This window comes from Micropterus salmoides, unplaced genomic scaffold, assembly GCF_014851395.1.
Source record: "Micropterus salmoides isolate LMB-PRFRI ecotype aquatic unplaced genomic scaffold, ASM1485139v1 Ms_hic_scaffold_23, whole genome shotgun sequence".
NCBI classification, from domain to species: Eukaryota; Metazoa; Chordata; class Actinopteri; order Centrarchiformes; family Centrarchidae; genus Micropterus; species Micropterus salmoides.
In genome coordinates, this window is record NW_024041484.1 from 11,711,216 (window position 1) to 11,855,394 (window position 144,179).

Here is a 144,179-nt window from a genome sequence, read left to right on the forward strand (position 1 = left end):
GGGAGTAAGACACATCGGCTGCAAGCTGTGTTTCTTTCATTTAAAAAACAAAACAAACAAATGTAAGACTTTTCTGCCTGCACAAATCACATTTTCTCAATTGTCATTGTCATTCATGATATAAATAACATAAAATATATAATTTTTAAAATGTTAAGGAATAAGATACACTCGCGTTTTTTACATCTTAAAAACTTGCCCCGACCGCCCCTGTTTTTCCTTTCTTTCAGTTGATAATAATCTAGTCATTCTTTTCTTGACCGTGAACGTCTCAGTGGTTTGAAGAAGAAGAAAAAAAAACAGAAGAAAAGACAGACGAGACAGAATAAAGCAAACCATTTAAACCACTGCTCAATGTGTGACTGGCTTCGAATCTGCTATTAAATGACTAAATTACCTTGTGAAGGGTAAGAAAATTCCTTCAGTCAATCTTTTTATATCTTCTTTTTGTTATAAAGTATTTACTTAGCAGTGATTTTATTAGATGATATTTAGAATAAGTTGCACTCTACAAACTATGTTTACATTAAAATACGTAACTGCGTATTTCTATAACAAATAACAATAATAATCATAATTATTTACAAGACATTTACAGATATAAATTGCCCATCATTTTACAGGATGCACACACTTCCGGACGACCATTAATAAATCCGGTTTTCTCTTATTTAATGAGGGGCATGTACAATGTATTTCTAATTTAAAATGTGTGACCAAAAATGCCAAACCAGATGCTAAACATACAGTTTACATTCTCACTTGAAGGATCCTCAAGCTCTAGTCTATTCTCTTACCTAGTGGTGATATTTACACAATTACACAAAGGTTATCTTAATTTTGCATCGATGCAGGCTAATTCCATTCATGTCCACAGCCGTGATTATGCATTGCTTTAATGCGACATAGTTTAGCTATATACATATAACAGGAAAAAAACACACAACTTCCTATTAGAAAAGATTAAAACGGAGAAAATAAGGCTTTGATGTCGGTCTCTGTGTGGTCACTATTAAGTATTATACCGCAGAAAAACTGGGAGTCCTAGTTGAAAGAGGAACATTAAGGGAATATTGATTTCCCCCCCACATATACTTCCCACTTGCGGGTGTCTTTGCAACACAGCGACTTCTTGGTGATCCCCATCATATTATCACAAGTTTCTAAGATACAGGAACTGGCGCATTTGTCTTTAGGTCAGAAGGACCGTCCCGTTACTGGAAGATTACCGGTTCAATCCCCGACAACAGAAATGTATGGCGATGCCTAACGTGGAAGCTTCCTGAACCTTCAGATATGAACGGCCGCTGTCAGAGAAACACGATACCGTAAAACGTTTGGAAAGGGGGGGAAACAAACTTTTAAAAATACTTTTTGTTTAGCAGGTGGCCCTGACGTCACACGGGGTCGCAGTACGCCCAAAAATAACAACACACCTCCGCGTACAAGCAAGTGCCTCCCCCGGGGGGGTTTCTAGTCCCAAATATACTTGCTTTCTGGGGATACAGCTTGATGTGTGTTTGAATCGTAACGAGAAAAAAAACAAGCCGCGTCTTCCTCGCATTGCGCGTCATTCAAACAGGACTCAGTGTACTGCTTTCCCCTCTGTTGCATTAGTAATAACAGCGGCGTTGACGGGAGACAGCAGGAGAGAGTGTGTGTGTCTCCGACAGCGGTGCCCAGCGGAGGAATATTTTGAGCTTTTTATTTACTCTGCTGCTTGTTGTTCATTTTCTCTGAGTTATGGTGAACTTGGACAGTCACGTGTGAAGATCTCTGCAAGTATAGAGGACGGCGACTTCTCACCTGGTGCGTCCCTTTGACTTTACCGTGAGGGAAATATACCTGCCATTTTTTGTGGTAAGTTTTTCTGCCCAAGAGCTTATTTCTCTCCGCACTCTTTGACTTTTTTACTCCTCTGTCCACTGCACTGAATTAGGAAGTGGTCCGCCGGCCACAAGTTTGCCTTGCGTTATCGAGCGCTTTGCAACTTGACTTGCAACATTGGGCTATTATTTGCACGTTGCGCGTGGACTTCCTGTGCTTTTTGATTACCGAGCAGCTGTTAACACATTTCACCTAGCGCAGGCTTCGGCTTTTCTATGTTAGGACCTCCAGCTAGCACTGTCCAGGCACTGCCTGGTCTGATCGCTGAACACTGACTTTTGAAAAGACGACTTATTGTTTCCTATCTGCATATTGTTTTAAACTTTTATTTGAATTTATAAATGCTGCTTGCAAATTTTAGCAAAAACAAAATTTAAAATTTACCACCAAGTGATAAATAACATATGAGAAAACTAATTTTAAAGCGTATTCTGTTCATAAATGTGCTGAATGTGGTAATAATAGTGACAACTGTCCTATGCGATTTTTATTTGACGTATTCGCGCCTTTAACAACAAATAATGTCAGATTATACCTACATTAATGTCAATGAAAGCTGGTTTACTATCTATTTAGTGTTTGCTGTAATTTATTGGTTATTTCAGTAACTAATTAATTAAAACAGCAAAAAGGTTAATTAATTATATGTAATGCAACTTGTAATGGCTATATCACATTAAATCTATATGGCATCTTATTGTTATGTATCAAATAGACAGGGATTACTGCAGTCTTTAAAATTCCTTTACTGTTGTAGCCATGTTATGTTATCACCTGTGACACACAGGGGTTGCATATAGTTTTTAAAAGCATTTTTTCATCAATGATCATGTTTTTAAAAATACCTTTCTCTCAGTTTCTTAAGTTCAAGCCTATACATTAAAAATTAAATGCAATAAGCCTGAAAGCATAGGCTGTATAATTTAATTATCTATGCTTTGTCTGCATGGTCAATATCTATGATTATCAGCAGTCAACACCTTACCGTGCTTGCTTGCTCCATTTTTATATTCCATCTTTTTTCGCTGTCCAGAAACAAATAGGGATGCTGGTAGCATATTAGTTTTCCTCAGGATTAACCTAAAATTCTGTCTAATTAAGCTAAAGACTGAAAGCTCATGAAAGCCTCTACTGATTTCCTCTTTCACTCTCTGTGTCTTGCCACTGTTCTCTTGCATTACTGAGGCCCCAAAAATCAATAGATGTAACTGTTTTGTTTTTTTTTGGTAAAGAAAGACTAACAAGGTAGTGGGAGCTGCTGAACTCTTCGGGCCTGTTCTCTGATCAGCCTTCACCCCTGGATTAGCTGGATCGACCCTCCTTGTTCAAGCCGCAGGGTGCACAGGTGTTCCCTCCTCAGTTATGCAGGTGTGGGCCAGTTCCCCCCTCACTCAGCAGCTCTCACTCTTCAAAGGCCAGGCGGCAATAAATGCCCCTTGTGAAATATGTCAGCGACAGTGCACAATCAGCCCCTTTGTTGAAGTGCTCCTGTAATCATTTCTTAAAGCATGTTCAAAACAGGCCGTACTCTCTTTTTACTTTTGTTTACTTGCTGCCGGTGTGGTGTTTGCGTTAAGTAAGGTCACTTTATTCTGTAAAACAGGATGCAATTTTTCGTCAGGACAAAGGGAGAGATGGAGAGAGACTTGCCATTAGTCTCCAACCAAGACTGACCGTTGTTGGGAGCAGTGCACTTATTACTCTGACTCTCCCCACTCTGCATCCATTTTTTGATTGCTGCATTTATCATCGGGCGGTCGTGCTCTACATTATGGTAATAGGAAAATGAATGTCCTCCACAGGATTAATGTGTATACCCTGTCATACGTTTCAATCATTTATCAAAATTAAGATTCAGCTTTCAGCTCAATGGACACCGGTTGATGCATGATTTTATCTTAGATGTGGAAATTGTTGCTTCCAGCTGAGCTATAGTAGGTTGTGCTTTGCAATTTATTTGTAATTCTGAGAGTCCTATGAAAACTTGTGCGTTTACTGGGAACACAGGAACTGTTCAAACTTACAATACATGGCAGGTGCAAAATTATGTGTGCAAAAGTGCAAATTTTATATAAGTCCAGAAAGTGGACATATATGACATCCATGCTGTTTTGAGACGGACCACTTCTTAGGCAATGAAACACTTGCTCACTTTTGGATTAGCTATTGAATTGCACCATCACCCATCCCCCAACACCTCTGTAATGAAACAGACTGCTCGCTCAACCCTTGAGGTGTTGCTGCATTTGGTGGTGGGGGGGGGGCAGGGTAAGAAAATCAAGGGATTGGAGCACCAGCTTCACTTTTCCAAACATCTCACTGAGCCCCTTCCGTGTTACCTACACAGTGTGTTTTCATATACAGCTAACTTGGCCCCGTTACTAAGCTTGAAGGCAATTAAATGGCCTTATGTTCAGGTTTTATCCCCGTTAACTTCATAGAAATGTTTCCATGACAACCTCCATGCAAGTTAAAGCAACCAGAAGTGATCAAGTCCTTTTTTTTTCTCCCCTCCTCCCCTTTCATCCCCCACCCCCCCTCCCGCTTTGGTTCCCTCCCCCCTCCTGTGTAAGAATGGAATTTGTGTTGACAGTTTTGGCCTTTAATGGCACTTTTGTGCCTCTCAAAAGTATTTGTTTACCAGGATCATATGCTGCAAGCTGTCAGACTCAGAGAGATCGACTTCTTAAGATAAAAGAGTGTATTACATGCTTAAGAGGCCACCCTTTTGCACTGTAATTATCCACATCACAGTAATGATGTTTTGTGTGCCACAGTTACTAAGAGTCTTGAGACAGCTCAGACTTTTTTAGTTACGCTCGGGGTCACTTCTTAAGCCCGACTCCACACTGTTTGAGTGAGAAACGTTGTGACTCTTTGGCTGGAGAAAGCTGTGCAGGGTGGGGTCAGGGGATGAGGATTAGAGGGGAGATTGCAGGCTGCCCGCACAAGGGTGAGTTAAGAGCTATCTGAGGAAAGAGTCAGTCACTGACTTACTTTTTCACACTGGCCATTTGTTTCATCTCAGCTCATAGCCACATGTAGAATTTATTTATATAGAGTTTATTTTTATGGGTTTTCATGTTTGCTTGGCAGAGTCAAAAAGACTATGTGGTTATATATTTACTTGGACCAAAACAATTTAAGTGTCAAAATATCTTGCAGAGATTGTTCTGCAAATATTATATCTTGCGTCATCGTACCGCCCTCCAAGGATTGTAAAGCCACAAACAAATGACTCAACTCTCACAAGCCAAGTAGCTTTTGGCCGGTGCGTGTGTCAGAGTCTGAAATGGAAAGGGACATGCATGCTAAGTTATAAAACAAACTTATGATTTGTGTACACAGTATTTCTTTAAAGCTTTGTTAAATAATGTATGCCTTTTCATAAGGCTTAGAGTTCACCTCTTGGCACCACAGTCTTGACAGTGACCTTGTAGTTAATCGTCTGCCGTTGATATGACACTCCAAGCTGCCATAAGCTTGGCCTGTAACACTAGCTGACCTGTCTCTCTGTTTATCTAATAAACTATGTACTCCATTTGAATCACAGTACACCAACAGCAGCCACAGGCTGTGCTTGTTTTTTTTTCCCTACTTGCTTTTTTCCCTTTCCTTGTTGAGTTAACAATTGCATGTTTACTTGCTGGTCAGTGTGGTGTGAAGGCATGACAGCTTTTATTCAAGTCACGGTCAGATGGACAGTATCCTGGTGTGAAAAAAATGTGGTGTTTTAGGGGTGTTGCCCTGAATTAAAGATAGAGGGTCACTCATGGTAAAAGGCAAGGTCACTGTTGCTCAGACCGTATTCGGCCATCAGCCTGTCACTCGTAAAACAGTCAAAACCTCATGTGAGACAGCGCTGAAGCTAACAGCGGTAGATACAACCCAACCATCATTTAAAGTGCCTTTTTTGTGAAGACATCTGTAGCATCTGTTTAGCAATGAAAACCTCATTGGATTATTAGTGGTGTGATAGATATGCTGCACATTTGACAGTACAAGTAAAATTAGGGGAAAGGAAAATAAAGTTACACTTCTTTCGTCATTTCCAGTCTCCCAAAGACTGTTAAGTATTTACGAGTTGTATCCAGGTCAGAAACACAAACAAACAGTCGGTGCGTTCGCTCTGCCTCACATCTCCAAGGACCTTTCCTCTTTACCCAGAGAGACGCAAAGAGAGAGAGGGGGAAAAAAATGTTTATTTCAAACATGTTGTGTGAGGGGAAAAAAACATGGGGGGGGGATTCGTGATAGTAACCGTTTTTGACAGGCACATTAGGCTGCAGAAAGAGCATCCAGCTCGGGGCTGAGGGCATATGGTGCTGCCTTCTGCCGGCGTAGCTCTAGACCAAGTTACAACACTCGCGCAGGGTCACGACTGTCTCAGGTTTGTTCCTTCTGTCTCACCATCTAAATAAAAACAAGAGAAAAAAGGGAAGTGGGGGGTTGGGTGGTGGTGGCAGTGGTGTTGAGTGGGGTTGGCTGGGCATGGGTGTTGTACAGTAGCTATGTTTTTCAGTAAAGGACACAAGGAATGTTTCCAGTCGAGCCCTTTGGGTCAGGACATCATTTGCTCCAAATGTGAAGGGGGTGGGGGGCTTCATTTGACATTTTCAGAAATGCATCACTTTTACGTTTGGGTTGTTTCACAGCAACACACTCCACCACAATTTGTGTTTCTGGCTTGGCAAAAATAAATTTGCATGAAACACAATGGCAGTTATCTAGTTACAGGCAAGTATAGTGTAGTGATTTTATCTCCTTTCAGCAGCTGAACACCCAGCTTGCGCTCTTGGATGGCAACCCCTAATCCTACTCTAAACAGTAACCATGTTTTCACCACACTGCCTCTGTTAGGTTTTCTCCTTTGTAATGTGGAGAGGATGGACTTGGATAATGTGTAGGATGACGCAGGGCTCTGGTCTGAAGACAGCAGATCGGTGGGAGGGTAATTACAGGCTACTGTGCGGCTCTCTGGATTTTCCCTGGATCACAGCTATAGGCCTCGATGCTCAGCCTTCAATGCTCCTCTCTGAGAACGAAATAAAATGGCCACAACATATGGACACAGCAAAACAATGGTTTATTTTTATGATATTTGATGAGTGGTTTTTAATTTAGATTGTCACTTCTGGCAAGCAGCAGGGCAGATGGTGCAAACTTGAGTGCCCATTAGAGCCTAAATACCTCCAGGCAGCTGTTGCTCATAAACTTTTTTTTTTTCTCCTGCATGTTATCCCCCTCCCCCGCATTTCCTCTCTTTAACACGGCCTGGGTCAAGAGGAGTCAAACCTGTTACAACACCTGTTTCTGCATATGCAAATCTGTTGTTTTGTCATTTCATTAGGCAAGGCAAAAAGACACGGGTCCCTTGTGGTTGCAAATGCGACTGGCACTGGGCCCAGTTGGCATGCTACACAGCAGAGGGATGCTTGAGGCGGGGTGAAGGGAGGGATGAGAAGTTGGGTTTGTGTATCAAAGTGACTCAGCCGTCGGATGCCTTCACATTACAGCTCAATCTGGATGGGTTCGTATTATTCGGAGTCCAAGTTGTGGAATTGGGGGGTGGGGTTGTAACTCCCCCTCGTATTATCTTTATCTTTTCTGTAAAGAGTTGCTGGAAGTGAATGACAAAGGACATGAACAGTAGCCAAAAACTGGCACACGCGTGTCTGGCACACGCAACCCCTTCCTCTAACCCCCCCCCCTTCCCAGTGTCCTCTATTCTCCCACTCCTCCCATCCGCATCCCTTCATCATCTGGCGCTCTCCCGCAGTGCTCGCCTCTTAACCACATGTGCCAGTGCCGGGCCTGCTCTTGCTCCGGGGCTAATTGTTCACTGGTAAACTGCATGCTTGTTGGTGGGGGTCTCTCCAGACACACCGCTACAAAGCAGGATGATGGCGGTGGGTGGGTGGGGGTACAGATCATGATCTCTCCATGCAGTTTATTTTCCCCCATATAAGTCTGAAGATTGTCGGTTGTAATCCGGCCTGTGCGCCGAATGCAACAAATACACCATGAAATTAAAGGTTATTGCAGGAGCGTAATGCAAAAGCTCTGTTCGAGATTACCAAAGCTGTTTGCAGACCTAGAGAGAATGACAGGGAGGAGACAGAAGAGTAGGCTTTTCTTTCCTGTTTTTTACAGTCCAAGCATCTCCCTCTCCCTCTGAGGAACTGGATTGGTTTGTCATGTTTTGACAGGTATATATTAATACTCTTTGATTTTCAGTCCAGTTGTATAAAAAGCCTTAAGGGCAGTTCATTTAGAGCAACTTCGAAAGGCGGCTGTTGAATTTTCACTATATTCGGTTTTCTTTTCCAGCGTGACTAACCTGTGTCCAACTGCAGTCTAATCCATTGTAACTTGTTCTAATCTAATGCTGATGTAGTCTTTTCATGAGTGCCTTCCTCAGCCTAGAACTAAGAGTTGAGAGATGGATGGATGGATGGAAAGACCTATAGGACTTGTCCCTGTGCTGAGCTAATCTCATCTGATAACTGAGGCCTCCTCCCTCTCCTTTCTTGTCCCCCCCTCAATGTCTTCCTCCTCTCTTCTCTGCCTCCCTTCTCTTGGTGGGTCTGATTTGTAGTTGTGCTCCTCTCTCACCACACAGACGGCATTAAAGCCAGGCCCCACAAGCCCCCTCTGATATGGGAGAGTTCATTAGAGATGTGCCTTTGATGGGCAGCCTTTTCATGTGACTACCGGTTTTTCAAATACCTTGATGTAGAAGCTTAAGAAGGCATTGTGCAGTAAGCCCTCCTTTTGATGCGACTTATTTAGATCTGCATAGTAAATCAGGGGGGAGTAAATAACCAGCCAACAGATGGAAGCAAGGAGATAAGGAGCCAGCGAACAATCGCATTTGTATTTTGTTATGATGTTGACAGCAGCTAAAATTCACTAATCTAGAGCCACTGATCTGCATTTCAAAGAAATCTCATTTAGCAGCGGGGAGGATAAAGTTCCTCTCATTGTGTCTATTTTATTGCATTCTTCGCTAATTTATCTGCCCACAGATTTAACGTGCAGGGCTTGGTCGTAGGAGCTGGCGTCCGTGCATTGCATAGGGGGTCTTAAATACTGTGAAAGCGGTTACGTCTAGACTGTGAGCTGAGGGTAATTACACGTCTGACCATGAATAGAATGAGTTTGAAGACTCATCTTTCTTCGGGTGGGCCTGAATTGCTCGACTAACACTGATAAGGAGCATTTGGTCCCCACAGAAATATTGCCAGTGACTTTCCATAATTCCCCCACCCCTTTTCCAACACCAAGGATGGTATTTACTTTTAAGATAAAGTTATTGTGTACAGTAATCTGACTTGTTAGCATAATGTCTTCTTTCATTGCAGGACCCTCCTTTTTCTGCAGTGTGGAGGTATTTGTGGTCCGGGTCTTAAATAGTTTATCTTGACTTAGTGCACGAGTGCTTTATGTAAATATCAGCCTATAGCATTATTAGGCCTTCATGAATACTTGAATGCATTTGCCATATTTATAAGTTGATAGAATTTACCAGTGGTTTATATTTGGCATAAAGATGTGTGGTATTTGTAAATCCCCACGAATTGGAGGTCATACAGACTAATAGCATTCCTAATGCTTTTCCAGTGAATAAAATATGACATCTGCACAGCCCAGAGGTGTTGAGATATTGAAGTCTTCTTAGCAGCAAATAATTGTAAGTAGATCATGTTTTATATCTAAATTATAGTTAAAACCAAAGTATTTGTTTGTTTTAATTGACTGTGAGCTTGACAGCTTTAGTCATCCCATGAAGCTAGGGTTTTTTAAAAATCTCATTATAGGTTTGTTAATTTTATTACTCTATATACATAGAACTATATTTCTCAGATGTTCAAAATGTAGATGTACACAATACAATTTAATCATGATTATATAATGCCCTATTTGTTTCTAAACTTGTCAAACCTTTTCATATCTGTTGTTACATTGCATTAGTTGGTGCCCACCCCCGCCTCAAACCCTCTCACCCCATTCTGTGTAAATGTTGCACAGCAATCTGTTTCCACAAACTCAAAACAGTGAAAAATTATAGCAGTTGGCATGTTTTGTTTTCAGCTGTGCTCTTTGAGCTGAGGGCTTTTTGTACAGTTCAGAGAGCACATTCCTTAGGATTCAGCACTCGTTGGTTGCCTGTAGGGGTCATTGGAATTCTGGGAGAATAAAAGGGAGAAAAATCTCAGAGAGGAACATCCAGGCCATTTTGTGCCCCACATGCCCCCGGCAGCAGAAATTTGCCTCCACCACTCGCTTCAATGAGGGGAATTAATTTTTTCCCCTGATGCTCTAAATGTGATATATGTGCAGTAAAAATGTCCAGAGCACTCTGTAGCTACAGTTGTTGAATTGTACGCTCTTGCAGTAGTTGTGTGATTAACACAAAAAATCATCAATACTAATGGTCTCTAAATTATATGGATGCCATAGCATGTGTACTTAGATGCAGACAGCTGAATGGACCTACATGAGAAATCAATCGTGTCAGGTTTACAGTGTAATTTACTTGGCGTTGAGAGCGTGAGCCTTCTAGGCACTGCACCTTTTAACTTGAGAGAAGTGAGGAGTGTGTGTGGGGGGGGGACTATAGCTTGTACTGTACTTTATGTTGCCTGTTTGTGCATGTACTCACTCACACACACATGCTCTCATGCTTCATAGCATAATCCAGGTGCACTTTGTTGTTCCAAAGTTTATTGCTTTCACATACAAGCCATAAAGACAATATGCAAGACACAATCCAGCCCACACATGTCCGCACCAGCACTGAATGTGCTGAGGAAACATTTAAAAGAGGGGGGAAAAAAAAAAGAAGGGGGGGGGAAAAAAAAAAGATCAGCGTTTCATGAATAGATTTGGACTGATGGTATACCTACTGTTTTGTCTTACCTCAGATAGCTGACATCGCTGGATTCCTTCCACTCCTGTGACGGACAACAACAGCAAGTTCTCTCCCTAAGGGTAAGTATTTGAACATGGTCCCTTCATGTCCATCTGTCAAAGAATCCTCAACCTTGAGAAAGATTAGAGTAGCATTAACAGTGTCTTTTCAAGGATCAGTGTTAAAATGAACAGTAACCTACAGTGTATTCTCAAGATCATTCCAAGCAAAACTCTTTTAAGGAATGAGTTGTTTTTGGTTTGAACAAATGGATAAACTGATTTTGTTTTTTTTATCGAGACACCAACAGTGTCTTTATTTTTGTGTTACAGTATTGTTAACCCCACTGTGTTTGGTTGATTGTAGTGGCCAGTAGAGGTCAAGGGGGCCCCATTCCCTGCTCAAATGTAACAAATCTTAATCTTGTCCACCTTGATAGAATTCCCCCTCCACTGGGCAACCTTTCAGTTGTGCCTGTTTGGTTTTCACACCCCAAGGATTTTCAATTTACTCTAACTTAGAAGTTATGATATGCACTATGGACGGCAAATGTGGGCAAGCTTGGATATCAGATTTTTAAAAAGATTTATTTTGTTGATGTCTTGATTGAGATTTGTAGCTGACAGAATAAAGTGAACACAAGTTAAAGCCATTTTAACTTAACTTAAATTAGCTTTAATCTGATGTTAGTGTACCTGTATAGCCAGAATATTATTCTTTTCTGGCTATACAGAAACCAGATAAGGGAGAAATGGAGCTTTGCTCAATGTGATGCTCATATTTTTAGTCCAAACCACTATGTTTCCCCCTTGTTTTTTTTTTCTTTTTAGGATGAAATATGCACACTCTGCGCCCGTAGAAAAAAGCAGACGACACACACTGTAAAGTCCAAAGTGGTAGGTGAAAGCAGTTTTCGTTGTCCTTGCATGCCTGGTGTTGTGCTTTTTCCCAGATTAATGTGCACACTGTAATGAGCCACATCAGTCATAACTGTTGGTGGGGTTTGGCTTTAGAGTAACACAATCCTGGGTGCTGAAAGGACAAAACAGCAGAGCCAGGTATGAGAAAAGTACCTATTAGTACATATTTTTGTTAGGGGTATTGTTTATAAGATCTGTAAGGTATTTTTGTGATCCTGTTAAGAAAAGTTAATTTGCCGTTTAGCATAATATAGTGGGCTTTTATTTAACAGTGTAGTGTTTAGAAAAATAGCATTTTAAAACCAGTTTCAAATTAAAAACTATTACATCTTACATCATTTAAAACCATTACAATTAAAAAGCTTTCACTTTAAAAGTTGTTGGGATGTGGGAGATTCATGTCAAGACAGATCTTTTACATTTATCAAAAGTTTTGTACCTGAATATTAAGTAATAAACATTTATGATTGAAAGGTATGGGTGATATCAAATATTATCTGTTGATGAGTTAATATCTAACAAATTCAACTTGTTGATTGATCCTGCATCTTTGTAGTTCTGCAAAACTTGTTCAACATGTTCAAAGATAGCTCCCTTTTCCAAGATAATGATATGAGATGGTGTTTGTCACCAGGTCAGTCCACAAATGAGTGTGTGGAATCTCAGGTCGCGTAATGGGAATCACCAATTATATCAGACAACATGACTAATGTGGCCACTCTATTGATTAGATCTCTTGTATACACCCATGCAGCCATGCCGCATGAGTGCCCACACACGCACAATTCCAAACGCTTTAATGTATTGATGGTGCGAAGAAACACAGTAAAATGTTTAATTTTGTTGGTTTGGAAGTATATAAACTAAACGAGGCAGTGAAGAATCATGTTTTGGGTCAAAAGAGTGGTGTGTGTGTGTGTGTGTGTGTGTGTGTGTGTGTGAGAATGTTTAAATGGAGTGATGTGCTACAGGTATGTTCCATGTGCTGTCAATCAATCATTACAATATAAATAATTTAAATACTTATGCTGTCCGTTTTCTTTGAATCCAGGCCATACGTTTTATTTAGATATTCTGCCCAACCCCAGGGTGAAAATCTATTTATCTTGCTACATCATTGTGAAGTTGCATCTTTGAGGTATAGTTATGATTAAAGCGTGTGGGCAGGAGCAAAGATGCTGGGTGGCTTGGCTGTAGAACCAGGTTCACCTCCCTAAGAGTCCTATCTTTCCAGAGTGAAGCAGATTCCAGATTTCCTTTTCCACCTAAAAGAGATTTAAATATTAGTTCTTAATTTGTCTAGTATTCAGTTAAATCTTCAAAGATGAACTCTTACTGCATATCTGCTGGCCTAAAAAAAGTCCTTCTAATCATTGCAAAAAAAGTGTAATTGCCCCAACACTACGAGCCGTACTTTCAGTGTAGACATATATAAAAATCTACAGCAATTAAATATATCTTTGGCTGCTTTAAAGAAGCTGCAGTTTGGACTGAACAGCCCTCTGCCCACATTTCCAGTTTGAAATTGATTTCTTGTCATAGATCAGAGACCTCTTGTCATTCCATTTCCAATCCTCAAATGGTTTCTCTGAGCCTGCTAACTGTCGTCCCTGTGAGTGGGCAAACAGGAGGAACCTCCACGGGTCTTTACCCTGGGCACTAAGAGCAGTCGAGGGGGTAGAGACCGAAATCAAAGGGACTTGGATCATTCCCCATTGGCAGCCTGAATTGTCTAGCTGATTTGGGATTGGTGGAGAAGGTAAAAACTCCGGGGTGGGGGTGGATGGAGATCAGGCAAAGCAACCCCCCCCCCCCCCTAATCTTTATCCACCATTAACCCCTGTGCCCCAGTGTGTGGCTGAGATCAGGGCCATTGGTCAATCCCCCATTCACTGCCATCCAGAATATTTTAAAGTTAAGCCCCCTCGCTTAACAAAAAAAGTCTTACTCATCAAAGGTTTACTTTCCCTTCTTTCCCTCTCTTCCCTCCTTTTGCTCTCAGTCCCACTGCCGTTCTTCATGCGCCCTTCTCTCTATGGTCCACTGTTTTGTCTTCACACTTAGGCAGGGGGAGGGAGAGAAGTTGGAAGTTTTGGAAATTCCCCAAGTTTCCATATTTTGACTTAATGAGGTTTGGTTTAGGGTCTGATAGTGTCGTGCTGTGAGCAAATTGGAGCAAAAGTGGATCGTCCACTGACGTCCTGCCCTTTGCTGATCCCTCGGATTAGGAGCTGTCCTGTTTTTAAATAGACTCCGGAACTGTACTTACATTATTTCCGCAGAGGAAATATTTTTCACACCTGATATGTATATTCCCAGCTTTTTTCTTTGCTGCTCCATGTGAAACCCATCAGACAGTGAACATATAACCATAACAAGACCGAATTCAGTCCAGGTCTTCTACTCCATATGAACTTTTCAGACTCTATACTATATTTTTTCTTACCAAGCGTCAGGTATTTATCTTTCCACAGGTCTGATGAGAAACAGAAATGACTGAGGGACGGAGTAGAAAAACAAGAGAGGATGTGGAGATGCAGGGTTAGACAGCTGGGAGGGAAGAAAAGAGATTGCATGGAGTGTTTGTCCAGTTGCCATGAGAATGGAGTTAGAAAGCGGGGAGGTGAGGAGGCTCAGAATGACTATTGCCATCATTCCTTAAGGAGAAGATAAAGAGGCTCAATGAGTCTATTGATCCTCGTGGCTGCCTATGCTATCCCTTTCTCTCTCTTACCCCCACTCTACTTTTTATCCAGTTGCTTTTTTTAAATGCCAAATCTTTATGCTATTTTGCAGAAGATGTGATTTTGGAAATGATAATAGGGGGAAAAAGGTAACTTTACCCTCAGCAGTGGTGGCCTCAGTATACTTGGGGGGCCCCTCCACTAGTTCTGTATATGTACACCTCATACTAGAGATGAGTGATACTTTAGAAATGACTGATTGCAAGTGCTGCATGCATCACCTTAATTTCTATAAACGAGCAGGGATCTAGTGTTTCATGTGTTATTCTTTCCCTGCAATTTAATTGGAGAAATCTTGGGTGCGGAAGCTGGACTTGATGGCATCTCTCCAAGAGTCTGAGATTATTGTGAAACCCAACCCGAGGCAGGCATGACATCAGAGCGGCCTGACTTTAGTTTGAACTCCTTATTTCAGGTGGGAAGAATTATGAGCGGCTTCACTCGCAGGTGATCGTGTCCAATGAATCGGTCGCACACAGTCGCGCATTCTTCTCCCAAGGTCTAAATGCTGATTGTCTTGACAGATTGAACTGGTGTGTTATCACCAAACTGTCACGCAGCCTCATTTTTCAGCCTGCACACATAGCTCTCAGTTTATGTTAGCCCTTCACAGTCCAGTGTTTTATAGCGAAATTGTCATTATGACATCAACAACATCTACACTAGTTTAACCTACTGATGATCTCTATTTATCTCAGGGAGTGCATAGTATGTTACAGTGTAATAGAAGTATTTAGAGTTGCAGACAAATCAGTGCTGAATTCCTAGTACTTTTGAGGCATTTCCAAAATGCAAACATTATGTATGTATGCTTTCGACAGAAATTGGTTTCTAGGAAACTATATCCACCTCAGGAGAAAATGTGACAGTGGGATTTTGGCTTCCTGGACTTGTTTAACTAATCAGATACAAAGTTTTGCATAAATGTAAATGAGATTGTTTGTTCTCTTCCATGTTGCGTATTAATACGAGATTTAGTTTAATGCGTATTTAATAAATGGAAGGACAGCATTCAAGGTGTTTCACTCAAAATATATTTCTTTGCAGATTACGTTTTTAATTACATAAGTGTGTCTAAACACTTTTTTATAAAATATTTTTATCATGAAAGGGACAAATTTTTATTGTCTTTACATTCTTAAAATTCCTTCGTGAGATGGTGCCCTCCTCCGCTGTAACGCGCTCTCTCTCTCTCTCTCTCTCTCTCTCTCTCTCTCTCTCTCTCTCTCTCTCTCTCTCTTCTTTTTTTAAGTAAAAGTTTCAAATCAAACCACACGGTCACAGCCACTGAAAAAGCTTTTACTCCAGAGGCATCAAGCCAAGCTTTTGTTCACAATGATCACTTGATCGCGGGTTGAAAAGGGATACAGGCGACAGTGAAACCCTACAAGAGCTTGGAATCTGACTTCCTCACCACAAACCGCAAGCCTAGACAGTGCAACCCTTACTACCTGGTTGGAGGCGAAATGGGCAGAAAGCATCCTCGTGTGTGTGTGTGTGTGTGTGTGTGTGTGTGTGGTGGGGGGGGGTGAGAAAAATGCGCTCACACACAGCATGCTCGATTTGGGTCATAGAGCTGACAGACAGTGGAATGTGAATGTGTGTATGTTGACAAACTCCACTGCACTCTGAATGGGGTTTGTGATTACACCTCATCATGCGCACTGCATCGGTCCTGTCCCCGGCCCCCCGATCCTTCTCACCCTCTCTCTTCCCTTTCACTCCCTCTCTCTTCCCATTTCTCCCTCTCTCACCACAGTGCCTCTTGGGCAATCATGTGGTCACACTACCTGACTCCTTGCTGCTCAAGAGTGCAGTTGACAAAAACAGCCCGAGGCCCGTCATGTGGAAAAGATTTGGTCGGCACACAGCATACATTCTACCCCCCACCCTACAACTCCTCACTTTCTCCCACTAAGTAACTGAAGCACCAGGGTGTTACCTTCTTCTGCTCACCTGTGAAAGGAAATGGCATGGCTCTCCTCCTGTCTGGGTGTGCGCGTGAGTGGATATTTATGTGTTTGCAGCTTTGTGGTCATGTTGCGTGGATGCCGCTTTAAACAGCCGTGTGTGTGTGTGTGTGTGTGTGTGTGTGTGTGTGTGTGTGTGTGTGTGTGTGCTTTCGCCAGCCCCTCTCCCTCCCACAGTCTGAGAGGTGCAGGCAGTTTCTTTTTGTCAGTTGAGCTGCACTCCTCATGTCATGTAACATAAAGCTGGTGGTCAGTGAGAGCTCTCAGCTGTCAGTCAGCTTGGTGGTCCTAGCCTGTCGAGCTGCTCACCTGTGTTTATTGGACAAGACCTGCTCTACACTACCCAGAGAGAACACCTTGTCTACCTCCCCTTTTCTCTTTCCCTCTCCCATGCTTTCTCTTTCACTTTGTTTTTTGTCTATTTCTAAGATTCTCTTTGTCTGTCTTTCTCGCTCTTTCTGCCTGTCTCTCAACACAATATAGCTTTTTTTTACTTTAGCTGCCCTCTTTTATTTTTTTAAATCCACCACTGCCTTTCCTCCCAGTTCTTCTCCCCGCTGTCCTGTACAGTTTATTCTCCTTTTCTGCTATCCTTTTGTCTCCATTCTCCCTCTTCTCCCGCTGTCCGTTCTTATTTTGTATTATTTTGGGACCTCTTTGTCAGTCCTTCGGTTTGAAGCTGCACTGTCTCTTTGGCGGCGGTGTTCATCTCTTCTCTGCACCTGGCTGAGCACAGGCGCGAGCATGAACACACCGCCGCTAGACGACTGATTGAAACTTGTGTCTCAAAGTTGCAAATGTTCACTGAAGCATTATATTATAGATAAAGTAAATAAACTAGGTTACCATGGGAGAAATCTCTGGAATAGACTGCAGTGATCGACCAGATGACACACACACACACACACACACACACACTCATAAACAGACACACATATATCAAGTGAATAGCTGAAAAGGTGTTAGTGATGTTGAGGTGTGAGCAGAGCACTGGGTGGGGAGATCTTTTCTATGGCTCAGGAATTTCACAAGTTTAATGTTTTTTGAAGAGCTCTCTAGAAAAGTAACAGTTGGATTCAAGGACCTGCAGTCAAGTGCCCGCTTATATTGTCAATCCATAGTCTACAGTCAGTGTATAGCATAACTTTATCAAGCAAAGGCCATTTATTTCTTACTTTGTGTATTTCCCGGAAGCCATACTTACAGATAGCTTTCACAGATTTTCAAAAAGCATTTTTACGAAAAGTTATTACCTTTCACCTACAGCCAAAGGTAGTCTTGATCATTTCCCCTTTTATTCACATTTTCTTGACTCTCAACTCTGTAATTCTACTTTTCTTTTCAGAAGTTCTTTCAAACCCCGTAGTCAGTCAGTCCAATTCAAAAGATTTTTGTTGGAAAGACCTATTAGCCAGGCTAGTTAGCATATTGGTTAAATGCAAGGGCTGACTCTTTGTGGCTACAGGGTGTCCACTGAACGATCCCTCAGTTTAGAGTGCTAGCGAGGCAGTAAAGCCACACTTCGAAAGAACCCCGCATTCATATTTCCACCTGGTATTATATGAAACTCCCTTGTATTTGCCGTGGTTCCATTCTGTGCCGTAAAGTGGTATAGGTGACATGGTAATACATTTGCATTGTGCACAGTGATAAATACTCTACCAGGTCTTACTCACTCCGCTGCTTCCGAATGTGTCCGAACAGCGCCTGTATTGTCAAAGGCACGGGGGTCATTCAAAACTCAGTCTCCCTCCCTTCTGCCTTTTGTCAAATATTTCTGCGCGGGTGATAGTTTTCTCATTTATTTAGTGAATAGTCGGCGGGTGAAGAAGAAAGAGAGTTTTACATTATGGAAATGATGGAATGGGTTATAATCTCCCACATATTCATCACGGCAGACATTGGACCCTTGTGATACCGTCCTCCATTTGGCTATTGTTCCGGGTCTCTTTCCACGCACTGTTCCCCTCAATAGGCAAAGCAGGCTTTAATCCTGTCTCTCTTTGGAATGACAATGTTTACTAGCTATCATTCAATAAGGAGCCAGGAGCATGACACACATCCCTCTGTCTATAAATGCTGTGCGAATGTGCTAGGACCAGATACAGAAGAAAGGTATTGTTAGCTCTCTGAGGTTAGGATGGAAGGGAGAGGCTAGTTCGTCAAAGCAGTTGGACGTATGTTTGGTATGTGTATGTTTCGTAACGCCTAAAATCTTTTCAAAACTTTTTCACTCAATTTACCTGCCTCACCCATACATACTGTATACATTACAGTTAAAGAATAAGCCTTTGGAGTTAGCTCGTCCATACAACAGCACACGGACATGGCAATGTTGGGTAATTATTGCCTGTAAGTAAGGATTAGGGTCTTGGATGTTGACAGTAAATTGGCTGTCAGAGCATGTGTTTAACACACTTTTGTGTGGGTCAGACACATTTTTGCAAAGAGGGAAGGAGTCTGTACATAGCCCCCTCCCCCTTCTTTCACGTCACCTTTGTCATGTGTTTACAGGTCACTAAATAAATATGGACTTATTTTTCTCACTCACTTATCTCTTATTGTGCAAGGACGCGCAAGCGAGCTAATGAGATTTCTAAATATAGAGGGAAAAAAAGAAATCCATGGAAGCTAAGATGTTTGTCTGGCTTTATTTTCCTCCGTTTCCTTCGCCCCCTCCAAATTGTTTTCCCTTCAAAGTCTTGACAGCATTAGGGATTAGTGGCATAGCTGCTAACAGTCATTAGTGTGTTTTCACCATTGTGTCATGCAGTGTTTTCTACCACCACCACCACCCCCAGCTTTACCTCCTGCGTCTGCCTCCTGCTTTCGTGCCAAACAAGAAATGAAAAACTATAGTTACGACCTCCGGCGACCCCTCCTGACGCGCAGTCAGTTAAATGGTTTGTAAGACGTTTAATTACCAAATGGTATAATCGTTATTCATCTCATCATTAGATGTATGATATTAAGTGAATTGCCTCCCCTGGGTCCCTGTGTTTCACAGATCAATAGATTTTGATGGAGCTTGAAGGGTGTGGGTGTTGGTGGTGGGGGGGGTCTGCGTGGGCAGTTAAAATACTTCTGAGGCCCCTGATATGAACCCATGCATTGTTTGCGTGATGCACAGTGGTGACATTCACTTATTTATTTATGCAATTAGCCTTTATATAGGTTTAATTATGCTAATGTCTATGCCTGCACCCAGGAATGGCACTATGTCATTTTTTAAAATGGATTTACTGGGTTTATTTTTATGGTGAAAGGACATGAAACAATGGACAAGGTTATGGCAACACAGACTTCCCATTGGCAGAGTGCTTGCGTTTGCACTTTGGGACACTTTGTTGGTATCAAGCATTGTTTGAAGGCATTGTGGAGACTGCTAATGCAGCGCATACACCTCTGAGGCCCAGTAGCCTGCAGCTTGATATCGCCTGTATTCCCAATGTGAATATGGCTGAGTGGTGATCGGGGACTTGCTGCACCACAAGCTGCTATTCACTGCATCCGGCACTACTAGCCTGAGTTAATTGTCCATTATCTGCTATTATCTAAGCTCTACCCCTCTTCCTCTCTTTTATTCTCTCTCTCACTCATGATTCTAGCCGTCACCACCAGTTTCACTCACTCAATATGTAGGATCCACTGCTTTTTCCCCCTCTACCTACTCTAGCAACCTTACACCAGTGTTGTAGTCAAGTCCTGGCAAATGAGTTCAAATAGTAATAATGATTCCCTTTGTTCCTTAGGTACCTCAAACAGGATTCTGAATATGAAGAGAGCAAAGCATCATGTTCATTTCTTGTCTTATCATCTCACCACTTGAGCGAGAGGTGCTCTTGTTTCTAATATTCTCATCCAGAGTAAAGATTTGAATATTTATTTGTAAACCTATGCAGATGTACAGAATATATTTGAATTGCAAAAAAATTATGTTTAATAAGTGTTGGAGAACAGTGATGAGGTGTCTCTTTGACAAGAAAAAAAATCTCTTATTTTGGACAAATAAATACTACTAATTGAAGTTTACCAAAGATTACTCTGTTATTCTACTGCTTTTGGTTTGATAAGGTGATAGATCTGCTGAGGTGTTTGAGGAATCCTCAGAAATTTCACTTGATGGCACTGTTTTCCTTTTTGCTCCAGCTGAAGCAACAGGGCATGTTTTATGTATGCTGGGCACAATGTGAGAAGCCTGGCTGTGCCACAGAAATGTGTGTCTTCCTTTCTCTTCCTGTCCCTGGGCACAGAGAAACAGGCAGGAACACTGACAAACAATAAAACCGTGCACTACACTATTTTTAAAAAATCATTACACTTCAGATAAAATGGTTGAAAAGCAAGTACACATTGGCACAGTTACACTGTACTGTAGTTCATTCATTTTTTGTGTGTTTTGGAAGATTTTTGTTCTTTTAGTTGATGCTTTATTTCCTTTAAAAAAAGTTTGAGGGGTTTATTGTGTAGTTTAAATCTTGCCTGTTTGGAAAATGTAATGTATATTTCAATGTAATTTTTTTTACAAAAACTTTTGTCACTATTCAGCCGTTTAAATTAATTAAATTGGATTCCTCCTGCGCTGCCAAGCGTTGATTTAATAATTGCATCAACAAGATGATACTATAAGGCCTGGAGTGTTTCTGCAGTTAATTTCACTGTACACCTTCTTGCAACTACCACTTGATATTTGGATCTTCACCTGCAATAAGTATGCAGGTAATTTACACCTCCCCCCCCCCCACATGAATACACTCTCACACACAAAGCCATTCATGCATTTTAAGGGCATTCAGTTTTGGTAGTGTTAGAGTTTAGAAATAAATAAAAATTATTAAAGCATAAAATTAAGTTGAAAGGGACAAATGGTTGCCCTTTTGTTCATTACTCTCTCTGCTATCTAACCGGGAGGGGGGGGGATTAAATTGAGTTTAAATAGGGGTTGGATGGATGTATTGGGGGTGTGTAGGGTGGTGGAGATCAAGATCATATTAAGTGCTCACAAAGCAAATGGTTCAGCATTAGGAGGTGTTGGTCTGGTGGCCCTGCCTCATGAGCAGCCTGTAAAGATGCAATATATCACAGTGAAAAATGACTAGAGCTTGTATTTCAGCATCGTGCGCATCATAAATAAAGGTGTGCCATGTGTAATTGAGGCTCGTGCGTGGGGAACTCGGCTGGAGATGAGAAATGGAAATCTGTGTACTGGTAAATAGATAATCACACAAAAGTAATTGAGGTTTTCAAACCCCAATCTAGTCTGCCAGCATGAGCTCGTTTGCATGTTAATCACGTCGGTGATTTCCGTTCATCACAGGGAAGTCCGTGCACACTTCCATAACCAGCTTTTAATTGCATTTAAAATGTCACAGAGGTGGAACACATGTAATTTAGCCAGAACTGTGTCCAAATTAATGGGTACTACAGAGACGCTCCATTGGACAGGGTTGGAAATGAGAGAGGTTGTCCATTGTTTGGGTCTTTATTAGAGATGCCGCAGTCTTCCAGTCTCTCCATGATAACATCACTACAGCACCTTTTGAAGTGTATATCAAGACTTCAAAATGAAATCTGACAAGCATTTTGTGAACGACTTAACACTACAATAGATGCCAACTCCTTACAAAATATGCCAAATGGATGGACATTTAAAAAAGTGGAAAATGAAACATCAAAGACAGGGACCACAAAGCCAAAGTGTTGGGTTTTAAATGGAGGAAGAAAGGGAGGAATAGTTTATTTTCTTTCATCACCAGGTGTTCTTTGGCGTATAAATTACGAAGATGATGTTTCCATAACACAGCTTAGGGCACTCTAGAGAGGGGAAACCTGCAAAACAGACCTATTTAATTTTTCATAGAGGTGGACCATCAGGAGCAATAAGCCAATATTCCTCTTCCCCTTTTCCAGATGCCTTCTACACCATTGCATCTTACCAAAACCCAAGCCCCTCTGACTTTTTTCTTTTTTTTTTTCCAAAAAAGAAAAAGTTCTGCCGAGACCTACATGAAAGGAAGGAACTGTTGAAATGTTAATTTTACCATCTGCTGTCGAGGCCTGCTACCTTTTTTTGTGTGTGTGCATTTTCTTTTTTCCCTGCCTTCTTTAATTCCCAGTAGTTCTGTTCTGTTTCATGAATGTGCTGCTATTTTGGCTGTTTGAAGTCATGGGGTCTCTGCGAGCATGGCTTTGACTGGCTGTAAAATACAATGCCACATGGTGGATGGTAGAGACTGTCCATTAGTTTCCTGTTTAAAGCCTGGTCCCTCCTGGTAACCTTGTTTCTTATACCAGTCCCAAGGCTCCAGTTACGCTCCCATGCCCACCTCCAATACTGTCTGTCAGTCTTTCTGGCTGATTTGGGCTTGCCCTTACTCCCTCTCCTTCCTGAGTATGCACGTCTTTGGGGACCTATTTAGTCTGTTTATCTTAATGCTGAGGATTTTAAATACTCGTTTACAAGACCCCTAGCACCTTTGTCTAATCAAAGTTTTTTCCCCCCTCTCAGCACACATTATTGCTAGTTTTCCGGTAAGCTCAATAAACCACAGCAAATCCAAGATAGAAATGAAATTCTCGACAAACTGTGTTTCTCCATCTCTTTTTTTGTCTTCTCATCACAAAAGTTGACACTTTTAAAAGCAAAAGTATATTGCCAAGTTTGCTGTGAAGAATTTGCCAAATGGATAGATTCCATTGTGAGATTTGATAGTTGGCAATTAGGGTGAGACATCCTGTGTGCAGAGTTGCTTAGCATTTTCCTTGGCTGGGACCAGATTGTTTAGTCTGCTCTCATTGTGAGCTGTTTCTGAGCTGCAGTTGACGGTTGTTTGCAGAGCGCTGGGGGAAAATGTGAGAGGGGCCAGTGCCTTTCTCTATTTATTTATTTTCCCCGTCCTTGGAGCTGGAATCTGATTTGTGTTCATGTTTCTCTATTCTCTCTGAGCGGTTTTTAAGTGTGGCTGCTGAAATCTAGACTCTGTATGACCTCACTGCGCGGCCTGTGTTTCATTAATGACCAGCCCTGTGGTTTGGGGAGAGGAATATTTTTCATATGACACCGCCTTGCATTAGCGCGGAGCGGCAGCTGCACAACCACAAAACCATCCAATTTTGTGGCTTTGAAAGGTGTGAAAAGTTCAGCTCCCTATAGCAAGCACTGCATTTATAATTACACTGTGTGTATGCAAGAGTGTCAAGGAGCGGAACTACTGAAGACTTGTAAAAGGAACAAAAAAAAGTCACCTGCTAATGAAACATTTGTCTTTCATTCTCCCTGGCAACTTCTTAAGTAAATAGTTCAGATATGTTTCAGAGTGAGACGTTTACACACTTACAGATTTGACATGTTTCGCCTTAGAGAAGCCGCCTAAAATAACAAGCAGAAATTCAAAGTGGAGTACGTAGCATTTTGACAGCTTGATTCACTTGTAATAAATATTTCATTTCAACATGGTTTTATACTGTTTGGACCCTTAGAGTCCCTAATACCAGCAATTTTTTTTTTCCTCCAAGTGCCACATCTGGCATAAGAGGTATTTCTTTGCAGATTGATTGATTTCCCAGGCTTTGTTGGAAGCGACTCACGCGAGCCACACAGCAGTTGACTAAGAAGCATGCAACAATTCACAGACACACGTAGCAAGCCTCTGCACCCCTCCCCTCCAAAAAACCCAGACACTAGACTACTGTAACTCTGTTTTGTACCTTGCAGGATATTGAATATCCAAAAGGAAACCTCAGATTTGTCCCGTCCCAAAACAAAGAGCCCTTGTGCCGCCGTTCTCCTCTTCTCTATCCCTCTCACTCAAAACCATCCTTGTACTGTCATCATAACACGATGAACACAACTTCTTTGAATACATAAGATGACATGTATGTATTTCCAGATAAATAGCCATTTGTCATGGTGCACTTCTATAGTCCTGGCGGCATTAAGTGTTGTGCTGTCAGCTTGAAGGCAGGAGGTGGAAGAGGGAGAGATTGAGGTTAGTCACCAAGGCTCAGAGAGAGTGAACAAAGGAGAAGATTACCTAATAGTCCTGCTATGTATTTGAAGTGGAGCCTGCTGTTTGTTTGGGGAGGTTCAGGGCTGGATGTGCAGGGAGATGTCTCACAGGCAGCTGATGGGTACTTTTAAGCTGTCAGAAACACCCCTTTTGCCATTCGTCTTCCTGAATAGATGGCAACAGGCTCCGACAGGGGCAAAAGGCAATACAGAGGGAAAGTTAATGTTTCCCGAGTTCACGGTTTGTTTTGAAAATGTTGTCTCAAAGTGTAATTGGGCGCCTATGTGTCAATTAAAAGTCACCCATGAAAGCTTGACAAGTGTTTTAAGCCACTAATGCATGCTCGGCACATTATTTTTGGGGCCTAGCGTTATGAGTTTTTTAATGAATCCTCTCTCTTCTTGTATATGTTTGTAAACACAATATTGGTCTATATTGTGCTCACGTCAAAAATGAATTCATAGTTACAGCACAAACATCACCAACCTAGTGTAAAACCACTTTAGTACATACCAAGACTGCATAAAACAAACTGTAACAGGGACATGCATCTGCAAGTCATCTATTTAATTAGTTGTATAATTTTCTTAGATTGACCTCCTTAACAGATCACATTAAAAGAGTCTTATAAAGTTGCGCAGATTTTTTAATAAAGGGTAGCGATCCATGCACCATACTTGTGAACAATACACTTTTCGTATTTAAATGTCTTAAAGCTTTTTTTTGGACATCACAACCCAAACCACTCTACTGATAACTTTTAAAAATGGTGTCGCTAAATTTATGTTTTTTTAATTCCATAAATTGCAATCTTTCTTTCTCTTGGGATTTTGAACAAACAGTTTCGACTCTTGATTCTCTGAAATCCCCGCCAGCCATTTCTGTTTTGATAAATTGTACATCTAGTCCTATTTTCAAAGTCATCAGCGATTGCTTTTTTGCCACTCAGAGTACTGAACATAGACAGCTTTTAAAGGTAGTGAGTAGGTATGATAAGTGGCTCAATCCTTGTACTAAAGCATTTCCACTGAAGGTTTAATAGCTGCTGTATAATGAATTATAATGTATTCTCTCCAATTGCAAATTTCCTCTAATATAGCCCTTCTGCTGCTGCAAAAAGTCCATCTGAATATTATTGTGACCAGCTTTTTAAGAATACAAATCAATTGCATGATTTTTAGTAGTTAGATTCATACTTTTGTTGTAAATTTCCCCCAATGCCAAATGGAATGGTGCTTGTATAACTGAAATAGCTCACCAATTTCAAGTAGTGACATCATGGTCAGTTCCAAGTCAACTGTATGTTTTATTATAAAATACAACTGTTCATCTGAACATTTCAGCCTAGTTTGAACTCATTGAAAAGCAATAGGCTTATGAATCATCTTGCTGTTCCAATTTAATGGAACATACATTTCAATGACAGCGTATACTGGCACATCATCAAAGTGAAACTTCCTAAGTTCCGCTTAACTTGTTGCTGAAATAGTTTCTCGTTTTCAAGAAAATTGCAATGCGCCAAGTCTCAAGAAGTGTATCTGGGAATCTTCCCTGAAGGAAAAATTGCCACTTGCATACTTGTCTTTGACCAAAGTGAAGTCCTCACCCACTCCAGGGGAACATGTGCTGTTTAGGAAGATATAAAGGAGTAATTTTATTACTCGGTACATCTCTCCTCAGAAGCCATTTCATTTCTCCTTTCAGCCTCCACAGAAGCCTTTATTTGATCTCATATTCCAGAGTATGACTGCCTCAAACCGGTCGGACTCCGTTTATTTTCATTTGGAAAACACATTTAGCATTGGAGGGGTGGCAGAGGATGGAAGTGGAGAGCAGGGGGTTGTGGTGTGGAAGGGACTGTAGCAAGTTTCTCTATCACATGTTAATGTCCTCCTGCAGGGCTTTTTCACTGTGCCTGATTGTTGGGCGCCAAACTATTTTGTTCTCTCAACTTGATCAGTGTGACTTCTTTCAGTGTAATCAAGAAAAATGTTTCAACTATGTCCACGTGTAGTCCTCTCTCCCTCACAAATACTTGCATCCATACAGTGAAATTGATACAGCTGGATACCGTTTACGCATTGCTTTGAAACTACAGATCATTGGAAAAGTGTGCCATTTATTGGGCAGCCCACTTAGGCAGCCCAGATGTAGCTGGTCACTTGAGAGGGAGACGTCCTCATAAACTCTAAGCCTTTTAGAGCGGACACAACACCCAACTTTAGAGTCAAAATTAACCCACACCTTTTCTAAGCTCCACATCTTTGGCTCTTTACTAAATCCTGAACCAGTGCAGCTGTCTGGAGGAGCCCGAACTGTACATGAAGTCCCACATTTCCTGAAACTCCCCCTCTTTCTTATTTATCAGTGTCTCTGTTTGTCTGCAGCACCTATATCCTCTCCAGCCTGCGCCTGGTGACAGCACAATGAAAAATTTTTTGTGAAAAGTGTCGTTTCAGTGCTCCGGAAGTCCCGCTCACCTAAATAGTTCCTTCTCTACGTCTAGTCTGTTTCTGTTGTCTTTTTTTTTTGTGGGTGGGGGGTTCTGAGCCTCCACTGGGCTCAGTTTCACACAATAAATTACCTCCAGATGTAATTCCTATCCCCCGCCCTTCACCCTCAAATTAGTGGCTAGTAAAAATTAGGTTTGAATTAGCCACGGTGTGGTGAATAGGAGAGTCTGAAATTTCCACATAATGAGTTTATTATTCTTTGCTGGAATTCCTTTTTTCTGAATTAATTTGATCAGCGGTTTTTAGGTGTTATTGGTGTCTAGTTGAATGGTGTTTAAGTCATGAATGGATAGCCACTGTGTCAGCAGTAAGTCAGAAGGCCGAGGTAATCGGAGGACTCCGTTCTCCAACACAAGAACAGAAAAACACCACGTCTCAACAGCTTGTGGAGATAATTCCCAAACTTTCAAATTCATGGTCAGTGTTTAATTTTTCCGTCATCCCGCATGGAAGTATTTTTCATTGCTACTTGTGAATGCATTGACAGGATTCCTTGGACCTTAGATAGTGGTTGTTGCATAGCATATACAGGTGTTGTGCTCTTTTGACTGCCAGTGGAGCTTGTCTTGCTGCCATTCAACTGTGTAGCCACGGTTCTGGGAATGATAATCTCTTTGGCAGAGCTGGAGCTGTGGGATCCTCAGACACTACAGATCACTTTCATAAATGGGTTTTATATTCATCCCTAACAGGAAATGTGAATGCATGAAACGACTATTGTATCTCACTTTTTTTTTTTTACCTGTTCCTTCATCTCAATGACAGTCTCAGTGGCCAGGAACATTAAAAAACAACAACTCAGTAGCATGTACTTTTCCCTTAGACGGTATCTAATTTAAACTGCAGCCGCCCTTACTATATGATAATATCTACTACTGTGAAGAAAGGGAAGTTGTCTGCCATGCTCTTCTCTTTCATCTAATTCCAATCTGCTGTATAACAGGTAAACTGCTGTGAGCCGCACTTGCTTGTTTAAATTTACCCGGCTCAGCCAAGCCTTTGATTTCAGCAACTCGTTTAATTCAAATGCGCTTTTGAAGAAAAGGTTTTTTTTGTTTTGTTTTTTTTATTTTAGAAGGGGGGTTGAGCAGAGGGGGCACAGAAGGGCCAATTTAACGTGGAGTGTCTGTTGCTAGTCTACCAGCTCCTTCATTTCAAGAGGCCCGGTCAGCTTGAACTGTCTGACTTCTGTCATTTCGATCTCTTTTTATTTTTCTGCTGTAATGTATACTTTAATTCCCTCCCGCCTGCTGTCTGTGTGTAGCAGCGACGTTGGCAGAAGCAGCTGGAGGGGAGGTGCAGGTATCATTAAGCCTTGGAGAGGCACAAGCGGAACGCTGCTGAGTGCTATACGTGGCTCCTTGCAGCGTGTGTTGATCTTACAGGGCCCGGTGAATGTACAGCCTGGTTTATTTTGAATAGGAATCTGAGGCCGGGCTTGGCCACAGAGTCCTACCCACCACCACCACTACCACTACCACCTACCCCACCCCCTAGGCTGCTTACTCGGGCTGTTGATATTGAGTCAAGCAAACACTCTCTCAGGGATGTCCTGTTGGGCACTCAGCCAAAGTCGCAAATGGAAGTCACATGTGGAGACTCCCAGAGGAAGGCAATGAGGCCTCAATTCACACCCCTTCATTTTTTTCCCTTGTATAAGTTTTATTAAAAGCTGTACTTATATACATAATAGCTCTTTTGTAGACCAAATGACCAAGCCTTACATTTGTCTTCTTCACTGATTAAGAAATTGTATATTTCCTAAAATAATGGCTTTTTCTTCAAACAACAGACAAAACAAAATCACCATATTTATTATTGTGATTGCAGTAATCAGTCCCCTCTCTACCTTCATTCACTGCTCTCATTTTTTTGCACTAAAATACATATGCAAATATATTTGGACACTGTCATTATCAGCCACTTAATAGGCATTTCATTAGGGATTTCTGAATGCACGGCGCAAGGCAAGTTGCCATGGATACCCTGGTGCTTAAGTACAGTATATTAAAATGGTGCTGCCTTCCAACCACTTATATAATCACCGGTCCGTAATGGTCCCTGCTCTCTGGCCGTAAGCAACGTATCGTGTGATCAACATTGCCCAGGACTAAAAAGAGCCCTACTCCCTCATTATGCCTTATTTGTTTTTTTTTATTTATTTATTTGTGGGCAGGACTAAGTGAAGTGACTAAGATGAATTTGTGCTTGTGGAACATTTGTGTGACATCTAACAAATGGTGCTGATGTCTGTGTGCTCTGTTTCACATGTGCGGTTGTTCAGCTCTGTGGAAACATGGGTTATTGCTGTGTGGGAGTTGCTAAGGGGCAGTTGAGCATATTTTAGCATACGTAACATCAATTCATTTTGGCCGACCGGCTCTTAAATGTGAGAATGGACGAGGCAGAAGGGAAGTCAAATGGATAACCTCCAAATGCAAAGTGAACATCATTGATGTTCTTGGCACTCAAGTTCGAGTAAATACTGAACACACTCACAGTCAGAGAAAAGCCGCAAAGTCTGTTTCTCCCTGCACCATTTTCTTTGTCTTTTGTGCTCGTTCTACGTGTGTATATTTAAAAGGTCATACATGCTTTTATTTAAACACATACTAAGGGTTTCTCCTTTTCTGAATGTCACTCATTTCTATCATTAGCGTGCAAGTTTTAGACTAATGGTTGTTAAAGGGTTAACAAAGTGATTCACATGGCTGAAGGCTGGGCTGCTACTGACTGACAAACCTTATGGCAGTGCATCTACATTGGTGCTGAAGTGATTGTGGCAGAATTGACGAGGGAAACCGCTGTGATGGGCGCTTGACTTTGTCTAATGCCCCAGAGGCAATGCACTTCACGGTGGCTTTAATAGAAAATTAGTAGTTGGTGGTAGTGTGTCTGTGTGTAAACTGTGAAAATGATAGCAGTGCCGGGAGACGGGAGGCGACATTAGTCGCCGTCGTCGTCACAGCGTTGCACTGCATCAGAGATCCACTGCTCCCCCACTGCTGCTGCTGCTGCCAGGGTTGGTAACCAGCTGCTGCCACCATCACCCCTCCCCACTGTACCCACTACACATGTCTATCTCCTCCACCACTCCCCCCCCTCCCTTCTGTTTCTCCTTTCACTGTTCTGCTGCCACCACGTCAAGACGCTAGTGGGCCTGTTCGTCTCCGTTGACCTTGGCAGCAGAAAGCACAGGAAGAAGAGACATAGAGAATAAATACCTGAAGGGAGGAGGCACACAGTTGTCACAGATGTGTAGAAATAGGCATAGCATTCCCCCTAGTGAAGCAAATGTTTCTAAGGCCGCGGGCCTCTTGTTTGTCTTTTCCAGTGAGGCACTCTGAGTAGTTTATTAAAGGGGCTAAAGGAGCTTTCTTGCCTGAAGCCGTTAACGCTGAAAGAGAAATGGGAGAAATTACTGGCATAATGTGGATGCTGAGAGCAATTAACAGCAGTTGTTTAATGTTAGCCCCCTTTGCCTCTCCCTGTCGCTGTGTTTTCGCTCTTGCTTGCTTTTGCACTCTTGTCACCCCCAACCCACCCACCCCCACGCCCTTTCTCTCACTTGGTTCAACTCCCACTGTCTCTCTTACTCTGCCATGATTGTTTAGTGTTTACCCTCCCTGCTTCACAGCTCAGACGGTGGACACTAATTAAAATGCTACATCTTTTGGTTTGTGTTGGTCTCTAAATAATTATATCATATAGCTGAAATATGCTCCAGCGGAGCCTGGGAGATAATGTGATATTCAGAGCCTGTTAAATCATGCCAGTGCACTGCTCAGAGCTGTGAGTTCAAGTGGTCTTTACCCCGCGTTAGGGGCTACATCTTTTTCCTAAATAAATCTGTCATAGTTGCCCTTGGTGCCTCTCTTTAAAACATAAAAGTTCTTGCACTCTCTATAACCCCATGCTGTGGCTGCCTGTATGCATGCTTGTATGTGTCTGTTAGTGTATAACTATGAATTTTAGAGTTGCCTCTCTGCCAGATTTAGGTGTGTGTGTATTTGATTATGTGTATATGGCACAAACATATGTAAAAAAACAAAACAAAAAAAAAAGTCCCCTCTTGTATAAAATCTCTCAGGCCCATGTGGCAGAGCGAGCTGGTGGCAGATGGACTGGCTTTCTGCATCTGCTGTGTGCAGACTGGGGGCTTTGTACTGCTCTCTCCTGGGGAAGACGGAGCCTTTCTTCTTGCCAGTAGATTCCTGTCTGTTGGAGCAACTAAGAAAAACATCTGTGGCATGCGAGAAGGGGGGGGGGGGTAGAGAGAGGGAGAGAGGAGGGAATAAAAAAATTGACAAAAGAATTGACAAACACCATTAGCCCTAAATGTTCCAGCTCATTGCCTGTTGTGCATTGTTTACAGTAGGGGGAAACATGTTGATAAATCACGTTGAGCACATCTGAGCCCAGCCCAGCTTAACTCGGCTTGCTTCAGCTTTCATCGGCTTCTTTAGCAGGCAGTGGGGCCCGGCGGTTTTTGCGGTCCCAGTTAGAGATACTGAACTAATTCATTAGGAGAGACTTGTTCAAACAGCTGAATCCTCATGTCAGACATCTGTATAGACACGTTTGCCTTTTATCAAGTGGTAAACCAAGCATTTAAAAACTGTGGCTGAGGGGAGGATTAGGGCCGTGAATGGTTTTTCAGCTTGTATGTTTGACTTCTTTTTAAAAAATTAGTTTTAATTAACACGCTGTTAAATGTCTTACCATGCTCTCTTCACTGTGTTGAGATGGTGGTTTCAGTTTGGCTGGTCTTAAAAAGGTGATAGCGTTGTTGACAAAAAAAGTTGAAATGTATCATTTTAATATTTTGTCTAACAAGAAGCATTCGACATTCGGCATGTGGAGGACTCCCTAGTTCTGAACCTTTTGTGGTCTCCCTCCCCTCTCAGATTCCTCTACAAAACGCCTCTTCTGAAGCCCCCCTTATACACATACACACAGTTACACCCCCCACCATCCCTTTGCCAACTCTCGCCACCCTCCGCCCCCTCCTCTCCGCTCCCCACGACCAGCCCCCTACCCCACCGATCAAGCCACTGGTTTTTGTGTACTATTGGTCCTCAGGCGTCAAAACAATCCAGCAGGGCTGCCTGACTTGTTTTAATTAGGCAGCACTGAAACGGCAACTGTCTCTCAGACGTGACCAGGCAGAGGTGCTCTCCCCTCGCACTACTGTAAATACCGCTGTAAATACTTCTCTGGTGATGTCTTTGACACCAAGCGTCAGCTAGTTTCTCTTTACTTTTTTTCTTTCCCCCCCTTTTTCTTCCACTTTAGCTGCTTTGTTTTTTTTCTGCTTGCGGCATTTTACCCCCTCTCTTCATTTTTGATACACGCTAATGCTTCCAAGCTTCTGAGAATACTTCTTCAAATGCTTCTTACCGGGGAGAGTGGATTTCTCTCTCATTGTTTAAAAGGTAGGTTATTTTGTCTGTCACTCTTGAGCTCTCTGTTTTGCAACTATTATTTATGACCTTGTTTGGGTGTATACTTGTGGTATCGTAGCAGTGCTTTGTGATAGCGTGTAACTTGGTAATGCATGGATGTCATATGGCTAATTGTTTTTAAGAGCCCTATACACTCTGCCAGAGCACGGTGTGGAGGCTACCGACTGCCGCTCAGCCCTTCACTAATCCCATTCATACTCTTTACATCCACACACACACACACACACACACACACACACACACACACACACACACACACACACACACACACACACACACTGACATGCACACAATGTGAGCTGAAAAGAAACTAGAATAGCACTAGAATAAAGCACACGTACCTTTGCTGCGAATGCACCTCTCATAGTGGCGTCCTCCAGCCCTTCCTCTGTCTCCGTTTCCCCCCTCGTCTCAGCGATGACGGGTACATAGAGCAAAGTAGAGAGCCGGTCCGGCAGGTTGTGTTTAAGAGTGTGTGTTTACGTGCGTGTGCACACAAGAGAGTGAGAGAGCGAATGAGAGAGTGTTCAGGGAAGCAGATTAGAGCGAGAGTAGTGCGAGTAGCGCAAGCAGCCTGGTAAGCATGCAGCCGAGGTGCAGGGGGAGAGCCGGCGAGCATCCTGCGAGGAGTCACAGCGCTCCCCGTGTGAAGAGCCCCACAGACACACACACAGACACACACACACACACACACACACCGTCATTCACACACAGGACCCACCCACACACACAGACTACCTACACACACAGTCGCTCTTACACATTTGCACCCAAATGCACAGAAAAACAATTCTTTCTTTATACTTACTTGCAGAAAGTACCTGATGTAATAAATATAATCAGATATGAAATCCCTAAATTAAAAGACAGCAAAATAGAGCTCTAACTAATAATTGCCTTGTCTCTCATTTCCAATAAAATGGGGAATGAAATGATACGTAGTGTTTTCCAGTAATTGTGATATATTTCATCAGTGGCAGGCATAAGAAATGATGGTCTAATTATTTCCAGTGTAGAGAGAGAAAGAAGTCATCGTGTCTCTGTCATAAATTTCCATTTTGTACACTGCCCCCCCCCCCCCACCCCTCCATTCACATGCGCACACACACATAGGCACACACACACTGCCTTAGCAGTCCCCTCTCCCACTCTTCTCTCCCCCATCTCAAGCCTTTACTATCAGGCCTGCATGTCCGACTCGCACAGGGGGCCCCAGTCGGTAATTGCCCCAGTGACAACTGGAAATGATAGAATAATTGTCAGGAGAGGCGTCTGGGCTTTCTTTTTTTTAATGGGACGAGGGTGATTTAAGTATGCATGAATGGCTTGGTGGTGGTGAGGTGGCGAGAGAAGGAAAGGAGTGAGAGAGAGAGAGAGAGAAGGAGCGCGGGGGGGACTGGGGGGGACTAGGGCGGGCTGGGGGGGGGGGGGGGGGGGGGGGGGTCGGAGGCTGACTTGTTTATGATGCCATCCCCCATAAACACGGCTGAAGTGATGACACAGATAGTGTTGCCTCTCCACGGGGTGACACCAGTCGACTTGCGGCTGTTGCTGCTAGACACCCTCGGCGGTGGCAGAGTCAAGCACTCTGTTCTCTGGTCAAGCTCTCTGGCACTCCTCACCTTCAGGTAAAAAAAGAAAAAAGAAAGTCAGGCAGACTCTGTCCATCCCTCCATCTATCCATCCATCATCCCTTCACTCATCAATCCTGTGTCATCCGTAGTGGGCTTCAGGCTCTTGGCTGTGTTTAATGATTGTGTTTTATTGCCGGGCTGTGTCTCCTGCCTTCCCCGCTGGTCGTCCCACTGTGTAACCGTGCAGCCGTGGTCTGCGGGCTCTGTTAATCTGCTGCTTAATTAGTGCTGATGAATGGCTCAGAGTGTGTGTGTGTGTGTGTGTGTGTGTGTGTGCATGCGTACAAGTGAGTGCGTGCGTGGGTGCACCAACGTGGCTTCATGGTGTGTGTGTGTGTGTGTGCATGTGACTGTGAAGTCACTCACTGTGAAATGTTCTGCTCTTGTATTAGTTGGTCAGTGTGCTCTGGTGTTTTTCAGACATTGCTTCTTGCTTGCTTAGCTAATCATTGATCATTAAAATCAAGAGGACAGGGATTCACCACTTTGAATAAACAGAAATAAAAGGGGCACAGCCAGTGTATCGCCTTTCCGATAGATGGGTTGCAGATGTGTGTTTGGAGAGGACAAAGCTTTTACCTGAAGTTTGACTTATTTGTTTTTCTCCCATCTCTTGGTGTGTTAAAGAAAATCCTAAACTCTTTGCAGCAGATGTGTAGTTTGAAGAGGAGAGAGGTCACAAGACTGATGATCGGTGAAGCACTAATTATCTTTATCAAAGGCGAGTGGGATCATTTGTTTACTTAAATATTGATGAGGGTGAGCAAGGCATGGTATTGGGCTATTGTGGGCATATTATTAACATTTCATAGGGCTTTGTGCAGGAATGCGAAAGGGACTCCTCTTCATAATTTAATACCCTAATGCATAATGAGCTATGTGATTAGTTCACATGGAGAATTGGCCAAACTCCATTTTGAAGGCAGATAATTTACATTGTTCTCCAGAGTCTGGCACATAATAGGTTCTTTAGCGCAATAAAATTAAATGCTACACACTTTATATTTCAGCTTACAAATCCCCCTGGCAATATTCCGTTTTGAGTCTTCTTTTTTCAGTCTTTTTTTCCTCCTCCTTCCACGTCTGTCTTGTTCTGTTAAAAGAAAGGGGGTAAAATGAATTTTAGAAGTGTTTAACTAAAACACATGTTTACCTACATGTTTTATTTAGAATGCACACTGGCCAATTAACACTGTTCATTAGCAGAGCCGCATTATTTGTTTTGAAAGTTTAACCAATCACTTTGTTATGCTAATTGTGATGTAATTTAATTTGAGTTCCCGTAATGATGATGCCGCTATTATCCACATAAATGATGCAGTTAAGCAGCACGGCCTCATTTGCATGTGCTTGAAGGGAGAGAGGCTGAAAGGAGCCGGCTCCCGTATCACTCTGCTTTAATTTTCCACCTCTGTTCACTCCTGCCCTATGGGTCTTCCCGGCCTGTCGCTGGCTATTGATGATCAGCACTTTTATCTGAAATTTTTTTTTAATGACAAAGAGGCCTTTATTTGTCTGCTAACAGATTCCTAGAACTGCAGTGTAGAGAAATTAAATATGAGACTATTAAAAAATGCAAATGATTATTTCTTAGTGTATCAAACATTAAGCATACAATTTTGTGTGCCCCCACCACACACACCTGCACACAGATACAGATACTTCTCTTTTTTATTGTTTCTGTTTTGGATGGTGGGGGTTGACTTCTTGAATTTAATATTTCCACATCAAAGTGGTGCTTTGTTTGCAATGGCTTAATTTTTAATCTGTTGATTCCAACATTATCTTGGTTTGGATATTGTTCAGATGTGGATTGAATAGCCGGGCGTGTTTTCAAAATGGGGAGGTGCGGTCAGGCAGTACACTGTCAGCCAGTCTCTGTATATTTTTGTAAAATCAATTTCTTAATCCTAAGAGGAGTAGGAGTGATCCTTTCTTCCAAGCAGTTTTAAAGTCCCCAACCGGGCATGGAGAAAGTGTGACTAAGCCAGTGTTAAACACTGCCCATTATCTTTTTTTGTCATGGGCTAGACTTTGGTAATTTTCCTGTGGAAAGATTATTATTTCTCCTGACCAGTCCCCCCCTGTTATGCTCCTAATTGGTTACATAAATCTTGTCTGGTATGAATGAGGAATGTTGCGGTGTTGTCAACTGCAATCTTCACCCTTATTTACCAATTCATTAAGATCTATCGATGCAGGACTGCTGAGGGGGAATGACAACATAAATCAGAGCTGGAGACATAATGGCCCTAATCAACCAGAAATAACTGGAAACGTCACAATGAGCTATGTCTCTGTAGCTGTGCCGGCCGCGGCTGGCTCCCTGCGCCTGTCCGCTGTATCAGCAGCGCTGTGGAGAGGACCGGAGAGTCAGGCCATCCAACTGTCATTAGCTCCTCTGATTTTTCTCTTCTCACCTCGACAAGGCACCAAACCAGTGTAAAGAATTTGTCCATTTTCTCCTTTTTGTTTTCCAGCTCTTGCTCCATGTCAAAGCAGCTCAGTCCTGATCGCTTCAGTTCAGGTAGTGAATAAAACGTCTTTTCTGGGTGGAATACATCCACGCTTGAGGTCTATAAATACAGTTAGGTTGGAAGTACCCTGCATTCACCAGCGCACCTCCTCTGCTCTTGGTAAAGATGATTGGACGAGACAATGAGGCCTCCCCTCTTTTATAGGTCAATTAGCCCTGATTAGGTGGGCAGAGTTAATTAATGGAATTGGCAAATATGCAAATGAGAGCCGACTGATCAGCTTTCGTCACCATCTTGCTCACCCACAGCAGCGGGGCTGTCTCCTGCTTAAGCAGAATGAGGTGCCTGATGGGTAACGTGTAAATGATATGGGACGAGCCTAAATGCAGGAGAAAACTAGTTTCTCTCCTCCTCTTTTTCTCTGTCTGTGAGGGGCGTGCTGTGCTACAGTAATATATTTAAGAAGTTTGCATTTATTGCTTTAGTGGTATTTTTTGTTGAGCAAAGGAGATTAAATAATCGTTAAATTAAATTTCATCTGAAAACATTTTCCCCCTTTTTTACTAAATGATTCATTGTTGATTTTAATTTAACATTTTGTTATTAATCTACCGTGCCATTTTTTTAAAATAAGCAATAGGATAGCCCATGTTTAATAACTGTTTTGCCATTGTCATATTTCAGAGCTGGTTATATTCATATAAAATGAATTTGTATTAACATACTATCATGCACACTATTCATGAGTGCCTCTTGCATTTGATTCTAAGGAGACATTGTACAGACCGTACAATTGAACATGCACTTTACACCCTTTCCTCTGGTTCTCTTTGTCGTTTTTTTCCCTTTCTGTACTCCACAAACACTGACTCTGACACACACTCACACTCCATTCAGGGACACTTACACACTGTGGCAAATAGTCTGTCTTTTATCTTATTCTGTCTCATCTCTTATTGTAAATAGAAGAGAATTAAGTTCTGAACATTCTTGACTGAATGTCTCCTATCACAGAACTACGATTTATTGTCAGCTCAAATGAAGAATTGAAATATGACTGAGGTTTTCTCAGTGTAGGGCTCATTGGACAGGAGATAACCACATTTGATTCTGTTGCTTTGAATAATGTTAATCCCTAAAAAAGCAAAGTCCATTATTCATATTCATCTCTTTTCATTTGGCCCCACTCCTGATTTTGTAAATATGATTTCTTCAGCCCCCTTTTTTCCAAAGCAATCTTTATTCACCGGTGAAACACTTTTGAAATTCCTCTATCTGAGAGCAGAAACCATTACCATACGAAGGTTTATAAGAAGTAGTCATTAATGCTCTTTTATGGTGCCCCTTTCGTGCCAAAAAGGAAGCTTTTAATTCTAAAGCACGGCAGCCTGGCTTGCCTTACTTAATCCGGGGGACTGGGCTTTGTCGAACGTAGCTTTCCAAGTGGTCGTTTTTCCGTCTCCGACTCCAAACTCACTGCTTGAAGCTATAGGCTGTAATAAACTGCTTGTGGTGTCGCTGTGCTGTGACAACTCGCAACCAGAAAAAATTACAGTACACACCCAAGTACAAACAAAACATGTCATCATAATCAAAGATTATTTCAAGGCATGCACTGATGGTATGCCTTGCATAAACGTATGCAAGGCATCTGATTAAGTTATTTAAAACTTTTTTTGCTCTCTGTTATTTGGATTCAATTCATCATTTTTAAAATGCAGTGGTTTAAGCACCATTTTTTTAAGTCAGCATATATGTGGCATTTTGATTTATTAAGCAATCTGAAGTATTGAATATGTGAGCCCTTGTCCTTGCCCAGTTACTTCTTTATTTTGTATGCATAGTAACTTATGGCAATGATGAATTAATTTCACTCAAGCACAGAATCTGTGATTATTTTAAATGGTAACCATATCTCGACTTGATCAGAGAGCTGTGAGGAGTCAGCAGAGTGTGAAATGTAATTTCTACTATTATTTTTTTTTTTATTTTGATCTCACAAACCAAAAGAATTCCAACCAGCCACCTGAAATGTTAACTGATAATGACGTTTGGGATCACAGGTTTACCGGTCACTTTTGTTTCCCTCTTTTCTTTTTCATCATCTTAATGAAAATTTTTTTTTGCAACTCATGCATATAAAATGAGGGAATGGAGCAGTGTTCTAGATCGAGACAGAGGAGAACATCCTCGCACTGAAAATGGATAACCTAGAGACTCTGAACGAAAAACCAGTGTCAAGCCCGTTGTGTGTTAACAACATAATATGTGTGTATATGTGTGCATGTGTGTTAAATTCCCCAGTCTGTCTCCCCAGACAGTGTTGGAGCACAGCAGACAGCTGTGTATTCCCTCTAGATGGATGGCCAGTGTCATAGTGTGTGTTTACTGCACATGATAGAGCGGGAGACAGGCCAGGTAATGAGGCTACATTAAGGGCTTTTAGAGCTCGCAAACAAAGATGGAGGGCTGCTTCTTTCCCCTTTAATGATAGGTGTGTGTGTGTGTGTATGTGCGAAAGAGAGTTTGTGTGTGTGTGTGTGTGTGTGTGTGGAGGGGGGGCTGTATGAGGCAATGAAAGGCTCAATTTTCCTTACACCTTTGTTGTGTCACTTCTCAGAAGAAAGAGGAGAAATTCTCTCAATCTCTGGGCCAAATGCGTCTTCAAGACCCCTTCTCAGATTCTGTACCTGATGGAAGAGACAGATTTGCGTAGTGCGAGATTCGAGAGTAAATATTTGCTCAAGCTGAAGAGGAATAGCAAGCAAGGGTATGGTTGCACAAGGAATGAGACAAAACCTGGAGTTGGTCTGAAGCTTTGCAAATAAAGCGTCTGCCTGTGTCTATCTTTGCTTCATCAGGAAATGCCTTTCTTTTTGTTGAGCCTGCACCTTAATAAAACTGTTAGGGCCATCAGCGATCGTTGACGACAGTAAATTTAGAGAGCACAGAGTTATCTCTGTCTTTCACTATCTTTCCACCACCCCACAACCTAAACACTTCATATCACTATCATCTTCCTTCCCAAAGCTATACATCTTCAGAATTACCAGCGTATTACCAGGGCAATAACAGCCTTCCTCTCTGTTTCCGATCATGATAATAAGTAGTCTAGGTTCTCCTTCATTGGAAGATTATGGCTTGAGGAAATAGCACCAAATAGCGGGTGTGCTGAAATGCAGGACACCAGCAATTTATGGGATGTCAAACTCGCGTGCAGGCAAGCCGGCAGCCCTCACTCATGCGGCATTAAAGCTGCCTGCACTGCCGCAGATCAGCGCGTGGGCCCCAGTCGATATTGTAGCTAGGGGTGGTGTGGCTCCTTCCGACCCAGTTGGCTTAGGACAGGCTGAGCCAGGGTCAGGGCTGGTACCCCTCAGGGAGAGGGTACAGGGCACAGAGGATCTGTGGCACACACACAAATATAGATGCACACATGCATACAGTCACACCCTCAGGTGCCGAGTATTGTCACTATCTGTCTCTCTTGAGTATTGTGTGTGTGTGTGTGTGTGTGTGTGTGTGACAGTTCCATCACCCCCACAGTCAGATCTGCAGCTCAGTAGCCCGCTCATCATTGCAGCCTGGCAGTGTTTCTAATTGACATTCTAATTGGCAGATTTGAATGCTGCCTTTAGATGGCTAATTAATTTATCTCACCACTGTCATTAAGGTTAAAGCACCATCTGATCTCTGCGAATATACTTTGCATATATCTGCATTATCATTATGTTGCAGTTAGACATATTTCACAGATTTTATTTTGGAGGAGGGAGGGGAGATTATGGCACTGAGATTAAGCTGGGTAAATGGCTTTTAATGTTTCTTTTAAATTCAAATTATGCTTCCTAATTTAAAATTTTTTTTACTCAAGCTATGAAGTCTGATTTTTGTTTTTTACCTTTTTTATACATAAGTAATCCCATATAAGTACAATAAAAGCAAATTTCATTACTTTGTTAATATCAAAGTAGCAATTTTCCTTGGACTTCCACAGCAGTTTGCATTGCATTCAGATGTTATTAAAAACCCTTATTTCCTTGTCTCATATATCTTCAAGTTTTCTGAACATTCATTGCTGGTCCAAAAAAGAAAGCAGGAAAAAAAAAGGAGATCCAGGCTCCATTAGAATGTTCATAAAATTGTAGTAAAGGCAATCAGACAGTCTTTCTCTGAATATTTTAAACATTGGCCATGTAAAATTTATGCCTAATTTGAATACTTATTAGCCGGCTGATCTCGGCTGTAGCCTTGAGTTTCTTATGCTGAGATTCATCACCGGATTGGATGTCACATTGTGCCAGTCTTCCCCCTCCACCACCACCACCACCTTCCTCCCTCCTACTCACTCTCCTTTTCTCTCTCTTTCACTCTCATTCTTTTCATCTGTCTCTCTCCATCACCCCCCCCCTTTCCCTCGCTGCCTCTCTCTCTCTCTCTCTCTCTCTCTGTGTGTGTGTGTCTCTCTCTCTCTCTCTCTCTCTCTCTCTCTCTCTCTCTCTCTCTCTCTCTCTGTGTGTCTCTCTCTCTCTCTCTCTGTCTCTCTCCATCAGTAGTGAGCGGTGCGGTGTTAAACAGGGGCCTGTTTGTTCACAAGCACGCCTTGTCCTGGCCTCTTCCCTATTTACTTGTGTCCCGGGCAGCTGTCGCCCTGCTCTGTGTAACAGCTCAGCCCTGTTTGTTCTCCCTGCCTGGATCCTGTTTATCCTGGCTGTGGACATCCTTTAAGGCCTGTCCTGTATCTGCCCCTCTTCAAACATACACACACACACTCACACAAGCACACCCCCAAACACATAGAAGGACATGTACACACTTCTATTAAAATGGTATTTACTGGCCAAAGAACACACATGTGGGCTGGGCACAAATGCTCATAAAAACACATGCACACACACAATCATGATCATCATTCAACCCTCTTTGGTTGCCTGAATATGGAATATCTGGCATTAGGTTGCTCTTGCACTTTTAAAAAAACCTTTAAAATATGTGTTTTAAAATGTGAAAGTGAAAAAACTGCCTTTAAAACAGGATTTTTTCCATCATTTAAAACATGAATTCACTAAATTTTCTCAAATTTAAATTTTAAATATTAAAAATAACCATTTTTCCAAATAGAGACAGCCCAAAATGCATAATTCTGAAGTGCATTGTGAGGTGCCATTTGTTGGGTCTGAGTGTCTTTTATTTATTGTGAGAATGTCGAGTAATGTTGGTGGGGCTCCTTTCTGTCCTAGTGAAGGTACAGAGCATTAAATGTAGGAGAAAATGATAAAACATTTATTACTGGAGAGAGAGAAGGTAATATGCATAATTTATGCAGTTTTTAGCACAATCATTAGTGATATTCGTGATAGATTTTTTTTTTTTTCCCCTTTTCTTCCCTCATTTTTTCTCTTTCGCCAGTTTTCCATATCTAATAGATGCTGCGACAATTAATTCAATGTCCAATATTTATTTACTGTTAAATTTTTTATCTTACACTGTAGATCTCCCATCGCAAAGTTTGATTGCAGCTCAAAATTGGTTTAATTGTGTCTGGGTTTTTTTGTTTTTTTTTAAATGTCACAAAATGAAGGGAAATATATGGTGTGATTAAATAAGAAGAAGGGAAAAGGGGAATAAATCCAATGAATGACACATGAGCATCCTGCCTCTTTGGAAGCCTTTGAGGCAGATTTTATTTAGCTACAGCAAAGATGACAAACACATAATAGTGTTCATCACCAGCCCTGCACCATGTGATTTGGTGCTTCCTCCTCCCCACCACCCAATTTTAATTTTGCATGATTAGCTTTGCGTCATTAGGCAGCTTCATTCAGATGCGACACACAGTGAAAATCTGACAGCTTCAAGACGGCAAATATTTTAGGACGAGTGCTTGTGTTTCTGTCTGTGTAGCCTTGCTGTCCTAAAGTGTGAGGGAGATATTAAGAATTAAGCGTATACTCATTTTTGTATCACATATTTGTGCAAGCATATTTTTTATTTCCTACAAATGTATTTTTTATTAAAAATGATGACAAAATTATCCAACTTTTTTTCTTAAAGACAGGTGCTTACATTTATGCCCAAATTTTAGTGGATAACAACATTTGCCACATTTAGGCACCCCTCCCATTTTAAATAGCACCAGGACGTGCATCTCTTTGTATTGCTTCATTTACACAATGAATGCATAATTGCTCCTCCTGCATCCCCCCCTTCTCTTTTCCCCCCTCCCTCTTCTTTAAATGCTTTAATTTGCAGAGGGGGACTGAGGGCTTGATAATGGAAGCGTAAAAAAAAAAAAAAAATAGGAGGGAAAAAGGGGGGAATTGTAACAAGAAGAGCCCTAACCGGTGCCTCTTAATCACTTCTAGGTTTTAAATCATGATGATGCAGGAGTCGGCCACAGAGACAATAAGCAACAGTTCAATGAGTCAAAATGGAATGAGCACCCTAAGCAGCAGCCAATTAGAGGCTGGCAGTAGAGATGGGAGATCAAGCGCTGGTGACACGAGCAGCGAAGTAAGCACAGTCGAGCTGCTGCATCTGCAACAACAGCAGGTAAGTTGTATTTCTCCCCCGTCTCGTCTCTCTGCCGCTCTCTCTCTCTCTCACTCTGTTTTCCCCTCGCTCTCCCACTCTGCTCTGCTCTCTTCTCAGGCAGCGCTGGGGTTTTCTACATAGGCAGGAGGCACAATGAAATATTATGCTGTTTGTATTTATATATTTTTGTGTGTGTGTTTTTTAGTACATGGGGAAAAAGCATTGTTTATATAATCGCTGTTTGTGTTCTTGGTAAATTTTTTGGGTAGTTTGTTGTGCAGTCGGCATGTTTGCCTGAAGCTTTTTGCCTGTAGAGTGATGAAAATGTTTAGCAGTGACTGATTTTTAGTTGGTTATAGATTTTGTTGTGGTTTTTGTGTTGGCATTTCATTTTGCCTTTATAGCAAGGTTGTTGAAGCCGTGTGTGTGAGAGAGAGAGAGAGAGAGAGAGAGAGAGAGAGAGAGAGAGAGTGTGTGCATGTAAGAGACACACTCCCCGAGAGATAGACAGAGAAAGGGAAGAATGTGTGTGTTGAAGCATCATACAGAGCTGTTAGGGTAGTGTGTGTGTGTGTGTGTCATGGCAGAGCTGTATCCACCAGAGGGCCTCCTAACTCGACAGTAGTTGGAGGCTCACACGCAGATACTGATGCTCTAACCATAGACCCACCAGCAGCAGAGAAACCTTTGACCGGGACACTTTTGAAGAGTGAATTGCGTGCAATCTCGCTGTTTCACATTCCCTCAACCAGAACGTAATTTAGATTTTTTTTAAACCACACTTTTAGATAATTTTGACTTGGTAATATTATTCCCTTCTGTTGGTTTTTTATTCTTTTGATTTCCCTGAATTGTTTTGGTTGGAGGCACCGTTAACTAATCCCAAATATGTGATGCTCCACTTTCATTCTCTGGTCCTTCTTCATATCCATGTTTCATTGTACTTGCTCTATTCTTCTCAGTCCAAGCAAGTTGAGGCTGAATGAACTGCAGGGGGGTGTGGGAGTTGTTGGTTTGGGGGCAGGAGTTGTGAAAGTCAGTCACCAGCAGAGTAAAAGAGTCAAGTGTCTCTCGTGTCTTTTCACGGTGAATGATGGCTTTGACAGTTTGCCAAAAGAGCAGTGGGAGATGAGGTCAGAGGGCCATGCTTTGGGGTGGATGGGGGACAACGCCGCGGGTATGTAATGATGCGTGCTGTCCTTTTACGTTTGATGGCAGTTTTCATGCAAGCGTGCATTTGTGTGTGTGTGTGTGTGTGTGTGTGTGTACTTTTGGAGGCAGCTGAAAGCCTGTGGTCAGTTTGGTGATGGCAATACAATAGATGTGTTTCTGTGTGTCTGCATCTGTATATGCGCAGAGGGGGCATGTCCTGCAGGCTCCTCCCGACACTGCCTCTTCCATACCCCCATCCCGTCTCAACACCCATCCTCCCTCCACAGCACAACCCCAGCCAAGGGTCGTGCTGGTGGCTGCAGTGGCATCATAGCACAGTGGCCTTGGCCCCCCCACCATTTATCACCACTCTGACACACACACACACACACACACACACACACACACACACACACACACACACACACCCCTGATTGGGGTCAATTCTCTCCCTCTCTCAGTCATCACTCTTTTACATTTGAAGGTGCTGAGTAGAGGACTGCTTTCTATCTGTGTTGATACTCTCTGCAGACATAGGGTTACATAGAAAGAGATGGAGAGCAGGATAAGAAGATACTGTTTAACAGTTGTTGCAGAGCATCCCACTTTAATGCATTACATTGCTCTAGAAAGCATTCTTTTTTTTTTTTACCCTTTTTATTTTAGGTTTTATTTTTAGTATTTTGTATTACAGCTCATTTTAAATGCTGTAAAATAAAAAAGTGTAAATAACAAAATGATAAAATGTTTTGTGAGTTTTATTTCATTAAACATTTAGAGATCTAATATGTGACAACATTACTATGATTAGTGACATTACTGACATAAGCAGAGAAAAGTGAATGCGACTGTGTGTATGCAAATATAAACTCAGTAAGTCGACTAAAAACAAAGACGCTGTGGCGTGAACAAAAAGCCCGACAGCACTGAGAGAGAAACGCGGCGTAAGCATAAAGTGTCTAGTTAAGTCTCTTGGATGGACGTACGGCTAAGAGCTCGGGGTTGGTGGGAGGTGGGGGGGTTGTGTGTGACAGTGTGCGCCTCGCAAAGAGGCCAGCCCAAGCCTTCTCCCAGCCCAGAGACAGACACATTGAAATGAGCAGTCCAGCTAACAGGTCTCTGGAGGCTTTTTAAAACAGAGGCCCTGTGCTGTTAACTTCACACACACTTCCTGTGGTGCGCTCACACTGCATCTCTTCGGAGAGCAAACGCAGTCCAAGGGAGAGAAATTTAGTTTGTTTTTTTTTGTTTGTTTTTTTGCTGCGCTATTTTGCAGTTCTTAGTGTGCTCATCTGAAGAAGGCAATGTTGTGATGTTGGCAGGTGTGTATAAGTGAATGACTGTGTGTGTGTGTGTGTGTGTGTGTGTGTGTGTGTGTGTGTGCATATGAAGCATGCATTTGTGTGGTCATATATTCATGCGTCCATCCATGCCCGTTTTTTTCTTTTTTGCACCTGTGTGCAGCTAAAAAATTCCAGTCCACGTCTGCTCTGAGTCCATTTTAAAGGAAGGCTGTTGGGTGTAATTTTCCACCCATATTTGGAATGACATTGAGTGGTCCGGTGGGTACAGAAGCTCCAGTCTCTCATCACGCTGCTGGGGGGATGATTAATAATAAGCACTGATGAATTCTCCACTGTCCCTGTGGGTTCTGCCATTACCTAGCAGCTCCAAAATACCACCTGCAGCTATAATTAGAAAAGCAGCATCTTAAGGTGTCGTCGCCTTAGATTCGGCCAAAGGCTTATAGGACACAGATCAAGACCAAGTTACACAGGAGCAATTTTACCATATTCAAATATTGATCTTTTTTTTCCTCTAACAAAGCAAATAATGCGCTTGTTTATATTTGACTGCAAATCCTATATATAATCTGTTTGTACAGGTCATTGTGTTCAGTGTGAAAGCCACACACTCCGTTATCCATGTATCTGAATAATAACCATAGTGTCACAATTGAATTTCCAGACCCTAATTTCTGTCAGGGTTTCATCACCCCATTCCCAAGGTTGTCTAAATAGACCTAATTTGATTTGAGATCACAGATTAGATACCCACTGTATCTGATTGCAATTTGCCAGCTGCAGATATGTATCAGAGCAAATGATGAATGTTGCACAGCCCTAATTACTATGCTAAAATTACTATAAAAGCTCCCTTGTTTAAAAAAAAAGAAGAGCAAAATTGTGCTGAGCTCATATATCCTATCAATTTATCATTGGCATTAGTCAGTCTTTTCTGTTTTAATATTAGATGCTGTTATGTATGTACATGGAGCAATGCATCGATCTTTGGATCTATACCATAATGTCCCATAATGAGCCCTGTTAGTTGATTACAGTGGTGCGTAGACTTAATCCTGCCAGGGTTATCAGTGGGATTGATGAGCCAACTACTGCCCCTTCTAAATGGGCTCACTACTATACAGAGTGTATTGATATTCAAAGCAAGATGAAGGCCCTGACTTATCCATTGTGGTTGGGTCAGTCGTTTTAACGAAAGACCTCTGGATAGCTGGGGGGACAACAGTCTGTCACTACAGCCTCAACTCATCCAGATCACTGACTCGTTAAACTCAAACCGAATGGGAAAGCTTTAAAGATTGAGATTGTTGGTTTTTGTCCCAAATCAAACATTTATTATTCTTTGCTATTGGTCCTTATTTGTTATTTTACGTGAAATGTGTACCTTTCTTGCTTGCAAGGCCAATCATTTATTTACTTTTGCACAAAAATGCAGTTCACAAGACAGTCGTGTAGAGGTGTACGTGTTGGTAAACTGGTTAGGGATGCATTCCAGTGTTTTCCTGAGGCACATGATGCAGCAAAATGCAAACTATCCAACCCCATTTAACTGACTGCAGCATTTTGACATAAATTACAATAAGTGCGCCATGGTGCCATCTTACTTATAGGCTACCCCTGTCGCTACACAAGAGTTAGGCAGTGGTCCAACTTGAGAGTGACAGCAATTAACCTGCCTTCCTAGCTGTTTAGCTGGAGGAAATATAAGGGATGAGAAATCTGACAGCAAGTGATGGGTAATATTTACGGTTTAGGGGCAAATGAAATTCTCCCCAAAATGAAAGTCATTAGGGAGAAAGTTAGCCCACAGACAAAGGACAAAATGACTGTGTGTGTGTGTGTGTGTGTGTGTGTGTGCGCGCACGCATGCTCATTTTACAGACGTGAGCTCATCCCCCTTTTCCAACAAGTCAAGTTTGTTGTTTAGTGTACATAAATACTTAAAATACTGACACACAGTGTTCACCTACCACCACCTATCACAAACAAGCCTCAAGCATCTTTCTCTCTCTGCCCTTCACCTGCCTCTCCGTCTTTCTCTCCATAGTGCATTTGAGAAGACACACACACACACACACACCCCTAAGATGCAAATCTGGGCTTTGCCCTTGAGCATAATTTAAAGGCCTAATCACCCAGACTGTCCCTTTGGATGGAAAAGGGAAGGAGGGAGGGAGGATGGTGTCTCTCATTTGCACCCTTACACAAAGAAGCTCATTAGGTTTATCTTTCAGGCCTGAGATTGCCCCACTCAACTGTGTAAATAAGACACTGGCCCTGGCCTGATGCATCAATCACCTCTCAGGACAGGAGACAGACCTCCACTGAAATATGAACGATTTCATAAAGGAGCCTTTTGTTAACCGTGATCAGCTGTGTGAAGATAAGGTTTTTCTGTAAAGGCTAGAGAAGCATTAGGGAAGCAGCGTGTACTGTATGTCTTTGTAAAATTATTTCCCCTTTCAGTGAAAAGGCAATCCCTGCGTCTGACTTATTTACAATGAAAGCCATCCTTCTTTTTATTTCAAGCCTGGCTATGGGCAGACAGCCCCAACAGAATAGTACATACAGGCCGGTGACATATAGTCCTGTAGTTTCCTCCTTAGTGATGACACTAAAGATATAGGGTGTGAATGACAGCATAGCTACTGTTTGCTCACCCTTCCCCAGACAAAACACAGTATTATTCTATTATCTATCTAGACGCCACCTCTTCCTCCTTGCCCCCCTCTGTCTCCCCCTTTTTCCCTCCGTCTCATTCTTCAGCTCCTCAAAACCAGGGCTGTCCATCTATGTTTAAGACACATTACATGTGGCCTCCTGGAATTTACAGTGGCGGTCTCCCAGTAACTCCATTTCACACAGGAGTCCCCCGAGAGCATGGCGAAATGTCAAGCTGCAAGGCTTGAAAGAGAGACGAGGAGAAAGGGACAGAGCGAGAGAGAGAGAGCAATGTAGGTAAGTGAGAAGGAGAGGATGAGATACATAGACAGTGTGAAATCTGCTGGAAATAAACACTTATGGGTGTTTTATGCTCAAGCAGTTGGGAGCTGTGGAGTACTAGGCTGTGTGGTCTACAGATCGAGGGGCAACATAGGTAGAAAAAAAACAGGTGTGTGTGTATTTGCTCATTTCTTAATGTGCATACGGGATATCAAATCAATGGCACGGATATCACTTGCTGTGACACGTTTTTTTTCTTCTTAAGAAATTAAATATAAAGTAAAACACAATTACACATTAGTACATTAACATTTTTACATATTTTAATGGCAATGGTTAATGCATTAAATGGAAGCCAGTTGACATCTAATCAAGATTAGGCCTTGTGTTTGCCTGACATATTTTTATTCTTTTCCTTTTTTCCTGTGTAGCACATTAGGCCAGTGATAAATGTACTCGGCCAGGGTTAACCACCTCAGTGTAAATAAGAGGCAGCCATTCAGTTGCACATACTGTGGCCAATAGTCCTGCAGTCTCTAGCCAACCTAGTGCAGGCCAGGATCAATGGCCACTTCACAACTCATTTCCTTTTACGCCTCCCTAACTGCCCTGCTCCAGCTCTGGGAAATAAATGGCACTGGATCTATAAGTCCACTCACACAAGCACAAACACATATAACCGGCATGCATACACACTCATACAAACACACACTCACACGTACTCCGAGCGGACTGAGCAATTGCTTTAGCTCAATACCCTCCACAATAATTTATTTGCAAACTGCCTTGGTGGTGAATGGCGTTTCATCTTTCGTGGCCTCACAATCGAAGACAGGCATTCTGTCATTGTTTGTTGCCACTCCCCTGTCGTTGGCTTAAACAGAGTACCAGTCGTTAACATGGCGGGGTGGAGTGTTACTGTCATCCACAGCCTGAAAACATACATGTAAATAGCTCTGTTTTCCTCTAATGTGGAGTTAACAGGAGGATAGAGAAAACAAGTGTGTGTGTGGGGTGGGGGGGCTTTCTAATGCATACAAGGTAACGCATTGCTGTCTGCTTTTTCTGTAAATGCCCCCCCCCACCACCACCACCAAAAAAAGGCAAGTGGCTTACAGTCATTTGATAGGCCATGACACTGCTATCCATTTAACAGAGCTTAAAAATTCTACATATGCATATGCCGGGGTGTCTTAAGCTGACAACCAAAAGACAGGATTTGCTAGAAGGCAGCTTTGGAGTGTTGTGAATTTAACAAGCATGTCTAGTATTACAGTTCCTCTCTGCTTTAGCCATGAATAGTAACAAATCAGACTCTGAAACGCATGCCTGATGGTTTGTTGTGTGTACCCCCCCCCCCTCCCCTTCTCTAAATAATATTAAAATGACATCAAATCTGGTTAAGAAGATGACTAGCAAAAAGTAGTAGCATCTTTAATGTCAGTAGTGCTCTCTTTCCCTAATGCGCCCAGAATCCAGGTATCATCACAGTTTTTTCCTTTTTTGTTGCACTTGTTAACACTCTCTGCTGCTGCGATTACCTTCATCCCTGACCCATTTTTGAATATATAAATGGGTCTATCCTTCTCCTGAGTTGTTTGTAGTTGTAATGCTTGCAGGCTGCAAGGGAGATGCTCTTTACGCATTGCCTTCAAACACTGTATACATATGTAAGAGAGCCAGGCGGGCTCTCAGTCCTCTCCCCTTCACAGCTTTTCATACAAATGCAGTAAATAAGCTCAGGCCATGGGGAATTGAAGGCTCCAAACAGACGAACTGACTGACATGTCACTTAGCGCTGGCTTTGGCTCTCTTCACTGCAGGCTTTAGAGCTGAAGCTGCTAGGTTTTATAGTGTATCAGACAAGGTTAGGTTCTCACTTTGCTGCCAAGGTGGACTGACATCTGTATTATTCACAACTTTATAATAATGTCAGACATATTATTTTCTATGATTTTAAAAAGTGAGAAAATACAGCAAACAGTTTGGCGTAAAGTAAGCCTGGAGATGTGCTTTATGGGGGGGGCACTTGCAATCAAGTCCTTTTGGTGAGGGTAAACTGAACATTTGTTTTGGGCAGATACAGAGAATAAGATGTACTCCAGGTGGTTAATCATGGAAGTCACACTAGGAAACCATTGCAGCAGAGATAGACAGGCCCGCCTCTCTCCAGCCTATGTTCCCACTCAAACAGCCTGCCATTCCTCATCAAGACCTAACCACTGCTTATTTACCCACACTGGGGGGACTTAACTCGCACGAATTGATCAGTGATAACACTGGAAAGCTGCTTGTTCCACCCTGATAAAAGTGACGCCCATGAGCATATGCAGAACATGCTTTGTGGGCTAGGCGCAGCACTTCAAGCTTGACTAGACACTAAGCTGATATTGGTTTCACGCTTGAGTCCATGGTGCAAAATCTTCCAGTTGAAACACAGAGATTTGATTGTTTCTGCATATGCATTTATCAGAAGTTTACATGATAAATATACATTAGCCTGGTGGCTTGGCCATGCGTGGTATTGTTTCAGCGATACTATTCTTCATGCATTCCTTTTCACCTGTTTGGACTTCATCATCCAATTCAGTGTGAGCCTGATAATCATAATTTGGACAAAACGTCAAATGGATTTGCAGGGGTTTTGTGCATCATTGGTCTTTGCCAGAATTTTTGTCACAGAGGGGAAATACTTCTTTTTTGGCAGAAGTGTGTGTGTGTGTGTGTGTGTGTGTGTGTGTGTGGAGAGAATCCCTTTTTAAAATCACTAAAAACTGTTTTCCTTTCCGTCTTTCCAAATTCTTTGTGTTAGCAGTGTGCCAACCAACTTGTCGTGTCTATACCATGACATAATTCTCAAACTCAGAAGTTGAGGTCCCTACATTATGTGTAAAACACCCCCCACCCCCCTCTTGGCTTAGTCCTGACTTAATTTTGTAATGCCTTCACAGTCCTAAATGAGATGTAATTTATCTTTCATACAAATTTCAACCAGAGGTTTTTATTTTTTTAATAACCACTGTAATTGTTCTGTCCTTTTATGGAGTGCTATGAAGGGAGTGATCATGCTTTTGGCACATTTATCAAAGCCCAAGAAAAAGAAAATGCAGAAGGGAGGCCCCTTTCTCCCATAGCCGGACTAAGTGTGCGACAGAGTGATACATTTTCTTGTTAGGAGAAATTACATGCACTAACTTGAGCTACTTCAGCATGAAATTGAAAAAGAAGCATTTCTTGTGAATTTCCATTCTTGATTCAATGAAAGATGTAGATTAGCCCTTTTGGAGAAGGGCGGGGAACAAGAATGAAACTAAAGAAGTATGACTCTGCTCACGCTTGCTTGTTCTTAGAAGCGTGCTATAGGATGCTGTTAGAAAAGGCTTTGTTTATGGAAGTAAGGCTCAGTCAAGATTAAAGGAAAAAAAGATGTTTAACACCTCACTCTCTCTCTCTCTTTCTGTGTGTGTGTGTGTGTGTGTAATTGTGGTATACATTTATGTATACAAACACAAACCATGTGCATTTTTACATTTTTATCACCGGACTCCCCAAGTCGCTTTGCTTACCTTACCACAGTCACAGTCTGTGCTCGTGTTAGCTCTCCAACACATGCCCACATATGTGAACACACACGCAGACACATTTCACCAGACCCAGCTCAGTCTAGTAGCCTGTTCTGGTGAGGGGGGGGGGGGCACTGATTGATAGATGCTGGGTGTCAGAGTGGAAGGCAGATAACTATATCTTCTACAAGACACTTAAAGGTCAAACACACACCCCTGTAATTGGAATATTCACAACTACCAAGGTACAATGGAGGGTGGAGGGAAGAATGAAAGTGCACAGGATCGGTGTTACATAAGCAAAGAGATTGAGAGAGGAGAGCAGGAGTGAATGTGATCCATTGCCCTTCCACAGGCAGATGTAGTGGCTATTTATTGAGTTGTTCTTTGGGGGAAGTGTGGCATTCATTGAAAGATACATCACCCTCTATTGAGAGCAATCCTCACAGAGGTGACTGGCAAGATAAAGTAGTCACACAAACTTGCATAAACTATGTAATAATGCCCATTAAAACATAATAGAAAAGAAAATTTGAAAAAAAAACATGATAATCATTGATGCAATAGATGATGTACAGCAGCACACTTCTTAATTTATAAACAGCTGTGTTGTCTGACTCAAAATAATTCTCTGAAAAATGAACAGCTGTTGACAATGTGTACTAAAATATGTTTTATTAAGGGTATGTCACTAGAGCTGCAGGCCAAATTCAGGGTTAGCAATGCAGCGGGTGAGGAGAGGTCATTTACATCTAAGGTCAGGGTGCTCTCTCATCGACCCCAGAACAGGAGAACACTTAGACAGTGCACTTAACCCGAGCTCTGCAGGACGAGACAGACAGACACTCATACTATTGACCTGCAACAGCAGAGCCCCCAAGACAGGCTCTGATGTACACACATGCACCCACGTACAGATACTCATGCACTAAGCAGGCATGCTGACTTGGTTTGCTTGTGTCAGTGCACATGCACACAGAAGCAGGGTGGATTCTAAATGGCATCGGCCCCTTTGGTTGGCATAAAAGATGGATGACAGTGACACTCAATAGCTTTCCTGTTTTTTCCTAATCATTGTTTTGTGTTCCTGTGTAGGCTTTGAGTGTATATGTGCTGTATACATGCTGTGTGTGTCTTTTTCAGTGGTTTAATGGAGGGTAAACGCACTTAAATGCAGTTTACCTACCCAGGATGCAGCAACCTTTTATTTACCACTATTGCCCCGGTCTTTTTGTTTGCGTGCTTCTCGTATGTACACAACAAATGTGTGCACATGTGCACATGTTTGTTGTCAGCACATGCGTCTCTTCAACAGCATCTGATTGGTATTGGCATTCTGTACAAAACCAGCTCTTCCACAGCAGCTGCTTGTTCTCTGGTGCCACAGTCAGATTGCTAGTCGCCTCTGGCCATGTTATTGGAGTGGGAGCCTCTTAATAAGGCCTTGTCAACAATAACAGACTCAAGCTCCATGAAAAAGAACTCCATTCTGTGTCTGATCCTCTGACAAGAATGATGAGAAAACCCTAGTTTGTGCTGAAATACAGCTGTGTATAGCTACAGGAGGCATATAGTTCCCAGTTTTTTATAGTTCCATACTATTATATAGGCAGTATGTTATGATATCAAGCTTACTCAGTGTTCAGATGATGGGCATACTATTTATAAGCAACCAGACCCAAGCATTTGAGGTCTTCTTGGTGTCCAAGGATTCCAGTTCTTTCCACTGGGCCCCTTTACCAAATGAACTATGGCTGGCCTCAATGCAACATTTCATATCAGGTATTCATCCAGCTGTGTGACCTCTATTCGCCTGGAACTGTGAAAAGGAGAGGGGATCATAATCACCTGAAGAGGAAATCAAGCGCTTCAGGAGAGAGAAAGAGTATGTAATAGAGAGAGAAACCTTGTATTTGTGTTTTTTTTGTGTGTCTGCAGGGTTGGGGGGCTGCACAGTCGAACACTCATGCCAGATACCTCATGCCAGATTTGTTTTTGCAAGAAGATCACTTGACCTCACACACACACACACACACACTCTTCTTCCTGCTTCCACCCACACAAATGCCTTCCCTAGCCTCCTCTCTCTCTCTTTTGTGGTAGTATATTGTGGTAGCTCTCAGTTGTCGGGCTCTAAAAGGACTTCCCTAAGAGTAGCAGTAGATAAAGAGCGTCGCTGAATGGGCCTGCTTTCACCTTATCGAAATGTAGCGATAGAGCACAGGTCAAAAGTCTTTGCTAAAGCCACCAGCAGAGACGGAGAGTGAGGAAAATGGGGTAAATTGAATTTCACAAGTGATGAAGCATGGAAAAGATGCACTGAGACAATGGGCAGAAGAATGGAACCAATTTTGGCATCTATAAGACTTAGTGCTAACAAGCAAGTATTTGTTACGTGAGGTCATGGCACATCTAAGATTATTTTTGGAAATGAGTATGGCGACTTTTGTGGTCCAACTTTCAAACCTGATAACCTGCAGGTTTTTTTTTTTTTTCCAGCATGACAAAGCAGTCTTGTTTCAATTTCTGCCTCAGTTTGTGCTAAAGTTCAGCTTGAAGGTAGATGAAAACAATTACTCTCCCTTGCTAGAACAGATATATCATTGTATTTGCACTGAATATCCATGGCGATAACAGCAGGAGGTGGGATGTTAGTGAATGTTAGCGGTTGCAGTGAACGACAGCAGGCCGTGCTCTTTGTTATTGCTGGCACGGCCCTCCCAGCGTCTCAGCAGACTCTCACATATTGGTGCATATGCACTCTTCAACTCCTTCTCACAGACATAAACACACACTTTATCTGTGATGGGCAAAACAGACCCATGTTTTGTCTTTGTTGGTGGAAAAATAAGTGTGAGGTTACACAATGGAGCCCTCGAGCCCCTCCTACCACCACTCTTTCTCTCCTATACGAGCTTTGTTCCTGGGGTAGGAGAGAGCAAATTCATCTCGTCAATCCTCCCGGGAGGGTGTAGCTATGCAGCTCTGTTTACTGTGGCAGAAACTTAATATAATTTTTCATCAGTGGGGGAAGTTTACACATATGATTCTATTTGTCCTTCATTATTAGCACCTGAGTCTGGGGCTGGGTAGGCATAATTGTCTACAGACACAGGCCAAATAGATGCAAGGGAAAGGCAAATAAGCACACCCCAAAATAATTTGATGCTTGTGTGTTACAGTCCTCTACCCTAGGAATTCTTAATCTAGAGAATCAATAAACAAAGGGCGAGAGACATGGGAGAGAGGGGGAAGAAAGACAGAAAGATGAGAGGAAGAAATGAATAATGTGTTATGAGCAATAAGTGGGGGGTGGGGGGAGAAAGAAGTTGAGTTAAATTCAAAGTGCAGTGGAGAGGTGGAAAGGCGTTGAAGAGAGCAAGTGATCAATATGGAAGGGCTTTCTTCCCAAACACCTATTATCCACTTTAGAAAAAAAGAGACCACAACATCAAATGAGCACAGGAGAGATTATTTGGATGAAGCACTCTTATATGTAGAGACAGAGGCAGCTGAAGTAGCTAAAAATACTGAGATAGAGATAGCAGAGCAGGACACAGAAGCCCATTGTTCTGCTGGATAGCTTTACCTCCATCCGGAGGCCCAAGGAGATTCTCCATGGACGCCCCCCCCCCTTCCTCTCTCTCCCTCCCTTGCTCACTGCAGACTGTTGATTTATTGAGTCATACATTAAAATGCTCATTACTCCTACACACTTTCCAAATTCTTCTTTTCTCCCTTATTTCTTCCTCTACAGTTTCTCTCCTTCTTTCTAGTTTCTCATGAAAGCACAGTTTGAGAACTCATTCATAGGTTTCCGTTGGGAATTTGAAAGACAGCATTTTGGTAGCACGCTTACCACCATCTGAGCAGTTATGGAGTCAGATGATCCAAATTTCGGCAATAGGGAGGGAGCCTGGTTGGAGCTAAGGAGTGACGACAAAGTGGCAACAGCCATGGCTGATTTTGATTTGTTTATACACTTGTCAGTCAAGCCAATGCTCTGGAATGCACCCTTTTTAAAGCCTTAATATGTTTTGGTAGTGTACCTTAAGGCACTTTCACATTGGCTTCAACTTTCAGCAATTCCATTTGAGTTTGAGATAAAAAAAACAAAACTAAATCCAATCTTGTCACGTTGCACCAGCCCTTTTGACAACATTTGCATGTTTATTTGCATTACTTCAACTCCTGCTGCTATCTGTGTCAGCAACTGCAGTCAGAAGAAGTAATTATTATTTTTTATTTCCTTTCCAAGTACTCAACCAGGCAGAGGTGACTGATTCCAGGTGTGTATTGTGCTCTTTGTGAACATAAGGCGATAAGGGAACTGAATCTGGGGCCATTGTTGAGGCACCATCACTAGCAGTTCTGACCTTTAGAAGAGGATAGGAGTCTTTCTAGTCCTGTGACTGAGTTACTTAAGGTGAATTAGAATAGCAACCATAGAAGCCCACACACATCAAGAATTGACCAGATTTATAAAAAAATATATATATTGTATTGTCTGCATTAATGTACCTGTGTGTGTGTGTGTGTGTGTGTGTGTGTGTGTGTGTGTGTGTGTGTGTGTGTTCTAAGGATGGTCATAAGAAGTTCTCACTTGTACCTAAGGAATCACTGTTTGCCTTTGCTCCACCAGCTGCAGTGTTTACAAAACAAGCAAAGATGAGCAGCACTAATCTCGGGTTTTAGCCCTAATAGACACACGCTGTATTGTCATTTGTATGATTGATTCTGTTGCAGGACGGGCTCTGTAATCTCCACGCCAACAAGCCGCATCAATTCTTCTATTGTTGCCTGACTGTTTAGCCTCTCCTGTTCCGACAATGTTCCCTGGTCACACTTTGCTTGTTTTCACAAACTCAGGCCCTACTTTTGTATTCAGACATGGAACATCTTATCCTTCTCCCCTTCTCTTCTCATTTGTCTCTCCTCTCCAGCCAGTCCCTCCAAATCCGTATCCATCCACCCATCTGCCCTGAATCCACTTATATAAGAAGATAGGGTGTAAATATTTTGGTGTGGAGTGTCAGCACATATCTCCCCCGCCAGCGGGGCTGCAGCCTCAGTCCAATCAGCCATGTTTGTTTGTTCAGCTTAAACTGTTTGTGCCTTGTTTTCCGTGGCATGCGATTCTCTCCAGCTTGATAAAGTGTCACACTTTTTCTTTTTTTTTCTCCACCCTCCTTCTGTGTCTGTGTTTCCTGGAAGCGAAGATAGATAAGCCTGGTGGTGTGGTGCTGTATATCTTTGTGTGTGTGTGTGTGTGTGTGTGTGCGCGCGCGTGGGAGTTGTCAAAGTTGTCAGCATGACTGGAGTTGTTCTGGCCGACAGCCTAGTGTTGAACAGCAGCCCTTTACTAACAAACACACACACACACAAACATCTGTTCCGCACACCACAGTGAGACTGTGTTATCATGATGCAACCTGTTTCTTATTGATCAACAATTGATACGGCATGTTTACAGCTACTTTCTGGAACATGGAAACATCCTGTAGAGACCACAGCGCTGCGAAGACATACCTGTTGAGAGCAGCTTATTTCATACCTGTGTCATCATTCCAGTATTATGCTGTGTCCCCTAATAACAACAACTCCCAACATGGCCTAAGCCAGGAAGTGATCTGCACTGTCCAAAACACAATATCACAGCCCCTCAGATTTATCCAATTCCAGTGTCATAGCTGCATATCGTACAGTCTCCAGGTGGATTTTGAAAGAGTGACATTCTTAGTGAATGGCTTATTCCCCCCCCAAAACACACACACTCTCACACACACACACACACACACACACACACACACACACCACTATACATAATAAGCAATCTGGAGATTTGTAATGGTTTGGCCCAGTATTGCAGTGCCTGCTAATGTATTTCATGCTTGTTTAAGATCTTTGCATGCTCCTTACAAAGGTGCATTGTGATAGGTGTTCCTTATTACCCCTGTTCTGTACAGAGTCTAAACACTGGGGCTGGGAGAGTGGGGGGAGTAGTGGGAGGGAGGGATGAATGGCTGATATGTTTTTTTTTTTTCACTTCCCTCTCTCTTCCCCTCTCTGTCAGTCTCTTCTCACTCTCTCCTTTTCTCCCTCTCCAGTGATCTCGGCATGCCTATTAATGTAGCAGAGGAATGCCTGTGTAAACATTCTTGTTTCTCAGTCCGTTTCGCATAATAGTTGCCTGTATCGTCTTTCTCCTGACCTCACTATCTGAAACCAATTACACCAGATCCATTTGGGCTGAATCTTATTTTCATAAGGATCCCCGTGTCGCGGTCTTGGTCGCTCTGTGTGTTATTTTCCCTCCTTATTTTTTTTCCTCCTTTCCACCCTCAGTGATGGATATCAACATCAAATATGCCTCTGAGTGCCTTGTTATTTATATAGCAGGCCCTGGCTCTTTCTCTCTCTCTCTCTCTCGCTCGCTCGCTCTCGCTCTCGCTCTCTCATTCTGAAGAATGTGTCACATTGTGCTGTTTATACAATGTGTGCATTAATAGACTGGGGATGTCATTTTTTCTTGCATAGCAACCCAGGTTAAATAGACGGTGCGCCTGCACTCGTCTGTGTTTTTGTCCGCTCCAGCAGCTCTTCAGCAAACTTTTGATGACTTTCCTTGGCATTTTGTGCTTTTTGTGCTTTGAGATGAGCTTCAGCTTGCCATCTCTGTGGAGTGGGAAGTGGGTGGCACAAATTGGTGCTTTTTACTGTAATGGCTGAATACTCAGCCAGTGAAAGAGAGGGGACAGGACTTTTTTTTTCTCCCTCCCTTACCTTCCACACTGTCACAGACTCTCCGAAAAATGGCTAACCCCACTTTCACGGAAGAGGTGACAGACAGTTTCAGGCATGACAAACCACTCTGGAAAAGTTTGGCCGGTGTTGATAAGGTCTGTGTTATGTTTGGAGAAGTACTCTTTATGCAGTCTGAGCAGACTTCTTTTCTAATAAGCCCTGTGTAGCTGATCTCTCTGCTTCACCCCTGTGCATCACCTCTCATACCTGCACCTCCCTCGATATTTACCTGGCATGGATATTGGAAGTGCAGTTTAAAAACATCTCTTTCTTTGTACTCTTGACAGTGTGTAATATATCGAATGGCTCTCTTGACTTTGGATATATCACAGTGAGTCATTATTGATTCACACATGGATAAACATTTCCTCCTGACAACTACCTTGGTTGCACTCATCTAGCAGCCTTCCCTCTAACCACAGTGTGCAGGACTCAATAAACCTTATAATTACTTTGATTCACCAATCATGGTGAGATTAATGAGACCCTGTGTTTTAATTAGCAAAGTGATTGGCTGCATTCAAGGAATTTGTTTTGTGTTTTTTGCCTTCAGTAAAAGGAAGCGAAAGTCAAGCAATGTTTGATTTCCCATCCATTTTGAAAAAGACCCCAAAAAACCCTAAGCTTTTTGCATCTGTGCGCACACACACACACACACACACACACACACACACACGCACACGCACACAACACAAACCGGTGGCGACTAGGCTCCTCTTACCAAGGAGACGGATCAATGCAGTTAGGACCCAGTGCCAGTGTAATGTGTTTGTTTACTTTAGTTCAGAAAGCCTGGCTCCTCCTGAGCACCCAGACAGACAGACCCCCCCCACCACACCACCTCTTCAAGCAACCCACCACCACCACCACCCAACTCTGTCTTTTCATAATTGATCAGGGGGTGGCTGCGTTCCCCGAGGGGTTAAGACATGGCAACTTTTTTTTCCCCTCCCTCTGATTTTTTTTTTTTTCTTTTTTCTACTGCCTCTCTCTCCCATCTTCTCCTCTTGTTTGCTCAGGATCTCAATGTACTAGTTCAAACATTGTTCCCACCAGCTGGCAGAGCAGCGCCATATGCACGCCCTGTCAAGGCAGCTGTTGTCATGGATACTGGCAAGCGCCAGAAAATAAAATGAGCACCCCTGGTTCCTGAGGAAGTGTCACTCTCCATCTGAGTTTTTTCGTGCTTCTCCTCCTACTCGTCCTCTTCTTTTTTCATCAAAAAAAAAGAAACACCTGTGAAGTTGTTGTGTTGTGTGTGTGTGTGCATACATGGTTTTTTTTTTTTTTTTTTTTTTTCCTCTCCCACTTGATGCTCTTGGGCCTGAAGAATACAAGGTATACGGTTGTGTGGAGCAGCAGCAGTAGTAGCAGCTGTGCACAATGTTCTTTTCTGCCAGACTCTTTCATCCATCTGCTCTTGAAGAATTGGAGTGAAGCTGCTAGCCCAGCTGCCACCATACCTGTGAAGCTGGAGCTCGCTCGTCACACACATTCAGTACACAAAGCCAGGCGGGTGGGGGGATCTGTAATCTCATCAAACCCTAGAGAAGTAAATTACGCCACATCCCAGCCTCTCTGATTGCTATCATATCTGTGTCTGGCAAGCGCATCAAAGGATGTTGATGACAAATTTTACAACTTACTAATATATGATTTTATTTTTATTTTTTTTATGCCATGTGTAAACAGCTGTGAACTAATTTCATCAGGCAGGGAAAGGTCTCTGTATCTATCCGTCTGTCTTTCTATCTATCTTTCACCCATCCTCTGCTCATAAGCACTCGTAATGCGTAGTGTAAAACCTGGGCTGCTAGTTAATTCGCTATAAATGTAATCTGATGTTGATTTTGTCAACTTTAATTACAGCTCCCAGGGACACTTCACATGCTGCTGCCTCTACTTCAAATTGATATTATGAATATGCAAATGTGGCGATAATTTGCAGAGAGAAGTGGGTATTTCAGTTGAGCACACACTAGACAGGTCAATTCTACTGACGCTCTACCTTTTTTATTTTTTATTTTTTCAGCCCTCCACCCTCTTCTTCAGGGGTGCTCTAGACAAACTGTATTTATCCTTGATCACAGCTCTGTGAATTGTTACTAAAACGCATCTCCAGCGTAGTGTTAACCATGTCAGAATGTGGAAAATACCAGGTGATATTTGACAGGGTTTTCAGTCAGAGATGACTGTTTTGTCCCTGAAAATCTGAATTATACCCGCTGTCAGCTTCAAGAAATTGAATAGATTATTTTCACTGTTTTTCCTCCCTCTCCCCCATCTTTCTTTCTCTCCTTTTTCTCACTATCTTTTGTCTTGTGCTCCTTTCTTCCCAGGCCCTACAAGCAGCAAGGCAATTACTCTTGCAGCAGCCAGGCAGTGGCCTGAAATCTCCAAAGAGCCAGGACAAGCAGCGTCCACTGCAGGTAAAGCAGCTCCCCCGTCTAATCTCTTAAGTCCATCCATAATACATGCTCCTCCGAAAAGAAGATTTCATCTGTTCCACAAGTGTGTTTGATTTTCCACCGCAATCCTCGGACCTGCCATTGGAATCCTAAAGCTGGGCGAGCCAGTCCCCAGGAGGCTAAGTGTCAACATAGACACAAGAAAAACACAACAGAGACAGATTTCAGAGAGAAAAGTTTTATCCGTAGGCCAACTGTCTATTTTCAAGAATACATTTTATTTGTCAGTGAGGCTTTTAAAACCATTCGATGCATATTGTCCAATAACAGTTGTATGCTTTTCTTCTACACTACATCCATAGTGTAGTTGACACCAGAAGATCCAGAGGTTAGTTATTATTTGAAAGACATGTCAGACTAACTAGTGGCATACAAAGACAGCTAATTTTAACTGCCTGTCATTTCCACCCTTCAACGCTAATTTGCCTTATTGATTCGTTGAGCTGTCTATTTCTGTTGTCAGTGATTTAGAAAAGGTCGCCCTTGTACACATTCGCACACAGACACACACACAAACATTTTGCACACTGACACCAAACTCAAACACATATCTACACGTTAACACATTGCCTGCAATCCTCTGTCTTCCTGGTGTTAAGATTTTTCTCACACTAGTGAGTCTTTTCATTCTGCTCATTTAAGTCAACAAGACAGTTAGTTGGTTTTCCTGCCTGAAATTATGTAAGGCCCCTTGACATCTGCTCCATGTTTTTTTTATTATTAGTATTTTTTTTTTTTTTTTAAATTTAATTTATTTTTAGCCGTTTGAAATTGAAGTGTGGGAGTTTGTGCCCTCCACTCGGCTAATAAGTACTATCAAGGAGCTGTGGTTTACCTCATTAGGGGCTCTGTGCATTTCATTAATGTCAGGGAAATTGGCGTTAACCTCACCCGTTGATATTTTCACAGAGTCTAACAATGGCGACACCTTCAATTGGAGTCACACCCCTGTGTACCTAATTACGTACTGGCGAAGAGATAAGGTTGGCGAAGGCTCAGTCATGCTTTTGCATTTAAATAATTCACCTCAACCTCATCAAGAGCGTTAATATTATCAGTATATTCACACACAATGGCATCAGAATTATAAACATATTTTTAAAGTTTTTTTTAATTTATTTGCGTGTATAAGGGGGAAAAGAATTGTTGATTAAACAAAAGCTTCGTGTAGCTTATTGTTGAGTTCCATTGTGCTTCTTCTATTTGAGGTGCTGTATGTCGAAGTGAATAGATTCAAACAAATGGGATCCCGATCTCCAAATGTCTGCATAGTCACCAAGTACAATACAGACATGGCAGGAAGAATAATATTGAATGAGAGCAGTGTGGGTGCATGATAACTGTCCGCCCATGTCCAAGCCCCTGCCTCTAATAACACCAGCAGATGGTAAATATTGAATATTTACATTTGCTTACTCCATTCTTGCCTCACCTTGGCGATACGAATCAATATGAATCGGAGGGCCTGCCGATCGGGCCTGTCCTCAGCTCCCAACTAATCCATCTGTTGATCCAGCCTTTATTAACATCCTCACCTCTTTGTTCCCAAAAAAAGTCTCCAAGCAGATCGTCATGGGAGAGGCGCCGCCGACTCTCCCAATGATACACACTAGCACAAACAGGGCTCAGTGGCTCATCCTGGTTCAAGATCATTTTTACAGTGGGGATATACAGCTGTGTGCCCTTGAATCCACTCATTTCAAATGACATTTTAGCTGTAATACTCCATTGTGCAAATATCAGAATAAAGCAGTAGGAATTCTTACTTGATTAAAAAGATTGTTTTTCTATTCTTATTGTTCCGCTTGTCAGAACCAGATGTTTAAAGAATCCTTGGCTTGAGGGATGTTACCCAATATAACTGCATTATTTACCTGGATTATGAGGCCACAATGGATGCTACAGTGCAGTATTTTATGAGCTTCAGAGCTTGGTAACAGTCAATGGCAATCAGGCTGCATGTTTTCAACCGTTGGAATCACACGGATTGATTTCCTTGTATGATTAGCACAGTAGAAAGCGGGGGAAGGATTAATATTACCATGACATCCTGCTTATGGTAGAGATACTGATAAATCCTCTGCCAGTCTGTTTTCCTCTTGTTCTCCCATCTTTGGTATTTAAGAGCGGGAAATGATCCATAGATCATGGCATGTAAATTATTTAGTACACAAGCATCTAAGTGCCTCAGCTTGCAGTTTTAATTACGCGTATTAGCGGCTAAAGGCTCTCGCCTGACTAATTCTATCCGCTCGCTCATCGCTGCTTCTCAGGAGTTGATGATGCGGAGGCAGGCAGCTCTAGATTTCACATGCACGCATACACACATGTATTAAAAAAAAAAGAAGGAAAAACAGTCACAAACACACATATAAACACACACACAAGCTGCTTCTCTACATTTGCGTAATGTGACAGGTCTATTATTACACAGTAAGCCCATGGGAGCACTCAGTAAACACCTATTTCTCCCTGTAAATCCCCCTGCCTCTGCCATGCTGCTTACACGGCTCTCCCAAGGCACACAACACCCTCTCGTCTCTGCTCTATTCTCCTCTGCTCCTCTCTCCTCTTCTCTGTGGCAATATACCTCCTGTGAAAGGCATTTATACACTGACATTTGGAATACAAATAAAGAAACGCGGACAAGGAGAGGCGGGGAGGATTACAGTGGCCTATGAATCTGACAGTTGTTTCGCTCCTTCACACACACGTACATAATGCATATACAGACAGCCTGCACCCTCACACAAACACAAGCACCATGACACTTAAAGTTTTTACATTGCCAGAAGTAACTTTGTGCAAGTCTTGTTTGTTAGTGGCTCTATTGATCATTATTGATAAAGAACAGGGCAGAGCTGCCATTAAAGCAGCTTAACACTAGGTGTGTGAGCAGGTTTTGTGCTCTATGTTGGGAGGAACAGCTCAAGAAATCCCTTGAAATAAACTGTAACACCATCTTAACACATCTCCTAACATGTCACCCTGAGGCTCCCATTGGGGCACATATAAAACAGCTGCAATGACCCCCCTAACTCTGTCTCATGAGTGTGTCAGATGGGGGCTTGCAGTGTGAAAGTAGCCTCTGACCCCTCCTCCTCCTAGGTAACGTCCAATTCTTAAACATGCAAAACCTGAGCGCCTACCCCAAGCAAGTGTTGCGACTGCTGCTATGCCCCTTTCACACTATCAAACTGTGAAGACTAACAACCTCCATCCCATCTGTGCGATGCTCCGCTCTAAGTATGAATGAAGATATTTATGTTTTATGCTTGGTTTACGGATCGGGTGAGATGTTGGTTTATCCTGTTTTCTGTAAATTCTACACCTTCCAGTCCAGGCCGGTCAGATTGGTTATGGGCACTGGGCCATCCTAGGAAGTGTCACACTTTTAAAGGTCAGCTCCACGTGTTTCACCACTGAGCCAATATCATCTCGATAGCAGCACTCATCTACTTATTGGCTTTCATCCGGAACACACACAGATGCAGGGAAAAGGGCTGCGACGCGAGGCTTGAGTATAGGTTAGCTGACTCTAGCGTGTGTGGCTAAAGGATGGTAGTTAACATTTACATTTATGAATATATCTTTCCACTGCATCCCCTCTGGTTGGATCTCAAAATAGAGAAAAATTATCACTGCGAAAGGGGGAAAAAAGAGAGGGGGAAAATATTATGTTATTCATGAGGAAAACTTCTGTTGACTCTGAGAGAGAAAGAGAGAAAAAAAACGTCAGCACATTTTAAGTCAAACACCCTTGGTTACCGCTTTTGTAACCAGAAAACAAGATTCCCCCCGCTCCCCATCTCCCTCCCAACCTCCCTTTTTTTCCCCCTGCATTTACAACACCTACAGGACAAGATTGCTAAATTGCGAGGACAGAGCAGGTTCATCATTGTGATGCAAAAGAAGCTGAAATGCAACCCCAAGGCTAGGTAGCTGAGTTTGGGGGATCAAGAGAAAGTGAGAGGGAGGGAAGGATAAAAAAAAAAAGTAGCTCAGACCTTTGATGTAGCAGCAACAAATTTACCTTGTGACAGAAGATACATGGGTGCAATAAACGAGTTATACCAGCCCTTACACATGCAATCAGATGATTCTGGCCAGGGTGTTAATTGGATCCTAACCGGCAGATCTGATACGCCTGGGCCCCGGTGGTGAGGGGGAAAGCCTTTCCAAGTGATGAACTATAATTCACTGAGCTGCTTGAAGCACTTGTAATTTACTGTGTGTCACTGATGAAGAGGCTGATCCAGTGGAGGCCATATTACCTGCAACATCAGAAGGAAGTGCCCCCCCCCCCCCCCCATCCCCCCATTCACTCTCACTTGTGCTCCCTCTCACTTTCTTTCTATTTCCGCGCTCTCCTCTCTCCGCACTTTCTTTTTTAATTCTCTCCCTCTCCCCTATCTGTCACTCCCATTTACTCTTGAAATATGTACACCTGCAGGGAGGCATCCGTCGGGAGTGGATTGCGCCAGTTTAATGATAAAGGTGTGACAATTTGTTCTGATAATGACACAAACAATGTGCACATGCTATGTGACGCAGCTACAGTGGTGCACACTACATTCGAGAGGCTTAATCAATGGCTATCTGCATGTAGAGATAAATCAATATGGAAATTGTGCTAAGCCCATCTCAATCTCGTCAGGCTTTTTATTAGAGGCTTTTACATGATGGGTCTTTATGTTGTGATAAATTGCACTTCCCATGCACTGCTGCCAAACTGCTATGGAAATTGATTCAGGAAAACATTTGGTAATCCACTTAGCTTCAGTCCTGACAATCTGGAGTATTGATCTCCCTAAGCTGAAAACACGACACACGTCTGAGCAAGTGTGGCACACATACATTCGTGTGTGATTTTACATAGTAAACGCATATGTACTTCTTGCACACCACACACTTGAACTTAACAGTGAGGCACCCACCAGACCATCCTTGGTGGTCCTCGAAGTGGAGAGTCCCAGCTATCAATAATCGGGTGGCCATATTTGGCAGTAATTGGCCAGTAAATGAGCAGTGTCAGCTGAAAGGGAGTTGAGAGGTCAGAAGTCCACAAGCAATGAGGGGGGTCTGACTTTGGGCCCTGCGCCCCCTGGGATGCTCAGGAAATTGAGATGAAATAGGGGAGGTGGCGATGACAAGTTTCTCCTTTTTTTTTCTTTTTTTTCTCAATTTCTTTCTCTCTCCTTCTGTGTGTAAAACGAAGCTAGTGGCTTAATTAGCAGTGACTCTCCCTGCCAAGGATCCACAGTAATTACTGACCAGGACCCTTCCATTTCTCATTGCATTTATCTTAACAGTGTCTGTAGCGCAGCTCAGTCCCCTGTCCGGTGCTACAGCAACAACCTCTGTCGTTGATAACCGCCCCATGTTCGTTGCCTCCGCAGCGTATATGGCCGACATGCTTATTACTGTTAAGTGAATTGTATGAAGGATATTGAATAAAAGGAATTTCTCTCTGCTGGACTTTTATTTGTTTAAGTTTGAACTCTGATACACCACTTATCTCCCGTGTTGGGTAATTTCGGTTCACTCATAAAAACTCATTGCTGTAAAGATAAAGCGCCACAGAGTGTAGTGGGTGGAACTGCTGGAAGTGCCATTGGTTCAGATAGTTCGAGGCAGAGAGCTGTGTTAGCCAGCCAGTGAGCAGCATGCAGTGGAGATGTGGTGTTTTGCGTTTAATATCAGAATGCCCAGTCAAATCGAACCTTACGAGAGACTTGGGTGCCAGCTTTGCCTGGAAGAGAGCTCTGTGTGGAAGAGCTTGACCTTTTGCAAGGCACTGGAAAGGCTGGTTACAGGCTGCGGGTGTGACAAGAGTGGCGTAATGATCTGCTTGTTCTGGTGAGGGCCCCACCAGTGTTTTCACATCAGGAGCCAATTTAAAGGTTCTTTGTTTTGCTCTCCAGCTTTGAGGCCAAACCACATTGCTTCAAAGTTCACATCAATACAGCTCATCGTTCTCTTTAAGACAAGGGACATAAACAAATAGAGGTTCAAATGGTGAACACAGTTAAAAACAAGCATGTTTCTTACAAATGTCTACAAAGCAGGGGTTACATTCAAATGACTTGTTCAAAAGTAATTTGCAAACAGCTCTTCCATCCAAATTTGCACTATTAAAAACAGGAGAATAACCTTTTCTGTTATTAAAGTCCCCAGTGGCCACATCAGCTGCAGTTAATTTCAAACAATTTAATAAATCCTATTAAATATTTTTTATGCACCAGTGTGAGAAATATATCCTTTTGGATTACAGAGAAACAGTGGCACAGCCCAATGTAATATCATGGCTCCTCTTCTATGAAAGAGTATTCACGGTGTGTGGATGTTTACGCCACTGCCAGCGTCTCGTAAATGCTCATTAATTTTATCCCTTCGTGGCAAAATCATTTCTAGGAGAGGCAATTCAGCCTCCTGTTCCTTTCAATTCACCGCTCACGTCAATCAAGCCCTCGTGCAGTATCCTGCAAAATGGAGGTGTTATATTCCTGCAATTATCATGTCATATACTCGAAAATGTAAATGAACGTGTGTGTAAAATTAAATTTATGGGTTGTCAGTGAAGAATAAGAACCAGGAGAGCAATTACTTATCTGCTTTCATCTTGGAGCCTCTGATACGTCAAGCAGAAAAGCATGCAGTTAAATGCTGGAATTAGCATTGTGCTGCACTTCACAATGGACGTGGGCCAGTGCCTTTTCTCCCCTCTCTTTCTTCCTCCTGCCTTTTCTCCCTTTTCCATGGCCTCTTTTTGTTTGGGGTAGTGGTGAAATGAAGATGACTGTCAACCATTACATCTTACAGCCATTACAACTAATGAAAGTGGAAAAGAAACTTCTCAATTTTAGAAGACTGTAGTTTGCTGTTTTGATTTCCTGCTGTTCTTTGTTGAAGTCTTGTTTTTCATTGTTTTCAATCCTGCATTATTCATTTAAAGGTATCTGGCTATGAATGCTTATGTTTCACCACAGAGAGGAAACAGTTTGAAGTACAATGTAGAACTTATGTTTAATTCCACTTTATGTATGCGTGCACACACATTTGTGATAAATCCTACATTTCTAAGCCTGCATCCCTTTTGTGAACCAAAACATCTTTTGAGCCAGCATCCAATTAATAGTCTTAATGAGTGCATCACTCATGTTGTTTCTCAGCTGCACTCGTCCCATTGTCATGGCATCTAACACAAAACCAGGAGTGACTGTGGGGGTAATTACTTACCTAGCAAATGTACATTTAAGGGTTAATAACATTGAAGGTGTATGCAGAGCATTTGCATAATTACACACGGACTGTTTAATTTGCAACTTTTGACGGCTTTTGTTCAGCACCTCGTTTATTGTGAATGCATTTTCTTTTCGCACTCTTGCATAGAGGCGTCCAGAGAAGAAAAGAGATGTACCACAACATCCTCCTCCTCCTCCACCTCTTCCACCTTAGATGGAGTCCCTTCTCTCTAAGACCCTAATGAACAATGGAGGCAGGATTTGTTTGAATATGAATATGAATGTGCAGCGGGGCCGGCTGGAAGTTGACCTTCAGCTGTGATTTTCAGTTCATCAGGATTAGTCAAGGCGGGCGATCAGGAGCCACTAATGCATAATGACTTCTAAAATGAAAAATGTGTAGTGACCATGCAAATGTCTCGGCTAATCAAAGAGGGGGGAAAACCTGGGGTGGGGGGTGGGCATCGAGGAGGGGAGAGCTAAACAAGGACGTGTCAAGGCCTGACAGAGAGAGAGGAAGCGAGAGAAGGAGGGAGGGGAGAGAGACATGCATGGAAAGTAATCAAGGCAGCTTGATTAGCTGGCGATGAGGACAGGGATGTCTTATTGGCCCCTTGACACACCATATAGGTTAGCTACTGTCATGGTAGCTCTATGCCAAACACTGTCACAATTAGCGTCCGTGAAAGTGTTGCTACATATTGATATTTTAATCGCGTTATAGTAGCATAAAGCAAGTCGCAAGTCTCTCAAGAATCTTTGTTGACAAGATGCAGCATCCAGCCCTGAAAATGTTACATTAGTACATTGTCGTGCTAGAAACATTCAACTATTTTGTGCCTAAGCTGATTACATTACATTTTAAAGGTCATAGGGGATGAAGAGGTGATTTGAGTCACTTCAATCAGACAAGTGAAGTGTGTGTGTGTGTGTGTGAGTAAGTCAGTCAAGGAGAATCACTGAACCATTGTGTTGTTGCAGTGTGTTGAAAACGAACACTACTGAAAAGTAAACAAAATCTAACTCGGTGTTATCTTTTCTCTACAAGTTGTTAAATTTTTCAGCAGCCACAAGGAGCTGGAACTCCATAATACGGCTGTTAGCCCACACTCCCCCGTTAGTATGTGTTCACACAATCAAAGACCGAAATGAAACAAATCCCTTCTCTATTGATCTGCTGCCTCAGAAGCCGCTTGTGCGTGCTGCTGTCTTGGAGGAAATTGGCGGAAATACAGGATATATATCTGTTTTGTTTTGGTTCTTTTACTGCAGTGTGACAGCTCGTATTTTAATGATTATCACCCAAAAATGACATACATTTTACAAAATGGCACGTCGGCAGAGAGCAAGAAACAATTGCTTTAGCCTGCTTTTGTGAGAATGTAAAACTTTAAAAACTTGTTCACTGCCAAAAGCATCCGGTAAAAAAACTTCTACAACAGAAGTGTTAATTTCTTTTTTTTTTTTCCCCATGTTTCCCTCCCTTCCAATATATAAATTTAAAAAAATGCTTAGAATTAACCTACATCCTCCCAACCATGACCCACCACATCATGCTGATGTGTCCACTTCATCAGTATAGCTTTCATCAACTTTGGAGCTGTGCATTTTCATGCTGTTTCACAATAGCAGCACTGATAGGCATGCTAAAGTGGGGGAGTTCAAGGGTCCTGCTAATTAAGGTCTACGTCTATTTTAATCCCTTACTTTTCCCAGCGGGGTGGAGGCAGAGCAAAATAAGATGAGCAACACAAAGGCACAGCACCCATCTGTCCTTCAGCATCTCCTCTAGGCTGCCACGCGTCACGGCCATGGGAGGCCTGCTCTCCCTACCTCTCAGTCACCAATTACCACACTCCCAGTAGATCCATGCCAGTAGGCCTGACGCACGTCTCTAATGATCTATTTTTCCAACTTTCTCTCAATTTTTACTCATCCTTCCATCCATTTCAATCCTATGCCATCATTGTTTATCCTTGTGCCCTCCCCTTTCTCAATTTCCTCACTCACTTTACATCTTAACCTCTCCTTTGCACACAATCACGTTAATGCCTTCTGCCTGTTTCTTACTTTCTCTCTTTTTTCTGTCTTCTCATTCTACCCTTTCCTCTTTCATCCTTCCTGTCCAGGTTCCAGTGTCAGTGGCCATGATGAGTCCCCAGGTGATCACGCCCCAACAGATGCAGCAGATCCTCCAGCAGCAGGTTCTTTCCCCCCAGCAGCTCCAGGCCCTGCTCCAGCAGCAGCAGGCAGTAATGCTGCAGCAGGTACACATGCTCACAGTTCAGTGCATGCACCCCTTAGACTAACATTTAGACATAACAAACACTCTGGTACATGCAGACGCACGCACACCTAAATGCAAGCCGTGCCCCATCAGCAGAAGGCTGATTAAAACACAAACGTATAGTTATCTAGATGTGCGAACAGACACCTAGAAGTGTACATGATGGTGGCACACATACACTGACCTGGAGAGTCACATACTCACAGTACAACTACAAACTTTATTACTTGACTAAATCTTTATTTAAAAATTACTGTCTGGTGTGCAAACATTTACAAAAACGCAAGCATACCCACAAACAACCCTGAGTCACTCCTGTGCTCGGGTGTATTGCAGCCACCAGTCTCTAATGCCAACTCACCACAGTCCTGTGTCCTTGACACGCTTACCAAGAGGAATCTGAAATTGACGCACTTGTTCTTGTCACCTCTAATTAACCATATCTAGTGTGTCACTGGTTCAATTCCCTGACAAGCATCCATCAGGGACCGAGAGAGTAGGGCACAGTTGGGCTGAACACCAGAAGCTGAATGATAGGTGATGGATGATGTAATATTTAGAATCAGCTTGAGAAAGCACACTTGGTGCAGTCTTGTGTCAGAGCTGAACTGCATTTCTCATTCATAGATTTGATTAAGGGAAAGAGAATTGTTTAATTAAGAATGTCAGTCATTCTGATTATTCCTCTTCATTAAGATCGCTCAGACTCTGGTTTCAGTACAATGGCGTGCTTTGCACCACCTTTCTCACAGCAACTAAAGGAACTTAAACTTTATACTTTTTATACATTTTTAGTTTACATATGTTTTACAGTACTATAAGGATTACATGGTCAGTCTTAACATCGCAATGTTTATCATCTTAAATGGAATCTAGGCATCTGTAGATCAACAGCAATCACAGGGTCGAAAGCTGTCCTCGATCTGCATAGAGCAGGTGATCTGTTGTTGATTTATGTTGATTAACTGACAGCACGAGTTACAAAACATGTTGCAGTTGGTCCAAGGACTACCATTCATTTTTAATATTAGTGTCTGTGAAATCATGGATATTTTCTATGGCAGTTAGCAGAGAAGTGGACCGCGCATTCCATTGGCCTGCTTTATGGACTTCCTTTCCAGGCCGAAAAGCCATCTGAAGATTACATGAAATAAAACTAAAATCATCATCTAAATAGCTGTCACAGTGTGTGTTAAAGGAATCAGTACAGTGTAGAAAACCAGTTCCTGAGAGGCTGTATTCTGTTTATTTCAGCCACTCCAAAGGAAGCCAGTGAACTCTGGCTTCCAAATGCATAGTTAATATGAGGAATTGTTGCCCCCTACAGAACTGTGGGACTATTAAAAGTCCATATGGAGAGCACTGTGAAAGACAGCTAGGATAGAAATGCCAAAAGCAGAATAAACTTTTATTTTGTTTCTGCATAGCCAACATGTGAAGTACAGCTGCAGCTGAAGAAGTGCAGACTAGCCTGCTTCATAGCCTATGACTAATACAGCCCTATTTAGGGTTATATGAGACAATGTAGAAATGTGCACGTATACAAACATGTATTTACTCACTCTTATCCTCTGCCTGTGTGTGTGTGTGTTTGTGTGTAAAGCAACATCTGCAGGAGTTCTATAAGAAACAGCAGGAGCAGCTTCATCTGCAGCTTCTCCAGCAGCAACACCCTGGCAAGCAGGTTAAAGAGGTAGGTTCACCACATGCGCACACTCACACTTATAAATACCTATGATTATTCTACGTAGACAATCACTAAAATGACTCTTAGATAAGTAGAAATAAGGAAACATCTGATTGTAAATCCATCCTCATTTTTTCACTTGAGATGACAGACACACACATCACCGCCAGCTACACTTTTGCGACTGTTCCTGCAGTACAGAGAGGCACTGACTCCATAAATAAACTGTTTCAAGTGATGTTCACAACACTATGCACATACATACTCACACACACACTCACTGATTTATAGAAAGGAGATCAGAGGCAAAGGGTCCTGGGTCCAACTCATTAAGGAACTGTTTTTGTGAGTGTACAAACGCGCATCACCACTAAAGTTACAGTGTACGACGCTCATAAATCACAGTGACAGGCAGCCGGTCGACAGACATGGCTCTGTCTCGTTCTCTTTGGCTATCAGAGAAGAGGAGATGAGCATGACAGCCTTAGAAACATACACGTAGCTGTGTTGGTGTGTAACACGGCGCAGAACCCTGAGAGGCAGGACCACATCCAGGCAATACTGTACGTGTGGAGGCAGTTAAATTGATCAGGGAAAAAAAAGGTATCACATAAACGCACGCACACACACACACACACACTCACTCAAGTCATTTTTTTTGTTTCCCTGTGTTGCACCTCTCAGTGCCTCCTCAAGCAGCCCATTATGCTGCCCCTACAGGAAGCCGCAACTGACCTCCCGGCGGCTTTGTTTCTGTTTGGATTTGTGAATAGAGTTTTTCAGGGGCCCCACCATCAAATATGGAATAGAAATTGCTCCCTTATTTCTCTTGAGGCAGGGTGGGGGGGTGGAGGGACAAACCGCTTCCTTCCATCACTCCATTATGCAGCCTGTTTTCCAGTGAGCGCATCACAAGTTTTACCCACCCCCCACCCCCACCATGCCATTCCAGGTCCACCATGGTACAAAAATACAGAAACACATGACATGCAGTATGCACACACACGTAAATGGAGAGTAGAGGAGAACAAAAGCCAAAAAAACAACAGAATCACAGTTAAAACATTGCCTATATGCATCTCCTCTTTTGACATTACAGGCTAGAAAGACTGAATATATTCCATCAAATCTAATAGTGTGCACTTAAAGCCAGTTGTTACCTCAGTTTGTACCGTGTTTCATAATTTAATAAGAGCATTTATGATATTCCAGTGTTTTACAGCTCAGATTCAAGGCTTTTGTCTCTCTCCCTAAAATTCCCTCCCTCTCTGATTAGTTTTGCCGCGGTGACTAAGTTTGATGTTTTTCATTTTGTTGTTGTTTTTGTTGTTGTTGTTTTGGACAGGGTTTACGCAATCGCCTGTCTGGCCCAGCAATAAACAACTCTGTGAGGCAGCGAGATGGTGGAAGGTGGGGGGGTGGGGTGGGGTGACTTGTGCGTGCGTGCGTGTGTGTGTGTTTGCACTTGTGTCTATGCATTCACACGCACGTGATGCTGTAAATCTCTTATTGTGCAAGCTCCCTCTGGCCACATAAGCAGTAACAGACCATCAGTGAAGGCGAGACAATTAACTATCAGGGGTGGTGGAAGGGGTAGTGGGATGGGGGATTATAACAGAGGCTTAGTATCATACACAATCACAAGCCACATACACGGACAGGCTTGAGAGCTGGTATATCAGCACAGCTTTGTGTCTGTTTGTGTGTGTGTGTGTGTGTGTGTGTGTGTGTGCGCTCACCGACATGAACACACACACACACACACACACACACACAAAGACAGGAGAAGACTACGGCACTGTGGTACAGCCCAAAAAAACGGGAGCGAAGACTAAGTGAGCACAGACAGAGAGGGAGAGCGTGCAGAGAGACAGAAGAAGAGGCAGAAGAGGTATAGCTAAGGTCACGGCAGAGGCAAGTGAGTGCACACTCTCCATGTGCACTGCACATACACCGCTCCGTCTTCTCTCCCTCTCTCTCAGTTGTTAATTCGTCCGTAATTTTCCCTCCCTCCTCTCCTCTCCGCTCCTCTCTTGCTCCTCTCCTCCTCCTCTCTATAGCAACAGCAGCAGCAGCAGCAGCAGCAGCAGCTGGCCGCCCAGCAGCTCGTCTTCCAGCAGCAGCTCCTGCAGATGCAGCAGCTCCAGCAGCAGCAGCACCTGCTCAACATGCAGCGGCAGGGCCTGCTATCGCTGCCCGGGCCCGCTCCCGGCCAAGCTGCCCTGCCCGGACAAACCCTGCCCCAGCCAGGTAAGAGGAGGACCGGAGGAGAGGGAGGAGAGGAGAGGCGGTGGGAGGAAGTGGAAAAAGGGGATGTTGCTGTGTGGATCTTGAGCACGTGACTTGCAACAGTGGTGGTCACATGCTTCCTGTGTTTTGTCTGCAGGTGTAAGTGTGTGCTTTTGTCACTGTCATTGTCCCGTCCTGCTGTCAGATTTCCATCTTACATCTCCAAACCTGTCTGTCCCAGTCCTCTTCTGTCTTTCCATCCTGCCTGTCTTTTGTTTTTCTCATTGGTATGCACCTGTGCCCCCCCTGCGTTATCTCTAAGTATGTCTGTCTGTCTGCCTTCCCCTCATTGGTATGCTCTTCTGCCATCCACTTTGTCCCTAACTCTCACCATGATCATTTTGTTTATATTCCCATTCTTTCTCTCTTCTTGTCTGATTGTGTCTTTTTTTGTGTCTACCTCTGTTTCTCTCTCTCAGCTCTGCTCTGCCTATGTTTGTGTCTGTTGTTTTTCCATCTCTGTTTCTATTCCCCCGCTCCCCAACCTCCCCTCCTTCCTTACCCAGTTGTTGTTGTTATTGTTGTTTACTGCCTTTACTGAGAGCCAGGGAGAGGAGAAAGAGAAGAATAAAAAGGACAGAGTGAGGAGACCAGGCTCCATTTTCTAATCCTGAGCCAAGTAAACACCTATGTTTGTTGTTTACCCCCAAAATGGCGGAAGACAGAAAACAACAGGCAGGGAGATGTAAGAAAGAAATCAAAGGAGTGAATATTGCCTAATTAGCTGCCAAGCTGAAAACAAGCAGTGGACAAAGCTTGTTTATCTCAGATGGAACCTGCTCACATTAACTGTAATCAATGTTTTATAGTTCTTCCTCATTGAAAACACACAAATCTGAGGACTGAAGACTACATGAGTGATCTGTTAACAGGTTAAAATCAGTATCCAACTCAGCAGAGAGTAAGAAAAAAAACATACTTTGGTTTTATTGATCAGTACAGTATGTGTTCACACTCAGGTCTGCAGTGAAGCAGCACAGGATGATAGTCACTCACTGAGGGGAAGGCCTTGAGTTATGCCGCTTTATATAAATCTTCTGGCTGTGGGGGCTTGCAGAGTTAGGGCTTCAGTTTTTGTTTCAGACCGGATACTAGGATTTGCATTTAGTTGAGCAGTGTAATGTGTATACATTAACCTTAATTGTCCCTTCTCTTGCTTCCCCCGCTCTCCTCTCTGTCTTTGTTTCCCTGTCTTTTCTCTTTTTCCCTTGGTTTCTCTAGCTGGCCTGAGCCCCGCAGAGCTCCAGCAGTTGTGGAAGGATGTGACCGGAGGCGGCGGTCATGGCATGGAGGACAACGGCATCAAACACAACAGCAGCAGCACTGGCAACGGCGGGGGTGGCGGTGGTTTAGACCTCTCCACCAACAACTCTTCTTCAACTACCTCCTCCTCCAATCCCGCCAAAGCATCGCCGCCCATCTCTCACCATTCCATCGCCAACGGACAGTCCCCCGTCCTCAACCACAGAAGAGAGAGGGAAAGGGAACGCGAAAGGGAGCGAGAGAGGTAAAGTAATTGAAATGTCACCCGCCCACCTTTTTGATGAAAAAAAGGGACACAAGATGAGAAGTTTACAGCGGCATGTTTGCTACCCCTCACACAAGCTTGTTGTTTTTGTGCCACGATTCAATGTAGGAACACATCAGACCTCCTCACTCCCATCCAGAGTATTTGTCCTCGTTTTAAACAACAGTATTGTTACAAGGGGGAAACATGATGTTTTGTTTATTTGTTCAATACTTTATTAGTGCCTTGGTAATATTCACAAAGTAAGAGCCTTGTTCTCTCAGGGGACCACGTGTGCCATTGAACGCACTTAGCTTGCACACAGATCATCAAAAGCAGGGAGAGGAAGCCATGCAGGCGGGCACATTTACAACAAGCCTCTCTGGCAGACAAGACAGGGTAACCTCCTTGTACATTAAGTATTTAGTGCTTTCTCTCTTTTTGTTCTCTTTTGAAAATTACCTTCCTTGCTTGCTTGTCATGTAAACAGAATATGTGATGCCTTGAGTGGCGTTTCCAGGATGTTTATCCTTGTGATGGCGTCTTTTATAAATGCACCTAGCACCAAAACACTGACTGTTCACATATCTGCCTATCTGGCCCATGCATTATTCAAAGGCTTTTCTTGGGCGATATTATAATAAGGACTTAGGGTAGCATTGTGTGTGTGTGTGTGTGTGTGTGTGTGTGGATGTGTGGATGCTCGGTAGAGACTCACACTGGAGGTGGAAGTGCTGTGTAATTGGTTTAAAGTAGATGCTATCTCTCCAGTACCACTAAAAGGAGGCTTGAAAAAGATACCTTTAGAAGACAGAGAGAAAGAGAGAGGTAGCGAGGGAATGAGAAGAGAAGCAAGAAAGGGGGGAAAAAAGACTTTTTATCTGCCTGTGTCCCGAGGGGTGTGTGGTGTCTCATAATGATCGAACAAGGAGTATTGTCAGGAGCACTGCTTACTAACATGCCACAGATCGATGTGGGGAAAGCCCTTCTGTAAAACACAGTGTGAGCTCTGCCAGCACTACACACACACACACACACACACACACACACACACACACACACACACACACACACACACACATTTTCATGGGCCACACACATAGGCATGCATGCTCCTAGTCATCGACCACACACATACATGCACAGGCATAACCCAGAAGCAGACAAACACACGCGTACGCAACACGCTCTCATTCACATTTTCACACACAGACAGACGCACACACCAGTGCCAAGCCTAAAGGTTAAACTGTCATCTTTAATAGGATGTGCTGTCTAGGCAGGGTCGTAACTTATTTGGGTGCCATTTGAAAAACGCCAGAGCACCCCTGCTCCCCTTGTCCTCAAAGAACATAAGTTACACAGAGTATTAATCTCCTGATGAAAATGATATGGCTGTCTGGATTTTTAATGTTTACTTGAAAGCGTCCACCCCTCCTCCCCATAATAGCTTTACAGGATGGGATGGTGGCTGCGGTGGAGACAAAGGTACAGCTCATTCTAGATTTCCATTGGGGGGATGTTGGCTGAACTCAGGCAGTAGTCTGCACTGTCTCTAAGTTGATGCAGTTGCATATTGTGATTTATTTAAATTGATTTGAGATGAGCACTTAGTTTTAATAGTTAGTTTTCTGTCTCTTTTTTTTTGCTCTGTCTTCAGTTCACTACATGAAGAAAGTGGAGGGAGCCACCCCTTGTACGGTCACGGTGTGTGTAAATGGCCCGGCTGTGAGAACATCTGCGAGGACTTCGGACAGTTTTTGAAGTAAGAACATGCTCTATGACACAGATGTTAAACCTCACCTCTGCCTGTTAACACCATGTGGGATACTGTATGTCCGCACAAAGAATATCTATTTTATTGTGAAACACACAACATTTATTCCCTGCGCCACCGCACCTCCTTCCTGTGGGTACAGAGGGCCCTAACAAAGAAAACATCACTGCCTTTCAAAGAGCACATTTTGACCTTCCAGACAGCCAGTTGACAGGGTTCTGCTTTAGCAGCACAGGATTCAAACCAACTCTGATCCATAACAAATCTCGTTCCTGGCATGGAAGGGCCTGATAGGTTTGTGAAAAAGCGTCAAAAGCTAATGACAACTTGCTCGGCCGCACACTTACCTCCACAACAAAGGCCCCCATTCACTGTTGTCATGGTGCAGGCGCCAGAGCGAATGAACTCTTCATGCTCCATCAACAATTTAGTTAATTAGCTCATTTGTAATTGGCCGGCTTTGTTGCCAGGATGTTAGTGGGGGGACATCAAAGGAAGAAGGTGTTTGCGGCACTGCCGATTACAGGTTATCACATTGCCACTCACTGAGAGTCTCTCTCGCTCTCTCTCTCTCTCACTATCACTCTTTTCCTGGCTCCCTGCTCTCACACAGAGAAGAAAAGAAAGGGAAAGCTTTAATTTGAATATTCTAATTAGATTTGTAATTAACTGTGAAATAACGATCTGGTGAGTTTTTCACGGGCTGTAAATGTCCATGTGAATTCGCATAAACTCTTCAAATCAGGGCATTGTTCTGGCGTATTTTCCAAATTATGCATTTCTATACAGTAGTGACCGTAATAAGTTGCAAAAAGCTTAGAAATTTACTCATACAAGAAACTAGTCCACTCATGGGGAGTGCTGTACGATTTAGGTCAGGCTTTTACTAATTATACAGCAGTTTGTGAACTAGAGCTAAAAGGTGTATCTGTGAAATGAAATGACTAATAAACATAGTGTTTACCAGTCTTTGAAAGAGACAGCCAGACATGACATTAAGCTGGATTTTCACACTCCATCAGCACATACAATAGACTCAAAGAAACATAATTGACAGCAATGGATTTAGATATATCAGAGGTGAATATATATTACAAGTATAGCCTGACAAGTGTGTTTGCTTATCCCCTGTGGAAAATGTGCCACATACATGTCAGTGTCAATATCGGTTTTCTAGAGTAGACACAGCACATCCGTAGGCATTATCTAGTATAATTTTAGAAGGCAATGCTTATGAAAACCCAGTTTGCTGTGTGCCATGCGTTGTCTAACATGGACTACAAAATCGTCTACCAGGTAGAGGAGTTTGCCTTGCAGCTTGGGAACAAATGTGTGTGTGAGCAGGCAAGCCTGTATCGGATTAGCAGGTTTCCTGATATCTTGTCCTATCACCTCAGTACACTTACTTAAAGAAGACATCAGTCTGTCCCCCTGCACTGTACGCTCTGTTCACACGCAAACAAAACCTAAGTCTGTGTGCTCTAAGGATACTGTGTCTAGGTAGCTTAGCTGGTTATTTGGGTGAGGGGCAGAGATGCTCTGTAGAAAGCAATGTGCCTGTGAATCCGGTAAGCTGGTAAGTCAATGCAAAAGGATGCATGGTTGCGAAGACAAACTGAGAGAGCGTGAAAGACAGACGGAGAGAGAACAGGTAGATTTCCGACTTGAAAGTGAGAACACAGGTTGGCAGACAGTTTTGTAAGAATGCTTGCCAGAACATTGGCTGCTACAAAACAGAACATTGTCTTGCTTCAGCCCTTCACACACACACACACACACACACATCCCTGCAAGTCAGAGGCTGGCTCTATACTGTAACCCAGCCAGCACATGAAAACAGACACCAACAAAGAAGGCAGACTCGTCATCAGAACAAAGATGGCTGCTCGGTGGCGTGCCTTGGAGCAGTGATTGTCTGTGTCAGAGGGAGTCCTTTTATGTTTCTGGAGATGCCACTCGGCTACATACACACACGATGCGCACGTGCACACACAAACACAGGCACAGTTTAAACGGGGTTACATAAAGCGCTTGTCAGATTTAGATGACAGTTAAGATTGTGGTAGTTGGTGGGTTACGTGTGCGGGGAGAGAGGGTGGGGGGCAAGTCAGAGCTGGCGTCTCGTAGCTCGCTGCAGGAGCTCAGCTCGGCGGAGGTGACACGTTTAGTCATCTATTGTTTTGTTGCATGAAGAAACTTGTCAAGATCAGCATTTAATAGCTCTTCAGTGTGCTTTTAAGCGTTATCACCTGGAAAAGGTAGCCGCGAGGTGGCTGGCACCCTGAATTAGCTCTCTGAAGTTCAAAATGAAATAATATTGCTAGGGATGTTTCTTAAGTGGTGGGTGTTGGGGTTTGTGTGTGTGTGTGTGTGTGTGTGTGTGTGTGTGTGTGTGTGTGTGTGTGTGTGTGTTAGTTACATGAGGAAGACACATTAATACTAATAGTGCATGTGCTGGATCTATTTTTGTGGGGAGCCTTGATGGTAAACATAAATAATAGCAAATGCAATAAATGCTTGAACATTTAGTCACTTCACATGTATCATTTGTATAGTTGTAAAAAGACATATTTGTACGTACAAAACATCCTTCTTAGTTTTTGTATAGACCACTATACTAACTGATTTAAATCACTCCTGACTTCACACTTCTCTCAGCTTAAATAACAACAACAACATGATTATCAAATCCAGTTTGATGTTTTCTCATTATATACATGTCTTATCCCACCTAGTTTGGCCTTTCACCTGTATCAGTGTCCTCCCACCTCAATAAGAAAAAAGTCTATCTACACATAAACAGATACTTACTCCCACGCACACACACTTAACTCCTCCGCTCTCTGTCACCACTCTGCTCTCCTTATTACTGGCAGGAAGGCAGGCTCCATGTTAAAATGGCAAGCTCAGCCGCTAACCTGAACGTTGGTGTCTGTAACCCACTGCTAATTAAACCCACAAGGCAGCAGCCAAGTGTCTTCGTCTCTATATAATGTACACACACACACACACACACACACACACACACTGTGGAGGCAGGCAGGCCCCCGGCCCCTGGATAGCTGAGCTCCCCTCTACCCCTCCACATGTCTGCTGCACTGTGACAAGACCTTTAAAACGGAGGGCATTACTTATGCGCCACCACCATGGGGAGGGTGTGTGTGTGTGTGTGTGTGTGTGTGTATGTATGTGTGTATATATGCATGCTTGTGTATATATATTCTTGTTTATGCACGTTAGTAGGTGTACAGTATGTGTGTAGTTACTTTTCTTTGTGTGTGTATACACTAGTTTGACTGAATTAGTGTGGGTGTGTTTGTGTGTCACATGTAGACAGTTAGGGGGCCTAACTTGCTGTTCTCTGCTGGGCCTTTCTGGCCCCTGATAATACACACAGACAATTAGCAGAAATGGTTCATCCATATATGCTGGCTTGAGTAGATTTATTATTGGGCCCTTAGTGGACGTTGATGGCCTATACATATTCATATACACAGCTGTGGGGGAAAACCTTTGAGATGTTTATTTCCCTTCTCTTCAAAAGAAGAGCGAAACTGCAGTATCCAATAAAAAAAAGAAATCTTTATCTGGGGTTTGAAAAAAAGCCCAGGCTGTGTCTCACCTCTCCCTCCCCCTCCCCCTCTATTTATCAGTCTCTTTGTCTCTTTATTTGCTCTGATTTCTCTACCTTTGCTACATCTCTCAATCTCCATCTCGCTCCTTTCTTCCCTGTTCTCACAAGGCCTTCATCACAAGAGTAATTCCCTCTTCAAGGCAGAAATCAATGTTCCTCTAAAATGAGGCATGAACAGTAAACATAAACAGTAGCCAGCCAGGCCTGACAGGGAGCCGGGTATCCTCCATCTCTATGTTTAAAAGATTACACCTGGATGCTACAGTTAAGATGAGTCACTTTGACTCTGTTTTTTTCCCTCCATATTAATGTTGTTCTTATTTTCACCTATAAATTATTTAGATGTCTTTATAATTAAAGGCAACCAAAAGACTTACAGGAATTACAGAAGACAGACAGGAGAGAAACACAAAGTATTTCTTTCAGTACTTCATCTCAGTAAATAATGTGTTCTTTCATTGTTTTCTGTCCGCCCATCAGTGGCCCCCTTCCTCTTCCTTTTTTTGTGTGGCGTTATTAATGCACAGTAGGACATGCTGCCATTTGAATATTTCATAAATGCATGCAGTAATCTGCCTGTAATCACCTTGATAACTGGCCAGCAGTGGAAGGTGTAAGTGTGTGTGCAGGAAAAGAACTGGCTGGAGGGCGGTTCGAGAGGCCTCAGCACACGCAAACACACACACACACACGCGCATTGATAAAATAAAATAAAAACAAGCTGCTTGTCGATGAAAGGCAAACTTAAGAAAGATTTTTCCCCCTCTCTTGTTTTGTAATGAGGTATCTTCAGGGACAGCGAGCAGGCCGCTCTGTGCTTTTGAAGCAGCTGTAATTCATGACACACGCCATACATCAAGTGCATAAGATAGCATTATGGGCAGTGAAATGAAAAGGGTATTTGCAACATTAGTTCCCTCATCCTGCGAGGAACGTGATTAAATGATTAATGTAATGCCCCCTTTTTGCATGCACATTCTGAAACAGCAATTAGGCACAGGGCTGGAGAAATCCACCAGTTCGTCCCTCCCCTCTCTGCCGCTATCCCTCATCCATCCCACTACCCACCCCTCCTGTTTTAATACTACCTCATCCTTGATTTATAATAAAAAAAATTCTGCGCATTAGACCTGAAATGGTTACAAAAGTATAAGCAGGGATGAGATGGAATGGTTTTAAATGTGTGCAGTGTAATTGAAAGGTACAGAGCTATTGTGATTACAAATGTTCTATTCAGCTTTTGATTGGCAGGCCAAGGGAAGCCGGCTCAATGAGTTCTTGTTTTGCACATTGCAGATAAACAAGAAGTTAGGGAAGATAATACAGGAATATGTGGTGGGAGTGTATATTTCGGGGCGTTCGTGTATGAGTGTGTGTTTGCATGCATGCACTTTTTGTGTGCCAATCAGTGTTTGTGCAAGTTCATGATAATGTATGTGTGAGAGTGTGTATGTGTGTGTTCTTAGAAAAAATGAAACCCGAGAGAGAGATTTTGTACTCCTTCTAATGCACTGGAGGCAGTGCTGTAAATGATCATTGAAGGGTCTGCAAGCTAACCTATAATTACTGGAGATAAAGTGGCAGCTCTGGCATTTCATAAGCATGCCTCCTCAAAGCTTGCTTTGTGAGTTTGTCACCAATGATCATTTAGATAGTGGCTCATTACCCAGCATCACAACACTTTAGAAACTCCTTTTCTCCCCATATTTGTGTGCGTTTGTCTGCGTATGTGTGCTTTACCAGGAATAAAGGTCTATCTTAATGGTGAGGCTCTTTTGTGTCCTACAGACGAAATCCAATCAAGACAAAAACCCTCATTGACTGTTATGGCTGTCTGGCTGCCTTTTTCTTCTAATGAGGCGAACACACCAGATACATTTAATATGTCTGCTGCCGGATAATGCACCTTCAGCTGAAGAGCCTTTGTGTGTCAAATGTTGCTGGTGTTAAATTGTGTGTATTGTTTTCTGTAAACGAAGGAGACAAAGCCGTTCTGCTGGGCTAGCATCTTTTATTCTCTGTAGAAAGCAGCGCGCCGGGTGGCACTGAAGTTAGCCATCTAAACTGACACAGGCCTATTGTCATGTTAAACATGGCACCACACACCTTCATGTTATTTCTAATTACCTCATTTCAGAGTGGAACAATGGTTCCTAACAGGATCCTATAGATAATTGTCCCAATATAGAAATATTATCATTTAAACAAAACAGTGGTGAAGTTGATATTGTAATTATCATCCTCCACAATAATGATCATGGTGAAAATGAATATAATGGGTTGTCTTCTGCTAGCTTTGACATATTTGATAGATTTTAAAGTTGGTGTGTAACATCTCTGTGTCTCTCTGTCTGTCTGTCCCTCCCTCCACCTCCAGGCACCTGAACAGTGAACATGCCCTCGACGATCGGAGCACGGCCCAGTGTAGAGTCCAAATGCAAGTCGTACAGCAGCTGGAAATACAAGTAAGTTTCCTCTAGTTCAGAGTTGGAACAAAGCTATATGTATTGTTAAATTTTCCCATTGTCACATTTTACTATAGTGAACTTTCTCATTGAAGTGACTAATCATCCAGCCAAAACTTTATTTTTTGAAAGTTGTATGAGAGAAAGGCCATACTGTGGTCTGCTTAATACTTCTACACAAGCAGGACCTGCTGAATTCAACAAAGCCACTAAACAAAGGAATCCTCAGGCCTTACAACGAAAGCCATTATGGCTGTTTTAATTGAATTAAGCGTGTGCTTTATTTTCTCTGCTTTTCTTTTTTTTTTTTCTCTCTTTTTCTTTCCAATTAATAGCGAGCGCATCTCTCCCGGTCTGCTGTGTTAATTAACTGCACTTTGCACCTGAAGAAAGCTCAAAAGGAGGGAACTATTTTCAGTAGGTGGAGCGTGACCTTATTAAGAAGTCATGCTGGCTAGATAATGAGAGCGCTGATTGAGCAACATTATTACTCAGCACTGCCGACAACCGGTCCTCTTCCTTTAGAAGCAAATAGATATGTATGTTTAAACTAGGCTCAAACAAAGTGCCAGCTGGAAAAATTCAGTCTGCCAGTTGAAACCAGGCCATCGTGCTTTGCACAGCAGTGTATTTTAGGTCAGAGCTCCATATATAAAGTAATGATTGTTGAAATGGGATCAACACTTGAAAATGTTAAGAATATGATGGCAAAAGTGTAGCATGAACATTATAAAGATATCCAGCTGTAACTTGTTGGGGAGGGGGGGTGTTAAAATTCAATAAATTTTGTTGGTATGTAAAAATTAAAATAAAGAAGAAAGGATTTATATTATTTCATTTTCTGTGTTTTGTTTTTCATTGAAACACAACGCTATTGAAGCTTTCGCTACTGTGTGACCAATTACATTTGGTGTACTTGTGTTTTCTGTCCTGTGTTGTCTCTTCTCTTTTCTTTCTTATCTTTCGTTCCTTACTCCCACCATCCCTTTCTTTTTTTTTCCACAAGAGCCGTCACTAATAATGAGGCCCAGCTCTGTGTGTGTGTGTGTGTGTGTGCGTACGCCTACTTGCTTGTCTGTTTCTGTGTGTGTGTGTGTGTGTGTGTGTGTGTGTGTGTGTGTATTAAGGGGGTGGGGGGGTGGGTTGAGCCCTTCACATGGTCTAGTCCCTGTCACTCCCTGTGAATTAGATTGATGATAGGCGATGGCTGGGGCCACTAACTGGACCGGGGAGGCGGGGCCACCTGGCACCCTGTTTGTAAGACCCCTTCACCTCTCAGCAGCTGCTGGCTGCGCTCCATCCCCCTAACAGTGTCCACAGGACTTTGAGCAGACACTCAGGACCACCTAATTTATGGCCCAACTAGCTTGTTACTGTCAGAGCTTCACTGACCTAAATTTTGCTATTGACAAAAAGATGAAATGCTATTTGTTTTGCCTGACCTGTCTGCACCCTCTCCCCTCCCCAAGCCTCTCATATTCTCCTTACATCACCAGCAGAACTGTTTGGTTTATATCACACCTTTTCTTTCCTTCTTTCTTCTCACTCTACCTCCCCAATCGTGTGTCTCATATTCTTTATTCTCATCCTTTTCTCCTCTCCTCTCCTCTCCTCTTTAATCTACTCTAATGTACTCTCTTCTTCTTCTCTCTTAACAGCTTTCTAAAGAACGTGAGCGTCTTCAGGCGATGATGGCCCACTTGCACATGCGGCCCTCGGAACCCAAGTCATCTCCCAAACCAGTGAGTGCATATTGCTCTGGCTACCCTAAACAAGCTTGGCTATGAATGAGGCCCCGCACACAGAAAATGAACAGTTTAACCACCCAGCAGTTTTGAGAGTGAGTGACAGAAGATGAAAGGGGGAATGGGATTTGTAATACCAAGTTACATCTGCTCCTTATCAGGTATTGTGCGCAGTAAGAGGACAATAGAGTTTGGAAGTGTATTAGATGGCAGAGTGGTGGAGTCTTTGGCTAAAATGCAGGGTCATTTCTTTGTGATAGATATAATAGCCAAAACAACCTGTTGGCTGCTGATGACTGTTTGGCTCGGTGGCCGCAGCAGCACTCAAAAGTGGAATGAGAGAGGAGAAGGTATGTCATTTTGACAACAAACACCTGAAAATTACAGCTGCGTGGTGAAGATGGTGTGATGTTGACATAAATACCCACAGTGCTGCTGAAATTGGTTACAGAAGAGGGGGGGGGAAGCCAAAATGGATGAAAGGGGGTCACTGAAGAAGGAAAATGATGTCATGCTACATTTTCTTTCTCTTACCTTTTTACTTTTAGATTGGATGATTATAAATGCATTGCTCCCAACCAGAATTTGAATTTAACATTAAGATGATACATTTTTGCAAAAACATTATTTCCTTTCCAGTTTTGAAATATTTGAGAGCAAAACATTGTTAGTATGTTTCTGCTGCTTAGTAAGTGCCTGCTTTCAATAGAATAATTTTCCTCATCACCTCTCATCATTGAATGTAGATAATAACAAGATAGCATAATTATCCCATAATTCCATCAGGAATCAAACTCCTTTTTATTATTCAATCTCTCTCTCTCTCTCTCTCTCTCTCTCTCTCTCTCTCTCTCTCTCTCTCTCTCTCTCTCTCTCTCTCTCTGTGTAGCTTTTTTTTAATCTTCAAAACTCCAGCAGCCTGGTTCCATCTCGTCCAATAAAGAATTTGCAGCCTATAATCCATGCCTGAATATGAATGAATGATGCTAATGAAGTATTGCATTACATAAAGCACACATGAAAGAGCAGCTAATTGCATTTGATGGTGGGGGCAATTCAGACAGAATTCTTAAACGAACAGTTAAGTCCTCAGTTTTAAGGCTCCCCCATTTTTTTTAAGGGGAGTTGAGATGAAGAGTCGATGTGTAGAATAACGTGTGTGTGTGTGTGTGTGTGTTTGTGTCCTCTGTGCAACAGTGAATAGACATAACAATAGCGAGATGGTTGGTGGATTTCAAATGGCAGCATGGATTTACATCCAGTAGTATCACCGGTGCAGGATAGAAACAGAGACATTTGATAAATATGAATAGTCTGTGTTAGCCTATCAGGGCTGAAAATAAGTCCTATTTTTTCATTAGTGAAGTCCATGAACAGCCAAAGCCAGACGAATACAAGACACCGGTGCGCTGTCTCCAATATGACCCCATTTATTCCCTGAATTGCACTTCATTAAATGCTACCTTTTGGCCATGCCATGGATGGATGAGAATCAAAGTTAGCAAGGCTGCAAGTTCTGAATAATAAGATCTCTCTCTCTCTCTCTCTCTCTCTCTCTCTCTCTCTCTCTCTCTCTCACACACACACTCACCCGGCCTTGAGTGTATTCAGATGAGGGAGAGGTGACAAGAAGTGCTCCCTCCTCTCTCACCCCTCCATCCTCCGTTTTGACTGTAATCAATTCTATTTTTTAAAATGCTGCGCTTCTTGCTGTGTCTCATAGGTGGAGAGGTGGCAAAAAGGACAGGATATTGCGTTTTAACATTATAAATATACATGCCTACACGTAAACATGACGAGTATAGTTTTAGTTTGAATATTTTGGGGCGTTTTTTGTTTTCTGCTGTACTGTATGTGGGTGTTTATCAAATTGCCTTTTGAAGAAAATGCAGTTGGTATATAACAGTTCAGTGTCTGATTTGTGCACATGCGCACTTTACATTCTTCCATGACTCACTACTGGTAGAGAAATTAATTAATATTTGGATTTTAGTGGTAGTATGTTTTGCGTTTGTCAGTCAGATAGAACAAAAAAACGTAGTTAACAGAAAAAGGAAAAATTTTGATTTTACATAGATATTTCTGAGAATTATCTGTATATAATCAGACCTAATGATACAGATGTATATATGTAGATGTATATACTTTCCATAAACCCCCAACCCCATTCTCATTCTCTGTACTCAGCAGAGGCCTGAATATGCAACCTGCTTTTGTCCCAGCCTCTTGCTGTAGCAGCTCATTACAGCTAAGTGGGCATATAATTATCATCCGAAAACCCCTACATCCACTGGAGTCTCTCAAACTTGACATTTTATCGTATTTATCAACACACGCCACAAATGACCGCTGATACCTTCTCCTCAGCCTTGCTCCTCCATCTCTCAATGCTTTCGGCCCCCATTCCCTTACATCTTTCAAGTCGATTTTAATTCAAACCCCTCGCAAAGGATGCATTCCACTTGTAGACTCACAATTAAGGCAATTTGGTTTGAATATGTAACGATGTCATTACCATTCCAACTAAATTAGCGCAGAGACTAAAAGGTCAGTTAGGAATTTTCCAGTCGGTTAGAGCCTCTCACATGAGATTTGGGAAGCAAACGCAAAAGTGGTGGAAAGGCCGGACGATTAGCGAGCACAGTTGGCATTCGTGCCAGAGGTGACTAACACTCTCTGGTCCCTAAAGTTGAAGGAGTGGGGGGACAAAGATGGAGTGAATGTGAGTGCAACTGTCCATGCAAGTGTCTTTTCAACATTAAGCTGAGAAAGAATATGAACTTCTACTATATACAAGTGGCACCGGATTACGGGCGGTAAATTAACATTAACTGCAATCATTCATGGAGTAATAATGACTTCAAGTTGGGTTGATGATTATGTACATTCTGTGATCAAAGTGTCCATCCACAAATTGATTTAGACTACAGTCTGTCTATCACGTGAGGCTATTAGTGTCAAGATTCATTAATGCTTGCTTTCCATGTACCGCAATTTTAGTTTGCATTGATAACTATCTGTCATAACCTTTTTGACACTGAAGTAGTGACCCAGGAGTTTTTCTGGTTGATGATGAAGTGAGTCCACATAAATCCAGGTCTGTCCGGGCTTTGGTATAAAATGGGGGCATGAGTTCCTAATACTATTGTGTTAGTGTTCAGATATAGTTATCTTAACTCATAGAAACTATTCTACGTATTTGTCTGGGTCTCTATCCCTCTCAGCCATAAGATCTTCTTGATCACAAAAATGCTGATGACTGGAGAGCATGACCAAAAAAATGGCGACAAAATGATGACAACATATTCTATTGAATGTCAATGGATGCCAGCACAATGCTATGAGACATCATAGAAGCAGACAGCAACAACTTGGTATTTACCCATGATCAGTATGAGTCTTGGATGAATGGTCAGTCACCTGGGTTTATCCAGGGGGGTTAATACTTTCTCTTACTACATAATCCACTCATTGGTTCCAATTATAATAGCATTGCTGCATTTTCGGCTGGGGTGGCTTTGAGATGCTGCCAATATATGTTACATTAGGGTCACAGTAGTGCTACAGTCACTATAGTAACTTTGGTTCACCCTATCATAACAAAGTGGAACGTAATGTTATGAGTAGGGTTATGGGTCTGGACAAGAGTCAGACAGCCCATGTTGACCTGTTCACACCAACAGCAAACAAGGTTTTACCTCATTGCTTCAGTGTAAAAGGATTATGGGTGGATGTAGTGTGGGAGACGGAGAAGGAGGGGGGGGTGGGAGTGATAAATAAAGAGATAAAGAGAGATGGGGCCGGGATAACACGGAGGCTGATCGTTGGATAATCTTGAACAGCGTGCTCTAATTAGAATTCTTATGATACAATTTGGTGGTTGTAATTAGTGGAGATGGGCTGGCTCCTCTCCACGAGCCTTGTTAGTGGAAACACAGCTGTGTTAGAGAGGAAGAGAGCAGACACTCGGCTCTGTCAGAGAAACCACAAAATAATGCCTTCCTCTCTCTTTCTCTTTTTCTCTCCCTCTCCCCCTCCCTCCCTTTCCATGCCACTCCATGTCTCTTTCCCACTCCCTACCCGCGCTCTATCTTCCTCCACCCCAGCTCAACTTGGTGTCCAGCGTCACCATGTCCAAGAACTTGCCCTCAGCATCGCCCCCCAACTTACCTCAGACACCCACTACGCCCACAGCACCGATCACACCCATGGCCGCCATGCCCCAGGTGCCATCAGTACTGGGAGGAGCAAACGTCCCCAGTATGGGAGCCATGCGCCGCCGCCACTCGGACAAATACTCCATGTCTCTGTCGTCAGGTAGGACCAACTACTCAGCACTGCACGTCACACAGATACACAAATATGTTCGCGCACACACACACTGATACAAGACACTGGGGTAGTAAATGTCACATGTAGATTCTGTTTCTGAATTGTCACTGTTTTGAAGGATTCAAATTCTGAATCAGAATTTGTTGACTTGAACACAGATTATTTTTCCTTTCAAACTGAATTTATGTTCATATTTAATGGCATTTTAATGTTGAAATTGCTAATTACATGTGCTACCCCAACCCTGAGTACTGCAGAACTAATAATGCTCCACACATAATGGTGTTCCGGTATTTTTTTTAACACAGACAGTAATGCATGTGCACACACACAACCACAGAGGCTTGTTGGTCTTGCTGATGTGTGATGACTGGTGGGTTTATAAAAGCAATCCTGTGTTTAATCACTCTATATGTAAATAGACAAGAACTTCCTCTGTGCATAAATATTACATGAATGTTAATTAAGTTCAAATAATGGTGAAAAAATACAATATTTATTACATTAAGACATTCCATGTATTAAGCTTTGCATTTTAAACGGTCCGTCTTTGATGTTTATATTTACTCTCTCTGTGTTTAGTGTGAAGACACATAAATTATTCAGCTGCACCCTAACTAACTACACGGATCTCATTTTATGGATGTATTAGTGTTTAAGATCTCTCACGAGAGAGATTAATTAAAAATGCATTTTGTTAGACATGGAAAATGCTGATTTGATGTGCCCCTTCTAACCCCCCCACCCCACCCTCTCTTTCTCCCCACCTCTCCCCTTTCTTTCTCCCCCCTTTTAATTTGATGAAACCTTGAGTAAATTCAATACCTAAAGGAATAAAATTTACCAATTATTTCAGGTGGTGACACAGTATTTATTTTTCCAGAGATCGCCCCAAACTACGAGTTTTATAAGAACGCAGATGTCAGACCGCCATTTACTTATGCAACCCTCATAAGACAGGTGAGTGGGAAATAAATTAACTTTGCCTGATTAGATTAAAATTAATTGCTGCATGAATCATGGCAGCTCTCTCTCTCTCTCAATGCGTGTGTGTGTGTGTGTGTGTGTGTGTGTGTGTGTGTGTGTGTGTATCAGTTACGTGGTCTCCCGTTAGTAAACCATTATTTGATGTCATCTCATTTCAGGCTATCATGGACTCTGCCGACATGCAGTTAACGCTTAATGAAATCTACAGCTGGTTCACACGCACATTCGCCTACTTCAGACGCAATGCTGCAACTTGGAAGGTAACCTTGATGACCCCCGCCCATGCAACCCTCCACCTCCAACCCGCTGTGCCCTTTCACTTGCCTTACAGTAAAGACCACTCCTTCCTCTCACTGGAGTCAAAAATAAAACCTCAAGAAAGCATATTATTTACTTAGCCCTGAGCGATTTGTACTCTTGAATAGAGCCCATTCTTCCTCTTATTTATTTTTTCCGCCATTCTGCCTTTTCTGTTTGGAAATGACAGCTGAAAGAATGATTCAGCCTCAAATATCGTTTTCTAATTTGGTGCAATTAATAGCGGAGGCTTGGCGTGGAGAAGAGAGGGCTCTGACGCACTAATTATACAGCAGCCACTCCATCATCAGCACCTTTTGTTAAGAGAGACACCCCACCTCCTACTCCTGCAACCACCTTCTCTCGCATATCATTGGTTAATTAGGAAGAAAGATGGCTGTTTGCCTGTTAACCAGCCCTCAGTCGTGGGAAGGGGCCAGGCCAGAGATGCACGCACACAGGAGCTCACATGTATACGCAAACGCATAAACTGTGTGTAAGAGAGGGGTTAAGGGTGTGTTCATGTGGAACTAAAGCAGAGAAGAAAGTGAGAATTGGCCTGTCATGGAGGGAGCACTCTTTATTTACCCACACAAAAGGGCCCATTTGTATATCTGTCTCGACGACTTTATTGTCCTGCCTGCCTCCACAAAGATGGTAAAAAATGTCTTTCCTGCAGCACATGTTTTTTTTTAACCAGCAGTGTGTCTCCGCACCGATAAAGAAAGCCTCGCTGAGCGTCAGTGTCTTCAGCGTTTTATCCTGTGGCCCCTCCGCGTCATTCGTTAGCCGCCTTTAGCCTTTGTGGCTGCACAGAGGACTGGAGGGAAAACTCTACCAACGGCTTATCAGTATGCAAGACATGGTGCAGTACTAGATTTAGTAAAGTGAATTAATTTGGATTTGGGATGCAAATAAGCACATGGGCGTGTGATCACCAATTCAGGAGGGCATGCAAAAAGATCGGTGCCCTTTTCCAGTTTGTTAGGTACAGTACGTGCGGTGTTTTGCTGTCTAACAATGTTATGACAAGATATGTTCTCAGATGTTTTGTGGGTCTTGTTACATTTTTAGCACAAAACAACACAACAACAAGCATATGTACCTTTTTAAATGTTTTTTTTTTTTAATTGTTTCAAACAAATTTCCTTTGTATATAGCAATGATATCCCAATGACATTAGAAATATCTCGTCTCCTACCCAGCACAATAACCAAGGTGATCTATTTACAGCTCCACAGTTCCCTTTATAAGTATTAGTGGGATGATCAGCAATGGGCTTGTCATTTCATTAACTGAGAAAATTTGTTTGTTTTTTTTTTTTTAAAGAAAAGAAAGAAATGAAAGGTAGTTTAATATCTCAGCTCAAAAGAGGAATCTACCCCCCCCCCCCCCCCCCCCCCAAGCCCACCCCATTTTCCTCTCTCTTTTCTCTCACCCAGAAGCTTATTAGTTCTAACTATATAGCATGCATAATAAAACTGCTCATTTGCTCATTAATATTAAAATTATCATATTTGGAGCCATGGGCATTAAGATCAATCAAATCCTGGGATTTTCAGGTCAGATGCGAGATCTGCTTATGAGTTTTTTTTTTTCTCGTTTCTTTTTTTCTGAATCCCTTTTTCTTGGAGAAAGAGCAGGACATGCCAAGCTAACGCAGATGATAAATATGAGAGGCAGGGATATTAAAGCCAAGATTATTATTTGTAGAGTCTGATGCATGTTTTAATTATTGTGCTATGGTCATATTAAAATAACAAGGATTTTTTTCTATATGGTTTCCTTATTTTGGAATTAATACCTTACTGGTTTCCTGTAAGATATATCCTGTTTTAACTTAAATATAGCTTTGATAATGTATTTCAGAGGTAATTGTGTCGCATACGCATGTGACACCACATGAAGAATATTTGGACATATAGATGTCAGATACAGTTCACCTTAATCCTCCTAATTCGTGCACACACTCACTCTCAAGCGCATACACACTGACACGAGGGCCTCCTGATGCCATGTCTTTTTTCTTGCAACACTGTCATCTTTAAAGCGATGTGTCCATTAAGAGAAATGCTTTTGTGGAGCAGAAAGGGTTACTGACATCACCATTATCAAGGCCGGCATTACGACTTCTGTCACCACCATAAGCCATTCGCTATGCTGATTACCTCCTTTTAGCCTACTTACTCTGATTGATATGTACTGTGTGCAGGACTTGTAAGAGCATTCGTTCTCACTCAATTTTTACTAATTAAATCAATGGTGCGTGAATGTTAAGAATTTCTTCAAAATGCAAGAAAAAATCAATTTCCAAGCCTTCCTTTTTTTTCTCTTCTTGATGGCTAATGAATGAATATGATTCGTTTTACCTCATCCTTCTGACCTGTGGGTTATGTCTCTGCAGAACGCTGTTCGCCACAACCTCAGTCTGCACAAGTGCTTTGTGCGTGTGGAGAACGTGAAGGGGGCGGTGTGGACGGTAGATGAGATGGAGTACCAGAAACGCAGGTCGCAGAAGATCACAGGGTACGTCGCCTCTCCTTAGATGTAGATCTAAAGGTCAATGACATCTAGAGGATCAGAGATCAGGATCTTTGTTTATATACTGTATAGTCTCCCTGCTATGCAATTTGTTCCTTTGATTTGATATATTTTCTATTTAAATGGATAACATTATTACATCCAAAGCAAGTTACAGAGTGAACCAATTTCTTTTTTGTTTCCTTACAATGTATCCAGAAGCCCTTCACTTGTTAAGAACCTGCCCTCCAGTCTTGGCTATGGAACTGCACTAAACGCCAGCTTACAGGTATGAACCAAAAGCCTCAAAGAACCTCAGACTCAACAGCTGCCTGTATATTTGACTGACAGGCAGGGCTACTGCCTGACTGATAGACCAATTGAGTGACTGAATGAGTGTGGTTGCTGTGAACAATACCGCTTCACATTAGTACTCACACTCATAAGAGCAAGTTTTTAGCTCTTTCTCTGCGTGTGTGTTTCTGTATCGCTTCTCTCCTCTCACACCTTCCTCCCTCTATCTTTCTCTCTCCTTCTCCCCCTCTTTTCTGCACACCGTCAGACTCAGAAGGCCACCCTGTGGTCGAATCTGGAAGCAACTCTCCCTCCTTCTTTCCGTTCTTTCTCCCTTCTTTGAGCTGTGGCAGCCACCTTAGATTGATAGCTGCATGTGCAAATGCAAGGGCATGTGCATTAATATTTATCTAAGCTGTCATAAATGATTTGGCTTCATAGTGTACGCCGGCGAGGTGCTCATGGCAAAAACTTTAAAAATTTAATCACTGTATATAACTTTAATGCGCAGCAGGCGAAAGTGTCAGGAGTTTTTTATTATTTTGAGGTAAAGTTTTTGGGGGACTTTTTTTAATAGCCACTCTACACAAGGGTATATGAATGGTAGCTGGGGGGAGGTAGTTGTCAGCAAGGTGTCACAGGGGGAAAAACAGCCAACAGAATAAAAAACTTAAGCTTAAGGGAGCTGTGTTTTAATATTTAATATGTAAAATCATTCTCATGCTTCCCCTCTCTTCCTCCATAGACCTTACCTGCTTCCTACCCTTTACACTCTTGAACCTATTTACCCCTTTTGATATCACTATGCCCTCATATCTTCCTCCGTGTTCCTCAACCCTCATGTAATGCTTACCACTCCCTACTTGCCTCTTAACAACAACTAATCTTCCAACCAGCACTAATCCTCAATATGTCTTCTCCTTTTACCTCTCTCCTGCAGGCTGCCCTGGCAGAGACCTCCCTGCCTTTGCTGGGGACCCCCGGCCTCTTGAACAGCGGCTCCACAGGCCCGATGGGAGGCAGCTGCCACGGCCTACTGGGCGGAGACCCGTCCGGCCTGATGGGCGGAAGTCCACCGGGACTGTTGGGCGGGAGTCCACCGGGACTGCTGGGTGGCAGCCCCCCAGGTACGCTGGGTGGCAGCCCCCCCAGCCTGATGCAATCAGCCCACGAGGAGCTCAACGGCTCGCTCGACCACCTGGACACTAACGGACACAGCAGCCCCAGATACTCCCCATCAGTACACATGTAAGTTCTTATAGAATTGCAGAATCCTGAAAAATTACTCTGGCAACCGGTGATGCACCCAATTATTAGGGCTCATTGGTGACTTGTGTTTTTATTAAAAAAATTTAAATCTTTAGTGTTTGTTTTGATTATTTAAAAAAAAATGTGTAATACACAAAGATATAAATGTGCAAATACCATAGGCAGGTTGGTAAAAGGTTACAAAAAGTTTGTAGTTTTTTATTATTAATATGTTGAGGGAAAAATGGTAATGGTAATAAAAAAAGAAAAAAGCTGCCTTGAAAATGCACCTGAATGGTAATTTAACTGGCCAGTGGTTAGAAAGGCTGCCTCCAACTTCACAGACTCTGAACCCACAGCCATGGAACCCACAAACACCCAACGAAGTGAACTCGTTATCCTTCATCCCAGAATCCCTTCCTACTCGCTCACTGCAGTATTTGAGAGATAATTGTGTCATACACAGACTCGCACATCTCACATTTTTATGAGTTCAAGTACCTACCTGAAAATACCCCACAACCCCCACCCCACTCCTATACTGAAATCACTTTCTGTCCTTATGCCCTTTGTTAGTTTAATTGCCTGATATTTAACCCACAGTACCAGTGTGTTCTTCAGTTTGCCATGACCTGAGGGCAAGGTTCAATTTCCAGCATGTACTGTATCATAAGCATGCTTCTCTTCCTGTCTTCTATGGTAATTTCAATGGCACTGTGCTTTTACCTGAGGTGAGCCTGGCATTTTGGATAAGTTAGTTTAAAGTCTATAAATAGGCTCTATTACACATTCGTCTTTAATTACATCGCTGTCCGCATTATAGGGGTTTAGCTGCTATATTTTATGCAAGACTGTTCCTAATAATATTGAGCCAGTGTAGCATTAATTACTTCTTTCTTTTTTTTTTAAATCTCTCCTTTTCTCTGTCTCTGTTTTAATGGAGCTGAGAAAGAAGGAGAGTGTTTTTAAAAATGTATGTGCCAGTTTCAGGAATGTCTGAAACAACCTGAGTCAGTGACGTCACACAGGTCTGTGTGACATCACTGGCATCACTAGCATGCAGGGAAACACACACACACACACACACACATACATTAACAGGACACATTCTGTTTATCATCCACTGTCCATCAATGCTCATGTTGCAAAGTCAGCCGACATGAGCTAACCAGTTCTGTAATGGATAAAGGCTGCACTCAGGCTCCATGCCTCCTCTCTGAGTGTATCTGTGAGAACAGAAGAGCGTTTGGTTAGCCCTACCAGACGTCTATACATTAATCTACTTGGACGTGTTTACCCCTCTCTGAAATGGGGTGTTAAGTGGAGCAAATCTGCCCAGCTGTAGAAAGAATCCCAGTGTTACCACTCCCCCAGGTCATTTAATTTTTAGTAACCGGACAGCATTGACTTTCTCTTTCCCTGCCTGCTTTCTCTTCTCTGTGACCACGCCGCCTTGACACCGACATGAGTGGCTATGGAGGATAAGATGCATTCATCCATCCCTCTATCCTTCCATTCCCGCCTGCCTTTACACAGCCACGACAACCTCAAAATGGAAGAAATGTGTTTTTCATGACTGGCTTTTCCAGGATGTTGTTTTAAATAATGGAGTGGCTTGTAGCACTAAACTAAATAGTACATCACCTTGAAGGCCTTTCTCAGGAAAGGACTCCTCAGTGCAACCAAGTCAATCCAACAATTAGACAAACCTCTCCCTCCCCTCAATGCCTAAAGGTTAATGCTATCTGCTTAACCACAAACCAGATCGCCCCAGGCCATGCTGGGTGTGTGTGTGTGTGTGTGTGTGTGTGCATGTGTTTGCACTTGTGTATATGTATGTGCAATACACTCATGTACACCCTAAGGGGTATGCTTAAAAGAACTAGTACTGTATACCAGGAAAGACCAAAAACGCTGCAACTGTAAAATTAGAGTTTCTAACGTGAGCAAATTAGCAACTTCACACAAAATGAAAATGACCAAAGTAGAATAATTATCCTAGCAACCAACTTCACCATATACTTAAATAAAGCAAATAAAATTGATTTAATATCACACTGCTGTGCAAATAAAATCGATTTAATATCACACTGCTGTGTCTTCAGACACACATCTAATTGTTTGGTGACTACCCCTTTTTGGTCTTAGTTAATGAATCGTAGTGAGATGTTATGAATGTCTTTGATTGCCCCCACAAGTCCTCACCCCTGCCTTCACCTCCCTTTCCTGCCCCCCCCTCCTCACCAAACCACCTCTGCTGCCCCCCAACTACCATTAAGCCTGTGGACTAATGACCTTATTTGCATCCCTGACATACCTTCGCATGATTGCTGGTGCTAATCTCCAATTGATGTGAGAGCAGGCATCTCGAGAGCCCGCACACATACGCACAGAGCGGCACGTATTTATTGCGCCGCAAAGTCCAGCGTTTACTTCTGAGTGACTCAATAATGGCAGCTAGCCATTAAGCGCTAAATGGCTCGTCCACGTATTTTAATAAAGTGACAGAAAGCTCGGCCTGTGAATATGGCCCTGCAAAGCCACACAAACACCTAATGAGCTGCGTATTAAAATAACAGAGGAGACTTTTGGTTTGTGATACACCTCACATTCAGCCGTATCAGTTGATCGGTGTGATGCCTTCAAATACAGAGCGATTATGATTTTAAAGTAATGGTGACTAAAAGATTAACAGTATCTTTGTGGAAAACCAACTTTTATGCTTAACCCAAAAAAGGCATGCATTCTAGTTGTATTCATGTCAACAACTCCTCCTGTGACTCCCATAAGTGGATGCTGGTATATAAATAGATGTAGTAAAATACAGGTGTAGTAATATTATAAAATATGTCCTAATAAGAGAAGTTCTAATTGTTGACAAATACTGTACATTGATAATCACTTAAAAATGTACTTTTAGTTGGTACAGCTACATTATAGAGTGTTAAAAAGCATGTATTAAATGTTTGAATGCTGCAAATAGATTCGAAATTAGTGATTTAAAGTGTTACCATGTCACTTTACCCTTTATAATTTTGGTGATGGTTTAATTTTTTGGTATAAGAAAGTGGCAATATAATATAAAATATAAACATACAAATGATAATGATTATCTTCACAATTAATTAATTAGTTGTTTTTTTTGTCTTCAATCAAATGTTTCATCATTTAGTTTATAAAATGGGGGAAAATGCATCTGTTCGCCCAAATTGAGGTCTCCAGGTTGCTTTTATCCAACAGTCCAAAACACAAACACTTTCATTTTATAATGATAAAATGTAGCAAATCCCCACATTTGACAAGCTACAAGATACATTTTTGCTTCCGAAATGATTTACTATCAAAGCTGTTTTCTTTTAACCAGTCATTTCAGCACTAGTTAGATTATCTAAAAGAATCTCAGGTTGGACCTCAGACTTGGACATCGTTGCACCTGTAAGGATTTCATTAACTAACATTAGATTAGAATTTAAATGAGTGTGTTCTGATTATAGTTAATTTCAAAAAAGTACAATGTAATGTATGTCTTAAAAAAATTAGTCTTTTCATTCAGAAGACTCAGTATTGACAGGTCAGAGGGAGCAGAGTAAGTGTTTTTCTGTATCTCTAACCTCTGGCTGAGGTGTTTTCTTTTGCCTTTCAATGCCTCCATGAATCTGAGGGGCAGAAAGAGAAATATTCATCGCTCTGCTTGCATCCTGCTATGATCAACCTCTTCTCTTCATCCCACCACATCAGAATATTAATTTACAGTATTTGGCTCTGAATATTAAAATCGTCTGTACCTTTTAAAATGATTTTTTAAATTCAGAGCCCCCACCCCTTCCACTGATGAAGGCAGCCCAGGAGAAAAGCTATGAGACGAGTCCTAACGTGCTACCACTTGATAAGTCTCCCTCTCTCTCCCCACTCTCATAGTCTAGGGGGATTTTCTGATGCATCCGATGTGTCAGAAATAATTAGGTTTTGTCAGATTTATCATTGTGGCACAAACCCCTCTCCCCGAATAGGGCCCCAGATCATGTTATGCCTTGTTTGTGTGTGACAGCATTATTATTCTTGTTAGTCGCCCAACACTTTTTTCTTTCCGCCCACTTCTCTGTTGTTCTGAAGCGAGAGGTGTCCTGCTCACAGCGCTGCCGCTGCTTCCTGCCCGGCGCTTATTGACAGTGGCTAAAGATATTCATCCATTTAGAGTTAAAAACATGTATCATGGTGTCCGAGCGAACTGCCAGGGCTGAAGTTGATTAATGGCAGAACCTAGCTGCCGGTTTTTCCTCTTGAGGAGCGACATGCACAGCCCCTGCATATTAACGAGTGGCTGCGCTTTCTATTAACTAGATAAAAAAGCCTCTCCTCTGCCTTTGCTCCAGGGGGCTCAGGGATGAGAAATTCTCCATTATTTATCATGTGGCCTGTTTTTTTCCCTTTTTCCTTTTTCATGTATTTCAACCTGGTGTCATCAGTAAACTTTTAAATGCCAAACATGTCTGGAACATCACAGCTTATCGGCCTTACAGGGGCCATGTTTTTCATGCAATTTTCATGCGCTTACTTACAGTAGACGTGAGGCATCATGTCGAATTAGCGTCTCGCAAACAACATGGTTGTTACTTTCACTAGATAATGGATGTAATGGCTGTTGTATGCCTGTTTTTTGATACAACAAATTTTATTTATCTGTTCGCTGAATGTCACATTGTGTATTCAATGTGCAGAAAAGGGAATTAACCCTTTTTGTCTTTTACATATTATTATATAGTGGTAATAATCAGCATTACTGTATTTCCTTACTGTCTTTACAATCTCAGGTGTTTTCCAATATGTGTAAATTCTGCTCATAATAATAAAAATTAAGTGAATGTTCATGGTCATGTGCTATTGGCTGCAGGAATTCATCATAAACGCATACAAATCTAACATCACCAATGTGAATGTGTGTCACAGGCCACCCGTTCACGTGAAGGAGGAGCCACTTAACATGGATGACGACGACTGTCCGATGTCACTGGTGACGACTGCCAATCACAGTCCAGAGTTGGACGACGACCGGGAGCTGGAGGAAGGGAACTTATCAGACGACCTGGAGTGACTAGGATACGATTTTTGGTCGACGTATCCCTTCACCCAGCCGCACTGTTTCTCTCACACAGACCTCCTGCAAGACTAGAAACCACTCCACAGTCCAAGCAACCACAGATGACTCTCTCTTTTGTCTCTCTCACCACTGGGACTATTTATTGAGCATGCATCCGGATGGAGACCAGTCCAAAGGAACTCTTTGTTGCAGCCCTTTGGGATCCCCAAACATGACAGGCATGAGATGTCTGATTCAAAAAAAATAATTAACTCTCTGAGACCTATTTCATTAGAGATGGCGTGGCCACATACAGTACAAGGATGATGGACTCGTGAATGGGGGAAAAAACATGAAACGAATGAGCAAATCATGTTCCGTTGAAAGCAAGCGGCCTCATATACTGCCAAAAAGGAAGACGTTTTATGTTTGTGAATAATCCAACCCCCAGTAGTTGTTAATGTCTAGAGGCAATTGCTGGTTCAATTCAAGTTGTTGCTCTGTTATCATTTGCACAGGAGTAGTCTCAGAAATTTGTGTCACTGCCTGTATGTTGCTACTATTATGAAAACCAGTATATTATTTTTAGCTCTTTTTTTTTTTTTTTTTTTTTTTTACCATCGTTAATTTCAAAATATGATTTTAGACACCACCAACTGTAAATGCCATTCCCTGAATCACACCAGTAACGGAACTACGGTACCAAAACTGTTGTTGCAGCTGTCCAGAAAAAAAATGAGGAAAAAAAAAGAAAAAAATAGTTGGCTTCCAGTCTAATATCTGTTTGTGATTAAAAGTTTAAAAAAAGGAAATTCAGTTGGGAAAAAAATAATACTTTGTGTAAAGCACCATTTACAAAACAAATGCATTTCTGCATAATTTTCTTCTTCCTGTTCTCCTTACCTCTTCGTTCTAAAGCTTTGTCTACCTGCAAACAGTCACAGGCAACAGCTAGAAACCAAAGCCAACACTAGCAATGGCCAATAGCTTATAGACAGAAGCCACCAAACTCCTCTTGGTTCGTCTTCTGTGACTTTAAACTAGTACAAAGAGAAGCTCTTGTTCCGCAAACTACCTTCGAATAACCTCTGGGATTGTTTCATTTAGCCCTATACAAAGATGATCACGAGTAAGGGAGAGGGGAAATAAATGCTGATTTTGATGTGTAATTTGATAACTCATAGAACGTCCACTTTGGAGATTTTCTGCCAGACGTACTGTAGGTTAAAGGTGATGTGATATTTGATCTGCGGGCGTTTTTGTGCTGTTGACTGGTGAGCAGCTAACTGTAAAAGTGGATTATGACCAAAACAAAACATTTGTGTATTCAATGGAAGTGCAGAAACATTATGTTGTTGTGAAGTTTATTTTCATTATTTTTGTTTTTTTATGCATTACACATCAGTCTTTATTGTTTCCAACCTGGTGAATATGTAATGTTCTAAGTGGGACTGTCAAAATAATGTCACGTCTTATTTCCATGGCGGTTTTGTTCCGAGCCGCGTCGAAACCGAAACTGAAAACATCGCTAACCAAACATGAAAAATATCTAGTGAAGCCAAATAAGTCATAATTTCAAGTTGATATGAAATGATGTGGCTTGGTTACCATGTAATAGCAAATAATAATAGCCATTGCAGAAGAGGATATCTAAGGTGAAAGTTAACCTTTTCTAGGTGATATTTGCTTTAACTTTCCATCAAATAGGCATTGTGTGGTTCATAGCTTCTCAACTTATATAGAAACCACTGGTGTTCGCACTAGTGTACTCTGTATAGGTAGCCAGCTTTTTATAACACACTTGTAGAGACTAAAGAGAAGTAGTTATTGTGGAGACTACGTCCCATCATTTCCCTCACAGCTAATGTCATCTAGAAAAGTGTTGTTGCTTTAATGGTCATTTCTGTTTTCAGTAAACCAAAGTTACACAAAATTCTGCCTCCTCTTGTATGGGATAAAGAAATGCTAAAACAACCACACACCCACCCTATTGGAGACTTGCATACATGCGTGCGAACAGACACACACAGACCCCAAGCTTTTGGTCTGCCAACTTTCTTGTTTCAGTAAACTCTCCAGCTGCAGAAAATGTACACTGTCGAAGAACCGAGTGGCTTTGTATTGTGCTGTAACGAGCAACGCGTCTGCCTGCTTCGACCAAAGTGGAAACACTGTGCATATGTTGTTTTCAAGTATTGTGCCAAGCCAAGTAATTGGCTGTAAGAGCTTAACACGCAGACACGTGCAGTACTGTATAAACCCACAGCATGTAAAGTACACACCCAGACACACACATACACGCCAGTTCCACATCAAGAGGGTACTGGGCCCAGAAACAAAGCTTATCCCTTCAATACTTAGCTGGAGTCAGCAAAACGACTTGAAGACGACGTTCTTAATAATCTTATCACACCAAATAAAAAGGACGCTGCGTCTTTCAAAAAAAAAAAAAGGGTTCTCCCACTTACCCAAAAAGGCTTTCTAAAAGCTTCTACCTCTGCACAACAAATTCAGAACAATTATGACAGATTGCACGAGTTATAAGAATGCCACAAGAGCTGTTACACTTTACTACGCTTGTCTCATAGGACGTGGCTCAAACCAACGTTTACATTCCCTGCGTCAAGATATGGAAGATTTGCATTGTAATAGGTTGTCCTCAAACATTTGTAGAATGATGATGTATAGATTACCTGTAAGGGAATATTGTGTTTTAAAAATGCATGTCTAAAAATCATTTGGTTGACTGGAAACATGAACCAATAAAAAGAATATAATAAAAATCATCGGGACGATGGCCTAAATGTACGTACAATGCATAGGAGTGCATTACCTCAGATATACTGTTTTGGGAGGGATAAAACCTGTCAGCCACAGAATGCATATTACCTGTAGATTTGCATGGGTTTTGTATAAATTAAGTAAAAAAAAAAAATGTCTAAAATAGTTGCTTGCACATAATACCAGAAAGACCTCCAGAACTGCGATCTGCTCCTCCACTAGATTTTAGGATTGTCTGGATTTTCTGGGTTGATTTTGTCTGTATTTTGATAACTGTGCATACTTATGTAAAAAAATGTTGGTGGACCCATAAATTTACCAGACTTTTTTCTAAGAGGAAAAAATAATCTCAGTGTTTCTTTTCTGACTTACCTGAATTTTTACTGTTTCTCTCATTGCTCGCTAAGAATAGCAAACCTGCTTTTTCTGCATCTGCTTTGCGTAGCTGTAAGGCTTAACCTAATGTGTGTATTTATTGCTTGTACCTCTGTGCATACTTTATGAAGCATTATGTCTGGCAGTTGAGTCATGTATCCTTTCTACTGCTATCCTTCTCTAATAATTGGGAATATGATCCCCCTATGTATACAGTAAATTGGGACTGTAGCAAACATATGTTTATGTAATTGGTGAAAACTTTTTTTTTTGGTTTCATTTCCTTTTGATTGAGATTCAACTACTTTTTTTGATACTTTTCATTACTGTGTACTGTGTCCATACGTTAAAGGTTCTCTGACATTAGAAGGTCATGGTTGAGAATTGTAACAGACGTTATTATTTTCTGTATTCATGGCATTTCACTGCTGAATAAAATAAAGGACCAAAACTTGGAATTTGAAAAGCAACTGTCTACCTCCAGCATCAGAGAGTATTTTTTCCCCCTCCACTGTTACACATATATCTTTTATTCTACAAAGGCACAGCCATGAAAATCTAGCTGGCATTACACTTTTAACGTTTCAGGAGCTGCTACTTCAGAGATGTGAAGGAAGGGTTGGAAAAAACAATTAAAGTTTAATGTATGTGTTACAAGGCTTTGTTCCAGCTTGCAGCACCTAGAGTCTTGTTTAGAACAGCGGGACAAGGCACTGTATTGCCCACCCCTCTGGACCTGTAATGGGTTTAGCCTTTGTATGATTCAAGCCCACTGCTTTCATGTACCACAAGCATGTCCCAGTATACACGGAAGTACTGCTGTGTACCTTTTGAAAGGCTTTTGTAAGAAATGTCTTACCCAGCTAGGATTCATTTCTGGGATACATACTGCAAAAGTGGTTTTGGCACAAACTGCATTATTAAGTCTGTTGTCATGCTTATGTAAAAAAAAATATCTGCCTTATTACCATCAAGGTTCTGCCTCATGGAGAGAAAACAAAGATGTGAAATTTCATCAGACGTCTTCCATTTTCCATCCATCTTCAAGACAGCAGTTCCCTCTTGACACTTCAAAAGGGAAAGAAAACATGCCTTTTAGCCTTTCGATTGATGGATGGTGACTGGTAAAACGCTATGACAGGCCGTGTGGCTAAATCAACTCCAGCAGGCCTACCACACCTTGTCGGTCATGGAGCAACCACACACTGACACCCTCATTGAGATTCAAACTGAATCTACCATGACCAATAGGTTGCCCATTAGCTCGTCTGTATGCCGAGAGCCTTCTACACGTTCCAAAGGGTGCTCAGGGACATCGTGGGACCCTTTGAATCATGTCCGCTGGTCATTTAATCGTAACGCTGATGCATGTTCTTTTTCCTTACCATATGATGTCCCATGAGAGGTCAGAAAACAACAGCATTTTTCATAAAGGCACGCAGACCCCCCCCCCATGACAGTCCCAGGCACCAGCCATGGCAGGCTCCTGTTATCTCCTCAGCAATGGCGTTCCAGAGCATTAGCTACCTCGCAAGGCTCGTCTTCTATGCTATTTATGCACTTGGAAGTGTTTGTGAATTCAAGTGAGGGATCGCATACGGAGTGCAACAAGGGCCGCTGTGTACTACACAACATCAGAGGAAGCTCCGACATTAAAGTGTGAGAGCGCCTGCTATAGACCCTTCTTTCAAAGGCCATGAAATAATAATGGGTTGTGGTTAGAGAGGTATCCGTGAGTCACACTGGCTGCTTTTCATAAAGTGGAGTTATTTACAGTACGATGAATAAAAGAAAGGGTAGCTGGTGGTGCAAGCCTTTTCCACATGAATGGTGGGGGGAAAAGAAGTCCCTCTAATATACAGTGGCAGTGCAGTAAACTACATGAGAGGCTGTAAAACTGGGAATGCAATGACAACGGGGTAAATTGGTGAAAAAGTGAGTGTTTGGTAAGTTTTAAAGCAATGATGTGACATTGTAGTTAGGCTTATTTACTTTGTTATTGACAGTTAGATGAGAAGATTAATTCCACTCACATATCTGTTTGGTAAATATGAAGCCGCAGCCCAGAGACTTAGCTTAGCTTAGCTTAGCATAAACACTGAAAACAGGGGAAAACAGCTGGCTCCAAAAGTAACCGAATCCGTCCACCACCACCTCTAAAACTCAGTAATTAACATGTTGTTTGTCTAACTTGTATAAAAAACAAAAGAGTTAGCACAACAAGTTGAGGAGTAACTGGGATGCGCTGTGTTGTTAACTGTGATGTCATTGTCATGCTAGTTTTTATACAGAGTAGGCAAATTAGATATAACATGTTCACTTGTGAGAATTAGAGCTGCTGGTAGGCAGATTTTGTTACCTTTGGAAGGAGCCAGGCTAGCTGTTTCCCACTGTTTCAAATCTTTATGCAAAACTAAGCTAACAGGCTGCTGGTTGCAAGCTTCAAATTTACCGTACAGACATGCAAGTGGTATCGATCTTCTCGTTCAACTCTTGGGATAAAGCACATGAACATAGTAAACTCACAGTATATCTCAGTGCAGTGGCAAGAGGCCCGATGGCTAACATCCTGCCCTTCTGAATTAGACGGTGCATCCTGGCATCATTCATTGAATATCCAACACTGACCAATTAGGTCAATTTATGAACCGTCCCCTTGCGGGACTGGGTTGTAAATATCTCACAGACTCACAGTTTATTGATTAAGAGTGTCGACTCTCTTTCTCTCTCTGTCTCTTTCATTCTCTCTCCACCCCTTCTGACCTGACGATGCGTGTCGGCTCCCTAGAAGACCCTCGCCCCCAGGCTGCAAAATTGCCTACTAAATAGTCCGAGGCAATGGCAACGCTAATTGAGATCATCATTATTATAATTGCGGGCCCTGAAAAGCGCGTCTTAAATAATTTGCATTGCTCTCAAGTTGATATTGGACGCAGTGCAAAAATAATTGCATAGCTCGGAGGCATGATGCTCGGTTCGGTGGTGGGCGAGGGGACTCTTGTGCCCGTTCCCCCCACCTAGCTCAAGTAACCGCCCAGCTGGTGCAGAGTAGTGCTCCATATCAGATGCCATCAGAGGAGTCACGTGTCTGTCTCGCCAGCAGCAGTGGAGTTTTAGTACATTTTTTTGGTTTAAGTTAGTCATGTTTTTGCCCACTTTTATGTAAAAACCTTCCTTGCTGAGTTCTCACAGTCAGCACATTTTCACTCAAATCAGAAGACACTACTTTCAAATGAGAACACAACATTCCCATGAGATGAGACTTCTTTAATGCTTGTTCCAGTGTTGTGTTTTCCACTGGTCACTGTGCTTTAACTTGTCCAAACTCACCTGCCCTATCGCCACACGTCTGATTTTTCCACTCTGTTGAAGGAGCTGCTGAGACAGACAAAAAACAACCCTGTGTGACCTCGATACATAAAACTTCACTCATCATTACATCAGAGGGACCTGACGTAAAGGTACTTTTCACTTTGTGTGGATGTGATGTGCAGGCACCGGTGTAATGTATGCAAGAGAAATGCCTATTTCTCCAACTGAAACAAGGGATTAACCCAACAAAATGGTGAGAAACTGCTGATATTCACGAATTCTTGCCAGTGGCATTATCTACCACGTACACACACATCCTATCAGGTTCTCTCTCCCCCTGTCTCTCTCACACACACACACACTCACCCACATCAGCACAGAGAAACTTGATAATAGCCCTAATGAATATGATACAGTAACATGATATGGCTTATTATTTGTTTTCTTTATGCTTTAGCTACAACAACCCTTCTAGGCTGCTTTTGCCTGTGAAAATGAGCACATCAAACAAGAATGATTGGGTAGAATCAGATTAACTAAATCCTCTTAGACACAACACTCCCCTCAAACACACTCTTTGCCTTTATTGCGCGTGTTTCCCCTCTTTTTCACACATTGTATCTCTCTCGGATATCGCTTTATTCCCTGACATGTTAGTTGTGATAAATCAAGCTGTTTGAGGTGGGTTTTGTGCAGGTGGTGGGAGAGGTTATGCCGCAAAAAAAAAATCCCAACTATCATCTTTAATCCATGGTAATCACCTCTGGCCTTAATCACCAATTCATAATGGAATTTATAATGGAATGATTTCAATTACCTACCACCACCGGCACCACCGAGTTCTGCAATTAAATTAGGACAATGCAATTGTATGTCTTTGTCTCAGATCTCAATATGTTTGTGTTGAAGGAGTCTGGTGTCCTTTTTTGTTTATGGAACTTCTGAAGGAGAAGTTTGGTCTTGGCCTTGTGGAAAAGAAAGGCTGTTTTTAAAAGAAAAAGAAAACCTTGGGCGTTGATCATGTGGTTGGGGGGTGGTAAAGGAAAAAAAAGAAATATCTAGCATTAGTGAGGAATGGTGGGTTAAATCACTTACTGAAGATTTTTAATGACATTTCAGTGTTCCTCGTATAATTACTCTTCATCCGAGATGGGCCGTAATGCTGTTGGACAGTCGCGGTTCAGGCTCGCTAGCTCGCTTCATTAGCGTGTCATTCCTATTTCACATCAGAGGCTTTAATTGTAATGCTGAATATGCACAGCTCTCCACAGAAGCCTAATCAAAGTGGATCCACTTGTATTATTAATATCAGAAATCAGCCCGCTTGCTATTTTTTATAAATAAAAGAATACAGACGCATAAATCAGCTGTCATTTATTAGCATGGCCCTGGCATATCCGCCAGACATGCAAGAAGAGAAACCCCACCCCATCTCCGTTCCTCCCTGCATCACTCATCAAGATTTAAAAAGAATAAAAGACAGAGAGGAGAAAAGGATAAAAAACTGCATTAAATATACATACTAATTCCGCCGTGAAGTAATCAGATTACAAAGCAGGTGACACCGGGCTCAAAAAAATTTGGACGGCAAGGGGATGGAGATCTTCACAGGGAGAAAAGGACAAATACAAAGAAAAGAGGAAAAGGTGGAGAGAGAAATGCGAAAATGGAGGATTAAGGATTTACATTCAAAAGCAAATAGCACAAGATAAAGAGACGACAGTGCATAAGAAACAGTGTCTTTGAGGAGGGCTATATGAAGACTGAGTGTGGCCCTGCAGGTTGTGCTGACCAACTATAAAAAACAGCTGTGTTTTGAATCCTGTGGCAGTGAGAGTCAAAGTGCTGTGAACCGCTAATCCACATCAGTGGAGGGCTTTGGTGCTGATGCAGATGGCACACAGAGAACTGCAACTGAATACCTGCTCTTTCCCTAGAAAGAGATACCGAAGCTTTAGAAAATTTATATTTACAATGTGGAGGAAAAATGAGATTTCTTTTGATATGTATGGATTTTTAAATCGCAATAGAGGAATGCAATGTGTTTGTAGCTCATTTGTTTTTGTAAATGATTCAGGTAGTGTTCATTTTAAGACCACAGATTATCTGGGCAAAAAAAAGATCTTTTTTTTTCTTCACCTTGGAAACGAGAGCAAAAGAGGTTCTCACCACTTCCTGTACAGTAGTCTGAAGAAATCAGTAGTGGAAGAGATCCTTTTACTAAGTAAAAGTACCAGTAGCTTATAACAAAGTAAATGCTTAAGTAAAGTAAAGAAGTATCATCAGCACAATGAAAAAAAGTACTCATCTTACAAAAAAATGCAAATACCATGATTCGAGTGAACAACGACATAGTCATGTAACTAAAGTTAGCTAAGTTGTGACATAGCTAGCATCACAACAGCATATCTTGGCAAACTAGAAAGTACTGTACTAAATACTAAAATGGGTACTGAATGTACCCATTTACAGAGCCAAGACTGTGTACAAACACACTTTTTTTCAGCACACACAGAACAGACACTTTGTGGATTGTAAGAAGATATTCGCTGAATTTGACAAAAAAATGTTTATTGGATTAGAATTGCATGCCCCACCTTTAATACATGTGGACAGGCCAGGAAATATGTCACACAATGTAGTTGTAAGATCAAAAACACAATTACATGTCCTTGGTGCAGCCATAAAATACACAAAAATCTAATTTTGTGGTTTACATTGTATAATGTAACATGCTTTCTTTTGTCAGTTGAAGTCAGAAGCGGACAACTAAAGCATGTGCCACAGGACAACACTGTCACATTTAATGTCAGAATACAAGAAAAGTTGTGACATCTTCAGGTGGATGAGACAGACATGAATGATTAATTAGACATTAATGGGGAGACGGACATTAATTAGGCATTAATGTGGAGATTTTGTACAGAGTCTATCCGCACTTCTCTCAGCCACATCCTTCCACTATGTACATATACTCTAGCTCAGCCCTCTCTCTCTCTGTGCCCACACCCCTGCACTTCTGCATGTTCTTTCTCATCTGTGTATATAGAGGCAGACGTGAATTGCACTGCTACTTAGACTGTAGGTTGAGACTTAACATTTTTAATTTTGTTCTAGCAAGGTGCATTTTGGGTTGATTCCATTTGCTTCCCATGTCTTGTAAAATCAAACACCACTCGAAGATTTCAAACACTTAAAGCTGGCAACGTTCTACGTGCGCTAGATACACATTCCATCACTGGCTGTTGTTCTGTTCTGTGACTGCTTCACTTTCCCTCCTTCCATTAAGCTGTTTTCTAGAGTTCTCTGTGTGCTGAGGCGAGGAGGACAAGTGTCTTGCTTTACAGGGCGACATGCAAACAGGCTGCTGTAGTTGCCAAACATTAACCCAGTGTCAACATGTAAGAGGGGAATTTGCCACTGCTTTGAGAGGTTTGTGTCTGTGTAAACTGCACATTCACTGGCTGATGAAAAAGGCTTATAAACAGAGGTTGAGAGACACAGAAAGGGAAGAAAGGTACTGTAAGGAGAAACTAAATTACTTTCCAGTGTAGACTACTGTACATGCTATAATCCTAGGAGAAGGCAGGCGGGGAAATGATAGTGGCAGCGGGGGGCAGTGTTCAAGTACAGGTCAGCTCCATTACCTGGGTCCAGCATGTCTCGCTCACATTCTGAACATACATATATAACCCCAGCTTGATGATATTCTCTCCCAATCTCGCTAGTTTCCATTCCAAACCTCTTTGATCTGTGATTTGCATTTTAGCGCCCACGGGGTGAAAATTATTTGGATGAGATCCCCCCCCACCTCTCCCTCGCTGCCTTCTTTTCCGCATCTTCTCACTCACCCATTCACCGTACCTGGGGCTTGTAAACTCATCCCTCCCTCCCCTCCCCGGCTCCCTCTTTCCCCAGCTCCCTCCACCCCTCTTTCCCCGCTGCTACCCTGCTCAGGATCTCCTTTTAATATCAGTTATGCCCCCAAAAGAAACAAACAAATTAGCTGACAGGAGGAGCGAGTTTCACTCACGGTTCCTCACCTGTATGTGACCCTTGGGGTGAGAAGCCGGCTCCTGAACAAGTCTCCCAAACAGCATGGCTAGAGACAAATCGGATGAAGTAGAACTTGGCAAATGAGATAAGTACATTTACTCAAGTATGTACATTTTTCAGGTAGTTTAGATGCACTTTTTATTTATATGTTATCCTACAGTATACTTTTATTATACTATAGCCTATTTCAGGGGGAAATATCATACTTTTTACTCCACTATATGTATTTGACAACTACTCTCAAGGCATTGTTAAAGAAATAGTTCAACATTTTTGGAAATTAAATTATTGGCTTTCTTGCTGAGAGGTAGATGATAAGATTGATACCACACTCATTTTTAGCTCTCTAGTGTCATTAAGCTAGCAGCAGCCACACAAACAATATATAATGTGTTAATTGGTGAGCTTTAGAGCGCTTGAAGGTTTATTTAGTTAGCGTAGGACAGAGCCAGGCTATTTCCCCTGTTTCTAGTATTTGTGAAAAGCCAAGCTAACTAGCTGCTGGCTTTAGCCCTTTTTTTAGCGTACAAATATGAGTTTACAGATCTACCCACCAAACTCTTGACAAGAAAGCACATAAGTGTATTTTCCAAGATGTCAAGCTATACCTTGCACATTTTTAAAGATTACACGGTCGTGTTGGTGTGTAACCCCCTACAAAAAATGTAAGCCTATTTGGGGCCCCTTGTCAGATGTCTATGAGTTGTTAACAGTCCCAACAAGAGTGATTTACTCTTTATTTGCCAATATTTCAGACAAAGAGAAAAGTCCAAAAAACAAATTCACTTTGGTACTTTACAGTGTATTTAGCTAATAATACTTCTTTTACTTGAAGAATAATTTGGATATATTAAAACCAGGGCCCTATTTTCACATATTTTGGTGTTAAAATGACTGATACAAAAAGTATGAACCAATCAACCAAGAACCAGTTGTAGTGGCTGCAACGTATTCCTTTGGGGCAATTGCGCCGCGATTGCGATGTTGTTAGACACCCAGTATAACAGTCTGAGCCTGCATTGCAGCCATTGCAGCTGGTTCACAGCTGCCTGCTGAAGCCATTTACTGCACGAATTCCAAGACTTTTTGTCATTTGACCCAAAAAATATGTGAAAGCAGGGCCCAGTTTTAAAAACACAGAAATTACACTTTAAGTAGGACTTAATGCAGGACTTGAAATATTCCTTATTCTATTGGTACTTTTACTTAACTAAACTCTGGACACCACAGCAACAAAAAACAAACTGTAGACATGCAGAAAAGTCAAAAGACAGACAAGCAGTGACACAGACAAGCTATTTTTACAGCTTAGTTCTGTTTCTGCCAAAAACTGAGCGTCACAATCCAGCTAAAACATCCTGTGGCTCCAATAAAAAGCCTGCAGCAGAATTGTGCCATGTCTGCAGACAAGCAGCTTCATCGCCCCCTAGACCAGAGAACCGCCAAAGCAAGCCTGCTTCTAGCTCACTTGATGTTTTTAAACAATTTATATTTGTTATCATATCAAAGAAGAGGCGTGCGGCTATCAAACGCGCAAGGTGCACACTCTCAGCCGAGGGGCCCACTCAGCCAGCCACGCTGCATTCCTTATTCTATTTTATCTCTCTTGGTTTTTGACTAATGTCAGTAACAGCAACCGGTAATAAAATGCTTGTTAGAGTTTGTGCCGTTGCCTCGGAGCATCGGCTTTGATACATCGTCAGGCCATTTGCAAGTGTTTCCTGATTACCTTGCCACCGACTGCATGTTTATTGATTGGGAGTTAATAACGCGAGGGCCTCCACTTACTTCGCCCTCGCTTCTTTTTGCAAAAGGTGAGGCTTCCTTTGATGTGGAAGCGATACATTTTCAGGCAACATAAACGCATTTGTTGTCATGTCAGCTTCGCTCCCCTTTTTGCATTGTGTGTGCAGTACAGTGTGGAGGCGCATTGTAGTTGTCAGTGTTGGGAATAAATTGAAGGTGGAAGGAAAAAACAAATGGTGCCAATTACTTACATTACCTGCAGGCAGTCTAGGTGACTTTATTTTGCTGTCTGTAATGCTGACATCTGATTCTGCAATATATCTTTACATCTGTCTTTATGTGTTAGTGCTTTTATGTCTTTATGTGTAGCATTGTCACTGAGCCTGTCATCTCTGGGCCTGTTTATCTGCTGGCTTCTGTATCTTTGTTATCCCCTTCTTTTTCTATACTGTCTGTCCCCATGACAGTCAATATGGTGATTCCATCCCATACCAGTTGATTGTCTTTCCGTTCCGTCCTCACTAGCTTCTCCCACTGCTGTTTACCCTGCCCCTTCCCCAGACACAGGCCGCCCTTGTATGATTTTCTGTCTCTTCCTCTGGCTGTCTCGTATCTCCCCCCTCTGAACTCCACTGAGCCAGCAGTCGTGTCAAATCAAAATAACATCTTTAAAAATTCAGTCAACATTACTGCCAACAAACAGCGAGGGCCTCCTTGTTGGCTATTCATGTATTCAGGTGTACATTGTATCATGGTCGAGATGCATTCGGAGGAGCCCAACATGGCAATTCCATCAAAATTTGATGTATTCATTCACAGTTACTAGTAAACTCTGTTTGTTTGTAGATAACCGGGATGTTTACCAGGGGCCAGGCGGACAGGAAAGCAGACAGGCACATGCAGATCGGTTTCTTATCGGACAAGTGTTGGCCCTGCACCTGTCGGCCATGTAACCCCTGCTAGGTCCCCAGTGGAACATGAGCCCGTGGAATACGACATGGTTTCCGTCATCTTTCTGATGCTTTCTTACCACCTTTCTGTCTATCTTGATCCGTGCTTGTATTTTTGTGTGCAGCGCTGCGACAAACACCATATGTGCTCAGTCTAAGAATTCTTCCCTTCCTCCCCCTTCATTCCCTCTATCTCTTCCTCTTTCCTCTCTCAATTCTCACAGTGTTTACATCCTTGTTTAGTATCGCATTTTTGAGGTCAGACCAAAGTGCTGTAGCCTCAGGCTGGCTCCCAGTGTTTGCTGATCGCTTTAACAGCCTATCATAGCCCAGCACTTTTTTGTTTTTTTATTTCTTTATGATAAAATACCCAGTAGTCTTGTACAGACAGCTTGATCAGGAATAATATGTAAATAGAGAGTTCTAAGGTTAGCCCCGCCACCCACCTTGATATAAATCTCTCCCCTCTTTATCAAATTCCACGGCTGTCTTCCTTGGAACCGTCCCAAAATCTCATCGTGTCAAAATGCATTACGAACATCAAAACATTTCTGTTTACAACATCGCAGTCGTGTCAATTAAATCTGATAAATTATTCAAACATTTATCTTCCCCCCCGCCCTGCCTGGGGACTTTTTAATCAAGCTTCCTATTTGCTTTAAATTAGCACTGTCAAGTGTGCATTTGTGTAAAGTCCCTGGTATCATTAAAGATTTATCAATTGGAAATCTGTTTGGGTTGATTTTACTGTTAATTGGCTAGGAGGAGGCGTGCTGTGGATTTACTCTCGTCTGCAACAAGTGCCTCTGAGTTGGGTTAAAACTGCAGAGAGCAAAGATCAGCATCCTGGGGTAGATCTGCATAAGCTAGATCTGCAATCCAAGTTATAGCTGCTGCAAAGCTTTTACATACAGAGCTCGACAAACTGGATCCTTCATTCCAGCAGCATAAATATCAACAGTTGCGGCAATATTTCTATTTAATATACATTAAATGTTTGTAGCAGGCAGATAACATTGTAATATTTCCTACTCATGGTCTACATTGATTTTTTAAAAATATCTTCATATTTTTTAATGTAATTCTGGTGGATATTAAAATACCCATTATCTGACCACTTAGCCACAGTACATTATACTATCCCCAGCCAGCATTCACTCCTTTGCCAAATAGTCTGTTTTAGTTCGCAACATGTTGTCTTGTTGTCTACTTTCTAGCCGTTTCTGTTTGCCTGATTTCCTGTATGACTTCATACCTGTTTTTTTCAGACTGTCTACCTTCTGTAGCCTCCTTGGATGACTCTATCTTTCCGATAACAAATGTATTTTTTAACACTGACAAAGTAAAGTCTATTGTTGTGCTTCAACCCCCACCTCATGAGTCTGCATTTGAGTCCTTATTCATGTTCTCGTTTTCTGGTCTCTCACAAGTAAAGGGTACAATGTGGAGTTTCTTCCATACTTTTGTGAATATAATAGGCCAAATAATTCAAAGTTATAGATAAATCAAGTCACTGGATGATCAAGAAAGGAACACTTTGCTATGATAATTGGGTATATTAAATGAATATTGAAGGTCTCTGAATGTATATGCTGTCATTTTAATTAGTGCTACAGTCTACATTGGGTCTGCACAAGCTCCCAGCTGACCTACATCTTAAGTGACACTTAAATCTACTCTAAATTGTTATGCTTCATGTCCATTTCTTTTACATGCATGTGTAAACGCAGGGTGGCTACCCCATAGTAAATCTGAGGGTATGTTTGTTCCGTCATCTTTTGCAAAAAAATTACAGATCTGATTCTTCAGGTGGGTGCTTTAAACTTTAAACCATCTGTCATATTTTATGATATAGTTGTATATTTTGCCGTAAAATCTTCGTCAGCAAAGTTGGTACTTGTACTGCAATCTTCATATAAAAATAATTATATAAAAAGTTCAGTGTTGCTCTCTAAAAGCGTGTTCAAAGTACCAGCACCTCTTAATTGTAAAAGTGTAAAAGTTAAAGCAAATGTACTTACAGTAATGTCTAATGCAATAAGCATATATCTATATACTGACTTTAGTATTTGTTTAAAATCAGATCAAATCAAACAGATAACATGTTTGAGGTGAAACAAAATTTGCATAATTGCTTTGATTCTTATATCCACTAAAATTGAAATGATATACAGTACATAAAAATGCTGCTTAAAGCAAAAGTTAAACCAACTTGAGCCGTGAACACAACTAAAAGTAAATCAGCCATAGCAGATAATCCAAGTAACACTTAAAAATAAATCAACTGGTGTAATATCATAATAATCCAGGCCATATGGCAACCACATGTCTGTCTATGGCCTCTTGGAGGTTAGACTGAGGTCAAAGAGCAGATTTTTGATCCTCACGCAACACCCCTGCCTCACTCTCTCCCTCTCTCCCTCCCTCTATCACTCAATTACTTTCAGCCCCATTTTTTCTTTCTTTCATGTCATTCGCACCCTTTTCCTCTCTTTCTTTCTCTTCTTCTGTCGTCACATTTAACTTAAATATCCCTCAGCAACAGATTAGAGGAAACGGCAGCACGGCAAGTGTTTTACATTCCATTGTCCTCTTTACATTTGAGTTTCGGTGCAGTTTTGCCGGTGTTTTTGGGTACGTTTGAAGCGGTTTTGAAGCCATATCAGAGATGACATGTTTTGTGCATATTTTGAAACTGTTTCCTTTTGTAATGCAAATGAATGTGACTCTGTCAATAAGCAGAAAGGCAGACGCATGCTGAATGGATCGCCTGAAACTTTGGTGGTGCAGAGTTTTGACTGCTGTGAAGGATTGTAATGTTAACTGCTTGTGATGGGGGGGTTGTTTTAAGGCTTCACTGACTCAACTCAACCACACTCACACATGATTTACAAATAGGCACACGCACACGCACACACACACACACACACATACACATCTTGTTGGTTCTCACTTTTGTGCTTCAGCGCTCTCCATCAGAACTCAACCCCAACACACACTGTTCTTCCAGGCCTCCCCACAGCCCAAAGAACCTGCAGCACATCTGTCTACACTGCATCTCCTCCTCCTCCTCCTCCTCCTCTTGCTCCTGCTCTGCTCCTTTAACCGTGGCCAGGTGTTTGCCCACAGCCACATAGCTCTTCATCTCCAGGCCGCCAGACCGACGCTGATGTAATTGCTCTCTCCGCTGATCCATGAAAATACAGAGAAAGGCAAGGGAGAAAAGGGGGGAAAGTAGCAAAAGACCGAAAGAGACAGTCTGAGTTGTAAAGTCAGAACGAGGGCTGGGATTATGTGACAAGGAGGTGTGGGTGGTGAGGAAGGATGTTTGTGTCACTATTTTATAGAGGGTGGAGTTTGAGGCTCTCTGTGTGTGTTTATGAGAAGGTCATGGGTAAGTTGGGTGAAATACGTGGCCAAGTTGTAATGATTTTTGTTTGTGTGTGTGAATGCGCGTGCATGTTTCCAGGTACGTATAGAGCTGTCTGCACGCATGACCTCTCCCAAGAGAGACAAAGCACACCACAGTGGGACTGTGGTGTGCTTTTAGTGGTTGTGTTGTGAGGGCAATTTCAATTAATGTATTCATGATATTTATATATTTAAATATATTTATAAGGGGTTAAACCCACAGGGGGAGGTGGCTTTCCATTTTCCTAATGACATGCAAATGGGGTGTAATGTTTTGTTCTGTCTCAAGCCCATTCCAGAGAGTTCTGTAGTTAATTATACCACAGTATGTATATGTTTCCTAAAGAATATTTGAACTGTTCCTGACTGCTAGGAAGTTTAAGTTTGCCCATTTACAATGAAAAAGTTTACATTTCTCATTTACATTATTTTATCTGACACTCAACCACACTTAAAATGTATGTCACATGTAATCATCTGCATTACATGCAGTAAGTAATCATGAATTACAAAGGTGCCCTGGCAACAGCTATAACAAATTATTGAGTCTTTGGAATGATCGTGTATCACATAAATGCTCCGAGATTCAATACTTTATTTATTTATATTAAATTTATAAATTTAGTTTAAATATAAATTATATTAACTTATATTTAAACTCCTGTTTATCTGTTAGGTATCCAATATTGTCCACAGGTAAGTTAATAATGGTGCAACTATTACAGCTCACCATTTAACCAATTGTCCAGTTTTTAAGTATCAAGTAAATTCTATTTATTTCATCATGAAACAAACAACATTAATTTAATAGTCAGAGATTGCAACACTTAGCAGAGATCACCTGGAGTTTTGAATGAAGTGTTAGATTAAATTATGTGGCTATCCTGCAGCACTGTGATGAGACGATACTGTATCAAATTAGAGAATCAGAGGGAAAAAGCCTCCTGCTGTTAAAGATCTAATTATTGCAAACACAATAAACAGCTTGATTGTTTAATGTCTGCTACTGTTAACCCACAAAACCCTGCTGCTTTACTGGATTCTGAAAGCACGTTTCACTGTGTTACTATTAATATTATATTTTGCTTAAGAATAAATTGATAATTCTTCTGTGGTATATTTTTTATTTTTCAGAAACTTTTTGACCTAGCTTCCTTGAGTGAAGATAGCTTATTTTTTTCAACCTTAACTGGACATTTTAGCGTGTAGCCTATTAACGCATACATTTATTAAAAAATTTTAAAAAATAGGAAACGTTTTCAGAACATAATACTAGGATAGCCACTAAAGAAATAGTTCGACATTTTGGGAAATGTGCTTATTTGAGTTCAATGAAAAGATCGATACAACTGTCTTAATATGAAGCTCCAAATAGCAGCTAAGCTAGCATTTTCTTAAAGCTAGCTTAGTTTAGCATGAAGACAAGAAACATGTCCTCTAAAATGGTTTGGTTAGGTTTAGGCAACAAAACGACTTTGTTAGGTTTGGGGAAAGATCATGGTTTGTGTTAAAATAAGTATGTTAATCCAGGAAGATATTTCAGGGAGCGTGTCATGTAGTAAAGTGAGCATGCCATGTAGTAAAGTGGGTGTGTTGTAACAACTTCTAGCACCAAGCAGAGAAATTGTCCATCACGTTGTCAACAACACTTTTTACACTAGAATTCTGTTGCACATTAAACAAACGAGATATGATATGTTAATTTGTGAGCTTTAGAGGTGCTGCTATAGTTTTGTTATCTTAAGACAGAGCCAGGCTAGGAAAACACCTTCCCTATGTTTCCAGTTTTCTGCTAAGCTAAGCTATCTGGCTGCTGGCAGTAGTCTTACATTTAACATATGTGTAAGTACCATTAATCTTGTCATCTTTATGAGCTAGAAAGCAAATGTGCAATTGCGAAACTCTTCCTCTAAGCTTAATGCTTTAATGCTCTTAACTTGTTTGTGTGGGGCAGATTGGCCTCAGACTAGCATGTGTCTTAGTGAATACTCTTATCTGACAATTATTTTCAGCATCCCTTTTGAATGTGTGGTCAAACATTATATTTAAAGAGTTTTGCTAAATTTTAAGATTTAAGGGGGGGGGGTGTTTCAGACACATGCATTTATTAATTTAGTTCTATCAGCGAGTTCTAGGGTATGTCACTCTCTACAGATGGTAGATTTGTCATTCGGGAGCAAAACTCTTAATTTCCATAAACGCTGAGGGAAATCTATGCTGATTCAGCGTAAGAAAACATTTATCTTGCAACAAATTGATTCCTGATATTAATTCATGTGTTCACTCTTGAAGTGTGCCCATGATTTAAGCTTGCCTCTTTTGTATGTCCAACTTTAATTAATTAATGTCATTACTATCATTGGGGTCCTGCTGATTGGTTGGTTCACCATTTTACAGTTCTCGCTCTAAAAATCTCCTCTCCAGCAACGCTGACATTTGGAGAATTCTTGATTAACATAATTAGACAACTTTGATGGGAGATTTACAAAATCCCTCTTTTCTCCCGTCCTGACTTGTTTCCATGCACGTCTCACAATCTTCACGTTAATGCTGTGTGAGTCCATGGATTAGATGTGACATTTATAAGGGCATATTTAACCGAAGGATATACACAAATATATATCCTCAAAGCATAAAGATTAAATACAGATGAGTTATTTACTATATATTACTGTATCACTGTCACACACTTTTTTGACCTTACTTCACTTTATGTGTCTCCTTTTTTATGTGAGTGGTGTATTTATATAAGAAACAAAAGCAGAAGAGTAAGAGAATATAAAAAGAGATAGAAGGAAAAAGAAAGAGACAGAAAGATGCTGTTATTTCTCTATGACGGAGACCGCTGAGAGCTCCAGCAGTTTATTGATTTTCAGAACTGCTCTGCTCTCATTGTTATCCCAGGGTGCTGAGCACTGTTCATTGGACACACGCATCACCTCAGGCTGTGATCCCTGTCTGAGAAACCCCAGTTCTCACAACAGGCCCTTACCACAGCACACAACCCAGCGCTCCATTCATACCCATTCATGCCTGTGTCTCAATAGCTTCCGCTGAGAACCATAAGGGAATAAGGGCACAGAGGCTCGTTCTCACATCTTTGAAGTCTATTGCGTGTGCAGTGAAAGATGGGAAATATACTCTTTTTTTCCAGATGAGAGAATTAGTCAGACATTCCACTGCGTCATGAGCGGGGGGGGGGGGGGGTTGTGCTTTTGTGGAGGTGAAAGGTTCAGATCAACAAGGCAAACTCATTTATTTCAGTTTCCAGACTGACAGTGCTCATCATCGCCGCAGCTGTTGAGGAGGTTATATTAGTTTGAGGTTAAACTGTCACTCAAACATTAAGGATGTTTACCCAGCATGCATCAGCACAGGCTAACTACAACAAAAAAACTACCAAAGGTGCACTACACATCCCGCCCCCTTTTCTTCAATCATAAGTGACTCAAGAAAGGAAAAATATGAATCAGAGCCCTTTTGTATTGTCCACTACTTATTCAAACCCATGTGAGCGCCGTTGCGAAGTGATGTCATGGCTGCTGCTCACCTTTAGCTCAGGTTTGTCTTTAATTATTGTCAGGGAGGAACACACAGCCCAGCTCATCAACTGGATAAATATTTGACCGCTGTTCCATAAATTGGCATTGGGGGTTTATTTTAACCACGCATTCTGTCCAAGCCAGACACCATGCGCCGAGTGATGCACAGTGAATTGGCTCTCTGCAGGTGACCACAGCTCGTCTCGGCATGAGGTAAATTAAAACTCACATTTCTGTTCATGAAATGAGAGATTTCATACACTTCCTGAATTTGTCTTATTTAATTATAACCTATGTCAAAGCCTAATCTAGAAAGCTTAGGCAGGGCCATCCAATTAATCAAGAAATAGGTGTTTGTGGACTGTGGAGGAGCGTGCAGGAAAGTGTGTCCGTGCATATGTGCACGTGTGTGAGAGAGAGAGCAGAGAGAGAGTTATTACATGAATATGGGAACATATTTGTGCTTTGTTTGTGTATCATTTGTGTGTTTGAGTTCATGTGCATGCGGGTGGCTGCCAGTGTCTGTGGGTAAAATTTGATCTGCCTCAACCCGGGGGGTTTCGCTAACAGGACTCAGGGGTACGTGCTGGCACCATGTGAGAAAGCTCAAAGCAGGACACACAGGCTATGAGGCGTCACGCCTTTACAAATAAGGATCCCACTGTGATTTTAGCCAGTGTCGCTTTAGCTTGGCTTATGGTTTATGCTAATCGCAAATCTGTGAAGGATCATAGAAATCCAAACAGTCTGACATTTTTGATTATCATTCCACGTTGGACAACAAAGGCAGCAAAGGACGACGAAGACACAAAACTTCCAGGAGTCAAAACATAACATTTGCAGATATTTAATCCATCCAGTTAGTGGAATTTGGGTTGGAATGCATAAAATAAAACTTCTGAAAAACAAGAATAATGACAGTTTCTTTCAAGCTTTAAGCGGATGTTCCTAATTCACAGCTGCAGTGATCATGAGCATTTCTCACTAAGTGTGTGCCTGAAGGTTCAGATTCACATAAGCAGCTACAAGTCATCTCTGTCACGAACTTGCATTGCATCCATTGTCATAGTCTGATAAGTCAACACCCCTGTAAGCGTGAGTGGCATGTATTTAATGTAAAGTTACATGTCAGAACTCACGTGCACAGTGTAAAATGTCATCAGTGTAAGATGTTTGTTCCAAGTGTTATGATGCTGGACACATTAAGAGGTGGCTAATAAGATGCATATATGGTGCTGGCATGTATGTGAGTGTATTAGTGTGTGAGTATTATTGTTTCTCATATCAAGAGGTGTCTGCATTTAGATCTAAGTTTTAAACTAGATTCCACTTTGCTCTATATTTCCACCTATCATCAAAACATCAGCACATGGCACAGCAATGAGCCTGGATGATGGGTCAAACAGTTTCTGTCTCTGTGGCTTTGGATGACTGTCAATAAAGTTAAACTAATCACAGATGGATGTCGACTTTGATCTCATATTATTCCAGGAGCTGGCGGAAGCCATTTTGAATCCTCTCTAAAGCTGTGGCGCGGGCCTAGCGTTGTCACATGTGGATTTCGCATCGCCTGGCCCGTATTAGTGTGATCACCTGGCAAGTGGGCTCTTTTTGTTTTTAATGTCACTATTAATCGTCAGTCAACTGCTATTCTTTTTCTTTATCCGAGGGATACATATTTATGAAGCCTGGTGCTTTTGTGTGAACATTTGCAACCGATTATGTGCGCTCTTCTCACTCCAAACTTCCATCGTCCAGATGTCCAGCTATATAAGCAGAAAGTCCGTCATTATTCAACTCTGAGAATCCTTGTTCCTTGAGGAATAGGGTGTTTGTTTGCATTGAAACGCTAATCAATTGCAGTAACAGGCTTCCTTCTGATCACAGAGAGATTCTTCTTTAGTGAGTCCATCAATTCATGCCCTATTCAAGTCCATTCCCCATCCAGACAGAATGATTCAAACTGCCAAACACAAAGTCTGCCTCCTTTGACAGTTGGACCAATAAAAGGTTGAATGTTTTGATCAGACAGCCTCAAACAATCCTTTACTTGGGGGAAAAAAAAGACTTACCATAATGCTATTAATCATGTGAGGGCGTCAGGGTTCAGCTGGTGTCACGGTCAGCTTCAAAAAGCCTTACTTATTAAGTTCTACTCATTCTGTGGGACTTGTGTGTAAAATCTTTGAAGATTTGATCAGGTACAGGTGCCGGTTCTTGCTGTTCAAAGCGACACCTCAACTCTTTCGCCTGGCCATTAATATCGATGCGAAGGCCAACCTGGGCCAACTTTTGCATTTCTGTTAGAATCGCAGCCTGCTGAGGAATAAGCTCATTAGGGATAATTACAGATGCTCTGTCCTACAGCCATTTCTCCTTTTCAGCTCAGTTTCTGCAAAAGTTTTACTCTGTAACAAAAAAAACAAATGTGGTCAGCAAGAAGCTTGTGATAAGAGGGGATCCTCACAGGTAATGATAAAGGTGTATCAGAAAACTGAACACTTGGACTGCACAGACTCATGCCATTATAAATGTGTTAAAAGTATATATAACTATTTTTAGGAAATAGGCTTGTTCACTTTCTTGCTGAGAGTTAGATGAGATGATTGATATCAATCTAAAGTCTGTACAGTAAATAAAGTAGGCTATGTAGCTGGAATAGGAGAGCTTAGCATAAAAAGTGGAAGCACGAGGAAATAGATAGCCTGGCTCTGTCATATATTACATATTAATTATACTTTTTCGTACTTAACATCGGTTTAAGTCACTGCATCAGCGTTACGTAAGAAGTTGTGATCAACTCCGGTAATGTTGCTTCAACTGTCTCCCCTCTGCGGGTCAGCCCTAATGTTTAACTTTTGCAGTGTTGCACTATTTAGAATCAATGTTTCTGTTATTCTGTTCATAAAATGTATTCAAGACAAGCAGCAAAGACTTCCGATGCTTGGATTACCGCAGTGTGGGCTGCCTGTGCGTGTGTGTTTGTGTGTGTGCCAGAGAGAGCCACAAACAGAGATGCATGTTTGTTTCGGACCAGATTCCCTCCTTTTCCCGGCGAACAGAGGATTAGGCTTGTCGGCAGCGTGTGCACCGACTGAGCCGGCGCTCCTCTGCGCTGTACACACTCCAGCAATCAGGCAGGCTGCCAAACAAACAGATGAAGTCAACAGAGAGACGTTTCCTCGTGTCTTCTGAGATGTGACTGCAACAGATGCAACGCTGACACCGACGCTTGACACAGTGTGACAGCCTACTGTGTCTACACAGCCGGCTCCACTTTGACTTATTTTGAAGCAGGAGGGGGAGGTGTGTGGGGGATGACACTGTGCACATGATCACACACAAGATAATGTTTGTCAGCAGCAACAGCGATGTCACTATGTGGAAGACACAAAGACAGACAACAGGGGTTGATTTCACGGTGCAGTTGTGTTGATTGTACAGTCCTCAAAAGATTTCCAAATGTGGGGGGAACGTCGCAGTCAGTTTTTCGAGGTGCAGGCTTTGATTTGCTCTATGCATGATTCAATCTTCGAGGTGAACTACGGCCATTACATACTGCAAGGTCAAAATTCCATTACATAAATGCAATTTTATCCATGATTTTTTTTCTTAACAGGCCCCATCTCTCAAATATATCTCCACATTGCCACCCAGATAGGCAGGCTGAAAGCACTGCATGCTGGTTAACAGAGTTCTTGGCTTTGAGCAGCTCTAGGGGATGGAGAGAGGGAGTATCTGTATCCAGGTAATTACAGTCTGAGGGGGCACAGAGGTCCTCTGTGATTACACATCAGCCCCGTAATGGATTCAACACTTATAGACGGAGGGAGAGAGCCGCGTTCCTTACCTTCCTATTGCGAAGGCAGGGGACAAGCGGGTGAGAGCAGGCAAGGTGGGGCGGGGTAGGTAGGTATATCTGCAAGATGGATTACGTGGGGTTTGCCGAGTTCAACATTGACACAGATTCATCGTAAATCATTATGCTGGGGACCCGGAGTGATTTCTGCATTAGGAGCAGAAAATGGAGTTCAGCCAGTCAATGAGGGAGGGCATATTTCACATCAATCACCTCCACACTCTCATGTTACCAAGGCTTAAATCTCACTTATACTGTTACCAATAGGGTTCAATGGCTATGATGGCAATCAGCAAGACAGTGCACTAACAATACCCTACTGACTACACTGAGGACACAACATGGGGCAGCACTGCTATTTATTTAAAATGAATTATATTTGAATTGAAATGGAAAAAAGTAAAAGATGATGTTGGCACTAAAGAGGTTGTTTAGATGTAATCTACAGTTCAAACTTTTGTTGGGTAACTTCGCAGCTGACTTCTTGCAGCAGTTTTGTTCATATTCTTCAGAAAGGTAATGTTGGCCAGGGGCTGAGTTTGTAACCAAGGTTGCCAAATATCCATTCAATGTTTCAATGAAGTTTCAATGAAGCACAGTTCTATGGTGAGTAACATTATAGAGTTTAACCCGTTTTTTGTTGCAATTGGCTTTACCTCCTTTGAGGTCCCACCAACCTCAGTAGACACCCAGTATACAAACCCAATATGTAGAAAGGAAGTGGCATGGTAAGGGGACAAAATATGGCAATGATTAAAGCTATGTTATTACACCAAATAAGGAAAAAGTCAATGTTTTGTATTCTAATGGGCTTTCAAATATGGGTTCCTATGGTTGCCAAAAGGGCATTCTCAGCCAAAGAAAAGTTATGTATTATCCTACAGAGTAACCTTACTTATGTTTGGGGTCACTTAGACCTCAGAGAGCTGTAACTTCCTACCTATTATAAAACTCCAATTACAGAGATCTTACTGTGGGTTTTGGGAGGGGGTAATGCTGCTTAAAATGTTCTGTCAACATGATCACAGATGCATGTTTTACAGCTGGTGTATCTTAGATTGCCAAACAGAAGTAATGTGACATTCTCTGTGAGCTTTTGAAACATGTCATCAGTTCAGTTTGTGATGTTTATAAGCCATTCTAATAAAAGTAGAAAAAAAAGACATGAAGTATCAAGCTGATAAAATAATGTTAGCAGTGTGTTTTTAGCTATTAAAGAGGACCCATGATCTCCAGGGCCCCCAAAATAGGGTTATAAATCATAGTGCTGCTTTTAAATTAATTATTTTCGTAACAATAAAAGCCTGTAGACGTTTCCCTGAATAACAATTTGAATGATCACCAGTGATTTATTTGATGTGGCAAACTTGTTTTTTTTTATAACCCCCCCCCCCCATCAGTTGTATTGCCATCAGTAGCAGTTTTGTTCGATTTTTTTTAAAATACAGCGCCTACATACTTTAATGTGTACAACGCAAAAGGTGATATAATTTTTTAATAGAATTTTCCCTAACTTTATTTTTGGGGACACATGTTCAGGGAGGGCTTTGTTCTCTTCTCTGCCGCCAAAGTAAGAGACGAGTGGCTTCACTGGCTGTACTGCAGGAATCCGGATATGATGAAAATGTTTTAGACTTTCCCCAGTAAACTACCGCCACTGAACGTCGAAGGCGTCGCGAGGACTATTATTGATATTTTTTACATGTCAACAACGTCTTGATAAAGTGGGACTAGGACATACTGGCAACTAAAGTTACCGAAAAAGTTTTTGGACGTTAAGTTTCTCTTTCACCCGGTTTCTTCTTTTCTTCCCAACGTTTCGGGGAAAGAGTTGGAGGAAGGAAGGATGGGAATAACTCTGATTTAAAGCGAGGGAGTTGTCATGTTTGAAAGGTAAGTTATTAACGTTATGCGTCATAAACAATATGTCCGCTTTAGCTAGCCTCCATCGCGATTTGATAGTCGGAGTGTGTGAACAAATGGGTTGCATATAGAGTCTTTCAGTAAGTTTATGTAAAAAGCGAGGGAAGGGAAATTTCCACTAGTTTCACTGCAGCTCGCGTCACTTTCTCGGTGTGTGAATAGGCAGACGACTTTCTGAAGTTGAGTAATGACCTACACGGTGTGGCTTTGTGTCTTCAATCCTGTGCTGATGATGAGACGTTGGTTTTCACAGCGCTGAGGGCTGAGGAAAGGGAGGAACTTCTGCTGCTGAGTGTGTCCCTAAAAGACGACTGTCTCATGTCCAAGGAGACCGTCTTTCCTCCGGGTGGGCCGGCAGGGCCAGGGAATGGTCCTCAGCAAGAGACCAGTCCCCTGTTGTCAGACTCACAAGGTAAGGGCACATGGGACAGGCCAGAAATCAGTAGCATGGGAAATAAAAGTAGAATTCAGGTTACCAAAGTGGGATCTGGGGAGCCATGTCATTTAACTTCATTAAATGGTAGGACAGTGAGAAAAAAAACCCTCCCAAAGTGTAGGTATGTCTGCCTCTGCACATCGAACAACATCATTGGGTCTGTCACCCAGATTCCTGTGGTCCACAACCCAAAAATGTGTCTTTTTAAGCCCTCTATGACTTGCAAACATTTAGGAGTCCCTGCTATATAATGCACAGCTCATGTGTACATGAAGTTCTCTCTTGTGAATGTTTATAAAGATCTTTTTTCCCCTGTCTACCCTGCTAGTGTACTGGCAGTGAAACTGAGATATAAATATCAGTGACACACTGCGTCAAGAATTCATGTTGCTTGCGTGGTCAAACGTGGGAGAATACAAGAGAAAAACCACACGTAGAAAATTAGCCAGTGAATGCCTTAACAGATTACTGGGGCATATCAGACTGCTTGGGACAATATCAGCCTTGTCTTCTCAAACTATATTCATGTGACTTTTGGTATACTTCAGTATCTGTACTCCAGTGTTAAGCCTTGATAATGTTTTTGCTTTTTTCCTCAATAAAGTCTGAAGAAACGCCCTGGTGACTATTAACAGCAACCACAGCCAATTATAGTTTTTAATTAACTTTCTAGTTGCCCCTAAGATTATCACATGTAAAATAAGCTTACCCCCACACCCCCTTTTTCATTTTTCTTCAAACAAGCAATGAACCGTTAACCATCCTATTTATACCAAGCATCATTATGGCACTGTCAAAAAATAGCAAAGTAGGACAAAGTAAGCAATCACTGGGGCTGCTGGATTGCGAATGGATTTTCGCTGGACCTTCAAAGGCGCTCGCAGTTAAGACTGGATTTCCTGTCTCAGGGGACTGTGGATGTACTGAGAATAGACCAATTTATTTCTAACTGTGATCACTAAATACTGCGATGCATCACACCGTACTGCTGCTAACGCAACTGCCGCTACCATACAGCCACTCCAAGCTGAGATATGTGCCATATCTATCTAGGGCTGCTGGCCTGCGTCCATCCGTTCCATTCCCCCATCCATCACTGCTTACAAAGTGTTATAGCAGTGGAACAAATGCATCAAGCTTTGGTAAACATGATTGCTAGCTTTTGCTGAATCATTCTCCCCTGGTTTTTCTTTAGAATCCCAGCAAAAGTGGCTCCAGATAGAAGATGTTTCCGCTATGAGAAAAACTGTGGGCTATGAGCAGGCATCTGGCACCAAACCAGTGAATAAAGTCATTGTGAAAAGTTTATTTACTGAACAAAGCAGCAGTGTGCAGTGAGTGAAGCGTCAGCGAGTCTCGAAGTCAAGAAGCCAGAAGACGCGGCTTAGAGAGATGAGTGGCGCTGTCTCTTGTGCTTTTGCACAGCTATCAGGCCTGGAGTTTTTGCCCACATACTTTTTCCTATTTAGATGAATGCAGGCTTTATGGCAGTAAAAAGAGGCTTGGCAGGTAGAACACACCCGGGAACAGAAGGAGAGAAAATGAGATCCAGAGCTCTGGCAAGGCCTTTACCTGAACCGCCCCACCATGTTGTGCAACCATTTGCCAGCAGCCTGTGTTTTTTCTGGCAAAAATAGGCAGAGCAGACTCTGCACCACTGGCTCATCCAGTTGTGCCTGATATTTTGCCCACTGTGACTGACCCTGCAGTAAAGGTTTACATCTGTTTTGGAGGTATGGCTGTAATGCACATTAATTTAGAACAGTTGAGCTTGTACTAGGATAATAATCAATTAAACAACTGAAACTCTTTCTGTTCGTCACTATGCAGCATATCTTGCTGCTAAACTTTGCGTGCAACAGGTTTTCCTTCTTTAACCATGTTTTAATATTTAATGCTTGTGACCCTAGATGCTTGTGACAGTGAATCATCAGGAAGAACACAGTCTCCCAGGAAACCAGCCACCGAGGGACAAAGTCATGTGACCAGGGAGAAGCCTAATTATTGCGAGCCTGTAAGAAGTAAGTTTTAACGACCTGGGAAAGCTGTGGGTGGGAAGCAGGATATCTTGGTGTTATTTTTAATGATAAACAACAATGAGCCGTTTAATTTGAGGGAGTGAAAATTATTAACATATTTTGCTTGCTCAGTCAGATGGTTAAGATTAACTGCAGTATGTGTTTAGCAGTGTCTCATTTAACATATAAATGGTTATAATTTCATCCTTTTTTATGCAAACGCTCAAACTGTCAAGAGTAGCTGTTATTATGTCAGTTACATGCACCAAGCAGGGTCATTTGGACAACTAAAATATTAGCTTCAGTGTTCCAATTAAAATATCAAGATGGTACAGAGGTCTCTTGGCAAGTGGTAACCTGCGTGCTCTGTCACTCTGCCATAATGACCAAGACTTGGCTAGTTCCTCCATTTTTGCTCCTCCTTCCAGCCCTCAGGTCAGTGTTTTGGAAATGGGGAAATCCTGTTTGTGGTTCTGGCACTGGCTGTTTTAACACACTGATTGCATCTTAGCCACAACGTTTTTCCCCCTACCAAACATTTACCTATTGGAGAAGAATTATTCCAGCTGCTAGAGGCATTTTTCTGTTGAACAGGGTCTTCAGTGTCCAGGTTTCAGCTAAGACAACATTGCAAGGGTATATTGCTCCTACCAATAATCTACTAAACCAATAACATATGTTTTAGATTTTAAAATGATGGTTTTCTCCTTTCTGCATCTTTATAATCAAATTTTATATGTTTGAAAACCTATATCACATTGTTTTATGTGTCTTGACACAGGGATGTTTTACAAAACAGTTATTTGGCATTGAACCACATGAGTTAGGGTTGGGCGATATATCAAATATATTTGAATGTTAATTAATGCAATATAGCAGATGACCATATTTTTATATTCTTACTTTTTCAGTGTTTCCGCTGGTCGCTGATGAGAGGTAGTTACTTTAGTCAGCCAACGATGAAAAGCAAACTAGTTAGCAGCTTTGAGTTCCTGTGATGTTTTCGCTGTGGCGGAAAAAAATCCCAAGAGAAAACACGATCAGTCATCTGATTGCTCTAATTTCTCCCAGCCGGCTTCCAACACTGAAACTATTATAGGCTCTTTTAATTGACTAGAATTGACTAACTAGCCAGCTTTTCACTGTCTGGACCAACTCTGCTGTGAAGAACCTAAAAGACGTTGTAGTAATGTTACATTAACAGGGCCTTTTTATTTATTTTCACAGCCTTTCTGTAACTATTATACTGTAACCTGAGCTCATCTACACACTTTATGGCTGACTGAAGCAACATAACTACCCCTCACACACCTGGAAAGAATGCAAGTATTATAGCAAAATTTAAAGTAGTCATTGTGGAGTACGTGCGTTTTACTATTATGCATGATGTTTCGGGATTAATGTTACTGCATTAATGTGTGTTGCATTTTACTGCAATGGATCCTTAAGGTTGAGCTAATTATAACTACCTTATTTACTGTTGGGTAATTTTCTCTAGAGCAGTGCATCATATTCTACAAGATCTATATTGAGATATATATCTTATATCGTGGCACAGCCTAAAAATATTAATATATATTATTTAAGGGCCAGCCCAGCCCTAGCTTGAGTTATTAGCAGGTCTAATTAAGTCTACATGCACTCAGAAAAATGACTTTATACTGAGCTATGGATTGCAAGTCACAAAAGGAAACCGGCTAAAAGCTTTGTGTGTGTTTCATTGTTCTTAAGAAGAGTGAGATGTGTCAGCAAAGGCTAATAGCAGCTGGTTGCTTCCATCCATGTAAGTGCCTAGCTATAATAAGAATTGTGTTTGCATTTGACACAACAGTTCTTTTGTTTCTAGGTTGTTAACTTTTCCAGGGCGCCTTTTCCTGCCTTTTTTTGTATTAAGCTTAATGACTTGCCAGTGGCTTGTTTACTGAATCAGCGAAGAAAAGAGATTCAGTTGCAAAAAAAAAAGATTTTCTGTCAAGAGGTCTTTCTAGCTTGGCAGGTGTGTGGAGTATTGCACTCCTGGAGGGAGGCATGCTTTTCTTTCATCTCAGCAGATAAGCCCCTGTGACAACAGTTTTGCGTTGTAATTGATGTCAACCCCCCAACATCCACACATGTCTCTTGTACGTACACACACACATACACACACACACACACACACACAGGGAATTTCAGTGGGAGGAAGATATGTTGCTTCTCTTTTGAGAGAGTTATGAGAACAAAAAAATCAAATCTTGTCAATGTCAAATAAAGGCGAACCCCCAAATTTGTACTATGATAATCTTTTTGAGACTTTAATGTACTCGTGTCTGTTTGTGGTTAGATCAAAGTTGGAAGTTCTTAAATTTAGGGGGGCTGAAGTTAACCTATTTGTGTCATAATCTCGCTGTGGTTTTGTTTGTTGAGGTGACTGATCAGATTGCTCGTTGGCACGAGTAATTGAGAGCCCTCTTCACTGCAGAAACAGGAAATCAATAAGAAATCATCTGCTTGCCTACATCCTGGCCATGCTGGTTTTTTCCCCCTGATGTCCCATTTAAAGCTTGTGTACAGTATGTGGACGGTGACTTTTCACAACAAGAGGAAGCCTATTGTGATGTTGTAATAACAACACAGATCCTATTTCAGTTATGATAACATTGTTTTGACAAGATGTCTTTTTAACCAGCGGGTCCCCTTAAAACAGGAAAGTAAACATGGCAGCAGCCCCGTATTAATTTAAAACTGTTCGTAATGGAGCACAGCCGGCATTTTCAGGAGAACTTTCTACACGCTTAATTGTTAAGTGTGATCTAAAAGATTAAATTATTATTACAAACTGAATTAACATAAATTCACATAGACTAAAAAAGTGTGGTGCTTTCCAAGATTGCTATCCACTGTGGCTTGTTAGACAAAAATAAAGTACAATTCTGTCCTTCCTGTAAATCCGTTGTCAGCGAACGGTTCGTCTGTGGCTCTGCCATCCTGGGGGAGGAGGGAGAATCTTGTGGGGGAGACAGACATTCCTCAAGAGACCGTTCTGGGTTTTCATGCAGCTGATATCTCCTGCAAACAGGGCCTCGGCTCTCCAGCCCCTGCCTCAGAATAAATTGCTGCCACCCAGCACCAGTTTTAGCAGTTTAATCGTCACATTATTCACCAGATTGTAAAATACGTAAAAAAAATGCTTTTGTGGTAGATAAAGATGACCTTACTAGCTTTAAAAGAAGAGGTCTGTTTTTTTTTATCTGAGTGAAATTCTGTAGTGAGAAAGGAAGGTCAAATAACATGACTCCTTCTTTTTTTAAAGAAAGACATTAGTGTGGCCTTTGTGTGAATCCCTGATTGGGCTCTTTAGTGGCACACTTTCAAGGTGCGCGAAATTGACCTTTCGGAAGTGAATTTGTGACCCCTAATAAATGCAGTAAAAGATATTGTTCAACGGAGAGTGTCTCGTGCTTGCAACTCTCTTGCAAGGAAAGATTCCTTGACAGTGCAACAATTAAGATTTATATACAAAACTATAAAGCGTTATGATACTAGACACTTGGCGGAGTTAGCCTACGATAAAGGGCGGAGATAGGCTAAGATAAAGGGCAAGTGCCTCCTCATGGTCATTTTTATCAACAGTGCTGTTTTGCTGGCCAAGTGTTGAATCAACATTCTCAGAATGTCACACTTTACCTTATGTATATTCCAAAGTTACTATTTAAAGACTTTTTAACCTCATACCAGTTTTCTTTTCCTAGAATGTTTTTTTTTTTCAGCTATAGGAAGTGCGTGGTGATTGTTGTTGCAAGATTCATATCTTTATTGTAATACTCAGAGCCCTGTCTCCGCAGAAATAATGTGTCTAAAGCAAAGGCCTATTATAAACTAAACCGTAATTTTCAAGTGATTACTTACCAGTGGGTCATGGAATCAAAAACTGTATAAATAGGGTGAAATGCTAGTGTAGGGGTTGATTAAAATGGCCATTGTAATTCTACCTCTGTTGTAATTATTTTCTCATTGTCTTGGTGCAGATAGATTTCATATGGGAAATTTCAAGTGTGCTAATTAGCATATTTTACCCGAAGTGCCCGAGCCTATTCACTGTTCATTTAAAAAAAAAAAAAAGATATTCAAAATACTTGAGCCAAATGATTAGATATGCATATCTCAATTCATGGACTGCATTCTTTAAGTGCTTATGTTAGATACAAGGCAACATATATGGATTGTGATTGTTTTTCTTTTTCTTTATTGCAGAGAATTATGTGGATATTAAGAATAACCTTTTACAGTTTGATTCGTCTTAACACCAATTGACCTTTGTGTCTAAATGGTTTTTGTGCAGCACGTATCTACAGTGGTGGAAGAAATACTCAGATCTTTTACTTGAATCAAAGTAGCAACTACTCAAGAAAAGTCTCTATATAATAAGTCCTGCATCCAAAGTACAGATGTATATAATTACATGGACAGGGCCATTTAATATTGTAGTTAGTGGAGGTGGTTCAACTTTTAACTTCTTTGTATATTGTTGGTTAGATTAATCTTTAACAATGTATCATTTATATGCCTTTTATGTCAAATCTAAATCTGCAAAGTAAGTAGTAACCAAGCCGTCAAATAAATGTTGTCAAGTGAAACTACTACTGTTAAACACAACATGCTATAAGCATAGCTCCTCCTTTTTTCTTTTCTACCATGTTTTATCTGTTTAGCACAGGTAAGGTAGGTGGACTGTTCGGGTCATGTTTACCACCTCCCTAACCAAGGCCACACATGATGGTGTCAGCGCCTCTCACAAGCCACTCGTAGAGAGGGAGAGAGAAAAATCAGCCAGTTCAAATGAGAGCAGTGCAGGGGGGATTACTTGGCCTCTAACAGGGTTTTGACTCTAACATTAAGGTTAAAACCCTTTTCTATTACTGAGATCTCTGCTGATGTTGCCCCCACCAGCTCCGACCCCTCGAGCTTCCAGCTTCTTGCCCCCTTCGTGTTTGCAGGTTCAGTGCCTCTCTGCTAGGTCATTCTGTCAGGCCCCCTGATCAGTGGAGGGTGACCGGGGACCAGGGGATAGCTCCCGTCCAGACACACAGACAGCCACAGCTGTCCCCCCCCCACACACACAGGCTAGAGCTAAAATCGATACAGGCGTCTCCATGTTTAAAAAGCCACTCAGAGGCAGACGAGCACCTCTGTCCCAAAGGCTGATCTCTCAGCTTAAGGCCTTGATTGGCATCCCGAAGATGCGAGGCGCTGACCCACAGCTGTCCCATTAGCAGAGGGTTAATGCTGAGATTGATACTGAGCAAATAAAGGAACTAGGTGTGAGAGTATTTTGATAGACTGCCTATCCCCTCTCTGACCCAGAGACAGACCTCAGTTGTATTTAGGCTTTTAGGGAGTGGTAGCGCTGCTGCCAGATCCTCATCTCTGACTCTAGTGAATGTGTAGTGGATCTGCTGCAGATACACACTGTATTTATTCAATGTGTGTGGCTGACTCTATGGCGACCGTTTAGCATGTGTATGAAATTGCGCATGTGCATGTCTGCGCGCCTGCTGTTGAATTTCAAACAAGTGAGTTTCCTGTGGAACTTCTACTTCAGCAAGGAGATTTTGAAGCTGGTGGAATATTGGAGTCATCGATGTAACTGAAGCTGAAAATACCCCCATCCCCCTCCTTCCCTCCCCCATCTTCCCCTCCCGTTCACTCTCTGTTGCTCCGTTTTTGTTTTGAGTCGTCAGCGAGGAGAGGGTGGAGCACGTTTTTGGAGTATGGAGCCTGGCAGCTCCCTCAGGCCTGCTCTGAGTCACGTCATAATTGATCTTTCTAGAAATTGTGGTAGCTAGCTGTGTAAAGCCTAAATCCGTGCAAGATGTGCAGCTTTTTAAAGATACTGCATTCTCACATTCGGTTGTCTTTATACTCCACTCTTTCTCCCCTCTCGAATAGTAAGAAACAGATGAGCGGGAATAAAAGGCGTTTGACAAAGCTTAATGCAGAAACAGGCTCGTACAAATTCATCTCAGAAATGAGGAAAGGAAGAGAATAAGGCACCATTTAGTGTCTCTCGCAGCAGCCAGGTTGTAAGGATTTGAACGCTCCTTGATGTCTTGCGTTCTGCTACATTAGTAGCACTCAAATTAGCACCATGCCAAATTCCACACAACAGTGGAGAGACTCGAGACTTCTGTGGTCGGATCTTGGGGGTGGGGGTGGGGGGTGGGGGGAGACTGTTGAGTGTGAATGACTTCCCCTCAACAAGATTCATGTAAGAGAAAATGGCATCTCATTGGGAGTTTCAATGATTTAGATAGCAGTCAGACATATTAATCTGGGAAAATGTTCCGTTTTGAAATCAAAGGATAATTGATGACCCCCTTCTCCCCCACCACCAACTCTTCTTCCCAGCACACACGCACGCACACACACTTTACCCAGCCTCATGCACTGAGTGCGCTGAGAGGTTCATGTAGTCAAATCAAGCTCTTGTCTTTCAAGTTGCCTTTGCTACTGTAAAATGTAATTAAGCAGAACAAGGTCCGAGGGGGTTATTTTTTCCACTCAATCAGCAGCAAAATTTGAAATTAGTAAATCCCCAACGCCCTGCTACTCTCTTTGTTGGGTGGAGGCTGTGGCGGGGGGTTGGAAATAATATTAAGCTCTGTCTTGTCTTCACGTGTCACTTCCCCTTCAGCAGGTTGGAGGAGCCAAATTTGAATGACTGTCACAGAGAATTAAAACAGGGTGGAAAATAAGTGTGTCACCATTGAAAACGAGCTGAGCAATGTAGACTGACTGTCCTGGAATGGGATAAAAATCTGATGTTTCCTGCTTAAATGAGATGCTACACAATATGATCAGCCTTGACAGGTGAAGACAGCTAATAGGGTTCTGTTGCAGGTTACCATAACACACCCACACACACATACAGAGCATGTCACTTTTACCGATGAGGATCCAATATCAGAGCAGATAATTTAGCCATCCTCAGCGGTCATCACCATCCGTGCCGCCGCCATCATCATCACTTTATCTTGGATAAATACGAAACATTGTGTGCGTGTGTATGAACTGACAGGCCCAAGATTGCTGTGTGATGTCCAGACTGAATTTTTTTTCATATCTGTTGGAACAAGTGACATTTCTGTTAGCCTTTGTCAGGTTGCCATCCACTCTGTGTAAACGCTTGAGACAAGACCACAGAGTCTGCATGACACCTACATCTTTACACAACAGGGATCTAGTTTTTGAATCAAACGCTAGTTCTTGGTTGCCAGTTGACTTCGCCAATTTGCTCTTATTTCACACTGCCGATATCTGCATTATATTGATGCTAATCAAAGTTAGTGGATTTTGTTGTGCAGGGACACTTGAACGATGATCCTCGAGTCACTTCCAATGCGTCCTTCTAGACAATAAAGAAAGTCCTTGTGCAGGAGTTTGGAAGGTCAAACGGTAAACGAGGCTTTGATATGCCCAAGGAAAATTTCAATCAGAGCCCTTTGTAATAACATTCATTGTACTATTTTCCTCTCTCTCTCTGTCCCTCTCACTCTCTCTGCAGTATAATTCCCCTGGTTTTGCGTCTATAAATATGGACAGGGAAGATGTATAATTTCTAATGAGAAAATATATCCCTTTGGATTGAAAGACAGGGGCTGTTCCACACGCTGCTGTTTGTTAGGAGGAGAGATGATACCTCAGGCTGTTTTGGCAGAGAGAGAGGAGGGGATGGTGGTGGTAAGAGGAGTGTGGCTAGGTCATTGCACATTTACAAATTAGCATTTCAATCATGCAGGTACATGGCCAGCTGAGCAGAAAATATACATGTTTTTCTAATACAAGGCACAAAAAGATAAACAAAACACTAGAATTAGCATTTCAGAGCTAACTGTCCCAATGTATTCTGCCCGTTGCTGTTTAGGACCCATAAAAAAATAAAGGTGCCTCTTCTGCTCTCATATTCCATTTAGTGTTAACTCACAAACTCATAGCATTGTGTAATAATGGCTATTAGGGGATAAATACAAGATCTGGATTGTGGTGTTTATTTGGCTGACATGATGTGACATTTGAATAACTGTATGCTCTCTATGATGGGCATTCTAATAAGCCTAGGCAAACACCACATCGTCTCTCTTCTCCCTCTTTCTCTCTGTCTCAGGGGCATTAATATTAAAAAGGACTGAGCTTTAGAAACACAGCCTGTGTGGTTGTTGCCTTACCTGCGACTCTCGGCATAGCCGTGTGCAAATGAGAATCTCCATACTGCCCTGTTTGACCTCTGTGTTATATTTTCATGTTCCGACTGTTTTAGAATTCTTGTTTATGCAGCTCTGTTTCAGTTGACATGCATGCATATTCCTTCCTGGTAGGTCTGCTTCTGCGTGTGTGTGTGTGTGTGTGTATGAGAGAACGAGCGAGAGAGAGAGAGATCCAGTAGGCTTGTGACACACATATATACTCTTCTTCTTTCTTCTGTCTTTTGGGTGCAATTTCCAGCTCCCTCCTGCAGGACCTATTTTCTGTGACAAAAACGAAGGTGTTTATATACTCAGTTTTACATACAGAGCTATCCCCCGCACAGCTCTGGCGCAGCTCCAGCGCTCTCCAGGCACTCCGGTGTTCGGTCCCTGTGTGGCGCAGGCACTGAAGACTTGGTGACAAATGGCAATTATATTTGTGTGTTCTTCATGAATCCATCAAACACTGGCCTTTTAAAAATGCTCCCCTGATATTTGAGGCTGTCAGCTACTAGTAACTGGGACCAAATTGGGATGCTGCTTAGACAGTCAAGAACCACTCACCCCCTAGTTTCCCCTGTGATGTGTGTGACAGCGTGTGTAGGGGAATACCATGTTTTATTCAACTACAAATGTACACTCTCAACAGTTGTTGATGTGCTAGAAATAGGGAGTTATAAGTCCAATTTGAAGTGAGTGTGTGTGTGTGTGTGTGTCCAGTTCTTCCCCCAAAACATGTTGTTTTAATGCAGCCTGTCAGGTAGTGTACATTCAGTTATCTCAGGACACCTACTCTTCTCTACAAGCTTGTGGCAACTGCACAACTCGTATGATTTAAAAAGAAACTTGTTTATATCAAATTTTGATGCAGGTTGTGTTTCCTGCAGTGCTATAGGAACAATTCTGTAGCAGTGTGTCTATGTTGCTCTGTCAGGGTTTATTAACAGATGCAGAATTAATCTTTATGTTAAAAAAATTCCTTGAAACTATCAAGTCCATTCTTGTGTAAACCCATAATAAAAGCTCATAACAGTTGTTTGCTTGTTTCTAAAATGTCTATAATAAGGAAAGTTCTCAGTCTAATTAATTTAGATTGACTAATACAATGCAAAAATGCACAATGGCTGTTTGGTACATCCCCCCCCACCCCCCACCCCGAATTGTATGTAGTTGGATACTGAACAACCAAATGCTCTTTATCATGTAGTCAGAGCATATTAAAAATTTTTTCACTGCACTGCATGTACAGTGAAATTTTCTGATGCCGTAGCTTACCAGCGTAGCACAATTTCAACAGGACTTACTGTATTTCTGCTTTCTCTCATTATGTCTTCATTTGTTTCATGGTGATTGTACAATTCTGTCATTGCCACAGTTGACAGCATCATCATTATCATGATCAATGAATATGAATATTACTCCATTGTGTCCATTCATCTTAGTCACCATGCTCATCAGGATAAAAATAAGACTGCGACTCTCCAGAAACCTGCCACTGAAGCACACTTCTCTGCAGACTTGAACCACTTTTTAGGGCTTTGCAAGAAACCTGAGTCCCTGCTTATGTACTCTGGGTTTTATGTGGTGGTTTCTTAATAACTATTTTTACTTTGGTAAATTGAAAGCTTGACTTCCTCAAAAGGAAAGGTAATTATGCCTCCAAGTCTACTTTGGCCTTTTTGTGCATGAACGTGTGTTCATGTGTGTGTGTGGGCTCGTTGTGGCTAGTTTGTGTAACCTAAATGGGGAAAACGACTGTTATTATTCTGCAAGATACTATGGGTGATTGATTTGTTAAGGAACTGTCATCCTCTAGACGGGAGATTGCTGTGTTGTGTTGACAATACTCACAACTGCAATGTTAGCTGTGAGTTGTGGTATGTTTGTATGGGGTCTTTGCAAATGAACTTGGAAAAGTTAATCGTTAGCTAAGGAGGATTTCCCCTGTCAGCCCCATTAATGTCAGCCGGTGCTTTTTGTGTGTACCAGTCAAAACATGTAGCTATATCTGAGGAATCAAATAATGTGAGAAGTCACCGGCAGTGTGATAAGAAGAGTTGGCTTCCTGGTTTTCATTTTGGAATTCTGCCAGTTCTGCAAGTTAAAATATCTAGAAAAATGTCACAGCTTTCTGAAAGCTAACTTTTGGTTTGTTTATTACAACAGTAAGTGAGCTGACTTAGGCCTACCTCAACTGGCTCAAAGTAACATTTGCGCAACTAGATCACTATAATGGGATGCCACTTTCACAAGTTAGAGATTTAATTTGTAACAGAAAATCTTCCTGGAAAGGCAACTGTGTTGATATGTAGAAAACCCTACAATGGTGTGTGTGTGTGTGTGTGTGTGTGTGTGTGTGTGTGTGTGTGTTCCTAGCTTTCTTTATAATAATGGTTTTCTAAGCATTAAAGGAAAAGACTGGTGAAAAAAGGTGCATTTATTAAAATGGAGGGGGAAACATAGCAAATTACAGCTGTCAGGGGTAAAACTGAAGAAAAACAACATACATAGCCTTCTCTCAGTCTCCTTGTTAGCAAGCTTCAGTCTCCCCCCACATTGTCATGGGCAGGCCGCAAGGCTTTTGTCTTTTGGAGAAGAAAATCCATCAACCTGGTCTTAAATCACTGAATAATGAATTCTATCGGGTGCTACCCAGTTGTCTAATTCAAATTGCATGGAATCCTGATCCCTAAAGTCTATATTTGTTTATCGAAGCAGCATGCAGGAGCCTGAATGAGGAGAAGGCAAAAACCCAGTGTGTGTATTTAATTGCTTTGTTTTACATCCACATTCACGTCCGGCCTCTCCCAGGGTGATGTGTTGTTAAAAAGCGCGAGGCCCGATTCCCACACTCTCTCCCTCTCTTGTTAACCGTAATTGCACTTGTTGGTGAGCTGACAGAAAGAAAATAGTGATGGAAAGAAATTACCAAGTTCAATATTAAGTGTGCATCCACTTTGGAAAATTTGTTGATTTTTGGACAGCTGCAAAACACTTAAACAGAGCTCCAGAGGATTTTCCTCAGCTTGTGTTACACAGCTGCTAAATAAGACAGAAGTTGGTGGTGAAGATACCATATATTCAATGTATATACAGAAAGTATAGAATACAAAAAAAGTATAAAAAAAGTATAGTTCACACAGACATACTTAAAAAGAGATGAATAATTCACAAACTCTCAAGTTAACCGTGAACTGACTGCACATGCACAGTGGCACTGATGTGTAGGGAAGGTAATGCAGGAGTAACTCCCAGTAGAGCTGAATGTGCAGGTGTTCCCCTCAGTAAAATGTGTTCCTCTCAGTAAAATGCCTCCTCCTTTGCTCACTCACATCCTTCGCCTTCTTTCTTATCAGACAGGTCGCTGTCTCCTGACTTTCTGTGGCTGTCATACATACACTTAGAAAGACTAGTTGAGGCCATCTCCGAGCTTTCAGAGGAAAGGAGATCATTACTGTTGCAGACAGCAGCTATTTTGTATATGCACAGTATCACAGACTCTCTTTCTCTTTTTACTGCATTAATCTCTTGCACACTGTCTCAACTCACCTGGGTACTGCTCCCATAAATGTCTTGTCTGCCTACAGCAGTGGCTTTTGTGAACCTGTCACATATGAGGCTTGTATATCTCTCCGCTTCTTCCCTGTCATTCTGGGTTGAGATGTTTGCCGTATGATCGATATTATCATGTTAGGAAAGATTGGTGGCAAGATTTGCTGAGAATTTTTTAGCTGAGAGTGCTGTGTCTCCATTATTGTATTCGGTTTGCAAGATTGAACATCACATGCTACAGCGACTTTATATATGAGTAAAAGATATGAAGCGCAAGGTGCAGAAAGTGCAGTTCTCTTCAGTTAAAATAAAGTTACAGTGTTATCACGCATTTACTACCATAAGAGTAAAAGGAATCCACACGTCTTTGTCTTCCATGTGAAATCGACACTACAAATACTAAGTAAGTTATTAAAGTAAACCACTACTTCCTTTTGATGCTTTTGTATTTTAATGTTTGGTAGTGTTTTGTTCTCTAGATTCACATCAAACATGTATGTTTGAATAAGTAGACAGCTGTTTTATTTGAATACTCAGTTTTAATTGATTGTCTTGCATTAAGACTCCTAGCTTGCAGTTTCTTCAGCTGAATAAATGCAAGAAAGCTGGAAATATTCCAGGGAAACTGTCCTTAAACACTTATTTAAGTAATTGTCCTGAAATTGCACACCCAAGTCTTTACCAAACATGAAAACTAAATCCTTTTTGATGTCTCCCTCCAGCTCAACCTCAATCTGAGTCCCAGCCAGTGCCCTCGGAGGCTGCCGACCAAAATGGCTTTCGCCAAAACAGCACTGGCACGCCCGCGCTGAGTAACGGCAACGGAATCCACCCTGGCATCGGCGGGGCTGGGGCCACGCGCACATGCTCCTGTGGTGCCAGCATCAGCATGGGTGCCACGGGTGGGTCAGGCCCTGGCACAAGAACAGTGGCGACCGCGACGACAGAGCAGCCCAGGAAGCAGCCGTCCACGCCTGTGTCGCAGAGGATGCAGAGGAAATTGAGGTCCAGCTTGTCAGTCAACAGTGACAGCAGCCGACGCAGCAAAGGCAGTTCCACAGGGTCACAGAAACATCCTTTACCAGAGGGTGAGTATCTACACACAATATTGATACTCATACTAACTGTTCTGACTTGTTTGCTTGCATGCCTCTTTCTGTATCCCATCTTCTGTTGGTCATTAATTAAATCCCTCTGTAATAGCATGTCTCTTTTTTTTTAATTATTTGTATTGTGACACATTCAGTTTATTGTAACAAACTATGCTCCAAACATCTAATTGCACTCCATTAAAACACTTGAAACTATTGATGATTAATCATAAATGTTGTTACATATTTATTTTTGTCAAATAAGAACACACCACTCATTATACCATGGCCTTAAAATACTTGAATTGGTAGATTTAAGTAGTTAAAAATGAAATGACAGAAATGCAGTCATGTCTAACCTGATCAGAATAAGAGGCAATAACACCTGATACAAGTCATCCTTACTATGCAGTCACACAGTGAGATGATACACCATCAAACAATCACCATTAAAGTGATTTCTCCATTGAAGGACCTATTCTGTTGAAGGAGGCAGTCCTGAAATAATACCATATAAGATATTGATAACAAATTCTTACCTTCTCTCACCTTTTAATGATGGGAGTGCATGACCTCTCATATTTATCACTCCCGTCAAGCAAATGACAGCTTATCCCGCTCATGTGGCTTTTATTTTCTTTAACAACAAGTCAGAGAGTCCGTTTGCCACACAGGGAAGCCGTCACTTTGTCAGGTGCAAGGCCGAGGTGAGTCCAGTAATGAAGGCAGTTGGCTGGTCCCTTTCTATTGGGGAGATAGGTGTGACCCTCTAACAAGGCCTGAGAGCACTGGGGTGCCTATTAAAAGTCGTGACCAACCTTCTTTGGGCCCCTCATGGCCCCTCACACCTCTCTGGGCCCTTTCTGGCTCTCCCTACAACCCGTCAGCACCACCCTGGCCCTCATTAGCAGGGTCCTGTCGCATCCCTCCTCCTACACCTCAACTACTGTAGTCTGTGGCTGTGCGTGTGTTTGTGAACATGCATGTGTTCTTTCCGTGTTCTGTAGCATGGACAATATGGGCGTTTAGTCTTAAAGGAGAGGGTTCCTACCTATTCATCCATCTAACATCCTTTGCTGTTTTATGTGGGCTTTTACTCCAAGGTGAAGATGATAAATAAAATGCGTTATGTGTTATTAAAAGATTTACAATGGCCAGGTTGAGATACAAGTTTAAATGAAGGAGAAAAGTGGGCAGTTGGATCTTTATTTGATGGTGCTTCACTTGAAATATGCATCAGATCGAGATGCAGGTGAACAAAACAAGAAAGCACACGCACACATCCACAACACCTCGCAAGTAAAGGTGGGATGCATCCACCAGAGATATCCCAGACACGTCATGTTTTCAACAACTTAATTGGTAAAGAACAGAAGAAAAAATAAAAAATAAAACAAGTCTGTCTCATTATGGCTTTTGTGTTGCTTATTTGCAGATGCGAGAGCTCTCAGAATCAATATGTTCGCTCTTAACTATTTATTTCCCCCTGGAAAACAGTCAAGCTGTGGTGTTTGAATGTTTACACGGATTAACATAATCTGTTTGCCTGTGAAATTAGCCTCCTAAACAGCCCCCTGAACACAGGAAATAAAAGGCGTAAACTAGCAGGAGCTAGCTCTGGGGATTCTTCAGCTGCCTGTGTTTCTTGGCACATGCCGTTGGCACCGTAGCCAATCTGTGATAACACCGCAGCTTCTGAGGAGTCATTTACCACACTGCCTTTGTTCAGCAGGGTGGGTTGTCTCAACTCTTGTCATCCAGTTTGTGTTTTTGTTAATTGTGTGTAATCAGTTACAGTCTCCAAGCTGCTTTAGCCTCATTTAGAGATTTAGGGCCATGGCCACAAGCACAGTCTTTGCCTAAGCTATAAACCTCCATGTGTTTGTGTGTGTGTTGTGTAAGCGCTAGTCCTCTTGCTTTGACTTTTCCCTCAGTCATGCATTATAAACACTCCTGCTTTAAAGTGCATGTTGTGGACCTCCACTATCCAGCCCACATCCTCTGGCCTCTTTACCCATGTGTGCCTTCTGTGCATTCCCATGGCCACCAAGGCTTTTTCTGATCAATCTCTCTCTCTTTATCTTTGTCTGTCTAGCCATTTTGCCCTCTCTCTCTCTTTGTGAGTTTGAATGTTTTGCACAGCTTGCTGCTCTGAGGCCCATCCAGCTTGTTTTGTGTCATGCCGCTCCCTTTTTTTTGATGTTAGCTTTCCAGATG

General features: G+C 42.0%; 2 protein-coding genes across 4 annotated transcripts in view; both read left to right on the forward strand.

Moving 5' to 3' along the window:
* The first annotated feature begins 1,486 nt into the window (after window positions 1-1,486).
* Window positions 1,487-104,317, forward strand: foxp2 (forkhead box P2). Of its 3 annotated transcripts, none has more exons than XM_038738717.1 (19): window positions 1,487-1,860; window positions 10,815-10,881; window positions 11,632-11,697; window positions 42,899-43,085; window positions 61,173-61,262; window positions 70,675-70,812; window positions 72,436-72,525; window positions 74,580-74,769; window positions 76,030-76,315; window positions 77,976-78,080; window positions 84,104-84,191; window positions 85,850-85,933; window positions 90,043-90,253; window positions 91,125-91,228; window positions 91,414-91,515; window positions 93,957-94,078; window positions 94,292-94,361; window positions 95,307-95,614; window positions 100,562-104,317. In XM_038738717.1, the coding sequence occupies exons 4-19, from the start codon at window positions 42,909-42,911 to the stop codon at window positions 100,704-100,706; spliced, it is 2,310 nt and encodes a 769-aa protein (XP_038594645.1). In that variant the 5' UTR covers window positions 1,487-1,860; window positions 10,815-10,881; window positions 11,632-11,697; window positions 42,899-42,908; the 3' UTR covers window positions 100,707-104,317. The 3 variants fall into 3 exon arrangements, with proteins under 3 accessions (XP_038594645.1, XP_038594646.1, XP_038594647.1); XM_038738718.1 differs by having other exon boundaries at window positions 91,152-91,228; XM_038738719.1 differs by lacking the exon at window positions 42,899-43,085 and having other exon boundaries at window positions 1,488-1,860; window positions 100,562-100,706.
* Window positions 104,318-126,317: 22,000 nt separating this feature from the next.
* The window catches only part of mdfic (MyoD family inhibitor domain containing), a 22,188-nt gene continuing 4,326 nt past the window's right edge, over window positions 126,318-144,179 (forward strand). Inside the window, exons 1-4 of the mRNA XM_038738788.1 lie at window positions 126,318-126,616; window positions 126,900-127,058; window positions 128,993-129,103; window positions 141,594-141,959. Of these exons, the coding sequence (XP_038594716.1) occupies window positions 126,965-127,058; window positions 128,993-129,103; window positions 141,594-141,959 (571 nt within the window). The 5' untranslated portion in view covers window positions 126,318-126,616; window positions 126,900-126,964. The remainder of the gene's footprint in view (window positions 126,617-126,899; window positions 127,059-128,992; window positions 129,104-141,593; window positions 141,960-144,179) is intronic.

Bases quoted from the DNA above. Each gene is read 5' to 3' on its own strand.
- foxp2 (XM_038738717.1), top strand. From the start codon at position 42,909: ATGATGATGCAGGAGTCGGCCACAGAGACAATAAGCAACAGTTCAATG. The intron at 43,086-61,172 runs GTAAGTTGTATT...CTTTCTTCCCAG, and splicing joins TGCATCTGCAACAACAGCAG to GCCCTACAAGCAGCAAGGCA. The intron at 94,362-95,306 runs GTATGAACCAAA...TCTCTCCTGCAG, and splicing joins CACTAAACGCCAGCTTACAG to GCTGCCCTGGCAGAGACCTC.